Raw genomic sequence first — 144179 nt, 5'->3', positions numbered from 1 at the left:
AGTTATGGGTAAGAAAACTAATGGACAGCAGTAATAAATCAGTAAAAAGCAATATAAACACACATTCTACTATGAGAGCCCTGGGGTCAGCCCCCCCCCCCAAAAAAAAAAACCAAACTTAAACCGCCCCTATACCCGTTGACAATAAATATGGAATCGAATGGAATATATAATAAAAAATGAAATAAATAATCGATAAGCTTTGATATGATCCTTTTGAAATAATAATAAGAAAAAAATATGTATATAAGAGCGTACACCTCGTGAACTTAATTCATGTCTTTCGCAGCTAGAGTTCCGTAGATATACGTTGTTAATTGTAATGTCTAGATAGAAATCCGTATTTTCTATTTTTATAGGCACTACTATCTGATGGAAAGAAAGCTTTATGGTGCTTTATTGCTGTGTGATCAAGTAAAACATACGTTTGATTAACTTCTCGTCACAGTAGAGATTTCCAATAAAATGACTTTATTCGACATAACCGACCTAACTCAACGTATTTCGTCCTATTGCATTGAATCATGACGGAGGGGAACATACACTGCATGCACTTTTTGCTTTTTGAACACGCATTTTTTGCTGATATAGACTTAATGTAAAAATCAATTCCAACTACTTTTTTTAATCTTTAAATATTTTGTTATTAAATTTTGAATGATTTTATTGACAAAAACATTTTAATGGAATACTTAAGCTAACAACTTGTAATCAAATACACCCATCATTTCTTGTCATTTCACTTGACCCATATTTCAGTTCTTCTCAAAATGTGAATTTTAAAAACTACCAAATAAAAATTTAGCATGAAAATATTAAAATAATGAAATTCGAAGCGAGAAGTTTATCTCTTTTTTTGTTTTTATAAGTTTTAACGTTTAAAAAGTAGATTCCAACACACCCGAATGTAAAAGGTGTACGCGATTAACTTTAAAAAAAAAATTTCTATAATTTAATTCAAGATAATTTGACAGAAATTTATATCATTGATACATTTGTCAAATAGTATTTTTTAGTCTTCAACTATAATAATGCATGGGACGAGGTTTTTGTCCATGTATACCTAAATGTGCATTCGCAGATACAGGGGTAGAGGGCGTACTTCCCCCTTTCGATCGCCAAATAATTTTGAAAATCTCACGTTTTCCACGTTATCTATACAAATGTTTAGTATAAAATCGTCTAATTTTTTTCGCGTTGCTCCACTCGGCAGTATAAATTCAATTATCGGGAACTATGCCCTCTTTCAAATATCTTGGATCCGGCTATAATCACAAATTGTATGGCACAAAAATAAATTAAATGATTGTCGTTTGACTTTGATAAATACGTTTTGAAAACAACAATGTTTGAACATTAATTTAGACATCTCGCACGAGATTTAAAAGTTGAAGACTACAAACTGAATTGGATTTTTCCCTGGATTTAGGGCTCACTTAACACGGAAATGTGATACTGGCGTGTAATCTAATGGACACATATTCTCGTTTCTGATGTTTCTTTTAATATAAATATTCATTTATTTAGCTATATATAATTTCACTAACAAATAATCATGTGTCTTTTACTGATAAATTATCATTACATTTTATAGAAACTACATATAAGCTGCTATACAGTTATGAACACTAATGGTCCTACAGACACTCTGTGCTTTTGACATGACACAAGGTCTTGCTTTTCTAGTGTTTATGTACTTTTTTACTTAATTTGTGATATGTACAAAAAAGAAGATGTAGTATGATTGCCAATTCGACAACTCTTCACAAGAGACCAAATGACAGAGAAACTAACAACTATAGGCCACCGTACGACCTTCAACAATGAGCAAAACCCATACCGAATAGTCAGCTATAAGAGGTCACAAAATGACAAATGTAAAACAACTACAACTATAAAACTAACGGCCTAAATAATGTACAAAAAAATGAACGAAAGCACAGCAACAAACGATAACCACTGAATTACAGGCTCCTTACTTGGGACAGTCACATCCATACATAATGTGGCAGGGTTAAACATGTTAACGGGCCCACTTACCTAATACAGTGGTGTAACAGTACGAAATAATTGATTAATATTCTAGACTGGATAATTATTCTGTATTTATTAGTTGTAGTTGTTTTTAAGATAGTGTTCAGTAGCTGTGAATATTCTAAGATCGGTACATGGAGTTTATTTGGAAATACTAGTAATTGCTGTTTTTATGCTTCGTTTTAGTCGGACGAGTCAATCCCTTTCTAACTGTTTTAATTGTGAGTAGACATGATCATTTGATAAACATACTTCTATGATCTCTATTAGCTTTAACTTGGACATTTATAAAAGCTATGTAGAAAAGAGATGCATGCGTAAAATAAGTTCTCGACATAAATTGGCTTAAATATCAGATAAGAATTTAGCCTCAACATAGGCGGATCCAGGGGGGGGGGGCCTGGGGGGCCCGGGCCCCCCTTTCGTGGGAAAAAATTGGTTGATTATATAGGGAATCACTGAAGCATGACTGGAGCGGGCCCCCCCTTAGGTCAGTCAGCGCCCCCCCCCCCCCCCCCCCTTTATGAAAAGTTCTGGATCCGCCACTGCTCAAGCTATGATACTTACAAGCTATAATAAATACGACGAATATTTAGCCTCAAGCTATAATACTTATGATGATGATGATACTGATGTTTGTCTTATATCCAGCGACAAATATTACATATATATTAAGGATGATGAAATGATAATGATAAATGATTATACCTTTTTGTACATGACAAACACTTACAGTCGCATTTTTATATGCTAGGTAAATTAGCGTACCCGATACAAAGACACACTTGTCTTTCTTCGATTAAACCAACACCTGCTCTTACTCGTGAATGCATCATGCATGGTGGTGAAGCCGAAAAATCCAGTCTTAAAATCATTCGATCAGGGGGTCCAACTAAATAATTGAACCCGTAATCGAGGCTAATCTGCTACCAGTCAATCTCATATTTAATAAAACCCTGTTTATATATTTCATGCTTTATGTGCATATATTACTATTGTAGCAACACTGGTTTTGTTGCATAATTTGTTTAGTTTTTCTCCTTGTTTCTTTGTATCAAAAAGCTTAGTTTTTATTGTAAAATGGTGTTTCACAGCTTCCATTATCCTTGTGACTTGCTATTGTATTAATATCCATTAGGCATGCAATTATTATTCTAAATAGTATAAAACATTTTTTTAAAAGTAAAGATTACCCCGTTTTGATCCAGACTTCCTTACCACTAGCATCTAAGATACATACACTAATAAAATATTGTACTTGCACTCATATTGCAAGCACTCTGTCTGTCCGTCCGCCAGTCTGTCCCGGTTCAACAAATATTTTCAATTTTCTCTTCAAAAGCATTAGTATGCTTAGCATGCATTCTTTTTTCGATTTATTCCTTACACTCCGACATGTATATACCTGGATCCGTTTGGAGCGTCAAACTATCAAACAGAGTCCAAATGGCGTGAATTACGACTACAGTGGCTCGTGCTGTCGTCAACAATAAGCAAATACTCATACCGTATCATCAGATACTATAGTATATAAGGCATTGACTTTGAAAAATGTAAACAGTTCAAACGAAAATAAACATTTTTACAAGATTAAAATTAACCCAAAAATGACAGAATGTATACAACGACATCCACTGAATTGAAAGCTCCTGACTTGGGAAAGCCAATATAGAATTTGGCCTGATTAAACGCGTTTACCAGCGCTCAACACTCTGGTGTAACAGCACAATATAAGAAGAAAAAAACCTGTAAAATTCAGTTGGAAACAGCCCAACTAATCGATATTAAATCAAGCCTAAAACAATTACATTTTTATAATGAAAGACAAAGAGTACCGATCTTAAAGTACCCACAGGTACTAAAAGCTAATCCTTACATGTTAAATTACCTGAGAATATTAAACGTATTTAGTAATAAGGAGATATGGTATAATTGCCAATAAGAAATGAAGTGAATGTAACCAATGATAGGCAACCGTACGGCCTTCATCAATGAGAAAAATCCATACCGTATAGTCGACTTTAAAAGGAACCAACTTGAAAAATATGAACAATTCAATTGAGAAAACTACCGGCCTGATTTAAAACAAAATAATTGACGGAAAACAAATATAACAGATATGAACTATCGTCAAGAAGTGAACCACAGGCTCCTGATATGGGACAGGCTCATAAGGAATGAGTGTTCAACCCCCTACCCGTAAGCCTGGGACAGTGGTGCAACAGCACGACATAAGAACAACCTGGAAAAACCTTCCTTCATAGAGCTTGGTTTACATATGGAATTTTTGGTCCTCAATGCTCTTCAATTTTATACTTGTTTGGCTTTCTAACTATTTTGATCTGATCGTCACTGATGAGTCTTATGTAGACGGAACGCGCGTCTGGCGTAATAATTATAAGCCTAATACCTTTGATAACTATATACATATTTAAAGTAATTATTAATATAAAATGTGTTTTCAGCCGTGTATCACCTTTACTAATGATCCTATGCATGGATATGTCGTAGAGTTTAACTTTTATATATAAATATATACCTCTAAGGCGAGACAAAAATTGAAACTCAAATATTTTGCTTAATTCAATCAATGTGTGATAGTTTTAGAATCCACTTCTTATTGGATTAGTTAATGTTGTCTTAATCCAAAAACAACTATGACAATATCAAGCCTTACTAATTAAAAGTACATTTTAAAAAGAAAATTACTGTAAAGACTGAAGTGGCATTATAGTTGTCTTAAAAATGCAACAAGTATATAAATTGGCGTTCTCGTCCACTTTTAATCAGAGATACTTGGGGACAGGACATTTTTTAGCCAATTACTATGTACTATAAATTGATAGTTTACTATCCACAGCGGTCAATGTTTATATGCAGATTAGTCATCAATTGCTAATCAAGTACACCTTCCAAATTACAATCTATATAACGAATTGGTGTACATATTTATTTACATATATCATTATTAATTACAATTTTTTTTTAATGTTGACTTTCATTTGAACGAAAAGTGTATGTCAACTATTTAAATTTAAAGAAGTACAAGAACTGTATTAATATTTTTATAAATATACACTTTAACAGAGACAAATTCTGACTAACACTTTGAATTCGATATTTCTGAAATTGCTAGAAAAATCTCTGTCTAATAACAAATACCCACGGAAATTAAATATTATAAAACATTAAGAGACGAAAGGAAACAGGCACACCAATCTGATAACGAAAAATAAAAGCATGTCAAATATTAAATAATTAAAGGTTCATTTGCAAAGTATATCGAAAAACAAAGTCATGGTCAAAACCATGATAGACGACCAATTGTATGATAGGTAAAGATACGTGTATATACGTGGTTTTATGACAGTGAAGTTTTGGCGGGAATCTCAATAATCACGTGATATATAAAAAATCATGATTTCTTTCGTTTTTCATCATCTTAGAAATACTTGATATTGATAAAATTTATCATAAATGGGTTTAATAGTTTAGATATACTTAGTTGAAACTTAAGTGACGCATTTAACAAAATTAATAGGTTAGCAATAACCGGTCCCGTTACGTGCGTACGTCGAGTTAAGTACGTATGTCATTTTATTGGAAATCTCTAGTAGTACGCATTTGAACATTGTTCTTGTTTTCCATTTCAAGAACGATAAGTATAGATTATTACATGGCATTTTTCATATCAGACACTTTATCGGCAATTGGTCATGATATCAGCCCAAGAACCGAAAGGCTCGAGGGAAGATACCATGAACAAGGGCCGATGAAGGGTTTGATATGAAAAATGACATGTTATGATCTTTTTATCATATGTTTGATATGAAAAATGACATGTTATGATCTTTTTATCATATACTTTAACAGAAGACATACAGACAAGAACTATTTTTAAAACTTTGAAAAATTGCTTTATTGTATTTTTTGTTTTGCATTTTTCATAATATATTTTCCTGTTTCCTAATATTTGTTTTTTTATCCTACTTTGTTATGTTTTTCAGAAAAAACGTACGATTGAGGTGTATTTTCCGGAATTTGCCGAGTGACGTCGAAATGCCATGCGATAACGTTACAGAAAGGCATGCAATAATAACTGGAAGCAGTTGATACAAACCGGAAGCAGTTGATAACGAAAGTCATATCATACGGCTAAGACAGTTCTTCAGATTTAATGAATAGGTATATGTACAAATTACAATTTTATCAAGGGGTACAATTATACCATTATTTTCTATAAGTATATGATAAAACAAATTATAATCAAGGAAAAAAGTATATATATATCGTTTCAAAACAATCACAACCGTAATAAAACTTGTACATTTTTGTTGTGGTTTTTTGGTCAACTATTTGTTTACCTTCGAGTCGAATGAAGACTAAACATTGTTGTTTGCGTTTTTTCACGATACGCCGTGAGAGCTTTTAAAATAACTGAGATTTGTTCCATATGCTAGTATTTGTATTGAGCAAAGTAGATGTATAAAAACAAACAGTAAACATAATCACAATACAATACTGTATGTGGAGTTTCTGTAAGCATAAACATATTAAAACAATCAATCTTTTGAAGTTCAAACTTGAAGTATATCAATTCTGGTTAGAAAAAAAGGAACCTCAAACGACATTTCTTCCTAACAGCAAATGCGTCAATAACTTTCTCAATGTCAATTTCCCAATGTTTACGGATAGACAAATAAAAATGTCTAGACGGAAAAATACATATGTCCATTGTCCATGAAGGTATGACATTTTTAATACTGTAAAAATGACATATGAGAAGCTTCGCCGTCTTCATACAAAACTTCAACTTTTTTTTGCTATATTTTTTGTTTTTGTTATTTTGTTTTGTTTTGTTTTGTTTTGTTTTGTTTTGTTTTGTTTTTTGTTTTTTTTAGGGGGGGCTTTTTTTATAGAGTTTTGAATACCAAGGGAATTCTGTAGGAGATGATTGTTGTATTTTCAATGTATGAAGCATAATACTTAAGCCTGTCAACCAATGAGATGAGTCTTTTTTTACTTAACACAAAACCGACAACTGTGAGCAATTGCTAACTAGTTACGACTAGGAAACCCTACATTACAAAGTAGAATCAGTTGGTAGACAAGAAAGAGGGAGGGAACTGACAGTTAAAAAAATCATGAAGCTTGTTACTAAATATAAGATTTCTGCCAGAAATAGTTCCTGAGAAAATGCCACGAAAACTTCCATGTATGACGAAAATAAAAAGGTCGGGAAACAGTAAGTAGGAAACTGTGGAGTATTTTGTTGTGATGAATAGTTGCCGAGAAAAAACTTGTTACAGACGGACGCACGGACAGAGATACATAGTAACCAATATACCCCGTACTCCTTTAGGCAAAAAACGGGAGGGAAAAAAATTAATAAATGTTATTTACAATTAGTGCATTATGTGGGAACCAAACCAGCCGTTTAACAGGTGGTGTCCTCAGATTGCACGACTAATCTATTAATGTAGAAAATACATTCTGTTTATATTGTTTGATTACTTTCTAATTGCCCGAACCAACTCATGGTTCAGTCTGTGAACGTTAAGCAAACATCCCGTTCCATACTAGATAATAGATGCATCACGTTAATACCCCTCTCACTCTGTCCAATTGACCAATTCCTATATGTTAACTTTGTCCGTCTCTCTTTCTCTGTTTTTTTTTTCATTTAAACGACGTGGATGCACGTGCTGTCGTGCCTCCGGGTAGCTACGCCCCTGCATGCTTTCAGAAACCTGTTGTTCAGTGGTTGTCGTTTGTTGATGTGGTTCTTAAGTGTTTCTCGTTTCACGTTTTTTATACAGAATATACCGTTGGTTTTCCTGTTTGAATTGTTTTACACTTGTCATTTTGGGGCCCTTTATAGCTTGCTGTTCGGTGTGAGCCAAGGTTCCGTTTTGAAGGCCGTACTTTGACCTATAATTGTTTACTTTTTACACATTGTGACTTGGATGGAGAGTTTTCTCATTGACACTCATACCACATCTTCTTATTTCTATTTATTTATTAGTTATAATCGGCTTTGAACTAGGTTCCAGCCTTATATTGTCGGTACTTTGTGTCTATTGTTTTTATGTTAGTTGGTTTGTTTGTGCTTCGTTCCGATCTATTGACCGAGTTAAGCCATTTGCAACTCATTTTTACAGTTTGTTCTTATGTTATGCTGTCACGAATACCACAGTATAAAGTAAGGGGAGGATTGAGCGCTTAAAAGCATGTTTAATCCTCGCCACGTTCTTAATGCTCAAGTCAAGGTCCTGTAATTGAGTGGTTGTCGTTGGTTCACGTCTGTCATATTTGGGTTTTTTTCCCCGTAAATTGTATTGTGTAAACTAGACCGTTAGTTATCTTATTAAATTGTTTCATATTTTATGTCGGGGTCTTTTATAGCTGACTATAAGGAATGTTTTTTTTTCTTATTGTTGAAGGCATGTGTTCCTGTGTGTTCTTTGTTAGATAGCTCCAACATGTTTACATGGTTGTGGATCGATCCAAACAATACGCAAACCTGTGTTGGTTGAATACAGTGGACGTGCATAATGTGAACAGTATTTTCTTGCGCACAGGCATGTTTGATCTATCCAAATAAACGTATGCCAGTGTCCATGTAATTTATAAGATGTGGCATACAATATTATATACAAATGAACGATGTTCGTTCATGAAATGCACGTGTTACGTAATATTTTTAGCATTATAATTTTTTTTTAAACGTAAATGCACTGACATATAATATTTTAAGCCATTCAAATTTTATTTATTCACTCGATAAAAATCTGGACCACACTAAAAAAAAACCTGACTGCTCTCGTAAAAATACATACATATAAAAATAAAATTATTCTGAAAATCTCCCTCTCAGGGCAATAACAAGAATTTTTATGAAGTGTTTGTACATCTAAGGATATATAGATTCCAAATATAGATAGCTCCAACATGTTTACATGGTTGTGGATCGATCCAAACAATACGCAAACCTGTGTTGGTTGAATACAGTGGACGTGCATAATGTGAACAGTATTTTCTTGCGCACAGGCATGTTTGATCTATCCAAATAAACGTATGCCAGTGTCCATGTAATTTATAAGATGTGGCATACAATATTATATACAAATGAACGATGTTCGTTCATGAAATGCACGTGTTACGTAATATTTTTAGCATTATAATTTTTTTTTAAACGTAAATGCACTGACATATAATATTTTAAGCCATTCAAATTTTATTTATTCACTCGATAAAAATCTGGACCACACTAAAAAAAAAACTGACTGCTCTCGTAAAAATACATACATATAAAAATAAAATTATTCTGAAAATCTCCCTCTCAGGGCAATAACAAGAATTTTTATGAAGTGTTTGTACATCTAAGGATAGATAGATTCCAAATATACATTTCTTTTGACCTTGTATTAATTTGGTATGTGTATACTAGTAAATAACTTTATTCTATATTTTGGAATAAAAGTATTGTGAAACTAAATTAAACTTTTATAACAAAAACATGTAGGGTTAATGATATCTTTTTGTCCGAAATACTATTTTACCTTGTATGATCTTGTATATTAAGTTCAAGCAAAAAAGAAAAAACACGATCCCAGCTGGACACTATACCTACTGTGATTGTTTACTTACAAATAAATTTAAAAAAAAATAAGACACTAACTGTATTACAACTATGAGGGTAGGAATGCCCTTTACCGTCAGGCGTCACACGGTCATTTTTGGCTACCGTTAGCGTCAAATTGGTTAAAATTTAACCGTGATTCGTCAAAATATCCTTATCGTGATTTGTCAGAGGTCTCAAATAATTATCGATACCGTTATTTTTGGAAAAAAATTAACGTGATTCGTCAAAATCAGTCGATTTTTTTATCGTCTTAAAGAAACTGTACATTTGATCGTCATGCACCAAAAATTACTGTTAACGTCATTTGGCAGGAATTTTTACCGTTATTCGTCATGAAGGTACCCCCCATTACGACCCTCAACTATGTAATTATTAAAATCTGATTACCTGCATAACTGAAATTCAAAACATAATCAATTTTATCGTCATTAAAAAAAGACATACATTGTATTTGACGGTTGAAGTGTATACATTTCCCGTATTATTCTCTAGAAATTTTCATAGAAATATTTTCAAAACATAATTTGAACTCCTTTGCAACGATTTTCTTATGTTGACGATCGTCCTGAACGTGCATAAAATTTTGCCACTGGACGTAAAGCAGGCAAAAATCGATAATCTTATGTAGGCGAAACGCACGTCTAGGGCACGAACTTATTAAAGAAATGTGGACGCCACAATGTCCATTTTTTTAATACACAACAGATATGTTGTCAATTAAACAAAATCAAGCCGGAGTTCAGTTTGAATCAGAGTGGTTTTTTTTTTTATCATAAATGATTTATCCTTTCCTCCAAGAAGATATTTGTATTTACGTTGGTCTTTCTTTTTTATGAAACTAAGTTGGACTAATTCTCTAATATGTCTTTAAGTTTAGAATGAGTATACTAGTGTCAATGGTAGAGACGTCAACTGTTTGTTTTGTTATTGCAAATAGACCTAGATTGTATGTATTCTAACAGATCTTTGGGATTATTTGGTATCCACAGCTTATTTACACCTCCCCTTGAGTAAATGTAAGTTTATAGCATTAAATCATGAATCATTATTAAAAAATTACATGACAGTTACCCTCCGATTAATGATGATAATTTGATTTCAAAAATAGTGTAAGAAATGATTTCTTATATCTAAATAAAAATATGTAATTACATAAAATATACAGAGGGAAAAAGGATGACTTTTGTCCATATTCTCTATGTGATACAGATTCATGTATTCCGTTACGTGTGTGTGACTGTCATAGTCACTATATGTCAATTTTTTTCAGTGTTGGGTTTTAAACTTCTCACAGAGCGTTCAGCAACCGACCAGCATTATCAGTCAGACCATTATAAAGCTTCTCTTACATGAAATATAGACCGATATACTCTTAAAACCTTAGATATGTATTCATAGCAATAGTAATTAAAAAGTTAAATTTGTGTTTTTTATGTGCACATTCCCGTCGGCCAAATTAATGAAAACAGGGCTCGTCGTATACTTGATGCCTTTTCAGATCAAAATACTTGGGCTCGGTAATTATTGTGTTCCAAGTGTGATTTGTAAGCCTCCTCTCGAGCATTATCAGAATTTGTCGTTCTTTAGCTGAGTAGTAGGTGTTGATATTTAATAAGTTCAACTAAAAGTAATAGAAACTGGTTGATATACAAAAATACCAAGAAATGTAAGAAAATGAAAAATTTGTAATATCTTAGATGATGAATTCTATTTTTCTTTAACTGTAAAATTAATAAAAATAATAGAGAAACCTTTTTAAAAAATTGTATCGAAAAATATGTCAATTTTAATACACTTAACGTAAATGATAAACTCGCGATTATACTAAATCCATCAACACCCAATGATATAAAAGCAGTCGTTGCTGTTATTAAAGAGTCATTAGAACTGAGGAAAGGAGACCAATAACTGTTTTTAACATGTATCTTATTATTGCTGAGTTTTTCTTATGTTTGTTTCGTGTCTGTATTGATATGACCAAAATTGGTTTTTGTTTGTTTTGCAATAAAGAATAAAAGTATATTAATAATATGATCCTTTCGGATTTAGGATTCATTATGATTTTGTGAAAAACTAGTATAAAATGAGGACGGCAGAGACCAACAGCCGTAAGATTGAAATTCGTTAATATAATATGGTGTTTAGCAGCGTTTATGCTAGTATGATAGTACTCTGAACGAAAACTACACAAACATGATGTGGCTGATCTGTCAAACAAAGTGGTTGTTAACAAGTTCAGAACATAATTGTAAATTATTGCTCTGCATACCTACTAAATGTGTAATTTACAATTTTGTCTCTAACTTGTCAACAACCACTTTGTTTGACAGAACAGCCTCATCTTGTTTGTGTAGTTTTCGTTATCAGTTTGACATCTACAAGTGTAATTTGAAAGTGACCTCGGGTTATAGTATCCATCTTTTAATTTGTCGGACATCTTCAATTAACGGAGGGTTGACATGTCAGATAAAATCAAACACCGCAATAGTTGGGGAATATTATGTACATCAGACAGATTCTTTGCATATTAACAATTGGTTATCTGACCAATCAAGCACACCCCCGGGTTACTAAAACACGTGGTCCGAATAGACAATTTTGACCACTGCTGTGTGTTGCCTTTAATTGAATGTTGACAATCATATAAGGATCTACACTAAATATGTAAGTACTTTTAATTTTATTTTTCATACAATGTATTTTGTTTTCCTTAAAAGTCAATTACCTTTATCATAACACGTATCATGATAAGAAAATTCATGTTAGTTGTATAATTATATGGCTGTAAAATGAATAAAAGGCCAGCGTGTCGGGTGGACATTGTGTCTGATGTCATTTTAAAAGACAAGTATGTAACAGGCACACATTGGGGTGGGAGCAACTGAAAACGGAGCGAGACAAGTGAGTGGACAGGTCGAGTAAGTATATTTTTTGCTTGCAGCAAAATTTGCATGCATCACCCGTTTTACTATTTTTAGTTTCAATTTGTCATTTAGTAAGTATCCAAATGTCCAACCAAGCAATGACGAAACAAGAAATAAACAGATAAAGTCAGTTGTACAACAGTGTACACTACAATAGTGTAAACGAGAGATCTATAACAATGTAAACGACAGTAGAACTTATGATTTAGTGGTAATTTCAGCCGTTCTCCGTATTTCATAGTCTTGCTGAGATATATTCTTTTGTTGTGAAATCGCCGTGACGAATACGGAATACTTGCTCTTGCGTATCGTATAAATATGGATGTCATGGATGGATACCCCATATCCTTTGTTTTTCTATTATGAATGATTAGACGATACAGATAGTGAGTTGAACTTGTGAAGTTGTTTGTTTTAATAGTCACTGTGGTTCTTCATAGCCAGGCTGGAATATATTCTATGAGTGAAATCGCAATATAAAGTAATTGCTCTTGTGTATCGTGTCAATTGAGATGCATGACTAGATGATTAAGGTTCATCATAACAAATGAAAAAAAAAATGGCTGTATTTACACCTCAAAAAGTACTCTGTACAGACTAACCTGTGCAGTTGGAAAAGTTTTAAGGCCTGGCATCCACTAGATATATAAAAGTTAAATGCATTTTGTGTTTCAGAAAGATAAAATCTTTTTTTGGATTTTGATGGACATTTTTTTTCTGTTCCTACAGAAGGTGTAAAAATACACTAAGTTGGGTTAAATCTTTGAGATGCACTCTTTCAGGTAACAACTGTATTGTATTGTACTGATTGTCCTTGATTGGCATGGACAATAGAGGACAATAGATATCTACACAACAATAGGTGAGTTAAAGGGTGTAACTGAGTGGACAGTATCAAATATTATTCAGGTGTTTGTTTATTTTTACACCAACAAAAGAAATGAAAAAAATGCCCTTCATAATCCAAAAAAAATTTACACAAAATGCACTTAAATTTTATATATCTAGTGGATGCCAGGCCTTAAAATGTTTCCAACTGCACAGGTTAGTCTGTACTCAGAGTACTTTATGAGGTGTAAATACAGCCATGTTTGTCCATTTGTTATGATGAACCTTAATAACAGTACAACTTTTGTAACAGTTCAGATGCATGATAAGTAAAACGCCATATGATTTAGATAATTGATAATTTGTCACCAAAAGGTTCCGTGGAAACAGAGTATCAAGATACGGATTCAGAGGGGGCATAGGGCCCTGCACCTCTTATGGAGCTATATATATGATAAATATATAGACTTGTTACAAGAATGACTCCAAACGTTTGCTTTCTATAGACCCTCCCTCCTTTTTCAAAGTCCTGGATCCGCACCCGGTATCGCGTGCGATTGCTGATGCCATTGTCAAAGTGTAACAGTGTGATGTTCGACTGCCAAAATCCAATTCCATTTATTAGTAACAAACAGCAAAATAAATTTTGTAAATCAAAATTTTGCTCATGGTGCTATCACGTGGTTATGAAGTTTTCAGTGTTTAAAATATTTGACGGTATTGTCAAAATTTGGCCTTGATATTATTTGTTGATCACGAAGTAATCTCTGTTCAAATTCAGTAAAATTGCAAAAGGATTTGACAATGTCTAAAAACATTGGGATCCTAAATGTTGACATGCACCACGACGACGACGGAATGTATGATCACTATGTCTCGCCTTCGCATCTTTTGTAATACTTGAGACAAAAATGAGTTTTAAACAGGGCAACTGAAAATACAACGTTTATCATCGATTCTAGTTTTGAATTTTCGAACAGGATAATTTAAATTTTTAACAGTGCTGCAGTTACAAACAGTTTAAGTTCATAGCGATAAACGAGATCAAGGACTAGCAAATAAAAAGAGATAATTGAATGAAATGATAGAGGAATGGTATAAAGGGTTTTCATGTCGACTTTAAAAGAAGATTCTATAGAATTCTGATATTTATGTATGTTATACGCACAAAAACAACTCGGCTGGCATTGGCGCATAATAAGTCCTGACTGTAATAGTGACTCTTTTCATGTTCGAATTTGGTTAAGAGGATAGATAGAAACTGTAAACAGAAAAAATTATCAGCAATACAAGATCAACAAAACAGTTTTTTTGTCATGAATTATATTCTAGTCTACAATGTTGGAGAGTGTCCATTGTCGAAGACGCACATAGACCAGGACATATAGGTGAGCGACACGGGCTCTTTTGAGCCTTATGTTCTTTTGGGGTTCGAAATAACTTTTAATCAGTTTGGTTATTGACGTAAACACACTTGATTTTGTTACCTTTATTGTTTAAGTAAATTACATTTTTTCATTGTTCCCGCTTTTACAGTTTAAACACTGCAGACGAAATATCATCCTACTCCGACAGAGTAATGAGTATTTTGACTAAGAGCTGCAAAATCATGATTTTACTCTTAAATGCTTTATACTCGGCATAGATGCAGCAATATATATTCATTGGGATTGGTTTGACCTTGCTGGGGATCGTGCACACACCATCAAACGAACAGAAGCGAGCAGGGGCGTAGCTAGGTATCCAATAAACTGTAGGCACAAATTGCGGCAGGGGGGTCTGGGGCCGCTTAAGTTCCCTAGCAGGTCCAGGGCTCTCCCTGGTAGGGGGTTCAGGGGGGCTTGCCCCCGACGGAAAACGGTTTTCAGCATTTTAAGTTGCAAAATTTTGTGTACAAAAATCTTAAAATTTACTGGTCATTTTATCATGATAATATACATGAAGAAAAGTTCAAAGGATTATACATAATTTTACAATAACATCTGGCTGATGAATTAACGCAGAACAACGTGAAATTGAAAAAAAAATATTTACAATATGCATTGCCCAGCGTACATCAGCGTAGCCCTCTAATTAAACAGTACATCCTGTTTAGTAGATTCATATCTATTCCTTTCTGATTGAGGATAACTGATACATATACGTCAATTGATAGTACATGTTGACGAATCTTCATTATAGAAATAGGCACGTAAACACTGAGATTACTATATAATATACTTTCCTTTGGGCTAGGCATCGACAATTCATCTTTTTTTCTTAAACCTTCACCCTTCCCGGCCACAGAAAACACATACACACACACAGTCGATGGCATCATGCATAACGCATAAGTTCGATTCTGTTCATACTATCTAGCAAAGTTCAAGAAATTCTTATTTTCTGATATCCTGTACTGTAAAATCCCTACCTGCTTAGGAATTGGAATAATTATGGTCATTACACGTAGATCTAAGAGTACCCGAAGTTACTGAAAGCTAGTTAACTGATTGATTGGTTGTTAAACGTCCAGTGGCAAATATATATAGTGCATACATGTTCAGGACAAAAATAAATTTATAATTAATACAACAGGTAGGTCCTTGATAGGGGTCATCCAGGACGAAGGTCTGATATTTGGAAATACTATTGGAAAATGAGGGTTTATTGGATAAGGACAGAAATTTTGCCTTTCAGCAGACCACCTACGGACCCCTCAAAGAGTTGTTGCAAGTGTTCTTAACGTGCAGAGAGAGTGGCATTCTCTCTACACTAAGCATCGGATTTAACGTTACCATTCTGATCAGACGGGCTTGCGTATTTATACATCCCACACAGCCAAACGAACGCCACACTTTGGCAAGGGTTTTATTGTAGGTTGGATGAAGACCAAGTGGAAAGCTAGTTGAAAGCCAACAACAACTAATAAAAAAAATGATGTATCTAAGAATAAAGTGTCAGGGTTTTGAGCATGTTGAGTTTCATTCAAGTATTTGTTGATAGAAGTGAAATGATCTGAACCAAAGTTCTATAGTTTTTAGTTTCTATCTAAGGTGGAATATAATGTACCTACAGTTCTATCCAATACTCCATTCACTAAGGATGATAGACTAGTGTACACATGACATTTGATTATTAAAGAGTTTTGACGACTTCACGTGCATCTACAGATAACGTTGCCATTATTTTTTTTAATACAAAAAAATATTTGTGAAAAAACTATGTGTAGGCACGTGCCCCTGGCTAGCACGCTACCTCGCATTCACAGAGGTGGTTCTTTCCCGAGCAATAATCCTAAAATGAAAGCATTAAATGAGCTGTCTCTACAGAAAAAAAGCGAAAACAATACTAATAGGAATATGTGTAATATGAATATGTCCTGAATTACAATAGTCTTTTGTTGATTGTTAGACCTCTCGATCTCTTTATGTGGGTTTTTGTGTCGTTGGTTTGCTGTTTCATTGACGCATATCTTTAACCTCCCCTTTTCATATCAAATAGCTTCATTGTGATTTTGAAGAGTAGTGAGGCAAACAAATCTACGTGGTCTTATGATAATTTGATGAACAGTTACCCTTTAAACTTCCTACGTAACACGCAAACTGGTAGAAAGTATGCTGGCACCTGCGTGTGTAGTTGTAATGCAAGGCATCGTATTCGGATTTTTAATAAACTTTCGTTTTTTAAAAAATCAATTTTTACTTTAAACCAAGGAGAATATTTATACAGTTTTAATTACTTCTAAGAAATTTCTGGCTGGTTTCTAATAAAAAATTTCCACGAAATTCATTGTACTTAGTTAACCAACATTTGTTGTTTTAGTAAGAAGGAATAAAAGCATAAGGATTGCTTCTTACAAGAAGTTACAGCTTCATTATTTTATGTTGGCAAATTTCATAGTTATTGGTTAAATGCACACAAAAATACTGTCCAAATACTTTTAGAATAAGTTTTACAGCCGCTTAAGATTTAGATATTTCACACAGCACATGTTTGTTGTATTTCAGTAGTATTATTTTCCAAAAGTCCCGGGACCAGCTTATATAGGGACGTTTATCCATTTATTTTTTAACTGATTCTAATGGGTGATGAAAATGTATTTAAGGGTAATAGGTTGCAGATTAAATAACATTCCATGTTTAAGGTTTATTTTTCTGAAGTATTTTTTAAAAACCGTCTACCAATTTGAACTCAACTTGACCTAAATGGAAAATAATGTTATATTGCAAAAACAAATTGTGCGACTCAGGCCCTAGACGTCCCTATTATGTTAACCGAGTTTGACACATGTCAATGAAACGAAGAATAAAAGATAGAATGCATCTCTTTTTTTATCTCTAAATCTTTCTGCATTATAATAAGTATAATTCTCAATAGGTTTTTATTCAAGCTGACCTACAAACATTTGTTTTGGTCCACTGATATTGCATTTCGTAATCCATTCAAAAATTTAAACTGATCATCAGTCTGTGTGGTTATAATCTATGTGGGCCAACCTGCCGTATGTAATAAAAGTGCTAATTAGCTGCCAAATTGTAGCATTTAGAGACACATTTTTCGTAATTTGGATAGCTAAATGTCAAAAGGAGTAATACTGACAAATATTTACTCAAATTAAGATTTATAATAAAACAACGACCGGACATTTATTTTGTATGTGGGAAATTAAACACGTGAAAGGATAGAAGTGAGTATTCTTCATTTTCGTATGTTTTTACTTTGAACGTTCATAGAAGGTAAGGTTTAAAAAAAAAATACTTATCTTAAATATTTATCTCTCTTAATTTGATAATAAAACAAAATAGTCGGAATCGAATAAAAAAAAGCGTCAATTTGTTTTTAAACCTAATTGCAAGTCATAGTTTATTTTTAAATTTATGTTAATATTTTATGAAATATACGAGTATAAAAACAGACATTTTCTCGTCTACTTCCATGTGTAGACCAATCCATGTTCTTGATTCTACTTTTAGACAGCTTCATCTTAAACTAAAACTATAAAAAAAAATAGATAAAACGTACGCTGTTTCCTGGTATACATATATATACGTTTCTATTATTCGGTGACAATATTCTATCCCACCGCCTCGCCAAAAATTTAGAAATATAATAAATTAATGATATGAGGAAATAAATCATAATGATGAAAATTAGAGATTTTTCTTCATGCTTCGTTAGATGGTGTTGAGAAAATGCCAATACCATTGTTAAGTCAAAAGGGAATTAACTGCATGTATGTATAATTGGTTAATGTATATCATTATTTCACACATGCACTGTATATTATATTATATTGTTGTATATACTTATTGTCTCTATAACTATGTCATTAGTTGATGAGAATAAAATTCATTCAGTCAGCATGTATGTATAATTGGGACCGGTTAGTAACAAAATTTCGAATTAGGTGGAATATTAATGACGGTTTTTCTTTCAATTTCAACTTGAATAGGCTGACACCCGTTGAATGTAAGTGTAACATTTTTGTGGTCATTAGAATAACTGATTAAATTTCATTGACATATAGTAGGTTTCAGTTTAAAAATATGAGATTCTAGTCATTTGAATTTAAGGAAAATGCTTAACTCTAAGATTAAAACAAAAATAATTTTAAAATTATTTCAAATTACGACTGTTATCCCAAAATACCATGGAATTTATTATCTTTCCAATCGTAATGAAAACCCACATTTTAAACATATTTCTCTAGTTAAGTCTATTGCTTTATATTTAAGACAAAAACATATCCACAGGCTCTAAAAAAAATCCGGACACGTAGGTTTAACCGGCGATTTCTACTGGCTTTTCTTCAGGAAAATAATAGCCCGAACAGTAAAAAGATTAAGCTTTTAATAAAAACAGAAATCTTTCATCAGATCCGCTTCAAATGTTTTTATTTCAAATAATTTGCCTTAAGAAATACGATTTATTTTCCCACACAATGCTGGTATTGTAATGTTTTCTCGGTAGTTGGGTACCTGGTATCAGGTTCAGAAACTCTCATTAGTATACATGCTCTTGATCTTTACTGTATTTTAACTACTTTAGATGAAGAATGTACTTTAAATTCAGGTAGGTGGAATCTTAATTATATGACGGTAGTAAATATTCATCGTGTGAAGACTTTATTCTTTTGCTTGTCATTTCCCTATTCCTCAAAGTTTCAAGTTGGAAAGTCAACATGAACCTTAAATGAATTGTGTCTCCTGTGGTCGAGTATCAATTTCTTGCCCTCGGCATACCAAAACATCATCATAAATTGATTTAATTGTAATCTTGCTTTATAATGCTGCGTGCCCTTCCGAATAAATTTTGTCAGATACACCCAAGACTAAAATCGGATGTAGATAGTTTGGAGTATGATCTAGTGTTTTTTGTAAGCAAAGCGTAGACCAATGATCTGTATTTTAATCGAGTAATCAGATTGATTTCCTCATCACTTGAAAAGTTGTCCCATTCAATTGGTTTTGAATTCTTTATGCATATCAACTAAGATAATTCTGGAATAGAATTAAGGTCACGGTGATCCAGTTTGTCCATTGAAAATTGATCATGACTTGTATCAAACAATTCATGCAAATTTTAAATTAAGTCATTCATACATGAAATGAATGAAGGTTAATGTGGCTAAATTTTTTTTATGTGAATCTTCAATAATTCAAATACAAGATTATGTTCGTTGCTAAATATCAGGGTTTTTTTTTTATTTTTTTGTTCCCACAATAGTCCTGCTTGCGTAAAATGTAGTCAAAGAATTCCGCTCAAACCAGTGCTAGGGGCCGCCTTAAAACTGCAGTGAGGTGAGAGTTTTGCTCCGTGTAGAAGGCATCACTGTAACTTTTAGATGAAGAACAGAAATATAGCTCTGTTTCTTTGCTTTTTGTGTTTTTTTTTTGCTGTGCATGTACTGATTGGGCTTCTTGGTTGGATAACCAATATCCTTTCTTTTTTATCTTCAAAATCATGATATTTTGTGTATGGTCGTTTGTTGTTATCCCACTCTATTTCAATTACAAAACGGGTCAGGTTGACCTTTTTTTCTATTAGCCTACATAATTAAGACGTATCAATAGATAATGTCATTCATGGAAGACTTTACTAATGAAAAGCTTAGCCACCCAATCGTGAAATTATAGGTGAAACAGGCTTAATTTTTGTTCGGACTATTTGGTACCAAAGATGTGTGCGCATGACAATATACTCCTCTCGACATTCACGTTATTCTTTTAATATGATAGTCTTATCCTAATACGTTTACAAAAAACCAAGTGATTTTGTCGGTTATTTTCTTAAAAAGAAATGATGAAACGCATATAAATGTGAACTGTAAATGATACAGCAACCCAACAACAAAAAAACAAACACTAACACCCAGAAGATGTCCAGAAAAGTTGTACTATTACCACTTTATAAAAAGCCGATTTTCTATAGATACCTTGAATTGGTAATTGCAAGTTTTAAAGGGGGCATTAGCTGTCAAATTCATGTTCACCGATTTGACTCAAATTCTCATATTTGATTTATAACACACTAAAACGTATATCCAAATTATAAAAAGTCTAAAATAAACAATTAACAATGACTGCGCTCGATAGTATTTATCAGGATTTCGTATGTATTTTAGTCTAGACGCCATCTAATTAACCATTGCGGTGACCTCCGAAGACTGCCGACGGTCGACCCGATATAAACATAAATATAGATATAAATAGATAGCGAACTCGTGCAATTGAATTTTTCTAGGTCTGTTTGATTTCATATTATAGGTTAAAAATATATGTTAATCATCGTTTTTATACGACCGCATATTGGTATCACGTCGTCGTCGGCGTCAGCGTCGTCCGAAAACAATTGGTTTCCGGACAATAACTTTTGTTCAAGTGTATGGATGTATTAATTTGTACTGCATTTTACAAAAAGAATTTCTTCAAAATTATGTTTTTTGGAAGTGGGGTAAATTATAAATTTTTTTTTTGGAAAAAGGGGGGGGGGGGGCATTTTTTTTTTCCTCAAAAGAAAATTCTCTTCAAATGTTATGTCAATTTTCCAAAGAAAAATTTTTAATTGGGGGTCACAATTTATTTTGCTAATTCTTTGTTTATAGTCTGAAAACAGATTCACTAAGTATTGCACAACAGCACAGTGTATTCCACAACAGCAAAAAATCTTCAATTGAATATAAATTCAAATCATACATTTGGATTCCGGACAATTACTTTAGTTCTCTTCAAATATTATTTTTTAGAAGGGGGGAAACAATTTATGTTTGGGGGGGGGGGGGGGGGGTCAATTTTTGTTTCTCAAGATTTAAGAAACTGTCAATTTCTTTAACTACATTTATTCTGTGGCAGAAACCTAAATGTGTCAAATATTTAATTACAATCCAAATTCAGACCTGTATCAAGCTTGAATGTTGTGTCCATTTTTGCCCCAACTGTTCAGGGTTGGACCTCTGCGGCCGTATCCAGCTGCGCTCGGCGAATCAGTTTATTATCTGCATAAGAATGAGTTTTTGTGGATCGAATCGGTCAGTCAAATGGTTTACCCTTGTTTCATTTTCAATATTGACATTCTTTTCCTTTTTGATAACTGAACACGCATATTTCGTGCGTAATCCATCTCTAGCTAAGGGGTTAAATTGAAGGTCACATGAGTACGGATTCAATGAGGTCGAATTATTCACTTGCGATGTTTCTTAGCTTATTTTGACAAAATTGAACCAAACTGGCTGCTAAAAGGGAATTATTATTTCACTATTTTACTTTCATTAATGATTGAACAAAAAAAAATCATATTTTATTTTACATCTCGTAGCTAATGCCCCTTTAAGGTGAACATTTATACTGATAGCTATTTTGTATTTTTGATATTTATATGATTGTTTTCCTTTTGTAAATCATAAAAAAACAGACGCATATACATACTAGTATATCTATTTTTAAATACGAAATAAATTAACCTGAAAATTTCTCAAGAAGAAAGTTTTACTTGGTCAATGGACCTTAGCTCCGATAAACAAAATTGTGTTCCACCTTGGGGTAAAATGTAACCGATGAATGAAACTAAAGCGACAAATGGGCGAGTGGACAAAGCGTTTTGAACAATTATCAACTGAAAATACAGTACAGCTGGAAACAATGGATACATGTGATTCCGAACAAATAATAGTAAATAAATAAATATATATTTATATATATATATATATATAAATAAGAAGATGTGGCATGAATGCCAATGAGACAACTATCCATCCAAGTCACAATGTGTAAAAAGTAAACAATTATAGGTCAAAGTACGGCCTTCAAAACGGGACCTTGGCTCACACCGAACAGCAAGCTATAAAGGGCCCCAAAATGACTAGTGTAAAACAATTCAAACAGGAAAACCAACGGTCTAATCTATATAAAAAACGAGAAACGAGAAACACTTATGAACCATACCAACAAACGACAACCACTGAACAACAGGCTCCTGACTTTAGGACAGGTGCATAAAAATGCAGAGGGTTTAAACGTTTTAACAACATTTTCAGCTCACCGGGCCCGATGGGCCCCATGTGAGCTTATGCCATCACTTGGCGTCCGTCGTCGTCCGTCATCGTAAACTATTTCAAGAATCTTCTCCTCTGAAACTACTAGGCCAAATACCATCAAACTTTAACTGAATGTTCCTGAGGGTATGTAGTTTATAAATTGTATCCGAAGTTTTGATCCATCAAAAAACATGGCCGCCATGGCTAAAAATAGAACATAGGGGTCAAATGCAGTTTTTGGCCTATAACTTAAAACCTTAAGCATTTAGAGCAAATCAGACATGAGCTAAACATGTTCAACAGGTCAAGATCTATCAGCCCTGAAATTTTCAGACGAACCGAACAACTCATTGTTGGGTTGCTTCCACTAAATTGGTAATTTTAAGGAAATTTTGTATTTTATCTTGAATATTATTGAAGATAAAGATAAACTGCAAACAGCAAACATGTTCAGCAAAGTAAGATCTACAAAAAAGTTACATGACCAAAATTGTCAGTTGACCCCTTAAGGAGTTATTGCTCTTTAAAGACAAATTTACACAATTTGTTCATCATGTTTGCTAACATTTAAAAATCTCCTCTGAAACTACTGGGCCTAATACTTCTAAACTTTAACTGAATGTTCCTTTGGGTAACTGGTTTATAAATTGTATCCGAAGTTTTGATCCATTAACAAACATGGCCGCCATGGCTAAAAATAGAACATAGGGGTCAAATGCAGTTTTTGGCTTTTATCTCAAAAACTATAGCAGTTAGAGCAAAAGTGACATGGAGTTTAAGTGATGAATAAGTATAAAATTATCAGCTATGAAATTTGATTTTGATTTTTGGTGTTTTAACGCCACTTTCAAGCACCGCTTATGGGCTAATTCGTTGCGGTCAGTTTTTATTGGTGGAGGAAGCCGGAGTGCCCGGAGAAAACCACCAACCTTCGATAGGAAAACTGACAATCCTAGTCAATTAAAATTGGAGTCGAGTGCACCCGCACGAGCGGGGTTCGAACTCACAACCTCAGTGTTGTATTACGATAGATAGAGAGAAAGTGTAAATGGCAAAATATTTCAGCTAAGTAGGATCTACAAATAAGTCAAATGATCAAAATAGTCAATTGACGCCTTAAGGAGTAATTGCCCTTGAAACGCTTATTTTTTTACATTTTTTCGTGCGAGTCTATTACTTTTTCAAAAATCTTCTTCTCTGAAACTGCTGGGCCAAATACTTCCAAATTTTAACTGAATGTTCCTTATAGTATCTAGTTTGTAAATTATATCCGAAGTTTTGATCCATCAACAAATATGGCCGCCATGGCTAAAAATAGAACACATGAGGACAAAAGCAGTTTTAGGCTTATATCTCAAAAACTACAGCAGTTAGAACAAAAGTGAAAGAGAGTTAAAGTGATAAATAGGTCATGATCTATCTGTTACGAAATTTTCAGACAAGTTCGACAACCCATTGTTGAGTTACTGTTGGAAATAGTTTATTTTTATTAAATTTTACTGTTTTTGGTTATTTTCTTTAATATTATAATAGATAGAGAGAAAGTATAAATGGCAATAATGTTCAGCTCAGTAAGATCTACAAATAAGTCAAATGCCTGAAACTGAAATAACAGGTGAGCGATATCAGGCTCTCATGAGCCTCTTGTTTGTGTCTGCTTGCTGTTTTAATGTAATTATACAATAAAAATACCACTGTAACGTAAACCCATGTTCTAAATCAGAGCTTGTTTTTTAATCAAATTTCTCGCAAGTTGAATGGTGACATTTCTTGAATTCTATAAAAAAATCATCTATTTAATATTCTTTAGTAAACATTGAGATGCACAACTGCTATTTTAAAGCAGTTCTATTAAACGTTCATCCTACTTCTTGTTTATGTGATTTATATCAGTATTTAACTTATGTTTTTGTTTCAGATCCAAAAACAAGTCATGCAAACCCAAAAGACGACACGTGGATTTTCGGTTCGAGCGTTTTCAGAAGGTCTAAAGAGAAGGCTGTCTCCAAAGGGAAAGGAACAACAACAACCGAAAGGAATACTTCGGAACAACTCTACTGAATCTATAACATGCGTCCACTGTGATCAAAACAATAACAATAGATCTTACACAGGGACAGATACTCTTCGGAGCAGGATTGGAAATATACCGGGTTGTCAGATGTGTGCAGCAATGAATACAGATAATTTTGCTAAAAAGAGCGTTAGATTTAGCACCGTTGTACGGGAGAGGAACTACATAAGATCGGATGAGGAAAATCCCACAAACAGGAAGTACAGAAAAATTTCGTCGGACTATAATAGTGCAAAAACCACAAAACCTTGCTTTCAAGCAGCAATGTTTGCATGTAGTATATGTCATATAACAATGAAAACTGAGAGTGAATTTATTGCACACCAAAGAAAACATGGAATGAATAACACACAAGTTTTCCAATATCAGATGCCACACCAGTACCAGGATTATAGACCAATATCGCCACACATGTTTGTTCGACAGTAGGCCAATTTCGCCATATATGTTCGACAGTAATGCACTATTTGTGATTTTTGAAAATCTAGTCGTTATAAAAAAATTCATGTTCAAAGTAGAATGTATAAATAGCTGAAAGAAAACAGCAGGGTTTAGTTTGAAATTAATGAAAGTAAACTGTGATTGTCGTCAAAACTATGCAACTATGTCGTGTTATGCACCTTTAGCATCGTGCATAACTTTTAAAAATAAATCATTTTATCAAATTTTTAAAGTGACGTTTATGCAGGTAAAAAAGAAGACAGCATGACTATCGAGACATCTGCGTTCTTCAAAGATTATCTATTTTAAAAGTATCACAAATTTTAATGCATATTTTATATACCAATGTATTAAATATTAAAATAACGAGTTCCTCTTATTGAAAATTTAAATATCTCGCAAATGACAAATTTGACACACTAAAATAACTTTCATTGCATTAACTTTATTTGTGATCACACTAAAGAACTGTAGGTGAATATACGGTTGTAACCGCCTACGGAAATTTATTTGGTTAGTATTGAAGAAACACTTAAATATGAACCTGTTCTTTTGATATGAACATGTATCAATCCATTAGCTGCCATTTGTGTTGAAGAATATCCCGATTCTAAATTACATTGCAGATTATTTTCTTTAAAAACAATGATTTCACTATAAAAACGGAAATAATAGTGCACTTCTGAATTGTATTTTGCTTCATGTCCAGTGGGAAATAGTTGAAGCATATAGAGGACAAGGACAAATTAACAATAGATATATTTCTATACCGTCAGTCAAACCTTGAGATTGGTATACTTACAGTTCGTTTGGGTGATAAAATTCATATTAACTACAACAGATGAAGTTACTTCTGCAGTCGCAACATGATGATTCTTTAAGCTCCTATATTAAATGAAGCCCAGTGTTGTGGTCATATAGTTTATAGGATCGACAAAAATTTCTAGAGCCTGTAAATACAAAACAAAAAACAAGAAACCTGTGATGATTTTCGTTGTTAGGTTTTCGTCTCATTAATGTATATCCACATATATTAAAATATCTTTATATAAAAATAAGGAGATGAGGTAAGATTGCAAATGAGACAACTATCCAATAAAGTTCAAATAAAGTGGATGTAAGCAATTATAGGCAACCGTATATACGGCCTTCAACAATGAGAAAAACCCATACCGTAAAGTCGACTATAAAAGACCCCGACATGAAAAATATGAAACAATTCAATTGAGAAAACTAACGGCCTGATTTATAACAAAACAATTAACGACATACAAATATGACAGACATGAACCAACGACAACCACGAACTACATGCTCCTGACTTTGGGACAGGCACATAAAAAATGTGGCGGGGTTAAACATGTTTGTGAGCGCTCAACCCTCCCCTAACCTGGGACAGTGGTGTAACAGCACAACATAAGAACCAACTATAAAATCAGTTGAAAGAAGGCTTAACTCATCAGATCGATACAAAGCAGAAAAACACCAAACATAAACACAGACCGGACGTGGCAGGGTATGTTTCCATCCCTCATTCCTAACATCAAAAGAGGCACTTCAGTACAGATCTGAGAGTACTCGCAGTTACTGACGGCTAGTTCAAAGCCAATAACAACTAATAAAAAAATCATGTATCAAAGACTAAAATACCAATCACACATCCAACATCCATTATAGTTTATCTTGTGAAGAGATGCGTAATTCCAATAGATGCCAGTCTGAGTCCGAGAGAACATAATATATGTATAAGTTGTAATTGGCTTTGCTCTAGCTTTCAGTAGCTGTGAGTACTCTTATGTCGGTGCTTTGTGTCTATTGTGTTTATTGTTTTTGTGCCTTGTGCTTATCTTTTGAGTTGAGCTAAATGTTCTTCTGTTGTGCTGTTACTAGTACATCACTGTCCCAGGTTAGCCGGAGGGTTGGGCGGCAATCAGATTAAAATATAGATCTCTAATTTCGCTATCCTTATATGTTGTGATAGATCTGAATTTTAATCAGATTGTTTAGCCCAGCCCCATTCTCTATATGCCTTTCCCAACTCAGGAGCCTGTAGCTAGTGGTTGTCGTTTAAATGAGACCGTTGGGTTTCTCGTCAACGAAAAATGTCCCAATCTCTGTTGACTTCTCTAGTTTTTTCAGATGAAATTTTTTCCAATAACTGAACATGATAAGCACATGCACAAACGAGGTCACACATAAAATACGCATACATATGGGTCGATATAAGGACGAATTATTGTTTCGAAGACAATAAGGTATCGACGAAGTTTGGTTTTTTTTTTGGACAAAATTGACCCAAACGGACATCTACTGATGGTAACGAATTAATATTCCCTACTCCGTTCTTGTAAATGTTTGAAAAAAAAATAGTAAAGGGTTCCACGAAACCCAGTGTCTAGTCAATGGTTACTGCTGACAGTTTAAAATTATAACGTTGACTGAAAAAACGAAGTCCATTTATCAGTAAAATATGGAAAATAAAAAAAAAACAATTTTTTTTTTAATTTAGATGCTATTTCTTGAAGCTCCTCTCTTAAGTTTCTTAACATTGCATGAAGGCTTGACATAGTTATTGAAGTATACAAAATTTACTCTCAGACTGTGTAAAATGTAAACACTAGGTCCATCTATCAGTAAAATACTGAAAATGGAAATATATATATATATATATATATATATATAAGTGCCTATAAATAGCAGCACATGACATACAAATCTATGGGAGTGTGGATTAATCAGTACAGAGATTAATTCAATTACACAAATAAAATTATAGATTGCCTAACAATGTAATTTTAACACACTATTTAGTATGTAAATATAAGAATGTTTTAAATATTTACAAAATGATGAAAATAAACGCAATATTTCGCTAGACTAACTAGCTTTATCAAGCGTGCATCTATCCAGGTGAAATCGGATGTAGATGATAAGAAACTTTTGCAGCTCAATGTATATGTTGCACTTGAATTTAGCTGCCTTGAAAAAAATACATAATTTGGATGAAGTTCAAGATTTTTACAAAATTGGTAGTAGAAGTTAGCAACGTCCATTGGCCAATATTACAGGATAAAAAGGACGATGCTGTGTACTAAATTATTCTTTATCTTTCCTGTATCTTTTCTCATCTTTTTCGTTAAGACCATCAGGTTCTAAAGTGTGGAGTTGGTGGATCCAAAAATTTTCTCTTCTCCTTCTCGCCGTGGTGTCCCACTCGGTGTTGACTTCTATGATTTGGAAGGTAACATTATCAAAAGAATGTTTCGTTGAACGAAGATGTCTTGTGAGAGGACAGTTTTTGTTGGTTTTGTACCATGAACGATGGTTATTGAGCCGAATATTAAATTTGTCCATTGTTTCTCCCACATACTGAATGCCACATGTGTCACATGTTAATATATAAATTGAGTTCTCCGTTTTACAGTTGGAATTTGAGTAGATGGTATAATTTTGTTTAGTAACGGAGCTGATGAAAGAACTGCTTGTATTGGCAGCTTTACAACACAAGCAGTTCCTTCGACCACATTGTTTGTAGCAACCGGGAGATGGAGTAGGCTGCTTTGCTAATACAGATGTCATTAATTTGTCACGGATGTTTTTAGGTCTTCTGAAGGCCATGACTGGTGGTGAGGAAAATACTTTTTTAAGATTTGAATCATTTTCTATAATTTTCCAATGCTTCTGAACAATGGAAGACACATTTTTTAAATCAGGATGGTAAGTGAGTACAAGGGGTGTTCTGTTAGCTGCTTTATTCTTATCTTTGTACTCTAGACGTTCTTGGCGACTAGTTTTGTTTGCTCTTTCGAAAGCGCTATCAATGATGTTGTTATTGTATCCTCGAACAACTAGATGTTTACGTAGTTGTCCAAGTCTAGCATTTTGCGTATTTTCAGTAGAGCATATTCTCTTGTTTCGCAATGCCTGGCTGAATGGGATGCCACGGGAGCAGTGTTTAGGATGGCAACTTTTAGGAGAAAGGAATTGATGTTTGTCCGTTTGTTTGGTATGAAGGTCCGTTATAATAGTTCCGTTCTTGATGTAACTCGTAGTGTCGAGGAAGTTTATTTTCTCCATAGATGATTCATATGTAAATTTTATTGAATGGTGGAAAGAGTTACAGTGTCCTAGAAATTCATTAAGATGTTCTTGTGAATCTGTCCATTTGAAATCAATATCGTCAATGAATCGGAACCATGATAAGGGCTGGTATGGAGCACTAGCCAAGAGGCGTTTTTCAAGTTGGCCCATAAATATGTTGGCATATGACGGGGCCATTTTTGTGCCCATACTAGTACCGTCTATCTGGAGATAATGTTTTTCATTAAAAGAGAAGTTGTTGTTCTCTAGCACTAGTTTCAGAAGTGTAACAAGGCACTCAGTTGGAGGATTTTTTTCACTACGAGTGTTCCATACCTCTTCACACGCTGCTATTCCTTCGTCTTGTGGAATGTTGGTATATAAAGAAGACACGTCCATGGATGCAAGTATAGTATTGCTTGGTAGAGGATTGAGGCTTTCCATTTTCTTTAAATAATCAGTCGTATCTTGGATGTAAGAGGGTAGTTCTTTCACATGAGGTCTTAGATGATGGTCTAAAAATTCTGATATCTTTTCAGTTGGATGACTATTTGCTGAAACAATTGGTCGACCTGGATTGCCCGTTTTATGTATTTTAGGCAACATATAGAATCTTCCGGCCTTTGCTTCGTTCTCAAGAGGTCGGAGATAATCAAAGGTGTCATTGTCTATATGCTTTTTGTCGAACATCTCTTGAAGGATGGTGTTGATCCTTCGTATATTATTTAGTGTTGGATCTGTGGTTAATTGTTTATAAAAAATGGAGTTTGAAAGTTGGCGATTTCCCTCTGCTATGTAATCTGTTTTATTCATGACAACCACAGCGCCCCCTTTGTCGGCAGGTTTTATTACGATATCCTCTTGATCTTTTAACGCTTTCAAAGCAATGCTTTCTGACTTGGATAAATTATAATTTCTTGTATTTGTTATACAGGACTTTATATCAGACCTCACGTAGTTAATGAATGACTCCAAGTTATCATTTTTACTCTTAGGTGGTTTCCATGAACTTTTTTTCTTAAATTTTGGGATGGGCGTGACTTCTTCATTGGTGTCAGTATCTGAATCTGTTAATCCAGCTTCTTCAAGGTTTTTCTTGCCCCTATTGTAGAAAAAATCTTTCAAGCGTAAACGTCTAGCGAATTGGTCTAAGTCCTCGTCTAGCTGAAAGTTATTTACATTTGATGGGATAGGACAGAAGTTTAAACCTTTACTTAAAAGAGATTCTTCAGCACGTGTAAGTTCTTTAGATGACAAATTTACAACAATGCTTTCAGTTTTTTGTTTCCGTCTTTTGAATTTTCTTTTTCTAGGGACCTTATGGTTTGTTGTATTGATATCATTCATATCCTGATTTAAATAGACAGTGTGAATTTTATCTCTTTGAAATTTATTCCTTTGTTTTTCTTTATGTTTGGATAGTTCAATTTTTTCAATATCTGCGAGGCGACGTTTAATTATTGGTAAATCGTCACGTGAAATGTTACTATTGTTGATGATATCTGATATTTCATTTACAATTTGTTTGTAATTTGTGGTTGTAAAAGAAAGTAACAGTTGAAGTAGCTGGATTGAACAGTTAAACAGAATTTCATTCCAACGGCTCATGAATCTTTTGGATTTATGTCCCGGTGCCTGGGGACTCACTTTGATGTTTAAACCTTTTGGTACAGTTCTACTTTGAATATATTTTTTTAAGTTTGATAAATGATGTTCAGTTTGTAGTTTCTTTTTAGTTAAATATCTTAATTTCTTGAAATGCAGTGCGCTATCCATGTTGTAAAGATAGCGATAGATTTGAATGGATTACACAAACATTTGTGAAATGCGTGCTACTGAAGATAATAATATAAGTGCCTATAAATAGCAGCACATGACATACAAATCTATGGGAGTGTGGATTAATCAGTACAGAGATTAATTCAATTACACAAATAAAATTATAGATTGCCTAACAATGTAATTTTAACACACTATTTAGTATGTAAATATAAGAATGTTTTAAATATTTACAAAATGATGAAAATAAACTGCATGTCTATTTAAATCAGGATATGAATGATATCAATACAACAAACCATAAGGTCCCTAGAAAAAGAAAATTCAAAAGACGGAAACAAAAAACTGAAAGCATTGTTGTAAATTTGTCATCTAAAGAACTTACACGTGCTGAAGAATCTCTTTTAAGTAAAGGTTTAAACTTCTGTCCTATCCCATCAAATGTAAATAACTTTCAGCTAGACGAGGACTTAGACCAATTCGCTAGACGTTTACGCTTGAAAGATTTTTTCTACAATAGGGGCAAGAAAAACCTTGAAGAAGCTGGATTAACAGATTCAGATACTGACACCAATGAAGAAGTCACGCCCATCCCAAAATTTAAGAAAAAAATGTTCATGGAAACCACCTAAGAGTAAAAATGATAACTTGGAGTCATTCATTAACTACGTGAGGTCTGATATAAAGTCCTGTATAACAAATACAAGAAATTATAATTTATCCAAGTCAGAAAGCATTGCTTTGAAAGCGTTAAAAGATCAAGAGGATATCGTAATAAAACCTGCCGACAAAGGGGGCGCTGTGGTTGTCATGAATAAAACAGATTACATAGCAGAGGGAAATCGCCAACTTTCAAACTCCATTTTTTATAAACAATTAACCACAGATCCAACACTAAATAATATACGAAGGATCAACACCATCCTTCAAGAGATGTTCGACAAAAAACATATAGACAATGACACCTTTGATTATCTCCGACCTCTTGAGAACGAAGCAAAGGCCGGAAGATTCTATATGTTGCCTAAAATACATAAAACGGGCAATCCAGGTCGACCAATTGTTTCAGCAAATAGTCATCCAACTGAAAAGATATCAGAATTTTTAGACCATCATCTAAGACCTCATGTGAAAGAACTACCCTCTTACATCCAAGATACGACTGATTATTTAAAGAAAATGGAAAGCCTCAATCCTCTACCAAGCAATACTATACTTGCATCCATGGACGTGTCTTCTTTATATACCAACATTCCACAAGACGAAGGAATAGCAGCGTGTGAAGAGGTATGGAACACTCGTAGTGAAAAAAATCCTCCAACTGGGTGCCTTGTTACACTTCTGAAACTAGTGCTAGAGAACAACAACTTCTCTTTCAATGAAAAACATTATCTCCAGATAGACGGTACTAGTATGGGCACAAAAATGGCCCCGTCATTTGCCAACATATTTATGGGCCAACTTGAAAAACGCCTCTTGGCTAGTGCTCCATACCAGCCCTTATCATGGTTCCGATTCATTGACGATATTGATTTCAAATGGACAGATTCACAAGAACATCTTAATGAATTTCTAGGACACTGTAACTCTTTCCACCATTCAATAAAATTTACATATGAATCATCTATGGAGAAAATAAACTTCCTCGACACTACGAGTTACATCAAGAACGGAACTATTATAACGGACCTTCATACCAAACAAACGGACAAACATCAATTCCTTTCTCCTAAAAGTTGCCATCCTAAACACTGCTCCCGTGGCATCCCATTCAGCCAGGCATTGCGAATCAAGAGAATATGCTCTACTGAAAATACGCAAAATGCTAGACTTGGACAACTACGTAAACATCTAGTTGTTCGAGGATACAATAACAACATCATTGATAGCGCTTTCGAAAGAGCAAACAAAACTAGTCGCCAAGAACTTCTAGAGTACAAAGATAAGAATAAAGCAGCTAACAGAACACCCCTTGTACTCACTTACCATCCTGATTTAAAAAATGTGTCTTCCATTGTTCAGAAGCATTGGAAAATTATAGAAAATGATTCAAATCTTAAAAAAGTATTTTCCTCACCACCAGTCATGGCCTTCAGAAGACCTAAAAACATCCGTGACAAATTAGTGACATCTGTATTAGCAAAGCAGCCTACTCCATCTCCCGGTTGCTACAAACAATGTGGTCGAAGGAACTGCTTGTGTTGTAAAGCTGCCAATACAAGCAGTTCTTTCATCAGCTCCGTTACTAAACAAAATTATACCATCTACTCAAATTCCAACTGTAAAACGGAGAACTCAATTTATATATTAACATGTGACACATGTGGCATTCAGTATGTGGGAGAAACAATGGACAAATTTAATATTCGGCTCAATAACCATCGTTCATGGTACAAAACCAACAAAAACTGTCCTCTCACAAGACATCTTCGTTCAACGAAACATTCTTTTGATAATGTTACCTTCCAAATCATAGAAGTCAACACCGAGTGGGACACCACGGCGAGAAGGAGAAGAGAAAATTTTTGGATCCACCAACTCCACACTTTAGAACCTGATGGTCTTAACGAAAAAGATGAGAAAAGATACAGGAAAGATAAAGAATAATTTAGTACACAGCATCGTCCTTTTTATCCTGTAATATTGGCCAATGGACGTTGCTAACTTCTACTACCAATTTTGTAAAAATCTTGAACTTCATCCAAATTATGTATTTTTTTCAAGGCAGCTAAATTCAAGTGCAACATATACATTGAGCTGCAAAAGTTTCTTATCACCTACATCCGATTTCACCTGGATAGATGCACGCTTGATAAAGCTAGTTAGTCTAGCGAAATATTGCGTTTATTTTCATCATTTTGTAAATATTTAAAACATTCTTATATTTACATACTAAATAGTGTGTTAAAATTACATTGTTAGGCAATCTATATATATATATATATATATATATATATATATTGCATTTTACATACTAATATTGTCTATTAACCCCTCAAATAGCTTTTGTTAAAGTTTCATTAAATTCTTTGAAAGCTTGACAGAGTTATTAATGTGTAAAAAAAAAACTTTAACCACAGACTGTATGTAAACGTTAACCACAAAAACGTTTTTCATCCATTTACGAGCAAAATACGGCAAAAATGAAAACGAATATATTTTAAATTTTTTTCTCTGGATACTGATTAATCAAAAGGTTAGCTGCAATTCTAATATGACGTTCTTCAAACGCTTTGAGTACACACCCGTGTTAAAACATGAATATATTGACATGTCAGCTGATCGTCAACGTCATGGATTGTTTGTTGGGCTGTTCTTACTCCCACGTCGTTTGCTTTTTATGAATGAATTACCCGAGGTCAGATGGTGTAAGTGATGTCATTGAACGATGACGAAAGATTATAAGCGTTTTACGGGAAAATGCACGGAATTTGAAACTGAAAGTCGTCAAAACATGAAAACATAAACAAACAATGATAAGAATTTGTTGAAAGTCCATTTTCTTGAATAAAAGTAAGATTATCAATCAACTTCGTCCAAATCTGTCTTAGTATGTTATTGTAAATCATTTAAGCATGTCACTTATTCAGTTTTCTTCGTATTTTACGTCAATATTAATAGTGCGTTCAATTACGGGAACAGCAAACAATTCCCTTCACCTAGAGCGCTTCGAAACAAGAGAATTGCGTCCCCTATGGGCTTCCGTAAATTGCTGTATTTGTCCTATTTGAATAGAAATTATTCATGAATCATTCATTCGGGCTTGCATTTATATTGATTTTATCATGGGTTGTCCCTTTATGCTGATATTTTACCACGAGCGATAGCCAATGGGTCTTCAACACAGTGAGAAAATCCCGCTACCGGCGGCGGGCTTCGGCTGGCCCCTTAACAATAATGTTTAATATAAATTTCTTAAAATTCGTAAATATAAGAAACAATTCCTCGGAATTCTGTGTTTATAGTCGTAATACTATAACGGGAACCACACTGGAGTGTATCGCCGTTTATTTAAGAAATCAACTGTTAAAAAACGAGACGATGTTCGTACTTTTTGTACCAGTCTTTCTCGTTATTATAATAACTATTTAGAATTAAGCTTCATATTTGTTTTAAACAACATTACAAGTAAGTTTACATGGTTCTCATCAAGGAAATAACAATATGCATGTAAAAACTTTTGATGGCTTGTGTTTTATTTCCACTTGGGAGATGTCTCCATTGTACACAATTTCATAAATCATTTATATTGATGTGATAAATAGGACTCTAAAAAATGCACCAGAACCAGATGTATTTGTAGAACTAGATGTATTTGTGATGTTATGATGCTGTTAATTTGATATCCATCTTATGATATTTTTAGAACGTGTCATTCACCTCTGTTCATCATGGTATCATTAATGTTTATGTCAAAAGTAATGTCATAAATAGAACGTACAGTTCATAGACACTACGGGGAAAGGCTCACTTGCATTGTAATACATAATAAAATATTAAAACACCGGGCTGAACTTGTACGTTCACTATTCACTTTTCACTATTCAAAATTCATGAATAGTGAACTGTGTTTTTTTGCACTATTCACTATTCAAGTTTATTCAAATTGAATAACTTTGATATCACTTGTATATATAAAAAAGAAGATGTGGTATGATTGTCAATGAGACAACTCTCCACAAGAGACCAAATGACACAGAAATTAACAGATATAGGTCACCGTACGGCCTTACACAATGAGCAAAGCCCATACCGCATAGTGCAGCACTAAAAGGCCCCGAAATCACGAATGTAAAATTAATTCAAACTAGAATACTAACGGCCTAATTAATGTACAAAAAAATTAACGAAAAACAAATATGTAACACAGAAAAAAACGACAACCACTGAATTACAGGCTCCTGACTTGGGACAGGCGCATACATACAGAATGTGGCGGGGTTAAACATGTTAGCGGGATTCCCCTAACCTGGAACAGTGGTGTAACAGTACAACACAAGAACGAACGATAAAAATCAGTTGAAAAAGGCTTAACTCATCAGATGGATACAAATAGAAATACAGATAACAAAAACATAGAGTGAACGCGGCCGGGTATTTGTACATCCCAACAACAACAACAAAAAAAACACTACTGAGAGTACTTGCAGTTATTGACAGTTAGTTTAAAGCCAATAACAACTAATAAGAAAATCATGCATCTAAGAATAAACTGATTATCAAACAGTACACATGAAACATGGATTTAATGTTAAGACGTCATAAACAGTCAGAGAAAAACATGACATTGTGCAATGCCAGGATACAGGAATCGACAGCTTGAAGATCCATACAAGAGGGTAGAAAGATACCAGAGGGACAGTCAAATTATGTATATGTATATAACAATAATATTTAGTTTGCTTTTAATTTACTGATAACAAAATCAATGTTAATACACACAAAAAAAAATTCAAAGATCTATTGACAATGTTGAATTTTTTATCTTTTAGAATAAGTTTATTTAAAGGATCGATAGGTTGGTCTTTTTTTTTGTAATAATTTTTAGAATTCGATTAAAATTCTATCAGCTTAAAACGTTGAGGCCTAGTATTATATAGTATTATGGTTTAAAGAGATAGGCTATTTGTTAGCCCTGCCCCTTTTACCTAGAATTATTTATTTTTGACGTAAAATTGCACTTGATCATTATCAATTGCATCTGAAATCAACTTCGGTCAATGATACATAATACATTTGATGTATATCTAGAAGCTTACGGTACAATTGTCGCACTCAATGTGTTACATATATTTCAAGGGGGTGGGGTCCAACTTTTATTCATCAAGCTTTAAAGTGAGCATTCATTTCTTCAAGCATTCCTATATCGGGATGTCCCTACTAAATGAAATCCGCCGGCTAAACGGTACACGTTGTGCCAGGGGAGGGCAAAAGAACTATTTTGTTTCAAATTGGCAATAATTCTTTTCTAAATCTCATTTTCCAATTAATAATACTCACATATTTACACACTTAAACATAAAAAAACATAGAAAAATATGAAAAGGCTATTAGAATTGATATACACTAGTAATGAAAGTTTCGTATAAAAAACTAGGGGTGTTTTCCTCCAGAAAAATCTAAAAAAAGCACTAGCCTAGCATATATAAAAGATCTATGTTATAGAGCGCCCGAATACCAAAAACGGCCGAACCTAAGAAAAAATACTTCAACAAGCACGTTACGATCGATTTTTGAACCCTTGAATCCCCTAATTACGGGTATATCCTATATATCATAAGAAAGCTAATAGAATGGGGAACAAAACCTATATAGTGAATATAGGGCACAGATCCGGTTTAAGGGGTAATGGAGCACCCGAATACCAAAAACGGCCGGACCTAAGAAAAAATACTTCAACAAGCACGTTACGATCGATTTTTGAACCCTTGAATCCCCTAATTACGGGTATATCCTATATATCATAAGAAAGCTAATAGAATGGGGAACAAAACCTATATAGTGAATATAGGGCACAGATCCGGTTTAAGGGGTAATGGAGCACCCGAATACCAAAAACGGCCGGACCTAAGAAAAAATACTTCAACAAGCACGTTACGATCGATTTTTGAACCCTTGAATCCCCTAATTACGGGTATATCCTATATATCATAAGAAAGCTAATAGAATGGGGAACAAAACCTATATAGTGAATATAGGGCACAGATCCGGTTTAAGGGGTAATGGAGCACCCGAATACCAAAAACGGCCGGACCTAAGAAAAAATACTTCAACAAGCACGTTACGATCGATTTTTGAACCCTTGAATCCCCTAATTACGGGTATATCCTATATATCATAAGAAAGCTAATAGAATGGGGAACAAAACCTATATAGTGAATATAGGGCACAGATCCGGTTTAAGGGGTAATGGAGCACCCGAATACAAAAACGGCCGGACCTAAGAAAAAATATTTCAACAATCACGTTACGATCTATTTTTTAACCCTTGAATCCCCTAATTAAGGGTATATCCTATATATCCCAAGAAAGGTAATAGAATGGGGAACAAAACCTATATAGTGAATAGAGGGCACAGATCCGGTTTAAGGGGTAATAGAGCACCCGAATACCAAAAACGGCCGGACCTAAGAAAAAATACTTCAACAAGCACGTTACGATCGATTTTTGAACCCTTGAATCTCCTAATTACGGGTATATCCTATATATCCTAAGAAAGCTTATAGAATGGGGAACAAAACCTATATAGTGAATATAGGGCACAGATCCGGTTTAAGGGGTAATGGAGCACCCGAATACCAAAAACGGCCGAACCTAAGAAAAAATACTCCAACAAGCACGTTACGATCGGTTCGGCCGTTTTCAGTTTTCGGTCGCTCGTTACCCTTTAAATCGCATCTGTGCCACATATTCACTCTATAGCTTTTGTTCCTCATTTTATTACCTTTCTTGTGATATATAGGATATACCTGTAATTAGGGGATACGGGGGTTCAAAACTCGATCGTAACGTGATCTTTGGTGTATTTTTTCTTAAGTTCGGTTCGTCGTTGTTGGAGATGTTTTTGGTATTCGGGCGTAGTATAACATAGATCTCCTATTAGTGCTATTATTAGATTTTTCTTTAGGGAAACACCCTAGTTTTTTTATATAAAACTTTCATTACTTGTGTATATATCCTCTTCTAGACTTTTCATATTGATAATATTTTTTATATATATATGTGTAAATTTTTGAGAATTTGAAAAGAATTATTGGCACTCAAAGACGTATTTTTTTTCACTCCCCTGACACAAGGTGTACTGTTCAGTCGGTAGATTACGTTAAGTGTGGACATTCTTGATAGTGAAATGAGTCGGAAACGAATGCTCACTTTAATGCTTTATGAATAAAAGTAGACCCCACCCCTAGAAATATACGTAACAAACTGAGTGCGACAATTGTACCGTAAACTTCTATATATATGCATAAGTGGGTTTTAGATGCATGATCAAATGTAATGTTACGTAAAAAATAAATAATTCAGTCTAAATATTAAAAAGGGATAGGCCTAACTTTTTGCTAACAAATATCTTTTCTCTTTATTCCTTAATACTATATAATTCTATAGAGATTTCTACTTACGTTACTTTCGTTTTTGACTGCAAACCTATCTAAATTATCGTTTGCAAAATAATATTTATTTATTAATGATTACTCATAAAAATATTTTATTTTATGATATAGATTGATAATATGAAAATATTGTGTCGTTAGAAATATATATATATAATATAAGTAAAAAATCATGGATATTTTTGCACTCGTTTAGAAGATTAACAATTATCCCGTTAGTTTTCTCTTTTGAATTCCTTTTACATTTATGATTTATGCGGTATGGGATTTTCACATTGCTGAAGGCCGTACGGTGACCTAAAGCTTGTAATGTCTGTGTCATTGGCAATCATACCAATTTTTTCTAATTTTTATATATACAAGTAGATAGGTACAAGACGAGATTTAAAAAAATATATGTATATATACTGAATACATTTAGTGTATGCAGTTACAGTATTTAACTGAGTTTTACTGTGCATATTGCTGTGTATTTGTTTATTCCACATTGGCTAGAGGTATAGGGGAAGGGTTGATATCTCACAAAACATGTTTAACCCCGACGCATTTTTGCGACTGTCCCAAGACAGGAACCTCTAGCATTTGTTAGTATTGTGTTTTTTTTTTGTTTTTTTTTTCATTTGTGTGTTTCAATACATGTATGACATTACATACAATTATGCTTTGAATCTTTGTAATTTTATTCATTTGACCTTGATTTGATATTTTGTCATATATAATATATATTTATTTATCTGAGGTAATATCATGTTAATATGGGGGGGGGGGGGGGGGGAGACATCATTATACTTTGTATTGATTTTCCCGATTTGATAAAAACTTGAAGCTTGTAACTTGTGTCAGAGTTTAGTGTGGCGTCCATTTCGCTGCGTTTGTTTTTCGTTTATTGGTTTGTACATAAATCAGCCCGTTCGTTTTCTCGTTTAAATTGTTTTACATTTGTCATTTCGGAACTTTTTATAGCTTGCTATGCGGTATGGGTTTTGCTCATTGTTGATGGCAGTACTGTGACCTTTAGTTGTTTAATTCTATGTCATTTGGTCTCTAGTGGAGAGTTGTCTCTTAGGCAATCATACCATATCTCCTTATTTTTATATAGTATACATCAATGTAAAACCAGCGGTTTAATGTTTAATGTAACTCATCAAAGAAGACTCACAAAAAAATGCTCAATACTGTAAGGCGTTTTGAAAAAAAACTGTATAATTGTTATTTTCACAGATTTTTCAATTCTAAAGCATGTAATCTCGTCAAAAATCAGTGAAGCAAAACCAAACGTAATCTCGATCTGTAACTCATCATAGTAGACTTACATACTTAAAATCAGCTCAATATGTAAAGGCGTTTAGAAAAAAGTCCATATTACTGTTATTTTCACGAAATTTCAAAGTCTAAAAACCAGCCATGTGGAACCAAAAGTAAACTTGATATGTAACTTATCATAGCAGACTCACATACTAAGAATCAGCTCAATATGTGAAGGCGTTTAGAAAAAAAGTCAGTGTAACTGTTCACAGATTTTTCAAAGTCCAAAATCCAGGAAGTTTGGCAAAAATCAGCGGAGCAGAACCCATTTAATCATATTCCATCAATACGATCCTCTTGTACTGTACAAATCTGATTAAAATATAGATCTCTGATTTCGCTATCCTCATGTGAGCTTACATATATGAGCACGCGAGTTAAGATAGATCTGAATTTTAATCAGATTGGTATTGTAGAGAAAGGTTCAGCAACATTTTTGTAACTATCTCCCTTGTGACTGTTTTATTCATTTCTCAAAAAAAAAAACTGTTAGTAACTTGTAAGGACTGTATTTCGCCCGTACGTCAGTAAGCCGTGTGCTGAATGGTCGCCCGCTTCTCTGCCGGCCGTATAAATACCAATGCAGCCATTTCCTAACGGGCAGGGGTGGATTCAGGCGGGGGCGTGGCGGGCGTGCGCCCGTAAAATTTCAAAGCATTGGTTGACCTCAGCTTAATAAAAAATGTTTCGATAATTTTACCTTAAAAAAAAAATCAACTCGCTCCGCTCGGCGAAAATGTAAGTTTGCACCCCCTAACCTAAAATCCTGGTTCCGCCTCTATTCGAGTTTTCTGCCTTACACACCAGCCCCAACCATTTACAGAATTATTTTGTGTGCATTTATTTGTTTGGATATACATCAAATAATTGTCCCTAGATTTTAACCAAACAACAATCATAATTACCTTGGTCATTCACGTGACAAGTGAACGCGAAAATCAAGGAAAATGAAAAAAACATAGCTTGCTATGCTGTATGGGTTTTGCTCATTGTTGAAGGCCTTACGCTGACCTATAGTTGTTAACTTATACATCATTATGTCTTTGGTGGAGAGTTCTCACATTGGCAATCATACCAAATCTTCTTATCTTTATATAGTCAAATAGTGACATGTAAAATAACACTGAAAAACCGCACCAATATATATACTTTCTTAATATTATCTCACGATTACCACACCTATCACCTTTTTATTAAATTTAAGTCGAACCTGGCGGAACGAGACATAACGATCCTACATTCCGTCGTCGACATCGGCAGCGTCAACATTTAGGTTCATCTGTTGTGAAAGTTTTTCTTTAGATATCAATATCTTTGCCAAACCTCCATTGAATTTTACGAAACTTGGGCAGAAGCTTGTTTATGATCAAGTATCGAGAGCAAAATTTGGAAGATATTTTTTTTTCATTTTTCCTTATTGTTTCTGATAAATGAACATAGTTTTTTGGCACTAAACATTAAGATACAGTCTACGGTTAAAGGGATTTTTCAAAGTTACATCGAGAAGTGTTTTTCTGATAAAAAAAGGAAATCCAGAGCAAAATTTGAAGAACATTTTTTTTCTTCATTTTCCGTATTTTACTGATAAAAGGACTTATAATTTGTTTTAGCGTTTGTGTTGATTTCATTATTCCATATCTTACTGATAAGTCACACCGGTTATCCCGATCCGAAATCTACAGACGGACCAGAACCCAGAGGAGCATTTAATGAAAAGTTTGTAGCGGTGGGTAGGTAAAGCCTGGATCCGATTCCCACGGAGCATAATTCCTCCGTGGGAATCGGATCCAGATTTTACTTACTTAACGTTACAAATGGACTTTATTTTGCAGATACTTGAAGCGTTTTCAAGTTAAAGAAATAGCATATGAATAAAAAAAAGTAGATTTCTTTTATATTTTTTGCGTATTTTACTCATTGATGGACTCAGTTTATGGTCGTCAACGTTACATGCACGTTCACGCTTTCACACATAGATCCGTGGAAAACAACTGAAAATTTTGTATCTAATAGTTCCTTAGAAAAAATGAAAACAACACGTTATTAATACCATGTGTCCGAAGCGCTTCTCTCGATTTACCTTCATCAAAGCCGAATATTTGAAAGCATGCAGAGAGAGAATGTATAAGAACCGAATCAGTTGAAGAGTTACATGACCAAAAAAGTACCTAAAAAAATAGCAAAATTCATCTAAGGTCAACTATGCCAGTTTTGGTGGGGTTCTTGTTGCTCAGTCTATGTTGTGTTTTGTGTACTGTTATTTGTTTGTTTGTCTTTTTCTTTTTTAGCCATGGCGTTGTCAGTTTAATTTCGACTTATGCGTTTGAATGTCCCATTGGTATCATTTACCTCTCTTTTGACTGAGGAAGTTGAAACCATTTCAAAACGTATAAACGGACAATTTTAGTAAGGATTGTTATAAATCAGAAAGTAATGTGTTAAATAATTTGATGTGATCAATTCCTGTCTCACTATTTCCACTTTTCTTTAAACCTTAAAAGTAAGAACTGCACATCGAATATTGTAAACCTCGTGCATGCTGTTGTACTTTTTAGGACCCCTTGTGGAGTATACATGTATGTTGGTAAGAAAGTAACTTGGAAATTTAAGAAAAAAGCTTTTTATTTAGTAATACATGAGAAAAAACATCAAAGATTACTAAAATGAAAGTTCAGTTTTATCGTATGTAAAGAATTTCCCGGTGTCTTCTACACTCATCGAGTCAATAACTTCAAGCATCATTCTTACGGATTCTTCAGTACTAAACAGTTTGGGAACACCTTTGTGATATGGACGAGACAGGTCGGTATCTACAGTCCCCGGATGCAGAGATATACATGTGATTTTATTTTTTCCACGCCCAAGCTCTATGCTAAGATTTTTAGTAGCCATGTTCAAGGCAGCTTTAGACAGCCTGTAACTGTACCAGCCACCAAGACCTGAAATGAAAGCCAAGTAGATTATTAAGGTTCACACGACACGAAACACTCAAGGTTTATACCTAAGTAAAACTTGAGTAGATGATAAACTGCTAAATATTAGACATTTTTTCTGCGAAGTGGTTCAATAATAATGTTCAGATTGCCATTTACAGAATATATTTTCTGAATGAGAGGTCCAATCTTCCTTTGGGTCATATCTTAATTTCAACGGTTTTTTTTCTTCTTCTCTTGCTTGATCAGCTTACAGTCCTAGACAGCGATAATGTTAAAACTGTCGTGTCAAAATGTACATCACTACTTATAATTTTTAAACTGTACAAGTTGAATACTTTTGTAAATGATGATCTCAGTAGGGGTGTATTTCTTTAGTCACGATCATTATGACCAGGTACACTCTTACAGACACAAATAAGTAACAAGCGTGCACACGCTGAAATGTCTCGCCTGCTTTAATAATCATGAGTTATTTTGTGTTGATACTCCTAAAGATAACGTTTTATTACAAGTATCACATAAACTTAACTTTATCAATGATCCCTGAAAATGAGATTAATATATGGGTACAATTACATGTGAAACTTTGAAATGTTGTTTTGTATATCAATTATCATATGATTTGTAATGGAGAACACTAATGTAATATTAGTTATCTTATTAAAGAATCTGAATCTGAATCTGAATCTGAATCTGAATCTGAATCTGAATCTGATTAAGGTCAGATGAACCAAGCCAAAAAGACATGTACACCTGCCACATGTGGAGCAGGATCTGCTTACCCTTCCGGAGCACCTGAGATCACCCCCAGTTTTTGGTGGGGTTCGTGTTGCTTAGTCTTTAGTTTTCTATGTTGTGTCATCTGTACTATTATTTGTCTGTTTGTCTTTTTATTTTTGGCCATGGCGTTGTCAGTTTGTTTTCGATCTATGAGTTTGACTGTCCCTCTGGTATCTTTCGTCCCTCTTTTTTAATCATTAAACTTTAATTTTTATGTCGATTTAGATGTTGAAACTTTATAATTTAACTTTTTTTTTTTAAACATTTACATATTTTCACAGCTACATGTGAGACCACAATTAGAAATGAGTTGATCACATCTGTCGATCAAACTGACTTCTGAGTAACGGGCAAACCACAGAATAAACATGTAATGTAAATTGAAAATTATATTATAGCGGGTTTCTTTACACTATGTTCCCAATGTTGTTATTTTTTTAAGAGAGAGGGATTTATATAAGTTCTACTTGTTTCCGAATCCCTGTATTTATATTGTATAATTGTAATTTGTGCACTTTTGAAAAATAAAATATTGTTTGTTAAAACTAAACAAGAATGAAATAAATATCATCAGAATAAAACATCAAAAAGACATCTTCTTAATTGGAGGCGACTTCAAACTACCAGATATTAACCATAAAAAAAAAACAATATCCTATCTGGACCAACCAAACTTTCCTGGAGATTGAAGCTGACAATAAATTGGAACAAATTGTAGACTTCACACCACGCAAAGACAATAATCTGGATCTAATACTAACCTCTCATCCAGCATTTAAACTACGATGCAAACCATTACCACCAATAGGAAACAGTGACCATGATATCGTCCTACTAGATTTGGCAAACCATTACCACCAATAGGAAACAGTGACCATGATATCGTCCTACTAGATTTGGCAAACCATTACCACCAATAGGAAACAGTGACCATGATATCGTCCTACTAGATTTGGCATGCAAACCATTTAAACCAAAGCCAGTGAGAAGGAAAATATATTTATGGCAGAAAGCAGAAATACACAAGATAAAGGAAGACTTGACCCTATTCAACGCAACTTTCATAAACACCATAGACAGAAATGTTGAATTCATGTGGCAAGCATTCAAAAAAGCTATCCAAAACACTATATACAAGAGAGTACCAACTAAAATGAGCCAACGAAGACACACATAGCTATGGATAAACACCACCATTAGATGGAAAATAAATCAGAAACAAAAAGCCCACAAGAAGGCCAGGAAAACAAAAAAGAAAAGAGACAAGGATAGATAGACTCAAACAAGTGGCACAATGGGAAGTCAGGCAAGCCAATAAAAAATATATGGAAGAAGTAAGCGCCAATTATAAAGACAACTCAAAATAATTTTGGTCATATATAAAGATCAAAGGTCAACAATGGACAGGAGTAGCACCATCAAAGAATAGATTGGGATTTCTACAAAGGAATAATAAGAGCAAAGTTGAGATACTCAATGGACAATTCCAGTCAGTATCGGTATTTACATATTTACAAAGGAATACCTAAATAACTTTCCCAACAAAGGAAAAAGTCCATATTCCACCGTGGAAGATATTAAAATTAGCACCTAAGGAGTACACAAATTACTTAAAACCTCAAACCACACAAAGTTACTGGTCCAGACTCAATTCCATTCTTCATACTAATTGCAGCGGCAGACCAACTTTCTCCTTTTCTTACAGAACTGTACCAAATATCACTTAACACCGGTGAAGTCCCAAAAGATTGGAGAGATGATGTGGTATCCCTATTCAAGAAAGACGAAAGACGAAAGGCATTTAGCTTCCAACTACAGACCTGAGTCACTTACCTCCATCACATGCAAGGTCTTGGAACACATAGTCCATGGCAGCATAATAGACCATTTTGACAAACATAAAATACTAACTAATGCACAACATGGATTCCGCAAAAACGATCACGTGAATCACAACTAATCATAATCATCAACATTGCCAAAAACAAAGTGGAAAAAGGATCCCAAGTCGACATCGTTCATCAGACTTCTTGACTTTGCAAAGGCATTCGACAAAGTACAACACCATCGCCTATGACACAAACTAGAATACTATGGAGTTAATCCTAAAACTTACCAATGGATTCGTAGTTTCCTCGAAAATAGAATGCAGAGCGTAATATTAGAAGGAGCTGTCTCCTCTCAAGTCCCCGTACTCTGTTTCGTACCTCAAGGCACAGTTCTTGGACCTCTATTGTTTCTGACCTACATAAATGACATGCCAGAAACATCAACGTCATCTGAAACTAAACTATTTGCAGACGATAGCCTTCTCTTTAGAACAATCAACAACCAGGTAGAAAGTGACCTTTTGCAAAAAGACCTAACATTATTCGAAGAATGGGAGAATAAATGGCAAATGAGCTTTAACGTCAAAAAATGCATAGAAATAGAATAACACAGAAGAACAAAGAAGTTATAGATACTTAATACAAACTTCATGGACATACACTCGACAATGTTGATGCCAGCAAAAACCTAGGCGTAACCATCAGCAATAACTTATATTGGGATAGACACATTGACGACATTGTAGACAAAAGAAATAACACATTGGGATTTATCCGACGAAACCTAAAAGATTGCACTAAACCAGTAAAAGCGACAGCAGATACAGCCATGGTAAGACCTACAGTGGAATCTGCCTGCACAGTTTGGGATCCATCAAGCCAAACAATATCAAATCGATAGAACAAGTAGCAGCGAGATTTGTCCAACACAACTACACAGACCGAACACCTACAGTGGGAAAACCTGGAAGAACGAAGAAAAACCAACAGACTACAATGTATGTATGTTATTTAAGTTCCAGCATGGGCTAATAGATATCGACAGACAAAAATATCCAAATCCCAAAACGACAGCCGGACCAGAGGTAATGGCCGCTTTCTTCCCAAAGACCATCAGGGGTTGGAATCAACTACCATCTTAAGTCACCAACGGAGACTAACAGTCCACCAGGAGTGGTTTCACCGACCCAGTGCAAATAAATGAAAATTTACTCACCATTATCTGTAATAGACCCAACTTTAGCAGACATGTTAACAAGAACACCTGCATGTTTAATTTTTGAAATTTGTCTCCCAATGTCACCATTTCCCTTTCGTAGAAGGGGAGAAAAATATTTAGCCATTATCAATGGTCCTATTGTATTTGTTGCGAATGTCTGTCTCAGTCCCTGTAGAAAGAAAACCACAGTCCAGAAAATCTAAATGGTGGTTATTTTGTAAGTAGGAGTATATGGTCATATAAGGTAAACTAAGAGATAATCACTATCATACTATTAAATATTAAAGATAGGTCGGAGCAATTGCTTAGAAGCAAACAGCGAGGAGAACACTTTATAAGCTGTGATGCAAAAAGTGCCTTGATGAAGTAATTACCTCTTCGTATATAGAGTGTCTATAGTATAGCTCATTTGTACATCTGTATTTGTATAGTAAAATGATAGGCTCATTTGTACATCTGTATTTGTATAGTAAAATGATAGGCTCATTTGTAAATCTGTATTTGTATAGTAAAATGATAGGCTCATTTGTACATCTGTATTTGTATAGTAAAATTATAGTCTTATTAAAAAAGGGATCGGATGGCTATATTTACTCAAGTTATCTTTTATTTTTTATTTTTTTTTATTTTCATGATTTTACTATATTCATTATTTGAGTGTACTACTGTCTTTGCCATCAGCTGCGGCCCTAATTGCATTGAACAAAATCAAAATATCAACATAAAAACGTTGACTATTGAATAAAAATTGCGAAGGCATATTATAAAGGTCAAAGTAAAATGGTTGTTGCAGACTAAAAGCTTATATATTCCGTTTTTGTTATTGAACTTTTAAAGTTTCCATTTGGAGTTGTTTTGGGATATTGCAGATGAAGTAAGCCTTATTTCTTAGACGTGGCAAAGCAGGTTAGTGATAAGAAACGTTTTATATCTTTACCTCTGCCGTTACATCTCTCAAACTGGTTTCCCCTTTCCCTGAAGGATGAAGCATTCCAGCTGAATTAATCAACAAATCGAGTCTTCCATAACTTTCAGTTGTCTTGTTGCATACGTTTTCTATGTCTGTTGTCTTGGTGACATCCAACTGATGTATGTGTAATCTGTTGGGTACATCACTTTGTAGTTGTAACAATTCGTTGGCTTTGTCTGGAGATCTACATGTAGCGATAACCACTGACTGTGGATCCCTTGATAATAAAGACTTACAAAACTGCAAACCAATTCCTTTACTTGCTCCTTGTATCAGTGATATGGTGGTCATGATTCCTGAAAGACGAATATATAGATTAATGACTAAGGGCCATTTTTAAAGAGACACAGACATTTGGGCATGGATCCACTTTTCATTATTTTCTGTGTCACAGAATGATTTTTCAATAGCATTTCTATATATTTCTGACAGCTTACTTGCCTTGATTTAAAGTATTTTGTCTCATATCAAAAGAGTATATTATAACGGAGGCAGTTAATATAAATTGCCCCTCTACTCTAATGGAAAAAAAGGCGGAGAGGTGAGGCACATACAAGGGTGTTCTAATCAATGTACGCAAGGGTTGAATAAAGACAAACGGAGCAGTTCAGTGTCAAGAGGAAAGTCTGTCTGAACCATTAAACCATGAACTCAGTCCATAAACGTTCAGATTTATACTAGACTTGGCAGGGACAAAAAAAAAATATAGAAAGGAAAAGACGATTTCAATAAAGATGAAAAGAAGTCTATCAACTGATGGGCTAAGGAAATTCATTTTGACCTCATCAATCGTACTGGTATTAAAGAGTTCGTGACACTGTTGATTGATTGCTCTTGTTTAATATCAAGTGGCTCGTAACAAGAGATATTTAATGTAACCGGATTTTAGTACGAGGATAACGACAGTTGCTACTAGTGGTGCAGGACCAGTTTGCCCTTATATATATAACACACGTGTCCACAACCGATTGTGTGGTGGTTCGTGTTTATCGATCAAGTTTATTTTGAAATGCTTTGTGGAATGTTTCCTCGTTTGAAATGTTTTAGATTTTGTCATGTCGGTGTCTTTTATAGCTAACTATACGATATGGATTGTGCTCATTGTTGATAGCAGATCTGGAATAAAAATAAGAAGATGTGATTTATTTGTCGAACAGATGACTAAAATCTAATTAAAATACAGATTCTGTGTCCAAGATCTGCTGACAAGGCTCTGAAAACGCTCCGTTCTACTTTCTGGTTTAAAAGACCTTGTAAGCAAAGCTTGGACAGATGAGATGACTTTAAACTAATGGCAAAACTCAGGCCAACAAATAAAAAGTCAGCCATGATATATAGCAAAGGTCGCTGAAATTGGTGTTAAACACTAACAAACAAAAAAACAAGCGAGAAAATGATGAACTGAATGACATCCTACGATATTCAACAAATAGAGACTTCTGATTTTAAACGAGGTTAAACATGGTTGTGACCGCTTAACCCGCTCCGCTTTCCCCACAAAACCATAAGGACAGAATTATACAAATCGATTCAAGAATAATTCAGCTCAATATTTCAGCACTTTACAACAAAATCGTCGGAAATAACAAAGACGAAGTGTCGACCAAACAGTTTCAATTTGACCAAGAAAGAACATTTATGCACCCGAGCACTAACTTTTGTTTTAAAATATTTCAAAAGAGATATACATATTTACCCCGTTATTAAGACGGACAAAATTATAGGAAAGGTTTAGACTCATTGAAACCCAACTCTGGTTCAAAAATGTAAGCTACAGATAAAATTACAAAAGTTCTTTATTTATAACAAAAATGCCAAATACTGATAATGCTTATTACTGGATTCGAACTCACAACTCCAGTTTTATAAGGCTACTGACCCTATACTTCAATGAGGCAGCAACCAAACAACTAAAAAAACATATAGAGACTATAAGTCAAAATATTGTGGTCTTCAACATTAGATCGGGTCCTATACAATATGTCAAGCTCTTTTATTCAGCAAGAGCCTACAAAAAACACATAATCTTGCCGTTAGTTTTCTCGTTTGAATTGTTTTACATTTGTCATTTCGGGGCCTTTTAAAGCTGACTATGCGGTATGGGTTTTACTCATTGTTGAAGGCCGTACGGTTACCTATAGTTGTTAATTTCTGTGTCATTTGGTCTCTTGTGGAGAGTTGTCTCATTGGCAATCATACCACATCTTCTTATTTTTATACATTAAGATATGACATAAAACAACAAAAATCAATTCACTGCTGAAAAAATCACGAGTTACAATATATCAGTGTAAAGTTGAAAACGTGAGCGGTTATAATCTCAATGTCATGATTTATCATCACAGTATCTATTTTACGTTATTTCATTGGTTGGATCATGGAAGTAAAATGAGATATAATACTGCCATGGATGAATTTAGAAAGAAAACTAAGCTTAAGATGTCGGCACTTACAGTAAACGGACGAGACACCAAAGAAACCAAGTTTGGTCAACAGTTTCAATAACAGTGTTCATCAGGTTCTGGATCCAGGAATTTGCGCAGGTGGGGACAATAGTAGAGGCATCTGGAAGTTAATGACAAATCAGGATTTACATGCTGTTTTCTGATCGTTTTTTTTTTCTTTGCTTTTCTGTCTGTCTCTATCTCTCTCTTGTACTTGCAACCCATGGTTATGGTAGTTTTAGGGGCACACGTGCTCCCCGCCAGTGGCGTAGCTAGACAAATGTCGAAGGTGAAGCGGAAATCGGCAGGGGGCCTGGGGGCCGCTTAAATCTCCCCTGAAGCTCGTGGATTTTAGGGTTTTAGACCCACAAATATGAACTGAAAATATTGTGAATATTAAGGTGTAGTCAAAAGAATTTTTGTTTGATACAAGTCGGATAATTTTGTGAAAAAATATATTTTTTTCCTCAAAGAAACTGTAAAAACCAGGAGATTCCAGAGGGGTAAAAAAGTTATATTTACTGAGACCAGTATAATAAAAACCACAACATAATAAATTGTTTGGAGATTAAATGTAAACAATATATCCAGTTATAGTGAGTACCCAGGTTAGGGCAGGGTTGGCGCCTTCAAATTAGTTTAACCACGCCACATTCTGTATGTGCATGTCCCAAGTCAGGATCATGTCATTCAATGTACTGGTTGTCGTTTGTTGCTGTATATCATATTTGTTTTTCTTTCATTATTTTGTACATAAATCACGGCCGTTAGTTTTTCTCGTTTGAATTGTTTTACTTTGGTATTTCGGGCTTTTCGTAGCTGACTTAGCTGTATGGGTTTTACTCATTGTCGCAGGCCGTACGGTGACCTATAGTTGTTAATTTCTGTGTCATTTGGTCTCTTGTGAACAGTTGTCTCATTGGCATTCATTACCACATCTTATTTTTATACCAACCGATGGTCAGCGGAAAACAACTTACGAGGTCACCTAATGGAAAAAGACGAACAAATGGATATATAATTGATGGCTCGCCCTTGCCTTTGGCTGTATTAAGCAAACATCGTGTAAAAGCTGAGCAATATTTAGGACACATCATTATGCATGATTCTAAGTTTCCTGCCATGTTTTTCAGTGAATAAACTAAAAAATCTGTCTTTTTTTATTTAAAAAATACAAACTCAGTAAGGTAATTGTACGAGGAATATTTCACTTTGTAGATAGCCAGTCAAAACCTTATGCGTTGATATGAATTATTATAGAGTCACGAGTCAATCTCTCTCACCAGTGACTTTAAACAAAAAAGCAAGCCTCCTGTCCTTTTTGGTTGCAAAACAGTCAATAACTTTATCAATGTCAATGGGCGTCTCCTTGTATGTGTGAAGTATACATAGCCCCGAATGTCGTTCTGTTGTCATCGTAGAAGGAAGATATGTTTTAACCCGGTGCATGACACTGAAACTGCGTTCCAGCGGTGACAGTGGTCACTGGCATTGTCAAAAGAATAAGCAAACAAATGTAAATGTTTGGATACAGGTCAACGTTGGTCAAATTCAAGCTTTCTGCAAGAGTACCAGGGATTTCTTTACTCTTTCTCTCTCTCTCCTTTTCATTATTTTTTTTTATTATTATTTTTTATTATTTTTTTTTTTGTTGTCAAAACGATGTTGAAGTCTTGGCTTCCGAGCATCCGACTAGCTACGCCACTGCCCGCCCCGCTAAAATCCACCCCTGATGATACAGAAACCGTGTACAGGCAGTCTTTGATAAATATTTCTAATTAGTTAAAAGCATAGACATATAACTGCTAAAACTTAACGGTTAATTGTTTGTTTCAACAAAACTATAACATGTATAAGTTTGATAATTCGTTTTGTATCCGGATAGAAGAGAGATTTTCAATCTAATTTACCAACGAATTACCGGAAACACAAGATTTAAACATTTATTATCGATAATACAAGATTTCTTAGAATACGGATGTGGATATATGTGACAAATATTATCATATATATAAATCGTACATTGATAAACAAAAAACCGTACAGTAAATCTTTTTGTTACGGGTAATATATTTTTAATTGTTAAAAATAGACTGAAAAAAGTATCCAGTTGCCGAGTCCATGTGTTCCAAGTTTATCATTACAATAACGAGAAATAGATCAGTCTGTTCAGTAATGTTTTATTTAAAAATTCCGGCGGGAAAAAAAGTTGTCTCCCCGTTACAAAATAAACAGCTTATATAATGAAAAACTTAAAAGCTAATTATTGCAGCACAGTATGGAAAATTATACATACCTTTACCTTCAAAGATGCATAGAAGTAGTTACAAAATACTGAATATTCAAACTGATCCCCTGAACACAACAAACATCGGTTAACCAGTATTTTCAGCTAATGTGTATTTTGCTGCAAACTGTGACAAGGGAGATAACTCAAAATATTACTAAGTACTTTATGTAATTTATTATTTCGCAGACGGAATAGGACAGAACAAAATGTGTTGGATTCACTTCCCAAAGACCAAACTGAAAATATTAAATCATTATACCCGGGAATCCTATATATGGACAGTGCCTGTGAGAGAGCTTTCACATGTTTATTATATCTTTGTTCTTAATTGTTAATTATATATTATGGTGTTTGGATGTATAAATACTCATCCACGCCTGCTATTTTTATTTTATAAATGTTGACTTGGATGGAGAGTTGTCTCATTGGCACTCATAACACATCTTCTTATATCTAAGAACATTTGAATCGGCATTTTTTAAGCCGTCATCAGTGGCGGATCCAGAAATTTTCATAAGTGGAGGCCCACTGACTGCTTTAAGACTGAGGGGGGCCTCTCCAGTCATGCTTCAGTTATTCCCTATATAATCAACCAATTTTTTTCCCACAAAAGGGGGGGCGGGCCCCCTGTCCCCCTAAATCCGCCTCTGGTCATTATAACCGGTAGATCATACTGTATGATATCAGTATAATATACGGGTTTATGTGTCTCTTTTAGAAATGAGGACAGAAGCAGCTTATTTTTCATGTTTTTGTTTTATTATACAGTGTAATCTATATTTCTTGATTGCATCTGAGATTACTATAACCAGAGACATTATATTATAGGCCGATATGTCTTTGCTTTATCACATTTGTGTTAGTAATATTGCAATATGTGGTTCACGTTTGCTATTGCATTCCATTGATATATTGTTTTCTATTTGGTATTAAATCAATAGTTAAGATCCATTTTGTTACATCTGGTGATCCATTAATTTGGCAATCGCCAATGGCAGTCAGCAGGGTTTAAGGTAACACGATACCGAATGGCATATATCCCGATTTCTAAAATTTTTGGCACACTTGTACTTTGATTCGAGTTACATCGGAATATGAAATAAAAAATGGGGGTCACCATTCTTGTTTTTTTGTAATTTTGATAAGTAAATGTCAATTATGGCGCCAAATTTACATAGATATAAAGGGAAAATGCCTTTTTTTCGACTCTCTTTTCTAGATTTTTCAATGGATGACTATTTTCTCATACACGGAGAAAGACTAAAAACTAACATAATATCCAGGATTGTATACCAAATCCATACATGTATAAAAAAAACATATGTCACCATCCTTGTTTTTTAGATAAATCGCTTCAAAGATGAACGATACGCTTAGAAATTGACAAAAATATGTTACGTTACGGAATACAAAATAACGTTATTTTTATTCAGAGGGAGTGAAAAAAAAAAAATATGTAACGGGATCTGAATGGTGTTTGTTATTTTATTGTAATTCCCCCTGTCGGAAATTTCCTTATAATTCAATATAACATTCGACTGAGTTAAATTTATTTCGTCCTAACTGTGTGCACTTTTAGCTTTCAAAACTGAATCTTCAAAATAACCCTTCCAAACTAGACAATGCTGATGACACCGATGTATCCATGCATGAATGAAATAAAGTGCTTCAGAAATTTGATTTGGTAAACAGTGATGTTGAAGTACAATTTGAATTGATTGATTGATGGTTGCTTAACGTCCAGTGGCAAATATTTCATGAATTTTCAGGACAATACAATACAATTTGAAAAGTTATGTCTAAAAGATACATTTGATGCAGCCGTCAAAAAAGGTTGCACATTCTGTTAGTTGTGAAAATTATAAAGAAAATCAACATCCTGATAAAATACGTGTTCTATAAATATAAAATTAAAATTGAGAATGGAAATGGGGAATGTGTCAAAGAGACAACAACCCGACCATAGAGCAGACAACAGCCGAAGGCCACCAATGGGTCTTCAATGCAGCGAGAAACTCCCGCACCCGGAGGCGTCCTTCAGCTGGCCCCCTTAACAAATATGTATACTAGTTCAGTGATAATGGACGTCATACTAAACTCCAAATTATACACAAGAAACTAAAATTAAAAATGATACAAGACTAACAAAGGCCAGAGGCTCCTGACTTGGGACAGGCGCAAAAATGCGGCGGGGTTAAACATGTTTTTTGAGATATAGTATACTCTGTATGATGTAAACGTGTGGGTTGTGCGCGTTGTTAGTCGGACAAACGCTGCAAACTGTATGTAAAATTTCACTTGAATAGACAAAGTTCAGCATTCTGTCATTCGTGGAAAATTATTATAAAAAGTGATCCTGAGAATATATGCACCCTCAATATAGGTTAAAAAAAAGACTTGGTGCAATATATTATCAAAATGCCATATTCAGCAACCTGTCATAAAAAAATTAAAAACTGACAAGATGCGCGTATTGTCACCAAGTACATAATTTAAAAGTTAAAGCTTCAAACTGTAATCCTAAAAAAATCTGCCTTATTGGCAATCATACCACATCTCTTTATTTCATAAGCGATTGGGTTTTCTCCTGAAATACAAGAATTTTAAAGACTAACAAATACGTACTAGAAGACTGAAATATGTTGCTGTTATAGTTAAAATCTGACTTTTGCTGTGAACATGTGATTTTATAATTTGATAGATTTGATACTTGCCATACTAAATATACTTATTAATTAATTCAAGGGACCAACGAATCTTTACTAATGTCCGCTCCTCTTGTTTTTGAATTTTTGCCAGATATTCGGAATCCTCTGGTTTTATCCATGTAGTACCATTAAACAATTTTGCCCGCTAACCCCTTCTTTTCTTTTCATAATTTTATAACATCTAGTTTAAAATGCCATCTTTGAACTTATAAAATCCTTGTTATTTTTTCATTGTTTTTTAAAGAAAAAAGGTGCCAATGTTAAATGTATGAAGAATCATTTCCCGCCAAATTTTCAATGGCTTATATCTCGAAAACAAGCACAAGGACCCTTCATTTTTGTTCTGCTTTTTTAGTTTCTTCATTTATAAACTATCAATTTATTACAGTCTTTTAAAAAGCTTGTTATTTTGAAACAGAGTAGCGAACATCCTTAAGAACATCCGTTGTTCGACCCGCTAATCAAATGCGTTTTGTTAAGATATACTTTTTCACTTTTTTTGGTCTTTTGGAAAATGTTGTTAGTGCTGTATCTAGACCCCTCTACCAAGTAATTTGTTTTGCATCAGTTCTGCCAACTTTTAATAATGCAAATGCGTGAGATTTGGCCAAAATCGTAAACATCAAAGGAAAATGCCGCCAAATAAGCATGAAAATGCGCGAATGCGTGAGACTTGGCATCCCTGTTGCATGCACACGTAAAAAAATTGCGGTTTTTAGCCAACACAATCATAGGTTTGAACGTTGTTTTCAATTTATACTTATTTATATATATATATATATATATATATAAATCATTCTGTCACCCGTTTAGATCAAATAAGGACGTATTCCTTGGATCAATTGATAAAAATCTTCAGAATCGAAACGACAAGACCAAATTTGGTCAGATTTTAAATGCGCATGTCTAATTCAAAACTTCCGTTCTGCCAAAATCACTTCCGGGGTTTGCCGGGTTCTGAATCACACCTTTGCTAAAGTTAACTGATATAAACTGAAATTTCAAGCATACCAGACATTCTGAAACATGACAGATACAATTCCTAGTAAGACTATGTATATTTCTTTCTAATTTTCATTTAAATTGTAAGGCAATGAACGAAAATGTTTACTAATCTGATGTTTTCCGGTTTGTTTACATTTTAAAATATTTTATTGCTATAGTATGTCTTGTATAGGAAGGATTGCATATAATACTCATACAATTGTGTTTTTTCTTAATGAAAACAATTTGAAAATCGTCTGGACGCACTAAGTTTCCTGTTTTACACGCGTATTGATTGAAAAGGTGTTCAACTAGTCTAACAGAACAGAAGCCCCTCACCTACCCCAACACACAACATGCAGATCCATACAGTTTTACCAATGTGATGTTTAGAAAGTAAATTTTATTCATGTGATGAGTTTAAAATGGATTTGGTTGAGATTACTTCACATGTAAATTACAATTTCAGCATCTTATGATTACTTAAAATGCTTACATTTTAGAAAAGGGAAATACAGTAAAATGTGATTATGTGGTTTGCTCACAACCTGATTTATGTGTAGCAGATCACCGCCCTGAGGAAGGGGGGACTACTGTAGTTAAAGAACACCTTTTCAAGCAGGTACCAAATGGATATTCAAACTCTTTAGTCGAAAACAAACTGACAATGCCATGGCAAAAACTGAAATACATTAAAAAAAACAAGTGTACAAAACACAAAATAGAAAAATAAAAGCCTGAGCAACACAAACCCCATCAATAACCAGGGGTGATCTCAGGTGTTCTGGAAGGGCAAGCATATCCTGTGCCACAGTTGTCACCCTTCATGCTGCTAGTTGCAGTACAAAGTCGGTGATGAGTCTAATTCAGTAGGTCACATTTGTGGAAAAGAAGACAGGATTGTGGTTACGACAGTTGGAAGATATCAGTCCTTATCTGTGAAACAGTAATTCCATAACAGTCAAGCAACATGTGCGGGTACATAAAAATACTGGGCATCCGTCCAGTAGTGTTAGCACTCTCAAATAATCAATTCTTGTCAGATTTTTATGAAACTTATATCAAAGGTTTATATCAGCAATGTCTTGGATAGTTTTAAAAAGTCAGTTCTGATTAATTATTTTTAAAAGAGTTATGCCCCTTGGAAACATTAATTATATGGAAAATTGCATCGCTAGTGCTCTCATTTGTACAATTCTTGTCAGATTTTTATGAAACTTATTTCATAGATTTATATTAGCAATGTCTTGGACGAGTTCGAATGTCAGTGCCGATCAATTATTTTTAAAAGAGTCATGTCCCTTGGAAACATTAATTACATGGAAAATTGCATTGTTAGTGCTCTCAAGTGTACAATTCTTGTCAGAATTTATGAAACTTAAATCATAGGTTTATATTAGCAATGTATTTGATCAGTGTTGATCAATTATTTTTAAAAGAATTATGCCCTTGGAAATATTAATTATATGGAAAATTGCCTTATGGGCGCTCTAATCAGGCCATAATCTTGCCGGCGAAATGACGATTTAAGTCGCCAAAGAATTTTGAAAATCGCTAAATCTCGCCGGCCGACTGACTTCATAGCGAAGTCAAATCGCTATCAAAATCGGTATAAGGGAGACAACTTGTGATTGACAAGTCTCACAGGTAAAAAAAATGGCGGCTGACAAGGAAAATCGAGATTTTCAAAACGACCCAGGACTAATACTGTAAACGATCAAATTAGATAAATACAACGGCGACTTTGAACATCCTCGGATATAACTTTCAAGACTGTTCAAACGGAATACTGACCGCCTGTTTAAGTTATCGTATTACGATGATTTTCATCTGAGGATGTTGCGTAATCACTCAGCTGATTTGTTTTATTTTTATTACCTACACGAGTCGATCAATTTTACTATTCGGTAGATAAAGGATGGGAACTAACGGTAGATTTATTATATTCATTGAATAAAAATTGAAATATAAAAGGTAGAAAGACAGCTGATGGATAATGTGATTGCAAATGTACGACACTCGACCAGATTGTAATCAGCAGTGGATTTTTTCTCATTACCACTTCGTTGATATGGATGATATTTTTTAAAAAATGATAGAAATTAGCTCTTTATCGGATAATTATTTTGCGATTGAAAGATATTTTTATTTATAGACTTACAATCTTTAACGATAATCTTAATTTACAACTAACATAAATGTGCTGGACATTCAATAATGTTTTACAAAATAATGACAAGTGGTGATATAAATTAAATTCCCAGTCATGTGAAATTCATCAGGTAAACTGAGAGTCATATTTTTCTGGAGTTTTAAAAATAAATTGAGGCAGATGCACATGAATTTAATACATCATAATCTTGATAATATTATATTACTAGGCTACTCCCTCATATCTCAATCAACAAATTTTATTTAGAACACATTATGGTATCAATAAATAAATAACAACTATATATTGTCTAAACCTTTTTATTAAGAACTTTCTATATATACATTGTGTACAATAACATATGAAAAAACTGCAAGTATATCTTTTATTGAATATAAAACAATTTCCTTAGTGATACATGTGATAAGCATGAAAACACGATGCAACCGAAACAATAATGGAATCTCACTTCTCCCTTCTCTCTCATGGAAGGAGAAGTCACTTCTCCCTCTTAAAAATCCTAGATTAGGCCCTGGCTCTAATGTGTACAATTCTTGCCAGATTTTTATGAAATTTATATTACAGGTTTATGTCATCAATGTCTTTGATGAGTTCAAAAATCAGTGTCAATCAATTATTTGTAAAAGAGTTATGCCCCTTGGAAATATTGATTATATGAAAAATTGCATTGTCAGCGCTCTCATGTGTACAATTATTGCCAGTATTTTATGAAACTTATATTAGAGGTTTAAATCAGCAATATATTTGACACTTTTTAGAATAAGTGATGAACAAATATTTTTAACAAGTTATGCCCCTTGGAAATATTAATTATAATGGAAATCACATTGCATTTGCTCTGAAGCCTTCATTTCTCTAAGATATTTATAAAAGTGTTAAAGAACAAAAAAAGTGCTTTTTTTGGTTATTGCCCTTGTACCTTGGAAAGATAAAATATATGCAACGCGGGGGACATTGGAACTCTGTTCTTTTATTGATTCTTGATATACCATAGTACTTTCAAAGAATTATTTTTCAAATGTCAGTCATATTTATAATCTTACTCAAATTGGGTAAGGGGACCTATTTTTTAAAAATGAGACACAAAAAATAGAATTTCTGAAAAACATTTTAGATGGTCAAGGAAGTAAATTACACTAGTTTTGAAAGAGGATTTTTTTGGTTGCATTTTATAAAAGTACTGCTGATATGGTAAAAGGTCTTGCTTTTGGGGAATTTCAAACTTCCATGTGAATTTACAACAAAGGAAAAGTGATTCTTAAAATAATATATAAATGATATTGAAAATTAAAACCGGTTCTGTTTATCCATTTTTTACAAAGATATAAAGTGTACTTAAAGATACTGGATTCCCAATCTCTTAATGCATAGGAAATTATCAATGTTAAACTAAAATCCTAGGGTATGCCACTTTAAATCAATATTGCAATCTCTGAAAAACTGTGAAAGTACTTTTATTTGTGGGTATCAATTTTCGTGGTGTGAGCAAAAGTTGCATGTTCTTGGGTTCTTAAATTCGTGGATTTTAGTTTTCTGAAGAAGAAAAAATCAAGTGAAGAATATGAAATCATCACCAACGATTTTTGTTTGTTAAAAAACATAAGTTCAACAGTTGTTTTATAATGATTTGTGGGAGATTGCAAAATAAGGTGTTCATTTTTACTTACTTGATTGTCTTTTATTACTGACAACATGCATCAAATTTTTAATAAAATAATTGCTGTTTCATCATTTCATCTACATGTATGCTTACAAATAGTCTTGGTTGACAGAAATTGCAAAGTAAACATTTTAATTGTTGCACATGTGTACATGGTGTAATCAGAAGTGATGACACTTGTTAATTAGATATTGAATGGTCAACAGATTAACGATCATCAAAGGTGTTAATTGGGCCATAAAAATGTCACATAAGGAATAAAGTTACATAAAAAAATTCTACAAATGTACTTTGAAATGTACAGTTAAATCTTGTAAATAAAAAGAAAGCCCAATATCATTTTTTTTTTCATACGAAAATTATGAGGAGATAAAATGAACACTTCACCATCGCACATCATCACCAGAAGTCTGACTTTTGTAATTTTATATGAGAATTACAGATTAAATTTTTTAAAGATTAAATTGGTAAAATCTGTCTGAAGGTGTACATGTATCACATGTGTATATATAGTTCATAGTGCATTTGCTGATATTCAATGTATTCTCTAGATTATATGCCTGTATCTATGTAGTCAAACCTACATGGAGATCTTTGCATGTCTTGATTTGTACAACAGTTGTTATATTTCATTGGACACTTAAATTGGTGGATAAAGCCATCCACAAAACCATGAAAATTTGTACTCCATGAATAAAAGTACTTTCACAGTAAGTTTTTTAGAGGAGGGAGGATGTAACATGAGGTGATTTATCTGTTTTGGATATATTGTTCTGGTTATATCCTGTTGGAATAAAACCTTGTTTTACATGTAGCTTCAGTAGAATTTATAGAGCACCTGGATACAGTAGCTGGACAAACTGATAAATTATACTTTAATAGCTTGCATTAATGAACAATTCTGCCAACGACAAACAAAACTTAAAATACTATATATATCTTTGTCTAGTTCACAAGAAAAAAAAAGAAGTCATTTCAATTTTTTTTTCTTTAATAGGATGTGTTTTTGCTTCACTGCCAAGGACAACAAGAGGTGTGCCAATAGTGTTAGGAGGAGATCCTAAAGGCAAAAACTTTCTGTACACAAATAACAACAGTGTTTTTATTAGGGATATTTCAGTAAGTAAAAGAAAACAATTTATTATACCCCTCATTTTTTGAAGTGAGTGTGGTACAATGTATATAGTAATGTCAATGTAATTTAAAAAATCTTCTCCTTTGAAACTGCTGAATCAATTTCAGCCAAACTTGGGCTGAATGAGGTTCAGAGTATCTAGTATAAATTTTGTATTTTATTTTCTTGTACGTCAAGAAACATAGCCACTATGGCTAAAATGAAACATAGGGGTAAAATGCATTTCTTTGATTTTGAAGAAAATATGACAGATACAAAGAACATTTCAATGGAAGTTTTAAGCTATTCGTTAATATATATTGAAAAGTAAAAATAATCATTGATGAAAGATTTAAGCAAAAAATTACAGGTGAGCGATTCAGGCTGTTGAGAGCCTCTTGTTTGGTGTAAAGGTTCAAGTGTAAACAATTCTAATAGCCAATGGCTGGTAAGCTACATGTATATATTAGCCTTTTTTCAACTTTTGTTTTGAGAGTACACACAATGTAGTGCACTGTGTACATCCATTAAATTCTAACCATGTTCATATCATACAAATTATTGATGATAAATTCTAACCATGTTCATATCAAACAAATTATTGATGATAAATTCTAACCATGTTCATATCAAACAAATTATTGATGATAAATTCTAACCATGTTCATATCAAACAAATTATTGATGATAAATTCTAACCATGTTCATATCAAACAAATTATTGATGATAAATGCTCCAATATCAAATTTACATAGGGAAATGTGTTTATTTGCATATTTTTCATTGTAAAAATAAGGAGATGTGGAATGACTGTCAATGAGACAACTATCCACCAGAGTTCAAATGAAGTGGATGTAAGCAATTGTCAATTTACCAAATGGCCAAAATATCATGCATGTTTCTTCACAGTGATTAATTTTTAAAAGTTCAATATATGCAAAATGAAAGCAATCCCGGTGATACCAAGCACTATGATTGAATTCTGTTTCTGTGATAATAAATATATTATAAATTTTAGGACCCAGCAGTAGCTGACATTTATACACAGCATTCACTCAATGCTATTTCAGCTAAATATTCTCCAAGTGGATTCTATATTTGTAGTGGAGGTTAGTAGCAAGTTTTATCAAAAGAAATAAATTAGAGCATGAACATAATGGACAAACAAAACAAATATATATATTTTTTAGACATTAGCAAACATTTTTGTGTAATTGGCTTTACATACTGTTCATAATAAACTTCCAAAAAAATTGAAAAAATCTAAAAAAAGTTGTTGATTTAATGTCTCATTAAGAGCTGACTTGGTCAGATGTATTGATATCAACATCTAACAAAGCAATCTATTCAAACTTGACCAAGGACCTGACACGTCTCATTAAGAGCTGACTTGGTCAGATGTATTGATATCAACATCTAACAAAGCAATCTATTCAAACTTGACCAAGGACCTGACACGTCTCATTAAGAGCTGACTTGGTCAGATGTATTGATATCAACATCTAACAAAGCAATCTATTCAAACTTGACCAAGGACCTGACACGTCTCATTAAGAGCTGACTTGCTCAGATGTATTGATATCAACATCTAACAAAGCAATTTATTCAAACTTGACCAAGGACCTGACACGTCTCATTAAGAGCTGACTTGGTCAGATGTATTGATATCAACATCTAACAAAGCAATCTATTCAAACTTGACTAAGGGACCTGACACGTCTCATTAAGAGCTGACTTGCTCAGATGTATTGATATCAACATCTAACAAAGCAATCTATTCAAACTTGACTAAGGGACCTGACACGTCTCATTAAGAGCTGACTTGCTCAGATGTATTGATATCAACATCTAACAAAGCAATCTATTCAAACTTGACCAAGGGACCTGACACGTCTCATTAAGAGCTGACTTGGTCAGATGTATTGATATCAACATCTAACAAAGCAATCTATTCAAACTTGACCAAGGACCTGACACGTCTCATTAAGAGCTGACTTGCTCAGATGTATTGATATCAACAACTAACAAAGCAATCTATTCAAACTTGACCAAGGGACCTGACACAAGCTTGACGATGTACAAATGCCTTCACCTAAAGTGGTGTTAGGGACTGTCTTGACCTTGCAGAGAGGTGTGAGGCTCAGAGCTATTACTCCATGTTGAAGGCCCCAATCTTAATGTATGATTTATTCACTTGGAAGTGCCATCATTAATCATGAAAATTTGATAAAAAAAAAATAATACCATAAAACAACTGTGAAAAGTTTCAAATTGAAGTTCCTATATTGTACTATACTTGATTCTGTATGTTAAGCTATAAAAATGTACACACATATAAAAAACTTCTAAATATTTACCAGTATCTATTTTTTTCAATGAAAAAGTACAGACGTAGATGAAAATCTGATCATTAATGTCCACAAGTTGTGAGGTTGAACCATGCTCATGGCCAGATGTGATTGACTAGGATATTAATTGACAAGTATTTCTAGTTTTCTTGCCAAAGGGTACTTCACCTTCCTACACCAATAAAAACTTACCACCATGATATCACCAACTAAGATGAAATTGGTGTTTAACACAAACAAACAAACAACCAAATGTTACTACGAATAATAACATGTTTTCTCATATTGCTGTTTATATATTTGGTAGATGCTGCAGGAAAGGTCAGAATTTGGGACACAGTTAACAGGGAGCATATATTAAAGGCAGAATACCAGCCTTTAGGTGGCTGTGTCAAGGACATTGCATGGTCAGGTGACAGTACAAAGATTGCAGTATGTGGCGAAGGACGAGAAAAGTATATATTTTGAAATTTTAGGTTTTGTAAAGTTTTTGGCTATTTCTTTAAATAATTAATTGCTTTCTATAAAACACAAGAAAAAAAAATTACTTCTTATTCTTCACATAAATTAAATAATGAATTTTAACATTATCTTATAAATTAATATAGTATTTTGTCTGTGGAATACTAGAAATTAATTATCAATTTTCAATGTAAAGTTTTCTGCTCAAGTTAGTTTGATAGGAACTACTTATGATAGTCAATGATATTTTCTATAAAGTTGCATATATGCTGTTAACAGGCTGCCCTCTATGTCATGGTCCAGCAACTTTGAATTAGTAAGCAATGTTGCTGTCCATCAGATTGTCTTTTTCTGAATTTTCTGCCAACAAGCAAGACATATATCTCTGTGTGAACAGTTTATTATTTCAACAAAGCCCTCTAGGTTACACAGAAAAATGACACTCTGTTGGGTAAATGGAAACATAATCTTTTATGAACCAAATAACATCTTTATACTTTTTGAATAATTGGAATACAAATACCTCGGTATTACAATGTACCTTAGAATGACACAGAAAATTCATATAACCTTTGTTATTTTATGAATTTTTTTTTTTTTAGAGAATTTGAGGTTATAAAAAAATTAAATCATATTTTATTTTTATGCCCCACCTACGATAGTAGTAGGGACATTATGTTTTCTGGTCTGTGCGTCTGTTCGTCAGTTCGTTCGTCTGTCCGTCTGTCCCACTTCAGGTTAAAGTTTTTGGTCAAGGTAGTTTTTGATGTAGTTGAAGTACAATCAACTTGAAATATACACATGTTCCCTATGATATGATCTTTCTAATTTTAATGCCAAATTAGAGTTTTGACCCCAATTTCACGGTCCACTGAACATAGAAAATGATAGTGCGAGTGGGGCATCCGTATACTATGTACACATTCTTGTTCAATTTTAGGTATGCCCATGTGTTTAATATGGACTCAGGAACTTCAGTTGGAGAACTAAGTGGTGTTGGTAAATGTTGTCTTACAATTGCATTTAAAGAACAGAGGCCATTTAAAATAGCTATTGGTTGTGAAGATAAGAGTGCTGCATTTTATGAAGGCCCACCATTTAAGTTCAAAACATCATTTAAGGTACAGTACATAGATTTTATAAACTTTCCTTAGGATTTGGTATTAAAATCCAATCTAAAAGCAATAACCCAATTTTTCCCTAACTTTTGCCTTATAATTCCCAATCAGATGTCATTTTCCCTGAAAAAGAGGTAATACAATACCAAGCAGGGACTAAACAATCCTCTTGTCCAATTTCTAAGTGTTCTGTATGGTAGATAAAACATCTGACTTTGTCCGAGCATCATTTTCTAGTGGACAAATAAGTAGAAAGGGGAATGAATTGACATTTGACATGGTTAATGATTCTCAATCTACTAAAACAAGGAATACAACCCTAATCTTGCATCATTTGGTTCATTTACTGAGTATACAATATGTTTTGAACATCTAAAATATGAATACTTTCTGTACTGTCTAGATATTCTGAAAAGTACATTAAATAAGGATAGTACAGTCATCTTATCTACTGTTTCTTGAAGCTTATGATTAAACAGATGCAAAGAACAATAAAACTAGATGAGTGATACCATCGGGTATTAGTATAAAATTGTGTCTGACAGTTACATACAGTTTGTCAGAAATCGAAACTAGAAGGTATTTGCAAATAGGATCATAAAGTACATTATATTTATTGTTTTTTTTCAGGACCATACCAATTTTGTAAACTCAGTTAGATATGCACCAGATGGAAGTGTATTTATAACAGGAGGTGCAGATTGTAAGGTAAGTGATGAGTTTTATGATGTGTGCCTGCTGTGTATTTATAACAGGAGGTGCAGATTGTAAGGTAAGTGATGAGTTGTATCATGTGTACCTGCTGTGTTTTTTTAACAGGAGATGCAGATTGTATGGTAAGTGATGAGTTGTATCATGTGTGCCTGCTGTGTATTTATAACAGGAGGTGCAGATTGTAAGGTAAGTGATGAGTTGTAACATGTGTGCCTGCTGTGTATTTATAACATGAGGTGCAGATTGTGTGGTAAGTGATGAGTTTTTACATGTGTGTGCACGCTTTTTCAAATTGATCACACACCTACCTCCGGTATCAGATACTTTGAATTTTTCAACACCTTGTTTTGTTGAATGAACTTATAAATTTTTTTCACACATTTCTTAAGTACTGTGGAACAGAATTACTTCATATTCGGTCAGCAGCTTGACAGTGATGAGCTTTTCAGATATGTCTGACACCTACTTCCTGTTTACTGATACTTTACATTTTTTAATACGCGGATTGAACTTAAAATTTCTTTCACACTTTTTTCCAGAAGTACTGAACATAATGACTTCAGATTCATCAAGCAACTTTGTTCTGATGAGTTGCAATGTGCTTTTCAGAATTGTCAGATACAAACTTCTTGTTTTTCCATACTTTGAATTTAGAGTGGGGTTATGTTTGGCGTACAATCATTATGCCTGGCCGTCACTGGAGGGGGCATTAAGTGTTACCCTTGTCCATATGTACATCCCAAAATTGGTTTTCTTGCTTTAACTTTAGTTTGCCTCAACCAAATGTTATGAAACTTATACACAATGCTTATTACCACAAAAAAATAGATCAAGTTCAAATTTGGGTGGCGTCACTTTTACCGTTCTAGAGCTTTGTCCTTTACAAATGGAAAAATTGCTGAATTTTTCGTTTCCGTTCTATATAGTTTGCCTCAACCAAATGTTATGAAACTTATACACAATTCTTATTACCACAAAACTCAGATCAAGTACGAATTTGGGTGGCGTCACTTTTGTAGGTTGAGTTATAGCCCTTTATAGCGCTATATGCAAGTGGGGGCATCATCTGTGTCCCATGGACACATTCTCCATTTATTTTTTATAAAGTATTCAGTTTATACTGTTAGACAAATTTTGACAACACTGTTTAGATAAAAGCTGGTAGACCACTGGAACAACTGAATGAGAATTATGATTTTTTTTCATGAAAAATCAAACATTCAGCCAAATGAAAATATGATTGGCTGTCTTTAAATGGTAGAATTTAATAGGTGAAGAGCATGCAAACTTTAGAATGAACTGGTTTTTGGCATACCTTTATTTTTTTCAGGCTTTTGTGTATGATGGTAAAACAGGAGAAATGATTGGAGAATTGGGTATGCCTGCACATAAAGGTGGTATTTATGGTGTAAGTAGACTAAAATCCTATGAGACATGGTTCATTCAGGTTTTATTAATTGCATGAAAAGACTTTTATGTCATGATGTAGACTATGAATTTAAAATTTAATGTGTGTGATTATTGCACAGGAAATAAAACCTTTCCGCAGTATCAAGTGGTGTTTATCAGGATATTTAAATTTATGCAAGGTGAACTGTCCCATTGAATAAATATAATCACTATTGTTCTTTGTGGAGTTCATTTAATGGAAGCTTTAAATTTCTCCAATCCTTAGTAAACTTTTACTGATTATTTTGATGAAATTTTGTAATATACCATCCCCCCTCCCCTAAAAAAAGAGAAAAAGGAAATTAAAAAAAATGCAAATCACTAAAATGTTTACAGTATAAATTCATTGGAGAAGTGGATTCACCCATTGCATCTTCTGCATCTTTCTTTTTTCACTTTACAGTTACATTTTAAATATTTACCAATTATTGGATTTTAAAATTTGTAAATATACTGGCTTGGATGAAGAAATATTGTATGTTACTTGATGCAATGCATGAATCTATTTATATAATTCTGTTCTACCAGTTATATGCTGTGTTGAAGACCCATTGGTGGCCTTAGGCTGTTTTCTGCTCTTTTGTTGGGTTGTTGTCTCTTTGACACATTCCCCTTTTCCATTCTCATTCTAATACAGCAGACTTTTATATACCAGTATTAAAAACATAATTGCTGTATGATGTTCAAGATTATAACTAAGCATCTCGTATACTTTCATTTGATATTAAAAAAAACACTGTAATTTTACATTTAATCCCTACCAAATGATAAAAAGAAAAGAGAACCATAGAAAAGAATAGAACTGAAATATTTCATAAAAGAAGTTTATTAAAATGTATACAGGACCATAAACTGGTTTCTGAAAGTATTATTTCATTACTTTGTTACAGATGTGTTTTAGTCCAGACAGTTCTGAAGTTTTAACAGTATCTGCTGATAAAACTGCCAAAATATGGAATGTAGCTAGTAGGGAATTAGTTGTGTAAGTAGATGGTAGTGAAATAGCTTACATATAAGAACCACAAAACTTTTAAGTGATTTATCAAGGGAATAATAAAGACAGGTCCTAAAGACATATATATATCTGTTAACTTGGTGTTCTACATTATTTTCTATTTATAAACTTAATTATTGGTCTTACAATTACCTTATGTCCAGCTATCCAACCTCATAGGCAACTTGGAAATTTAAGTTTCAAAAAAGTTCTAGTGTAATAAACATTTTTCCTTTTTGGTTGCGCTTTGTCCTGCTTTACAAAACACACATCAAGGTCAAATTTGACTCATTTAAGATTGTAGTTCCTGAAACTGTAGTTCATGTTTTATGTAATGTAAGGGAAGTCTGATGTTTAGCTTGTAAAAAGGGTGAATGTTTAGAGCTAATTTCCTATTGCTTATAGAATGAGACTTTGGTTGGCTTGCTTGCTTTTTTTTTGTATAAATGTTTGCTCAAGCATTGTAATTAAGATTAACATCTGCAAACAATATAAATAGGCAGTGTTAAACCTGTATACATTATATATTTAGATTCCTAACCTCCAGGATAACATCCAATCAAATTTAAGTATAATGTATACGGGTTTAACTCTGCCTTTTTATATTGTTTGCAGATGTCAATCTTAATTACAATGCTTGAGCAAATATTTATACAAACAATGCAAGCAAGCCAACAAAAGTCTCATTCTACAAGCATTAGGAAATCAGCTCTAAACTCTTGTTAGAATTTATGTTTAAATTAACATTTGTATCATTGTTTGATTACAGATCATTTGAAGTGGGGAAGACTATAGATGAAATGTTGGTTGGTTGTCTATGGCAAGGAGACAATATAATGGCTGTAGCTCTTTCTGGTTACATATATTACTTCAACAAAAATGATCCATCTACACCACTAAAAGTTACCAAGGTATTATTAGGTTCATTTGATATAAGCTATAATGAAGTGTGTTTGTTTTAAATGGTACTGTATTTTGATACACAAAAGTCCAACTTTTAAGCCTTAGGAATTCAAAGAAATACCTGCCCTGTATGCTGTATTTTTTCAAGACCTTCAATAAGTGTTTGAAATAGAAAAAGGTTCTATTAAGTTTACAAAAGTCTCTGTTGTGGCATATTTGTTTTGTTACCAGTAATGTCAACTCTTTACAGGAAAAGCTTGACATAAATTGTTCTTTTTAATTTTTTCACATGTTTGTGCATCAAATTTAAACACTTTTCGCATTGAAATTATATTCTTAGTATTGGGGCCAAATTAGGGCCCTTACCTACTACTTATTTCAATTTGTTAACACCATATTCAACAAAAACAAAAACAGGATGCACAAATTCTTTCAGGCTTTTGAATAGTTCAGGATTTCAGACAGAACAAATAAACAAATTAACGAAGCTTTTAAAAAGTTTTTTGAGTACTGTGCCCACTTTCTTTAACTATTATTGGTGGTAGGATAAGTAAATTCAATTTAAGTTAATTAAAGAAATATAACTAAAGCTGACAATGGGATGTACTTACAGGGATACTTTTATCAGTTAAGGAAAAAATTGAGATGTGGTATCATATTAATTGAAAATATCAAAATATCAGTTTTATTGAGATATGGTATCTTATTAATTGAAAATATCATAATTTCAGTTTTAACAGGATTAAATTCTTTAATGCTGATAGATTGGTGGTTGTTAAACATCCGTTTTCATATATATCTTTCATCATAACTTTGATTTTGAACATTCTAAATGTTACTTATGTGTATTTGAACAACCTTTAAAGAAGATAGATATTTGGAGAGCTACCTGCCTTGAATTCCCTTCTAAGAAAACCCTCTAAAAGGTCTGTTCTCTTGCTGTTTCAATGACTGCCAAATCAGAACCAAACACTTGACAATTGCATCAGATTTATCTTACTTTCAGGGACACAACAAACCAGTTACAGCTATGGCAGTCAGTGAAGACTGTTCTACTATTTATACAGGGGATCAGTCTGCAAGAGTTGATATCCTTGCATTTTATCTTTGACATCCATCACATGAAATCAAGTTGTTGTACAAAGCCATATTACGAAGACAAAACATCTTTGTACAGCACTGAAGATCCAGGACTTAGAACAACAACGGAAGAGCTTTTTCATTTATATATTGATTATTTCTGAGTATAGTGTATGTGGCTATTTTTAGATCAGGTTTTGTTCTTGGTTTAGGCCAAAGAAGAGCTGTTAAATCTTTGCTATGTTTATTGTATATGTGTAACAGCAGTGTACAATGCATGTAAATAAACAGTGAAATATGTTGGTATGGTAATTTTTGGAATAAACTGCCAACTAGGAACATAACAAAAATTAGACACATGCAGAAATTTCCCAACATATGGTATGACATGGGATCTCAGGTTTATCAATTCCATATCTTTTTTTTTCCCAGGGAATCTTGTTATAGCCCTGAGTAATTAAGTTAGAATATATTCAAGGGACAGAGTGATTCTGTGCAACACTGTATGAATTGAAATCATTGAAAAACTTGACAAAACAAAGGTATTTTCTAATAATAGTAATCAATAGGAGTCCCATTCAAGTTATTAAGGATTACTGATAAAATGGCTTAACAATTTTTTATTATACAAAATATTCCTTAACTTTTGCTTACTTCTATGGAATGCTGCATCTGGTGAAAATGATGTTTTTAATGGTAAAGGTCATAGTAACCAAATACAAGACATGGTTGTTGCTGATGGTAATCTGATCTCAGTTTCCATGGATGACACAATACGATTTACAGATCTTAGTCAAAATCAATTTGGGTAAGTTTTTTTAACAAGATTTAAAATTCAATAATTAATGTTATTGAAACAGAATAATTGTTAATGAAAAAAATCAGTTGGAACCTTTGAAAAGAAATCTAGAAGGTAAATTCTAACCAGTCAAATTTTGAGTCTTTTCTTGATATTTTTTAAAATGTGTTTTTATAGATGTATCTTATTCTTGCCAGTAGGGTCATTTATATAAAACCAATTCATAATATACTTAGGATTACCAATAATTACACTTTTCCGAGAGGTAAATGATGATGTAAAGACTGTGAGTCAGCTCAAGAAAAAATGTGTTTAATCCTTATATTTCTAAATCAAGTATTTGTTGTTTTTTAAGTTAAGACTTTTTTTAGCTCACCTGGCCAATAGGGCCAAGTGAGCTTTTCTCATCACTTGTCTTCCCGCGTCCGTCGTCCGTAAACTTTTACAAAAATCTTTTCCTCTGAAACTACTGGGCCAAATTTACCCAAACTTGGCCACAATCATCATTAGGGTATTTAGTTTAAAAAATGTGTCTGGTGACCCGGCCAACCAACCAAGATGGCCGCAATGGCTTAAAATAGAACATAGGGGTAAAATGTAGATTTTGGCTTATATCTCTGAAACCAAAGCATTTAGAGCAAATCTGACATGAGGCAAAAATGTTTATCAGGTCAAGATCTATCTGCCCTGAAATTTTCAGATGAATCGGACAACCCGTTGTTAGGTTGCTGCCCCTGAATTAGTAATTTTAAGGAAATTTTGCCGTATTTGGTTATTATCTTGAATGTTATTATAGATAGAGATAAACTGTAAACAGCAATAATGTTCAGCAAAGTAAGTTCTACAAATAAGTCAACATGACCAAAATGGTCAGTTGACCCCTTAAGGAGTTATTGCCCTTTTATAGTCAATTTTTAACAATTTTCATAAATTTTGTAAATTTTTAAAAAATAATTTCCACTGAAACTACTGGGCCAAGTTCATTATAGATAGAGATAATTGTAAGCATCAAGAATGTTCAGTAAAGTAAGATCTACAAACACATCACCATCACCAAAACAAAATTTTGTCATGAATCCATCTGTGTCCTTTGTTTAATATGCACATAGACCAAGGTGAGCGACACAGGCTCTTTAGAGCCTCTAGTTATAATTCCATTCATCTTCTTACCTTAAAGCATTCTTTGAATGATTATCATACATTTTAACCTGAAATTGTGGAATTACACACAGAAACCATGTCAATCATGCAACACCTTTGACCTTATAAACAAATTATCTAATAGTGAGTGTTATAATGCAAAAGTTCAGAATCATCTGTCATTATATGAGCTGACAGTTGACAAATTTAATATAGTCATGGATGTGAAATACCAAGATGTTATCTAAAAATCTGATTGCTTTTCAAAAAATGATAATAATTTAATAGGCATTGAACACTTTTTTTATTCCTCATTCCTGACTTAATATATAGAACAAAAGAACAAGAAATAAGAAATGTTTATTTACAGAGATAACAGTATAAAATTAGATTCTATGCCAAGAGCAATAGCAGCTAGTGGTTCAGGGCTGGTAGCAGTAGCGTGTATTAACCATGTGAGTAGTGTCTAGTCTTTTACAACCTTTGTTTCTATTTCTGTGCACTTTATATGCAGGGTCTTCTTGAATATGTGTGTAATGGATGTAATTACAGGTTTGGGTTCACATTTGAGATAAGTGCACTCCAATATTTATTTAATTAATTAACAACTGACAACATTGCAGAAATAGTTGAAACTGCTTTTCTGACTTTAACATGAGAAAAATTTGTCTAGCTTTGAATCTTGATTGAAATTGGTTGAAAAGGAATTAAACTGTCTGTTCCAGGGTCCACACTAAAAAAATTGAAGTCAAAATAATGTGTTTTGATAAGCAATGATGGTGTAGGATATGTGAGGAATTTCTTCATCTCTTTTCTATATTACAACAGTTACCCTGGGATTCCTTGTTTATAATAAATTAACAACTGAAATTGCTGTTTAATGTCATATGCAACTTTTTTCAAAGATACATACATGTTAGGAAACAGAGCATTTCACTTTGTGTCTTTCTTTTCTCACACAATTAAAATTTGTTTCAAAGATTTTTCTCCACCAAATTTAGTCTTCAAATGAGTAAAACATTCAGTTCAAAAAGCATTGTACATAGCCTTAAAAAAATTCCTGTTCATTAGTTTTGTTTGATTTTCTGCATAAATACTGCCTTTTTTTTAAAAAAGAGCATTTTTATTAAGAAATATAACTTATTTCAAATAAGTTTTATATATTAAGCTGAATTTGAAAATAAAATATTTTTATTTATAAATTAAAACTGCTCAACTTTAACCTTCATTTCAGATCATAGTGTTCAAAAATGGAACCAAGATAATATCTCAGGGAGTAAGTTTCGAACCTGTCAGTGTAGATGTTTTGAAGGGAGGTTCAATGATAGCAGTTGGAGCTCAAAAGGTGAGAAATAAAAAAGAAAATAGATCTTGTGGTTGTAACTCTTAAAAGCAGTTTATCTTACAATTTGATAAGAATATCTCAAAGCTTTTGGTTTTGTATATTAATTGTTGCTTTATGCTAGGTAAACTTAACTTCTGTTTTCTATTCGGATTTGTGAACTTTGAAACCCTGTATTGGACTTAGTTAAACTTTCTCAATATCTTAATCATTTAATTCAATTGTATACTTTGTTTTTAATGGGGTCTCCAAAAAAAAAAAGGGTGAAGTAAATGGAGCAGGTGGGAATCTGCCAACAGTTTCTGTGCAATAACTAAGAACCCTTCAACCAATGTTTTTTGAATTTTAATAAGTTATTAATAATGACAAAATAGAGATCAAGTTTGAAATGGACTATTTTCATTTTTACTGTTCAAGACGTGATCCTTGATAAATTGAAAAAAAATCATAGAATGTGGAAGGTCAACAAGCCTGAAAGTGCCTTCCTTTAGAATACTTCAATTTCAATTGTACAAGCTGCCCTTTTAAGTTCAACGATGGTTACCTTCAAACTACAGAAAACCTTGTTTGCTGTCAATCCGACAGCTTATTTCTTATACCTTCATTATTTTAGGGGTTTCTCTAAGCAGTTCAAAGACTGCTTTATGTGGGGACAAGGGGAATCAATTTGTGTGATTTGCTTAAAGTACCTCTGTCAGTAGTTTGAAAATATCATGATGGACATATAAGTTCAAGTTAATAAATAATCCTAATATTAAAGCATGGATATGGTAAAATTGAGAAAGGGTTATATTTTTGTATCTATTTGACAAATCAATTAACAACCCATGTCTATGAGAAAGTATAATTTCTTTTTGATTTCAGGGCAACAAAGTACATTTGTACGATGTTTCAAGTGGTGGACTGTCAGAAGTACATGTTTTAGATAACACAGGTGTTGCATCAGATGTTCAATTTTCTCCTGATGGACAGTATATAGCGACAGGTGGTGCAGATAAATATGTTAGACTGTTTTCAATGGCCAATTATGAGGTAAGTGTTAGAAACGGGAAAAACAGGGAAACAGGTGCGCATACTGTGGATTCATTATTATTCGTGGGATACCAATTTACATAGATTTCATGGATATAGATGAACCACGAACTTCAATGTTTGACAAATTACAACTTACTAAAGGCATATATGCAGAATTGGTAACAACCACAAAATCAAATATCCCAATAAATGCAAGTTTTACTGAATCGACGAAAATTGGTGCCCACAAAAATAAATGAGTTTACAGTATCCTCTAGTCAAAATCTTGCTATTTAGGAATTGAGTAATATTTTTAAAGAATTTCCTGATTATCTGTGCCCATTTTTAGTGAAGGAGAACAAAGGTCAAGAATAAACTTGATGGCAACAAAAGGAAAAGAACATTCTTATGAGGAAAATTTCACAACTGCATAAAGTAACATATATATTCAATAATTAGATATACAGATTTATATATTACTAAGAGTATTACAGTTTAAGTTGAGACCAGTATTTAAATGTTACAATAAACAGACAAAAAAACAAGTAGTCATTGAATGTAAGTGATGTGTATATTCTTGATTGTGTCATCTCTCATTCATCACTTACATGAAATTTTGATTATAGTATTTTTTTATCTAAGATTTGTTATAAAGTTTCAACAATTCTCTCTTAAATTATCTATCAAAAGATGCAATCTGTGATCTGTAATATACTGTGTCTTTAGGTTGCTGTCTCGTTTACATACATGTATGCTCCAAATATCCTGTTAGTATTTATATGAAGTATTGGGAATTCACAAAAAGGTGGGCCATGAATAAAAACTTCATCCAGAAAGATTTTTTTCATAATTAATGATAATGTAACGCTTATCAAGTGCAATGACAAGTGTATATCAACATTCTTGTTATAAAATTACAGGGGCTATGGGCATGAACCACACCTATTATTTTCTGTCAAAATACATATATTTTCAATAAAATGGAAACTTTTCCTGAACCATTATAACACTGAAATCAGTACGCTACTTTAATTTTTAAATGTTTTAAAAACATTATGTTTCAGAATCTAATTAATTTCCCAGCACACACAGCTAAAGTAACTTGTCTTGCGTGGAGTCCGGACTCATCAAAGTTTGCTACTGGTAGCATAGATACTAATATAGTAATTTGGAAACCAAGTGAAGGAATGTCACCAAAAATTATTAAAGGTAGGTTAGGCATATTTGTTGTGGTTTATACTAAAGTTACATCAACAATTGATATCTTTTATATTGAGAATAACACTGGTTTGTCAAACAGTTCTCATTTAACACATTTGAATTTAAAAATAATGAATATCAAAATGTGGAGATGTGGTTCTCATTTGACACATTTGAATTTAAAAATAACGAATATCAAAATGAGAAGTGGTGGGAATGCCAATGAGACAATTATACAATAGAGTTCAAAGGACAAGGAGGTAAGCAACTATAGGTCACCTTACTGTCTTTAACTATGAACAGAACCAATTGGGTATGATTTAAGAAAACAATTAAGGAAAACAAATATGACAGACAGCAACCAATGGCAATCACTGAATAATGAGTACCTTACTTGCAACAGGCACATTAAGAATATGGCAGATTCAAACATGTTTGTGAGCACTTAATCTTCTCCTTAACCTGGAACAGTAGTGTAACAACATCAGAATTAAGTTTGTTCTTGTAACCCAGGTTTTAAAATTTACCTATGCATCACATTTCCCCTGTTGATATTATTATCTTACACTTGTCTTATTTTGATGTTAATGTGCTAGAACTATTATCAGACTAAAAAAAAAAAAATTGGGCAAGGTTTAAAATTCGTTATAATACCTGGGTTTATGTAAGCTTACACCTGTGGGGTGGGTGGGCAGGAATATGCCCCAAAGTTGGTCATCAGGTGCAAAAAGTGTTGATTTTGACGATTTTTTGTCATTTCTTGACCGAGGGCTGCTGATAGATGTATCCAACTGTAGGCTGCATGTAGAGTGGACCCCAGTGAACACATTAACCACAACAGTGCTTAGGTCAGAGTGAAACTGATCTGGGCACAGCAGTCTAATAATTAACACGATCAGTAGTTATATGCCCGCGTGTTTACACTATTTTTGGTAGTTTTAGGCCTTTGAACTGGGTGTGTCAGACACCGAGGGAAGCACACCCCTCCAGAAAAAAACAGTTTTATCCAATTTCAATTTTAGAAGTTTGTATTTGAGCTTAAAATGAACCTTAAACCTGTGAAAAAAACAATACATAACCTTAGGTCAAGATTTTGAGCAAGCCAGCGTATTTGGAGGCCTTGGTAACCAATTCTGGTGCCAAAACAGATGAAAGAGCTTAAACTGGAAAATTTGATTTCTACCACCCCCTATATTAACTCTTACTTTACTGAATTGTTTTCAGAAAATGTCTAATTTTCATTTATTTGCAAAAATATGCAAATGAGCTATACCCTGCTGCTGATGCATATTGATTCCAATAAAGCTAAGACAGGGGATCACGGGGCTGGGTGGTTGGGGTGAGGAGGTTTGTAACCTGCCCCAAAGTTGGTCATCTGGTGCAAAAAACGTTAATTTTGATAATTGTTCGTCCTATTTCTTAACCTGGAAGACATTATGATGCTGATAGATGTATCCAACTGTAGTCTGCATGTATGGTGGATCCCAGTGAACCACAACAGTGCTTAGGTTGGAGTGAAACTGATCTGGGCACAGCAGTCTAAAGAAGGTCATCTGCACAAAAAATCCAGAATTTCCTGATTAATTCCCCGATTTTGGCTTCTACTGGATCTGCAACCTGAAGTATTCATTCCCTAAGGGTATCTCAATATAAACACAATCAGTTGTTATATGCCTACGGGTTTTAGGCCTCTGAACTACGTGTGTCAGAAGCAGAAAAATAAAAACAGTTTTACTTCAATTTTCGAACTTAGTATTTGAGATCAAAATGCACCTTAAACCTGAGAAACAACAATAAATAGCCTTAGGTTGAGGGAACATGCATCAAATTCGAAATTATTGTCATACAGTTGACCTCTAAAAGTATGGAGAGCCAATGGAGCCAAAAAACAGTGTTTTTGGTAGAGGCCTTCATGTTATGGCCCCCAAAGGATAAGGGTTAAAGATATTAAAATTTATACTTATAACTTAACCAGTTGAAGATGTTTTAGTGATCATTGATCAAACAGTACATTAATGAAAGCTTTATATACCAGTTGATTCTCAAAAGATATATATCTATATTTGTATTTTCAGGAGCCCATCAAATGAGTGTAGTGAACAAATTAGCTTGGTTAAATGACAAAGTGCTAGTATCTGCAGGTCAAGATAGCAATGTTAAACAGTGGGATAATGCATAAACCAAAAGACATTTGGAATCATGTGATTTGGTGCAGGAACTACATTTGTATCATGTGATAATCATGTGACCAATAAATCTTATGTTGATACTTAACAGACTTCATGATCAGCTGAGGATTGTTGGTTAAGCCATTCCCTAGATACTTTTAAAATTATATTTATTGTCATTTTTATCAGTATCTTAAACTCAATAATGACAATATTTTGTACCATAAGTTTCCAAATGACACAAATGAACTTTAATAATACAAAGGTTTCACATACAACTTTACACCAAAAGAAAAAGTAAACAGTAGATCCTTAGACTTAATACTGCTGTAGGTTCATATTTAACCATGGCGTACTAATTTTCATGGAATTTTGTGGGAAAAGGCAAACCATGATTTTAATTATCCTTACTCAACATAATGAAACCTTCCTTAAGACTTACAGAATTTGTTCAAGCCACTAAATCAAATCCATACCTGCCAACATTTCAAAATGCCCAAGGGGGTTTAGCATGCAAGATGGCTCTCATTGTCCCACAAAACCTTTAAAGGGGCCTTCAAATTTATTTTAATGATGTTTATTGCTTCTTCATTTCATACTTTTACAATCATATACCCATGGTAAAATTGATTGTTTTGTTTTAAATTGTGGACATAATTGCTCTTTTAAAATTTCCAATTGGGAGCCTCCATGGGGGAAATCCCCCACAAATAGTGGCAGGTATGCAAATCTCCTGTAAAAAATATTTGTTTTCCTTTAATGCACGAAAAAATTGAAATAAATACCAGTGGAAAATATATGAATCCACAGCAGGAAATCAGAAAAACAAATTTTTGACCTCTTTTGACCTCCTTTTGACGATATATATAAACATAAATAATATCGAAATTTTCATTTAAACATAATCTTCAATGTTATGTTTGGCAGTGATTATGTGTGTAAAAAAATAACTAAAATTTCTCATAAGCTTTTGTGGCAGTATTAAGGTGTGTAAAAAATTAGCTAAAGTTGCATTTCTAGCTTTAATTACAGCATAGTTTCACAATCATACACACAATGACTATCAGTTTGAATATTTTCCAAGGTAATTGATTGACCAATAACCAATACAGATGGCTAAGGTGCAATTTATAAATCATGATGAACAATTTACATTTCCTGTTATTCATATAAATCTTACTTTGTACTTGAAGTATGTTTTGATTGTAAAAAACCAATAGATTATATTTTTTATGTTTTCATTGAATGTATGAGTGATCAAAAAGGCCAAAATTTTATGCTATTCACATATGTATTAAGTTAAATATCTAGGAAATCCAAGGAGTCTTCTTTTTCATACCATATATATAACTAATATACTTTTTTGTTTAGGGGCCAGCTGAAGCCCGCCTCCAGGTGCAGTATTTTCTCGCTGTGTTGAAGACCCATTGGTGGCCTTGGGCTGTTTTCTGCTCTTTGGTCGGGTTATTGTCTCTTTGACACATCCCCCGTTTCCATTCTCAATTTCATATCTCAATGGGTCTTTTCAAGAAAAAAATTATTCTATATTTAGAATACATAGAATTCCTTTCAAGGTTATATAAGCCACAATTATTTGTCCTAATACTGCTACTCTGGATAGAATATGAGTAATCAAACAATAAATTACTTTATGAATAAACATACTGTTTAAAAAAAAACAGAATCAGCTAAAATAAAATGCATAGCACAAATGCCTAAAATAAATGTTTTCTGCTATACTTGTTATCTGATATTGTTTACCTTAGTTATTTGTGTAACCATAGTTACGGCAATATTATTTTAGTTGCTTACCAGTATGTTTTAATTGTATTAGCTACGACACTGATATTTGTTTTTGTTTGTTTGATAATTATAGATTATCGTTGGTCATCTCAACGAGATTGATTTTCTCGCTTGAGCCGGTACGGCGAAAGTGAGAAAAGCAATCGAGTTGAGATGACCAATGATAATCTGTTTATCACTATTTTACCTATGAAGACGTTGTTAATTTCCTTGACAACGGCATGTGTTCCCTCAGTTTCTAGCGATAATTTTCATATCACTCGACTCCGTTTTCATATCACTCGACTCCGCTGAGAACGGAAATTATCAGTCAACAAGATCAAAGGAAAAATTCGTAAAAAAGCGATAATAAGTTTTCTTGACATCCAGACATTATAGTGAAAAGAGAGAAAAAAAAAAATTAAACATGAAGTGTACTTAAACATAAGATTAACAAGAACAGTTCTAAGCTAGAAAAGAAAAAAAAATTATTGGTTACAGCAGCAACTATATTTTGCATGACTTGTCAAGGAATTTAATAAATTCTTGTAATTTTGTATTTACTTATTAAGGTCAAAACAGAAGTCCATGTGTCTATACATACAATTTAAAATTACCAAAATGAAAATTAAGGACAGTTGTGTGAGAAATTTTTGAGTCTATAAAAGTTCACAAAATATGGGAGAATTTAGGTATCTTTCTAATAATTAGAGGTAAATTGATAATCATGTATTCTTTAATGTAAATGTCATATCTTTGTTATTATTATTATTTTCTTTATTTGTATAAATGTCTACCATTTGTGATTTTTTTAAAGAACAAACTATGCAAATTATTGTTGGAAGGTTAAGCTTTTTGGTAGATAGATTTGCTGCCATGGTCTGAATGTATGCATGTATTGTCTTTCTTTTATTATAAAAAAACAATAAATATATTTATATAACTTTAAATCATTAATTCAGTTACCAAATATATGACTTTCTTATTTACACAATGAAAGAAAAACCTTTATCTAAGCTACTACAGGATGTTACAATCTTTATGCTGAAATTTTTACAGCAACAAGCCAGACACTATTTGCAAAATTCTGTATATATGCTATTAGCCTGTAGTAGAAATTCTTTTAGGCACGATGTTTTTCAGAGACGGATTTAGGAGGGGGAGCCCTGTTTTTATCAAGCCTGGGCTGATGAGCCTGTGGTCAAGCCTGAAGACTAGCATAAATAAAAAGTTCTTGGTTATTTCACTTTTTAGATCATATCAATGTACAATATATTTTCTTTCAGAAGGAATTGAATTTTCATCAATAACTTGTTATTTTCATCAGAGATTGATTTGATTTGATTTTTGGTGTTTTAACGCCACTTTTAAGCACGGCTTTTGGGCTATTTCGTGGCGGCCAGTTTTTATTGGTGGAGGAAGCCGGAGTGCCCGGAGAAAACCATGACCTTTGATAGGAAAACTGACAATCCTAGTCAATTAAGATTGCAGTCGAGTGCACCCGCACGAGCGGGGTTCGAACTCACAACCTCAGTGTTGACTGGCTAGTGATTACATTTTCATCAGAGAAGAATCCCATATAAAAATATGGAGATGTGTAATGATTGCCAATGAGACAACTATCCATCAAAGACCAAAGGATAAGCCTTCAACAATGAGTAAAAACTATACATTGTAGTAAGTTATCAAAGGCCACCAGAGTGAAACAATTGAAAAGATAATACCAACACCCTGATTTCTACTACAATAAACGATACAACAGTTATGGTAGACAGCAACAAATGGCAACCACTTGACCACAGATTACCTGCATGAGACAAGCACATAAAGAATGCGGCAGGGTTAAACATGTTTGAGAGCGCTAAATCCTTTGCACAACTTGAGACAGTGGTGCATTAACACAACATTGTAAACAGTAAAAATCAGCTGGATAGGGCTGGAATCAACAGATTGGTACTAAGCACACAAAAAAAAATTGACTTGTGAAAAACAGAAATATACATCTTTATAATGATTGATTGTCCTATTTTACTGGCCGCTTTTTTAACCCTAGTTCTCTATCAAGTTCATGTCTTGGGTATTATAATTACATTGAATTATCAACCTAAAAGAGTTTTGAAGCTTAGATTGGTGAACAGACGATAAGGGAATGATTAGATGTAAGCAAGAACATGTTTTAAGCAGAAACTTGAAAGTAAAAAAATTGTAATATAGAAAATATATTTAAAAAAATAAATGAATTAAAAAAAGGGGGTCCATGCCAAAGTGTCTGTGAGATCTATGTGATTAGGCCAAAAGTGAGCTTTCATTGGTTGCTGTCTGTCATAATTGTTTTTGGTTTGTTGTTTTTTACTTACAATATTGAAAAAAAGGTTCAAATATTGGATTATCATCAAATACATAAGAAACACAAAAAAACAAAAACAACAATATGGTGAGATATAAAGGCAAATCATGAAAACAAAATCATATTACTGTGACTTGACTGTTAGTGTTGCTCTCCACCTATTGCAACTTATTCAAAATTCTGCCCAAATTGCAATTTGTTTTATAAAACCAAACTGTTCAACTGGTCAGAAATTTGAACAAACTGCTGTAGAAAACCACAGTCAAGTCGTGAAAGTGCAAGGTGATAAAATATAGCATACTTACAATCCTATAAGGCTTTAAATCCACTTCAATGTTATTATGAAAAATCAGTCTAACAGTTTGTATAGAAATTTTATTGCTATTGTCATGCTAAAGGTGATGGATAGAAATTTTGAATTGCTATAAAAATGTCCAGGCTAAGGTTTCATACAATTTTTCTTTCTAAAAGTCTTCTATATTCATAAGAATCAGACATCATTTGAATTAAAACATTTTATATTCAGTAAAATATGTGTGAAATTACAATACAATGTTAGGAAGTTTCCTTTTTTATAGCAATTCAAAATTTCTATCCATCACCTTTAGCATGACAATAACAATAAAATTTCTATACAAACTGTTAGACTGATTTTTCATAATAACATTGAAGTGGAATTAAAGTCTGATAGGATTGTAAGTATGCTTTATTTTATCACCTTGCACAGTAAGAAAAATTTGACTCCTTTAATATTGAACAGTTCTATCACAGAAGATGTTTTCACTAGTGATTACCTCCCTTTGACCACTGAAAAGTAATATACATGTGTTCAGTTGACACTAGCATAAACATCTTGTTTTAACATTTATTTAGTTTATACATATTATACATTCCAATGAAACTAATTTAACAAATGTCTAAATAATTACTACTTAGTATGTTTTTTTTTTCCAAATTAGATAGCTCAGAAAAGGATGGAACCACAGACATGATATTGTTAAATAATTCTTGATCATGATGACATTAGCATTTTTCTTCAAATATGAGACTTGATTTTAAAAAATTCAAATTCAAACATTTTCTATGTTGTGTGTTTGTTTCCCATGTATATATATAAAAATACTTTCCAACTTTTTTAAAATGAAATAATTTTATTTGGTGATAGTTATGCAGTACAGGCACTTTTCATAGGTAAAAAAAATGACAAGTGTCTGTGGTTTGACTCATTGTTGAAGGTGGTGCTGTGACCTATAGTTGTTTTTATCCTAGATTTTTTGTCTTTGGTGGATAGTTGTCTCATTTGCAATCATATCACATATCTTTGTTTTTACTTTTCTTTTTTTAGTTTAGTATTAATATAATCGTGTTGTGTCATTGTCATACTTAAGGTCAAGGAACAGTAAATGGGCTATGTCAAAGATTTTGCTAAAATTTTGCAAACAACCTTGGCTCGTTGAACTATAACTGAAAATCGAAAAAAAAAATAATGCATTTATCTCTTATTATCTGAAATATTACATGGATTTTTCTGAAAAAGCTATACGTTGTTGATACATAACTTTCCATTTTAATGATATTAAATAATCATATGGTTACCGACTTCGTTTTTTTGTCTAATAATCAATCTGTTACCTAGTTGGTAGCAGACATGGGGTCAATTACTTTTGAAAGTAATTAATTACATTCAATTACAATTACAAAATCTTCAATTAAATTACACATTACATTTGACTTTTTTTGACAATGTAATTAATTACTTTCAAATTACTTGGCAAATGTAATTAATTACTTCAATTACTTTTGAAAGGAAAATTTAGAACATGCATTTATTCTATCATATGTACATAATTATCATACATTGCTTTATAGTAATAACAAATGAGATCTACAGTGACTATTTTCAAATTCAGCCAGTATCAAAGAAGAGTAAAAGTTAAATATCTGGTGTGTTACGGGAATAAAGAAAAAACAAACATAAATCTGAAGTGCACAAAATACTTTGTCTATCAGGAATCGTTAGGACTAGATGTCTGGTTTGATTTAATGCGCAAAATGATAAAAAGCCTTATTCAATATTTGCAAAATATTAAATTTTGTTTAATTACCTATTGAAATTTTATGTTTTAATGTATTTCATTGAAAATGATACAAGAAGAGAGCCGTAAAGATAAAATTTTCAATTACAATTACAAAATCATTTTTTAATTTGATCACAATTTTTTAAAATTATTTTTCCTAAAGAAATGATTTAGAAAGTCTGACTTTTTTATTAAAAATATAATGTAGTTTTAATCACAATTAATTAATTTTAAAAAAAAATCATGTACCTAGGGGTATATTTATCCCTCTCTAATTGGCTTAACACCTGTTTAACATGCAAACATAACTGTTGTAAAAACAGTTATTATATAGTTTATGATAAAACAAATAGCCAGAGGTTATATTTATTGATTGACTTATGACCTTTCAAATTGATTATGTTAAATCAATGTCTAACAATATCCATCTGAATATACATGTAGGTAACAAGCTAATTAAGGTATAAGACAGTGACTTACTAATGGTTTCTTTTAAATACAAATTATGGCATGTTTCTACAATATTTTTTTTCTTTTTAATTTTTTGTTCATTCATTACAAAAAAAAAAAGAATCTTCCATGGTTGTGTAGAAGGTATACTGTGTAGGCTTTGATTTGTCAGCTAACTACATTTGCTAAGGTCATGGCTTTTCATAATTTTTTGAGAAAACACAAGATTCAATCTTTCTGATCCCAAATTTCAAATGTAATTGAGTTGTAATTGAAAAGTAATTGTCAATTACAGACAATTTTGGCTTTGTAATTCATTACTTTCAATTACTTGTAATTAAAAAAATGCTCAATTACACATTACATTCAATTACTTGAGAAATTGTAATTAATTACAGCCAATTACAATTACATATTTCAATTACCCCATGTCTGGTTGGTAGTGAAAAACGTAAAAAAAATAACATTATACGGCCTGCAACACGATGATGTTACGATTATTTCGATGTTTTGTGGTATTTTTTTCTCACAGAGAACACCACTTTGAGTGATGTAAACCGTAAAAAAGAAGTTGGTGACCCTACCATTATTTTACATCATTAAAAAGGAAATTTATGTATCAACAACATATAGTTTTTCAAGAAAAATCGATGTATTAGAAATCAGAGATTTGATGATTTTAAGACAAATTTAAGAAGACTTTTTGCTGATTTTATGTGCTTTCTATACAAATATTAACTTATTTTGAAAATTCAATCAGTAATATTTCAGATGATAAAAGAGATTAATGCATTATTTTTTCCAGTTTCAGTTATAGTTCAATGAGCCAAAGTTGTGTGCAAAATTCAACCAAAATCTCTCACATAGCCCATTTCCTGTAACTTGACCTTAATTAGAGTTTAGTGGGTTTTTAAAATCTGATTCTATGCATCCTCTCTCCTTATATATCGAGATCAAAATAGGAGGTGTTGAATACTAAAAAAACTAGATTAACTCTACCACATGCAACATATAACTTCCTCACTGAGATGGAAAATTACAGGGATTCAAAGACAATTACTGTTATAATTTAAATAGTGGGTATAAATCTTTGTTGATACATGTACTACAAGTGAAATAATCCAATTAAATTTTTTTTTTGAATCGTAAAGGTGAAAGTTACCAAAGGGACATTCAAGCTCATACGTTGAAAAAAACAAATTGACAAGGCCATGGCAAAAAACAAAAAATGACCAAAAGACAGACAACAGTTGACAAAATACAACATAGAAAAATTAAAGACTGAGCGACACAAACCCCACAAAAAACTCTGGGTAATCTCAGGTGCTCTGGAAGGGTAAGCCTATTCAGCTCAACATGAGGCACCCTTTGTGAGGCTCATGTGATTACAAACTGGTGATAAGCCTAATTTCATAGGTCACATTCAAGAGGATGGGATTGTGATTACGTCAATTGGATTCAAACATTTTTGTCGTCATATATTGAAACGGATATTCCATAATGGACGACTAATTTGTGATGGCGTAAGTAAAATTTCAAAGGGATGATTTCTAATTCATCATTGGAACTCTTAGTTCAATAGCTTCATTGTGATCAGCAACCCTCTATCAAGTAAAAAATCATGATTTTAAATGCAAGCTCTTGAATATGGTATAAACTGGGACATTATACTCCATATGCAGGCACTGCTGGAAAGTTGCTACATAGAAATGGAAAGTTCACAATTTGCAAGCTGAAATCATCTCTTGTCAAAGTTTTGTTCTCAACCGACCCTCATTGTCAATTTCCAGATGTAAGTCAATATATGAGGCAGACTTAAATGTATCTATTGTATCTATTATTTCAAATTTGATGAGATGAAGATGTGTTCAACATAGTCATAAAACTTTGAATTATTTAGTGAGAGGACATGTAACATGTATTAGTGTAATGTGAAGCTAAAGGACAATGATCATTTTCTTACTAGACTTGCTACATGTCCCTTCCTAATTTTCTTTTTTTTTTCAATTTTATCCCTTTAACAATTTTACTGCTATAACTAAGAGATTGTTATTATATTGACATCTGCAAAGGCAATCAGTGTACTGGGGCATCCGTTTCATGGCAGATTTCAGTAAACATATAAATTAGTAAGAAATAAATAAAAGAAAGGTATAAATAGTAGCAAGCCTATTTTCTTACCTCTTTTCCTAAATTTGGGATATTGAGTGAAAAGATTTTTTCAGTAGAGCTTATCATCAGGAATGAATGTATTTGAAAAGAACACCTAATAAGAACATAGCAGGTGAAATTTTCAACAATAATATAATTATTATATGAACTCAGTTATGCTAAAGCTGGGACATAATATATAAGTATTATTTCCTATTCCCAGGCTAAAGACAAGCCCTTTGTGTGTGTGTGTGTGTTTTTCTTCCATTTTTTAAATTGTGTGTTTTGTTTCTATTAGGAAACGGAAAAGATTTATCTGTAATAAACAATGTATTTCATGTATTTAAAGGTATTTTATTTTTGAACTTTATCATGTTTCCAGTTCTAATCCGGAAAAATATCCCCACCAACCGTTGTTGACTTCAGCTTTTCTGATGCATTCTGGGAGGCCAACCTGTTAGGTCAGATTTTGCATCTCTGGGAGTGCCTATGACAAAAGACTCAGTGTAATCGACTTCTTTGTTCTATCCTTAGTTAAAACTAAACAAGATCTACCATTACCCGATCCTTGCAATGCTAAAACTGCCCTTACGATACACCCCCTAATTTACATATCGCACAAACATGGCGGACCTTGATCTGTCAAAAATGGGAGGAACAACAAAAACATCTGAATATAACAACAAAACATGGACTTTATAAAGAAAATCGAGTGTCACAGACACTGTATTTATATCATATTTTTAAGCGTGAGTTTAAATAAGATATTTTGGCACTACTCTGTCGCAAGTTGTAAAGATTCTGAAGCATACCCGACAACCGTTGGCATTTCTTAAGGAAAGAGGAATGTTTATTTTAGCGTGATGTTCTTTGAGCAAACCACAAACAACTATGAATTACCTTTGTAAAACGTTTGATTATAATGGGAATTTTCCAAAATTCTTTTGACCATCTCGAAAATAGAACAAAAATGCGCATTGGAATGTCTGAGAACACAGATTCAACATCTAGTTTTCATTTAGTTAATTCAAAAGTAGATATGGGGCCAACTGATTCAGTGTCATTTGTGAATTCAAATCCGAACAAACTAATTCACAAGGAGGTTGAAAAGGGGAAATTCAGTTTATCTCTCCGCAATGACTATGAAAGAGATCTTTTAATAAAACGCTTAGATGAAAGTGCAGACATTTCCAGTGGTGATGATAGTTCTCCTTCCAAAAGTCTATGTCCAATAGATGCTCAAAACATAGATGATTCGCAGGGGTCATTTGACAAAATGGAAATTTATAATGATGATGAAAAAGAAGCATATGATAATACAGACGATTGTGACAGTGATGGGAAAGAAGCAAAGTCCACTTTGAAACCTGTTGATTCAGGATTAATTATTTCACCCATTAGATTAACAGAGGATATGCCTATCAATATCAATGAAGATGAAACAAAATTTTCCTCAGTGACTAGTAATATGCAGCAAAAATTGGTATATATTCCAACAACAAAACAACTTGTAGCAGAAAGCTCAAGTCATGCAAATTATTCTAATACTCAAAATGCACAAAATACAAGTAGACCTGATCATGACCATTTGAATGAACAAGATAGCCATGATTTAAGTTCTTCAACAGAAACAATTTTGAATGAAAATGGTGGTGTTAAATTCAGTATACAAGTGAATGACACATCTAGTCTTGGTGGAGAAAGTGACTCCTTGTTGTATCTCAGTTTAGGCAAGAATAAAGACCAAGATCAATTATCATTGAATAATTCTGAAAATGATACGTGTATGCCTCGTTTAAATACTGGAGATTCCTTACTTCGGACATTCAATGATACTACAAGTCTTTCTAGTCTTAGTACATGTACAGATTTTTCAATATCAGCAGCCTCTATGGATGAAGGTTGTGATGGAACTGGACTTTGCATTGATACTGGGGATGGGGAATTTATGGAGATCAGTTTACATTCCAGAAATTCTTTTGAAAGAAAAAAGAACCCATCTCAGGATAGTGGGTTTGAAGACAGAGGTTCTAAATCTAAAAAGAAAGGATTATCTGTGTCAGATTTTTTAACCAGGTATGATTGTTTTTCTTCAATTTCTATGTATATTTTCTTTCTCTAATTAAGTTGTTAAAAAGAAAGATTTTATAGGAATTAAAGGAGATGCGGGCAATGAGTATAAGTCAATGATACAGCAACCAAATACAAACACTCAAAAATTCTTACGGTCAATATACAGCTTTCAACAATAGACAAATGTCTTAACAACATGCCAAGCTCTAATTCTAAAAACGGGGTGTTTTTTAACCATCTGTATGTAAAATGTACATACATGTATATACATGTACATGTATGTGTATAAGTATGCAGCCATGTTTGGTCTGAAGTAGGACATTAAATTAAAAGCTGTGTAGAGAGAGAGAGACCCCCTTAAGGTCATTACATGTAGGTAGTCGGTTGTAGAGCAAAATTTTTGATCCCTTTCCAACATACATTTGTACACATACATGTACATTCATTTCCGGTCATGCCAGTGGCAGTCAAATTCTCATCTTCATCCTGTTCGACTTACATGTATATATACCTATTGCAAAATAATTGCATTAATTGTTAATTTTTTCTCATCCTGAATAGTGAATATTCATGAAATATTGGCCACTGGACGTTGAGCAAACTATAACAATCTTTCAAGAAACAGTATATGTGTCTTAACTTATGCTACTCGTACATGTACATGCACATTTATCAAAGACAGTTCTCAACCATAAAATAAGTAAATGCAAACTTCCATCATGGTTCTGTACATGTAAATTGTCCATGTTAGCAATATAAATGATGTGCTTGTACATTTTATGTATTATTCTTTTATACAAGAGAAATCTGTTAACATGAATACAGTTGTATGCATTTTACTGTTTAAACCCTTAGAATTAACCCCCCCCCCCCCCCCCCCCCCCCCCCTATAAAAAAGAAATTAAAACCAATTGTCATACATTTCACAGTTTATCCCAATTGTGAGATTTTGTTCTCAGTATGTTCAAACAATTCACAATTGATGATTCAAATGACAAAATGTGCACAGAACAGGTTACATTTAGGCATGGCATTTTTCATTAATACAGTGAGTTTATGCCTATTGTAAAAGTACATGTACATGATGTACATGTATAAATCTTTCACCTGTATGTTGCTGTTGAACTCATAAAGTTAAAGTTCACTGGGAATGGATGGTACATGTACATTGTAGATATAGCTTGGGATGACTGGTCAGTGAAGATTTACTGTATTGTGTGTAAACCCTGTTACATGTACATGCACACTTTATAAGGAAGGAAAACTTGTAGTTGTTTCCTGTTTTAAAAACACTTGTATACATGTTAAGTTGTGTACAATGTCATATTTTAGTAATGTCATGAATGTTCAGCAGAAGGATCCTTTTATTATCTACATGTATTTCTCAAATATTTCTTAGTTAAAATTGTAAGTCATTATGGATTCAATGATACAAAAATTTGAAGGAATGAAGAAGTTAACAGGTTGAGGTAAATATTATTTTAGGATTTTATTTTCATTTCAGAGTTTTGAATTTTTGTTTATCATCATTTATCATGTTCATACAATGTTTGCAAACATTTTCACTAAAAGTGGCACCCCATGTTTGGGATGAAAATAATGGTTATTTGGGATTTGTGAAATTTGAAGGGCATTTGACATTTCTTCATGAACAACATGAAGAATGCTACAAATGTACAAAGTACATGTTGTATGTGTCATGTTTAGATTCAAAACAATGAAATACATTTACAAGCCAGGTACAAATGTAGATTGGCTCCTCCAGAATCCTTTGAAATGTGTCATTCAAAACTCAAAACACAAGACTTTGGACTATTTATATTACATGTACATGTATATTGAGGTCATGTGAAAGATTTTCTGAATTACAAATTTCTGCCATCTAATGAAGTCATTCTCTGCTTCAATCCTCAACCCCCAGATTTGTCAATGCTTCAGAGATATACATTTTATAGAAACTACCAACTAAACAGGACTACAAAATTCCATTGATATCTGCTACTGGTGATTGAAATGTCTACTTTAGTGAAATTTTAATTACTTTTTATGTATTGATGATGTGCATGCATGTGGGCCAATTAACCAAATGTCCAAGACTATCCTCCCATAAAGAAATAGTTTTAACAGGTATTTTACCATATAGGCGCAAAAGGAAAAAAAGTGTTTCTGCTTTTTATCCTCATACATGTAAGGGTTGTAATAAGCCCCACCATTCAGGATTGATGTACTAGTACATGTACACACATAAATATTATAATGTTACTGATTTGTGTTACAATATATACAAGTACAATTTTATTACAAGAAGATAAGAAAATTTATGCTCTATCACACATAATGTGATATTAAGTCTGATATATAATTATTTTTAACATACAGTCTTACATGTACTTGAACTTCATAATTCATTATTTAAGTAATTTTTATATTCTCAGTATAAAACATTATACATGTACATGTAGTACATTTATACATGGATTTGAATTTTGGAATGGACAAAGAAAGGTAACTCTTAAACAAAATTTGTTTATAAGTTTTGGTTTTATTAAGCAGTTAAGCTGCTTTATGCGAGCACCCTAGATTTGTGTTCTACCCAATAAATGCTGAAATATGTGCCATTGTTATTATCTGACTGGCTATTATGTTATTTATAACTAATTGAACACTTTTTTCATACTTTTAATTCTGGAATACAAAAAATATGACCAGAAAAACCTTAAATGATCGTCGAACCACCCAAAAGTTTTGAAGTTGCACATAGGAAGTAGTGCTCAATAGAAATCCTTATGTAGTTTATTATCCCCTGTGCTTTTGGCCAAGATGTCAAAGAACAATTGCATGAATTATTTCATCGCCGAAAATCTCTAATTACAAGTCGTTTACAGTTGCCAAATGGCACAAAGCGCAGGAATATTGTATAACGGCTGTGACTAATATGACACGGAGTTGAAGTCTCAGTTGGCGGTAATTTTAACTTCATCGACAAAACGTAAATCAAGGACGTTTTAAATTTGGTGATTTCTGATAATAATCATTTTGTTCAACCGCTAGCTTTATACCGAAAATCGCCAACATGTTATGTGTAAATCCGAGTAAATCGTATCTGACTGACAAAAACAACATTGAAAAACAATGGATGCCATAAACCGGAAATGAAGACAATTATAATACCGGATCTAATTCCGGGGGCGGATAAGGGTAATTCCGGGTTTGCCGATCAAATACAATAAAAATATAATAATTCCAGGCATGAGACAAAAAACATCTATCATGATGAAATATAAACTCTAGAATTGAAAACCAAAGATATATTGAAAAGAAAGAAAAAGCAGGAAATATTTTATACAGAAACTCAAAATTACTTTTAGTTCACAAATTTTCATGTCAAAAACCAATAAAATGTGACAGTATTTTCCTTATCATTAATAAATATTGATATTACATGTAGATGTTTTTATTGTTTTAACATATTACTACAATTCCATGAGGTAATTTCTTCTCAATTTTGAAGGGCCTATACAAATCTGGAAGTTTCTTACTTTATTTTCACAGAGGAACTAGCTAATATAATATATAGTGCAACTAGATATGATACACTTAAACAGTTTTGAATTTGAACTGTTTAATATAATGGTATAATTAGTAATAAATAATCAATTGTTGAGACAACACACCCACCCACAGTGATACCCTCAACCTCCCTCAGCCTTCCTAATACAAAAAAAAAGATTATTTGAATTCATAAATTAATATACAAGACAATTACATTTATTATTAAACATGTTAAACGACAGTGACACTGACAATGAAACAAGCTAACTTAACACCAAAAGCACATTAAATTATCTTACTGAGTTATGAACTATTTCAAGTAAAAGCAGGACCTGGAATTTAGGTTGTGGACCTTTAATCAGTTTGGAGTGTCAAAGGTCTTGGACTGTCCAGTACCAAATGTTAATTTGAACCCCTGCATTCACAGTAAAGCGATTTTGACGTGTATTGCAATTCCAAGTAGAATTTACTTTTGGACATTAAACGTTTCGAATGCGTATTAAACTAATTCAAATCAGTTAATAATGTGAATCGAATTCGAATTATGTGTGAACGCAGCATTGATATATCTAAGAAATGAAGAATATTAAAAAGATGGACAAAATATTTGTATTAAATTTGTTGCAATTTTTGTCATGCCTTGACAGAGTCAAAAAGTGAGACATATATATATATATAGGCATGCTGTTTTGGCGGAATCAACAATGTATTAGTTTGTGATTTTGTGATAAGGTCTGGTTTCTGGTAGGTCAATGACATTTTGTAAGTAGTTGTGTTAGCATAGGCACATCTCATTACCATAGAGAATATTTGGCCCCACCCCCTTAGTCATGGTCTATTGACTTTGAAACTTTGCATAGTTTACATGTATATGTTTGTGATTAGGTCAGTTTAGGGGGAACCACTAGTGGTAGGTCAATGATATTTGGTGTGCAGTTGTATAAACTTTTTCATTTCTAATTTCCATTGAGATTATTTGGCCCCGCCCCCTCAATCATGCTCTTTTTACTTGGAAACTTATGTTACTTTGAAATTTCATTTATTAGTTTTCGATTAGGTTAGTATTAGGGAAACCAATAGTGGTAGGTCAATGATAATTGGCATGTAGGTGTAGAAGCATTAGTACGTCTCATTTCCATAGAGGATATTTGGTCCTCACCCCTCAGTCATATGCATGATCTATTGACTTTGAAACTTTTACTTAGTTTACATGAATGAGTTTGTGATTATTATGATTATGTCAGTTTAAAATTACCAGTAATCTTAAGTCAAAGCTATTTGGTATGCGAACGTATTGGTATTCAAAAGTTTCATTTCCATGGATATTATATAACCCCACCCCCTCATTATGGTTCATTGACTTAGAAATTGAATTTGTGTTAAGGTTTGTTTAAAGGGAACGACTTATGAAAAGTCAATGGTATTTGGTTTGCAGTTGAACAAGCATTGGCACCTTTCATTTCCATAGAGATTGTTTAGCCTTGTACCTTCAGTCATGGTTCATTGACTTTGAATATCACTTACATGTTAAAGTATTACTATTTTAATTGAACATTTGCATTATCAAAATAACAAATAGGCAAAACATTACGTTGTGTTAATAGCTTATTATAGATTAGACATGTGTAATTATTATAAAAATAAGGAGATGTGGTATGATTGCCAATGAGACAACTATCCACCAAAATTCAAATGAAGTGGATGTAAGCAATTACAGGCAACCGTACAGCCTTCAAAAATATATGTTGCATCATTGCTAGGCCATTATAATAACATCAGCATTTCTTGTAATACTAGTATACAAGGAAATTACACCATTTCAGATAGTTTCAGGTATGATTTGATAATTGTGCATAGTGGCACCAGCTGATCCAACTAAAAGCGCTAATATGGCATATTCAAACTCTAGTACATAGTGGAATTAAACCATACACCACTGTTGGACACCATAATTGAAATTATTATTCTGAAAAGAATATTCCTCCATGCAGCCTGCAACAATTAGCAAAACCTATACTGCATAGTAAGATATAAACGACCACGAAATGACAAATGTAAAACAATAAAACTAAAGCAGCCTGATTTATGTACAAAACAATTATGAAAAATAAATATGATATACAGCAACAATCAACAATCACCAAATTACTGGGTCCTCACTATGGACAGGTACATACAGAAATTCGACGTCATAATCGGATTTTAACCAATGAAGAACTGAGATCAAATGAACCACACGTTGATTAAATTTTTTTATACAATGGGTGCAGAAAGGGATAAATTGACGAAGAATTAGAGAAAAATATTTTCATCCATTCTTCCACTATATTCATCTTAACTTCTGCCAAGTTTACCTTTGATTTTTTTAATTAACTGCCTATAGCGCCTTTGGTGCTTTGATTCAACATGCAAGTGCATGATTTGTCTTGTAATTAAAATAAACATGGAAACATTAATGCTTCATGGACATGCTGATGCATAAGTATTTTGTACATGTTCATTTCTTTCAATTTTTTAAAAGTTAAAAACAAACTTGGAGGAAAGAACCATTTTGAAAGGATGTGTACAGTTGTACATGTATATTTGTTGTCAAAAAAATTGGTTCAATGTCATTTGTAGAAATGAATCGCATAAAAAGAGGAGGAACAAATTGTAGGCATTGTTACTGTCTTTTATATTATTGTGTACCTTGAAATGAAAATAACACTATAAATGTTGTGAGTGTGAGATGCGTTTTTGGATTTACCTCCATCAGGAAAGCTCCAAGTCAAACATTTGAAGGTCAAGGATGCATTAAAACAAAAGAATTGAATAATTGTGATAGGCCTTTTTTTTTAGTCACCTACCGACGAAGTCGAAGGGGGCTTTAGATTTGCACTCCGTCCGTCTGTCTGTCCATCCGTCAGTCCGGCAATTCAGTTCTCCACACTTTTTTACTTCGTGCTTTCCACACTTTTTTACTTCGTGCTTGAAGATATTGATTTGATATTTGGTGTATTGTTTAATCATGACAAGTTACAGATCAAGTTCAAATTTTGTTCCGGTCTGACGATTTTGTGAAGAGTTATGCTCTTTGAACTTAGAAAATTCACTCAAATAATCAATTTTCCTCACTTTTTATTGTCATCTTGTTATATTTAAGAAGTATTTAATTTGCAAGTCCTTGTTGAATTCTGATTTTTCATGGTCCCAAATCTACACATATTTGTAAATTAGAATAAGATCAAATTGTTGGTTAGACTAACATATCTTGTGATATCTCTGAGATGGAATACACATGTACATTGAAAGTCAGTACAACAGTTACACATTTGTTAAATAACTGGCTGAATAGTGAATTAGACAGCCGAAGGCTTTTGAATGTCCACAAGAAGTTTAAGATTTTAATTTGGTTATATATGACCAGTTTAATTTTATATAGGCTAGCTTGTGTAAAATAGATATTTAAAAGCTGACTTAAATTTACAAAAGTTAGTAATATTTGAATACATGCACGTACACAAGGAAACTGCAGAAATAGACTGATGGAAGTATTGTCATGCTCAAGAAAATCTTTAGAAAATAAGGAAATAGGTAAAAACGAAGACAAATAATTGAGTCCAATATTTGTCTGTAATTACATGTTCAACAAATTGATGTTTGGTAAACATGCAATACATTAAGATGGATTATTTGCCATCATAGATATAACAAAAGTTGGGGAAGTAATAATTCTTGTGGTTTTCTTACCAGTCTTACCAAATAAATTGTTTGAAACAAGTTTTAAAATTTAAAGTAAATACTTATTGGACCTTTTATTATTGCAAAAAAGTTCTTTCAGTTTTAGTTACAATTTAAAATTGCTTATAGATTCTGATGGTTTATGCACTTTCAATTTCTAGGATCAAAACTGATTAGATCTAAGGTGTATTTGAAATTTTCTTGCACCTGCTTGATAGATTTACATAGATGTTTCATCATTTTGAGACAAATTTTGGCACAATTAAATACAAAAATAAATACAGTTTCATATAATGTTTTAATATTCACCCTTAAGACACTTTAAATTACAGATAAGTTCTGATTAAAGATGCTTAAAATTATGTAAAAAGCCCTATAAACATCAATGAAGAGACATTGTTTCCCAAATAAAAGTTACACTATAGCACTGTCTCTAGTCCATGTGGAAATGTAAGGGACCACTATTTACAGATAAAGATTGAGTTTGACCCATTTAACTTTTGTTGTTCAAGAATTATGCCCCTTTAACATGTTTAAAATTAGGAAATTAGCTAATTTTTTTAGTAAGCATGAATTAAATCATTTAAGATTGTAGGATTTTTTTTAGGTTTTACTGTATACCTCTTTATGTCTGTTTTCTCTATAACTTTTACTTAACTCAGGTTAATTTGAAGTTTGACTACTTTTTTAATGCATTCACTGCCCAAATATCAAGTTTTATTAAGTCCTAACCATTCCTTTCACAAATGACTGAAGCCACTCCTGCCTGCATTATACAGACATGGGGAATTTGTGCCGGACTTTTACTTGCATTATGAACACATTATGCTTTTATTAATAGCAAATAAATAATTTAATTAAAGGTTGTAAATTTTCATACTTTAGTAAAAGATGCGCATATAAATTTTCATCATGATTATTATTAGTCCCAAACCCCTACCGACGAAGTCGAAGAGGACTTTAGGTTTGCACTCCGTCCATCTGTCCATCCGTCAGTACGGCAAATCAGTTTTCCACACTTTTTTCTTCATGCTTGAAGATATTGATTTGATATTTGTTGTATTGTTTAATCATGACAAGTTACAGATAAAGTTCGAATTTTGTTCTGGTCTGATGATTTTGTGCAGAGTTATGGTCCTTTGACTTAGAAAAATCACTAAAATAATCAGTTTTCCGCACTTTTTTTGGTCATTCTTGAAGATATTGATTTGATAATTGGTATATTGTTTAATCACGACAAGTTACAGATCAAGTTTGAATTTTGTTCCGGTCTGATGATTTTGTGCAGAGTTATGGTCCTTGGACTTAGAAAATTCACTCAAATATAAATAAGTTTTCCGCACTTTTTTTCATCATACTTGAAGATATGAAAGGGGCACTAGCTGTCAAATTTATGTTCACTGATTTGACTCAAATTCTCATATTTGAATTATAACAATGTAAAACATTCATCCAAATCATAAAAAGTCTACAATAAACAATATACTGGACATGGGCTCGATAATATGTAGCTTCGTTTCGTGTGTATTTTAGTCTAGACGCCATCTAATTAACTGTCGCATTGACCTCTGATTGCCATATAAGCAATATAAACATAAATAAAGATATAAATAGATAGCAGACTCGTGCAATTGGATTTTTCTAGGTCAGTTTAATTTCATATTAAAGATTAAAAATATATGTTAATCATCGTTTTTACCTGTATAAGAATGATTTTTGGTGGGTCAATCAAATGATTTACTTTTGTTTCACTTTCAATGTTGACATTCTTTTCCTTTAAATAATTGAACACTCACAATGCATGCGGTATCCATCTCTAGCTAAGGGGTTAAATTGAAGTTCACATTAATACAGATTCAATGAGGTCAAATTATTCACTTGCAAGTGAATAATTCATCGTCAATGTTTCTTAGCTTATTTTGACAAAATTGAACCATACTGGCTGCTAAAAGCGATATATAATTTCACTATGTCACTTTCATTCATGATTGAACAAAAATAAATCATATTTTATATTTTTTATATATCTCGTAGCTAGTGCCCCTTTAATTTGAAAATTAGTATATAGTTTTATCATGACAAGTTACAAATTAAGTTCGAATTTTGTTCCAGTCTGATGATTTTGTGCAGAGTTATGGTCCTTGGACTCAAAAAATTCACTCAAATAATAAGTTTTCCGCACTTTTTTTCGTCATGCTTGAAGATATTGATTCGAAAATTGTTATATAGTTTCATCCTGACAAGTTACAGATAAAATTGTTACAGATAAAATTTGAATTTTGTTTCGGTCTGATGATTTTGTGCAAAGTTATGGTCCTTGGACTTGAAAAAATCACTTAAATAATCAGTTTTCAACACTTTTTTTCGTCATGCTTGAAGATATTGACTTGATATTTGTTGTATAGTTTACACCATGACAAGTTATAGATTAAGTTAGAATATTGTTCCAATGCAATGAATTTTTAACCAGTAGGGGACTATGTATTACCATGCAATACTCACAGAATTCTTGTTTAAAAAAATATGTGTATTTTAAAAAAAAATTTCAAGTAGAAAAAGGGTTCTGAGTAGCAATCTAACCATCTCATATTATCTCATGATGATAGATAAAATATTGATTTTACCAAATTATCATATAGATCAGTATTTCTTTTTCCTTTTCAAATAGAGACACCTTCCCCTTCTCTTTTACTGGGATTGAAGTTCTAGGTTAAGCTCTCAATACTGATCATTCATTTCAAAATAGAAAATTACAGTGCAGTTGGTTACCTCAAGTGTTCAAATTCGCCTTAAGGATGTAGAGCTATTTACTTAGTCATTTCTGTTACATATATATATGATTGTCATAAATAACTAATGACCTTAAACAATGACTATGAGGCTTCTTTTAAAATATATTTTAATCACATTTTATGTTGCAGAATGTTTTGAAAATCCTTTAGTTAAAAAAATGAGTCTTGATGAGAAGTTTAGCTGTATTAAACCTAACTAAATTTTACACCTTTTAAAGATGAAAACAGAAGGTTCATTTTAGCATGATTAAAATGTTGAACAAACTATTTGGATGAAATTGATAAATCTATGAATTCCGTTAGTGTGAATCTTAATAAAACAGGATGCAAATTCACAGTCTTGTTTTCATAATAGGTATCATAAAAGATTGTACCAATTTAAATTAGGAAATTGACAATCATAAAAGGAAATTGAATTTTACTTGTATATATATATATATATATATATATATATATATATATAAGTCTTAATTGAAAACAACGTTCAAACCTATGATTGGGTTGGTATATATGTATTTGATATGGATGATATAGATGCACTAAGTTATAAATAGCCTAATGAATCTTAAACACATGACTAGTAGTGAATAGTTTATAATGATATATTAACAGGGTAAACAGACAGAAAGTAACAAAATTTATAATACAAAATAGTCACAGCTAATTAGTTTACATGTTCAACTGTTGAATATATTAGAAAAAAATCTTGACAAAATATCTTTTTATATATTAGTTTGTGAAGAGGGCAATTTAAGGGGAACCACTAGTGGTAGGTCAGTGATATTTGGTATGCTGTTGTATTTTTATTGAAACATTTCATTTCCATGGAGATTATTTTGCCCAGCCCCCTCAGTCATGGCCCATTGACTCTGAAACTTTTCCTTAGGTTTACATGTTAAAGTTTGTGATTAGGTCAGGGGAACCACTAGTGTTAGGTCAATGGTATTTGGTATGCAGTTGACTAAGCATTGGCAAGTCCTATTTCCATAGAGATTATATGGTCTAGACTCCTCATCATGGTTCATTGACATGAATGTTTTGCATAGTTTACATATTTATTTCAACAATTGCATTATACTATAAAAATTACATAAAAGCTTGACATATCTCTGTGTCAACAGTTTAAAAGGGATTAAGAGATAATGTTTATTCAAAATTCTGATTTTTTCTTCTTCTCATTTTTCCAGCATTTTACTGATAGATGGACTTAGTTTTTAAAGGCAGTTAACATTTGAATTCAGTCTGGGATTCAATTTTAAGACATTAAAAGTTTTGTCAAACTTTGATGAAATGTTATGAAACTTGGAACAGATGTTTCTTCTAGAAAAAGTATATGAAGAAAAAGTTTCAAGATTTTTCATTGTTTCTGTCATTTAATGACAAATGAACTAAGTGTTTGGTAGTCAACATTATACTTTTGTCTGACATATCTGACAACATCAATAGCAAACAAAACACAGGGTTCAAAGAAACCCTTTAAGGATTTTTAAAATGTTATTTTTGTCTACAAGTATTTCTCCGACAGATCCCGATTTCACTTTAGACAAAAATTACTATTTTAAATATGTATTTATGGTATGCAGCAAACTCTAATGAAAGAGAGACAACATTTACAAACTAGAGAAGAGACAAATTTTGAATTACAAAACACTGAAATGTCAAAATTTAAGAATGTCTGCATTTTTAGGCTAGAGAATATTGTATGTACATTGTATACTCTTGGTTAAAATTTGAATGTTATAGATAATAATCAAGATTCATGCCTGAGGCTTTCATACATAGAAAATGCATTTACAGTTAAATAAACCATAAAGTTATTCATGAAAGTCAAACAATTTACATGCATTTAAAAACAGTTAAAATAAGAGAGATAATATGACCATGTAAAAGTTGCAAAAAGGGAGAGAATTAAGGAATGGGTTGGGATGAACAAGAATAACCTTCTCTAAAAAAAATACACAAACAGTATATTGTTTGTGCTGTAGTGCACTCAATTACTTGATCTTCTTAAAAATCACTGTTCCTGGTTTCAAGGGATTAATTGTGATACAGGGTTATTTCTGGTACCCTGGGGTGATAGCTCTCTGATTTATTTATGCCTCGGTCATATGATATTTATGCATATTCAGAAATATTTTAGAGTGATTCACCCATGCACTAGCATGCAATATGGAAAATCACCACCAAATGGATTTTAAACTGAATCACTTTGTGCACACTATGCATACAAATAACATCAGTATACTTCTTTTTGTTTAATGGAGCGAAAATTGTTAACCACAGATATCTTTAAAGATATATATATATATATATATATATATATATATACACGATGTCACTTTGGCCAAAAATCTAGCAACAGGAAGACGCGTTACTGTTTATAACAGAAGTTACTGTTGCAGTGAAACTAAATGCTCAAACTTCAAAATTCATAGCTCACTTTCTTCTGTATTCATAATCAATAATGTTATTTTAGAAAAAAATTTAGAAAATCATATAATAAGATACAATTGGTCATTATTTTCAGAAATCTGTTTTCAAGAAAAGCTAAAGAATCTGAAGATGATGCTGAACAAGGATGGAAATTATTTGGGAGAATCCCACCAAAGCAAGCTCCTGATAAAGATCCTCAGCAGATAACCGAGGAATTCCAAAACAAACTCCGATCAGTAGCTCAACCAAAGAATAGTAAAAAATCTGATATTGAAGTCATGTCTACCACTGCTCTGATTCTAGAGAATAGACCACAGTAAGTCTAATACAGACAGTTACAAAATGTCTATGTACTTAACCAATTATTTGTGAAGTTAAAATTATTGTGGTTAATCATAGAAAATTCTTCAGGAGTTTTAGTACTGAATTTCTAATTCCAGAAAGTGCACATTTCAAATAAATAAAAAATATTAACTTAGTTGAACATTTTCTAAAATTTGTTGTTTGGATTAACCATGAACTAATGAAAATTGTTTCTCCAAAAATAAAAATACTTTCACAATAATTCTTTGTCATAAAGTCAATGACTGTTAAGCCTTGATGTATACAAGTCTTTATGGAAACTGCTACACAGTCTCGTGAATATAGCACTTGATAATGTCTAATTAATGTTGCTAATGTTTATATTTTCAATATTTGATTTTCCTAACCTGAAATTATGTGAACAAATTAACCAGAAACCATACATTTAAATAAATGATAATTACAGTATATATAAGGCAGAAATGAAAATAATTAATGATGATGATGATAATTTGAAAGTTGTTAATGAATAAAAACATGGCATTGTAAATTTGTGTTATTAGAGTCACAGGAATGAAAATAATTGATTTTTTTCTCTTCAGTTGCATTTATTACTATATGTTGTGTGCAATAGAATGCACAGCCCTGACAATTATGGAGAAAGTGGAATGATAAAAGATTTTAAAATCTAAGATAGTATAATTAATATCTTCCATGTCTTAAACATTCCATCTTGGGTATTGATTTTTCCTTAAGAATAATGTTGATGCTCTCTTTGATGATTGTACTTGATTAAAATTCCAGAAAAGCAGAGAACGAAGTAATATAATAGCTAATCAAGCTTTTGTTTGATAGGAATCTACCAACCGAAGAACAAAGTAATATGATTGCTAATTAAGCTTTTAATTGATAGGAATCTACCAACCAAAGATCCAGAGGAGGCAGAGAAACATAGACAACAATATGAAGCAATGGTAGAGGCTGCTAGGAAAAAGGGTAGGGGAGAAAAATACTTGCCAAAGCTACTATAATTGGGCTTGGCCCTTAAATTTCAGCTTCAGATGTCTGTAGTGCTTGATATGTTAAACTCATTGTGGCAAGTTGGGCCCCTAGGTAGAAAATGTTTTGTCTTTTACCCTGAGTGTATATAAGTTTATAAAATATACCTTATCTGTTGCAAGGAATGGTAATTATGGCCATCTAATATGACCAATGTTGATGTTAAATCAGCGCAGTCAGACAGACTTATCAGACAAACAAAAAGTCTTGACCGTATATACTATTTGTAATTACATGAAATCCTTATCTTTTGATCAACCAATTTCAGATGGTAAAAAGAAATAGTTGATATTGGATACAAACTGTATTTTATATTATCTAGATTTAGTCCTCATTTAGATATTAACATAAGAAGATGTGGTATGATTGCCAATGAGACAACTTTCCACAAGAGACCAAATGATACAGAAATTAACAACTATAGGTCACTGTAGGGACTTCAGCAATGAGTAAAATACATACTGCATAGAGCCTTAAGATTTTTGTAATTTCTTTACTTAAATGCAGCTGTATACATTCTTTTCATGTTTACTTTATATCAAAATCCCCTTTTGGGACACACGATAATTTGCAATTAAACATATTTTTGGACAAAAATGTTAAGAGGTTATATGCATTAATGGTTGTTTGAAGTTTTTATTGCTAGAAAACATCTTTTTCCATCATTCTAGGTAATGAATGTGTTCAGGTTGTTGCTTTATAATACAAAAAAATATTCCCTCATGAAAATCCTGAATCAAGGATTGTTTTAGCCTAAATAAATACCCACAACACTTTGAACAAGTGAATTTACATGTATGCATAATGGAATCATTTATTTTAACAGATTATTTTATAGTTTCTATATTTTCTAATTTTATTTTAAATGCCATGCATTATTATGTCACTTTGTATGATTTTTTTCTTGTGTAAGATCAGATTTGGCAAGATGATCATGAGATTCACAGCAGTTATCAAACTTGCCAGACACTGACAAAACAAAGTGGTTTTAATAGGCAATTGATTGATGTTTTGATTACATTGCTCAGCCCTGGGTTACTAAATTTTTATGAAATGAAGGTTGGAGGGTGTTATTTTTTATGCCCCACCTAGAGGCATTATGTATTTCGGTCTGTGCATTTGTCAGTCTGTCCGTTCGTCCGGCATCTGTCCTGCTTCAGGTTAAAGTTTTTGGTCAAGGTAGTTTTTGATGAAGTTGAAGTCCAATCAACTTGAAACTTAGTACACATATTCCCTATGATATGATCTTTTTAATTTTAATGCCAAATTAGAGTTTTGACCCAAATTTCAAGGTCCACTGAACATAGAAAATGATACTTTCCCGTTTCAGGTTAAAGTTTTTGGTCAAGGTAGTTTTTGATGAAGTTGAAGTCCAATCAACTTGAAACTTAGTACACATGTTCCCTTTGGTATGATCTTTCTAATTTTAATGCCAAATTAGAGTTTTGACCCCAATTTCACGGTCCACTGAACATAGAAAATGATAGTGCGAGTGGGGCATCCGTGTACTATGGACACATTCTTGTTTTGTCTGTTCGTTCATCCCATATAAGGGTAAAGATTTTTTAAGGTAGTATGCAGTTGTTTTCAAATCAAATTGAAACAAAGTACATGCGTTCATTATGATGTGAACTTTTAAAATTATATGCCAAACTAGGGGTTTGACCCAAATTTCATGGTTCTCTGAACATGGAAAAATTATAGTATGAGTGGGATGTTATGTTTTATAGACACATACTCTTGATTTTATGTAAATACAGTCAAGGTGGGTTTTTTCATCAACAGTTAAAATGGTAATTTTGATCCAATAGACACTGTGGTTTTGCTTATTGTTGAAGGCCCTAAGGCGGTCTTTAATGAATTTAAACTTTCCACAAAGTAAGTAGATTATAATGAAAAGCAATTGGATATATATCATTACAAAAGTGTAAAAATATATTATACAAGAGATGAAACAGGCTGCTGGAATATCTATCTTTGTTAAAATGTTGTGAATGAAATGTTTAGGATTGTTTTGTTTTTTTTACTTTTTTTATTACAATTTAAATTTATTCTACTTTATGACAACGATGCTTGTTATTAATTTTTAGTACTTTAATTAATCATCATGTAAATTGATATTTTTATTGGTTGTTATTTTAGAATTGAAGGATATGAAGATGAAGAAAAAACAAAAGCAACAACAATTGAAAAATGAGGACAAAGTCGTTTGTGCAGCTAAAAGATGGACAGATGAAATATTACCAAATTGGGAAACTATGTATGTTAAAAGCATTTTGTTGTTAACAACATGTATTCATTATGTCATAATTAAAATCATATATTGTACACTTATATTACATAATAGTGTATGTTCTCTAATAAGGGAATTTGTACTTCAAAAGTTTAATTTAAAACCTACTAAATGTATTCTTTAAAAACAAGGAGTAAGTTATTAAGAATCACCAAAACATTTCTGTTTGATTTTGTAGTTATTTTTTTATAAAGGGCTATTCCATCAAAATAGATGTGGGAGGGCAGGTAGAGAAGATTTTTTTTTGACATTTAATGTTGTATGTCAATTTGATGTATGCAAATTACTCAATGAAAGTATGGAAGTTAAGAGAGATTTTTTGAAATCCTTTCCTACTCTCCCATATTTTCATTAAATAACCCTGCCATCTGTTATTATCTATGTGGGACTTGCATGATAAGATGGCTCTTTTGCTTATCCACATTAATAACAATCATCCAAACTTAATATAATCTGCAACAAATTGTGCAGTATTGCAGATCATATACTTCATTTTGTTGACAACCTTTTTTGAATGTTTTTGAAAGATACAAAATAAACAAGGAAAGTGAAAGTAAAAAGATAGGTTAGTCAGTTTGATTCAGAATTAATTTTCTAAAAATACCACTGCTTTAATTATTGAACACTTATGAAATATTTTTACAATATATTTCCTGCATGAGAATAAGGCGATGTGGTATAATTGCCAATGAGACAAAGTTCAAATAAAGTGGATGTAAACAATTGTTTCTTTTTTGAGTCAGCATAGGTTAAGCTGCATTAGATACATAAGTTATTTACTCAGCCATTATCCTCATGTAATTTGATTGATTTCTAAGGATAGGAGAATTAAGTACATATCAAATGCAAAGATATATTAGTAATTACTTAACTTATAATACTGAATAATAGGATTTCTGAATTAAGGAAACTGGTACGGATGTATTTTGAAAAACATGTACCATAAGATTTTGAACTTTTAAATTGTGAATATTTTAAGAAAACAGAAAAAAACTTTGTAATGGACACTTCATGATGATTTATATATAGATTTTTTAACTTGGAAATATGAAGTCTTTTCTGCTTCATCTTAAGCAATCGACACCTACAAGACTAAATCACATTTTTTTTTAAATGTAAAGAAACTTCTTACAGGATTTATTTTAAAAAAAGGTGAATTATGGCTAAAGTATTGATTAATGTTGCTTTCAATTTCTCATACAAATTTATATATATGAGGAGATGTGGTATAATTTCCAATGAGATAACTAACCACGAAACTCCAAAGGATGAGGATGTAAAACATTTATAATGCACTGAATAGCCTTCAACAATGAGCAAAACCCATACTGAATAGTATTAAGCTATAAAAGGCACTGGCATGTCAAAATGTGAAACAATTCAAACCCAGGGCTTACACAATAGGTGTTTTTGTACATTTTTCTCAGGAAATCACAAAAGAAAACAAGAGAGTTATGGTGGCATGGAATACCAACTAATGTTCGAGGAAGAGTGTGGCAGCTAGCATTTGGAAATGATCTCAATGTTACTAAAGGTAATGTTTAAATACAAATGGTCAGATGCAAAGAGTCATTAAAAAGTAACTTATACTAAATCCATTTATAAGTGCCTATAAATTTCTTTTTTGGGTTCTATGGTTTCTAAAATTTTTGATATCAAATCCATAGAAAATTTATGTTTTGTTGGTCAGTTTTTATGGACTAAACAGAACATCTGTAAAAGTTGAAACCTCTGTTTTACAGAACTAATTATTGATGATTGTTTCTTAATTTAAAGCAGATACCTTTTCTGACCATGATGATCAATGTGTTGTTTGTATTTAGGGATGTTCCAGAATTAAATACATGGTGGGCATGGGAGGGAGGCACTTTTTTAGACCCAAATCATGCATGATATATAATTTTAATTTTTTAAATTGTACAAAATTCTAAGGAAAATGCAACCACCCACAATATATAAAGGAGTCATAATGTTGGCCTAAGAATCTTAAATTTTTTAACTGCGATGATGATGTGAAAATTATATTAAAACATATGTTAAAATGTCCAATTGTTTCCACTATAAAATATTTTTCACCAATTACATCATTAGTGATGTATTTGTGACGTCATGAATGTAGGTGAATTTGTGAATGCCTGATTTTTGGCATAGTTTGGTGAAATTTATGTCAGTTTTCTGAAAATTATCAGTGGCGCCACCCCTTGCCCACAATTATTTTTGCTAAAATATTTTAAATGTGCCATACTCTTTACTTTTTAACCAAAATGTCAATGGGTGAGTGGTAGCTACACATACACAATCATGAAATAAGGTTGAAAAAGATGATGAATTTCTAGGAAAATGGACTAAAATGAAATCTATACCTTTTTTAGGCTAAAATATTTATAACATATGAGGCAGATATACATTTTTTCTTATTATACTTTCAAAAATTATACATTTAGCAATACAAACATAGTGAATTTACTTGAACAATTGAATTAAAAAAAAATGTACATTTACAGGGCCGTTTATTGGGGTTACTGGCTCTACTCCTTTGAGTGCCTGCTATTACCCCCACCCCAAACCACCCCCACCACCCCCACCACCACCACCACCATCAATTTTGGAACAGCCAAAAGCTCTTTATTCAATTATTGATAAGAATTCAATAATGACATCAAATTCAATACTGCTTTCTTGGGTTGCTATTTCATGACATTACATAGAAGGATATAATTTTGTGCAGATCATTAGAAAAAAAAATATCAAAGTTTGCCTATATATAATTAGAAAATAGTTTAGGGAATGAGAACTACTTAGACCACTTAGGCCACCAAGACCCTTAAAAAATGACCACTGTATGACACAAATTGATCAAGGCATGATCTAAAATCCTGTAAAGCTCCAAAACACAAAACATTTCTAAAGGAAATACCAATAAAACAAACACTATAGGTTTGGTCTGTTTTTACTTCAGACATTTTGGAACAGTAGTTTAGGGTATCTTTATGTATTTAGATCAAATAAAGTCTGCATCAGATATTGCTGAAAATAAGTCCAAATAATCAATTCTCTTTGAACTAATGTAAATATCATTTATCCCTAAAAATAATGTCATATCCTTGAAAAGTATTAAATCTCTCAAATTCCAATATTAACTAGTGTAAATATGCTTTATCCCTTAAAACCATATGAAAAACTCCTTTAAATTATTTGATAAAAAATTTCTTATTGTCTTTATAGAGAAGATGCATGTTAAGTTTTTCAGTTTATTAATTTTTAGCTCACCTGGCCCTCAGGGCCAAGTCAGATTTTCTCATCACTTTGGCATCCGTCGTTGGTCGTTGTCATCCGTTAACTTTTACAAAAATCTTCTCCTCTGAAACTACTGGACCAAATTTAACCAAACTTGGCCACAATCATCATTGGGGAATCTTATAAGATAACATGGAGGAAATCGTCTGACAAATCCCTATTGGAGTTATTGCCCTTTAATGACTATTTTTACCATTTTTTTTTGCATTTTGCCTTAAATGATAAAAATAAGAATCAATAAATAGAAACTTTACATAGCAAAAATAATCAGCAAGGCAAGATCTACAAACAAGTCAAATTTTGGTGATATAGTTAGTAGACTGTCATTCTTTTTAGGAGTGATTGTCCCTAAATAAGGATTTTTTTTTAACCTCTTTTGTGTTTTGAGCAAAAAATAAAGAAGACAGAGAGAAACTAAACAGACAAAATGATCAGCATTACAAGATCAACAATAAAAGAGATTTTTGTCATGAATTCTTTTAATGTTTTAATTACACCTATATTTAAAAATTTTATTTAAAAATTACACTAGATTAAACTATATCTGTATGTATTCTGCTTTTTATACGACCGCAAAAAAATTTTTGTGGTCGTAGATAGGTATGACGTTGGCGTCGTCGTCGTCGTCGTCGTCGTCCGGCGTCTTCGTCCGAATACACATTAGTTTTCGCACTCTAACTTTAGTTTAAGTAAATGGATCTCATTGAAATTTTACCATAAGGTTCAATACCACAAAAGGAAGGTGGGGATTGATTTTGGGGGTTATGGTACTAACAGTTAAGGAATTAGGGGCCAAAAGGGGCCAAAAATAAGCATTTTTGTAACTTCCAGACATAACTTGTGTGTAAGTGTATGGATCTCTCTGACATTGTTCCACAAGGTTCCATATCACAAAGGGAATGCTGGGATTGATTTTGGGGGTAATTGTCTCCAAATTTTAGGAATTAGGGGCCAAAAAGGGGCAAAAAACAAGCATTTTTCTAGTTTCATGACAATAACTTGTTTGTAAGTGTATGGATCTTTATGAAATTGTACTACAAGGTTCCATATCACAAAGGGAATACTGGGATTGATTTTTGGGGTAATTTCCTCCAAATATTAGGAATTAGGGGCCAAAAAGGGGCAAAAAACAAGCATTTTTCTAGTTTCATGACAATAACTTGTTTGTAAGTGTATGGATCTTTATGAAATTGTACTACAAGGTTCCATATCACAAAGGGAAGGCTGGGATTGATTTTGGGGGTTTTCCCTCAAAATTTTAGTAATTAGGGGCCATAAAAGGGCAAAAAAAACATGCATTTTTCTAGTTTCAGGACAATAACTTGTGTGTAAGTGTATGGATCTTTATGAAATTGTACTGCAAGGTTCCATATCACAAAGGGAAAGCTGGAATTGAGTTTGGGGGTAATTGCCCTAAACGTTTAGGAATTTGGGGCCAAAAAGGGGCCAAAAAACAAGCATTTTTCTAGTTTCCAGACAATAACTTGTGTTCAAGTGTATGAATCTCTCTGAAATTGTACTGCAAGGTACCATACCACAAAGGGAAAGCTGGGATTGAGTTTGGGGGCGATGAATCATAAGGGGGTTCAAAAAATTGGGGGGGGGGGGGATTTTTTTTTTCCTTTTTTTTCTTTAACATTTTCCATTTTAAATTGGTTATTTCTGATTTATATATAAAAGCAAATAATAATGATATGGTTTGAATAGGCATACATGTGAACCTCCCGATGGGAGTACAATAATCCCGTTTTCAGGGGTCTCCTCCCGACCTCCCGTTGAAAAAATCCCGTGTATGAAATTTTTCATGAATGAAAAATTTCTGCCCAACATAACATCTCAGGCATCTGGTGTAACTGACATTACCTGAAGTTATATTTTACCTGTAAATCAATTAACATGCATAATTATATGGCTTCACTTGTCAGCTTGGGTGTCAAACATACTGGTAAGCAACGATTTTTACCTCAGGCTAACTGCCGTTGTGTAACAAAAACTGTGTATTTATTGGGTTACTTCCCTTGATTTGTCCTGTTTTAAGTTACTTTCCTTTTAATAATGAAAATTTTTAAAAGAATATAAATAAAATATAAATTGAACAAATAATCATAAAAGGATGGTTATTAAATGATTTTAAATGTCTTAGGACAAATAAAAAAATAATAATTTGAAAATTATTTGAGGATTCTATACTTCCTTTTAAGGCTTAAATTGAAATTTATATAATAACTATGACCCTAACTTTACAGATAGAATGAATTTCTGAGTTTGCAAATAAAAACTATTTGCAAGAGAAAAAAATAAAAAATAAAAACTATTTGCAGACAGCTAAACAAATGTTCTGGTTGCAATGATTGTTTTATAGAATATGAAGTAAAAAATTTAAAGAACATACTGGAAAAAAACAATGTTAAATTGAACATGTAGAATATAAAGATGGAGAAACTTTATAAGTACAAGGGTACTATAAACATAATAAATTGGTTGGAAAGTTGAAGAAAACACACTTTAAAAGACCATTTTTACAGCACACGGTTACATTTACAACAAAATTAATGTCGATTAAAAACCTCCTGATCTGAGTCCTAATCTCCTGACCAAAATTTCCCAATCTCCTGATCTGAGTTTCACAGTCCATCACATGTATGAATAGGTAAATTGAAAATTTTTAAGTTCTTAGACCACTTTCATTCTGTGTCAGAAACCTATGCTGTGTCAAATATTTAATTACAATCCAAATTCAGTGCTGTATCAAGCTTGAATGTTGTGTCCATACTTGCCCCAACTGTTCAGGGTTCGACCTCTGCGGTCGTATCAAGCTGCGCCCCAGCGGAGCATTTTATTTACATGTGCTGTTGTCAACTTAAGCTTTTTGTTATTTTCAGAATTATATGAAATTTGTTGCAGTAGAGCTGAGGATAGAATTAGACAGACTATTGAAAGCTCTGAAATCTATGGCAATTCTGAAAGTAAGTTTTAGTAACAGAACATATTTTAAGATAAGCAAGTCCTGGAATATAAAGTAATTTTTTTATAACTGTAAAAATGTGTTTGAATTTGCATTTAAAATTTTGAAAATGGTAGTCTACTACAACACGTACAGAATCACTATATAAAAATAAGAAGATGTGGTATGATTGCCAATGAGACAACTCTCCACAAGAGACCAAATGACATAGAAATTAACAACTATAGGTCACCATACAGCATTCAACAATCAGCAAAACTTATACTGCATAGTCAGCTATAAAAAGCCCTGAAACAATTCAAACGTGAAAACTAACTACCTGATTTATGTATAAATTATGAACGAAAAACAAATATGATATACAGCAACAACACAACCACTGAATTACAGGCTCTTGACTTGGGACAGGCACATACAGAATGTGGCAGGGTAAAAGTAGTATTGATAATATTGTTTGTTTAAAGATTTGCACTAACAAATGCACAGAATGGGCCTTCTGAAGCCCATATCCGGGTGCGGGATTTTCTTGCTGTGTTTAAGACCCATTGGTGGCCGGGTGTTTTCTGCTCTTTGGTCGGGTTGTTGTCTCTGTGACATATTCCCCATTTCCATTCTCAATTTTTACACATTAAATTTTAAATTTACAGGTTCAATGAACTGTCCTCATTTGGGGATTTTTTTTTTTTTCAATATTTCATCATTTCAATTAATTTCACCAACATTTGTACCTATTTCAATGTGACTGTTTTGTGATTGAGTGGTTTTCGAAAATTTGTTTCATTTGATATGTGGTCTATGAAATTGAAGAATCAGCTTTTTGGGACGACAATCACCGATTTATATGTGTGTTAGTTGAAAGAATGAATGAAAGGAATAAGGCCAATATTCAAGATTTTTAAATGACAGTCTTTATTTCAGCATCCTCAGAGCCTCCGTCCAGTAAGGAGTCCAGTGTAGAACTCATCAAATTAGATGTTTCCAGAACATTCCCACAACTTTGTATTTTCCAAAAAGTAAGTTTAATTATAAAAGTATTCATGCTAATATCAGAATAGTACTTTCAAACATGTAATAAAAAGTAAAATATGATAATATCAAAGAAATTAAATGATTGTTGGTATTTGTAGTAATTTAGATAGGTAATATATTATAGCTGATTATATTGTTAATTTCATTTAAGTTTATTGGTCTTTGATTTTTAGCGGTCGTATATTGGTATGACGTTGGCATCGTCGTCGTCGTCATCCGAAGACACATTGGTTTTCGCATAATAACTTTAGTTTAAGTGAATGGATCTCAATGAAATTTTACCATAAGGTTCAATACCACAAAAGGAAGGTTGGGATTGATTGTGGGGGTTATGGTACCAACAGTTAAGGAATTAGGGACCAAAAAGGGGCCAAAAATAAGCAATTATGTAACTTCCAGACAATAACTTGTGTTTTAGTGTATGGATCTCTCTGAAATTATACCACAAGTTTCCATACCACAAAGGGATGGTTACGATTGGCTTTGGGGGGCTATGGCTCAAACCATTTAGGAATTAGGGGCAAAAAAGGGGGAAAAACAAGGGTTTCCTGGTTAATGGACAATTTAAAAGCAGTGTAAGGGAGGTTATCCAAAAACAAAATAGTACAATGTTGGATTACCTCCCTTACACTGCTTTTAAATTATCTATTTAAGACTTTTATGATGTATTTAAATGGGTAATTATGGTTGCAAACTCCATTGGTAATTTGAATTGAGATTATGACCATATCTTGAGGGAAAGATTTTTTTTTTTTTTTTTTAAAAGAGGTGGGGGGGGGGGGGGAGGCAATTATTTCTCATTTCAGATTTCAGAAATTAAATATAATAAATCAATACGCAACAGCATAGTGTATTGCACAAAAGCAAAAAAAAAATGGGTTAATTTTTATTTTTTTGGGGGGGGATGGGGTCAATTCGCACAGGCACAGTGTATTGCACAAAAGCAAAAAATTGAATATAAATTCAAATCATATAACCAATTCTAAGTTCTTTGACTACAGTTATTCTGTTTCAGAAACCTATTATGTGTCAAATATTTAATTACAATCCAAATTCAGACCTGTATCAAGCGCGAATATTGTGTCCATTTTTGCCCCAGCTGCGCCCGGCGAAGCAATGTTTTTTTTTGTCAGATCTAAGAACCTTGTTTTATAGAAATATGAAAAATATATATATATAAACACACACAGAAAAGCAATAGAATTCCAGTTTTCAACAACTTATTAAACAAATAGAAAGAAGACACGAAGGGGCCAATTGAAAATCATGAGTCCAATATAAACAGGCAATACCATGGCAAGAAATATGAAGAAAAAAGAATTATGAAATATTCTTGACTTGAATATGATATAAAAAAAATCTAACTGTCTGTTGTCATTGAGAAACACTGTTGAAGGAGAAAAGATGGAACTGAAATATAATTTACTTGGTACAAACACTTTCAAAGGTAATTATAGACCCTACCATGTTATATGGTATCAAATCATTCTATAACAACCTTGAGGGTCTTGATCTTCACTTTGAGTCGGTGGTTTTGGATACACTTTGGTAAATAGTTATTATTTGACTTTTTCAGGGAGGTCCATATTATGATTTACTTCATAGTTTACTTGGTGCCTATGCATGCTACAGACCAGATGTTGGCTATGTATGTATATAGATAGTATTAGATTCTATGAATTATGTGTATAGTATTTACAAGAGATTGTTATTACAGTATTTATTGGAGACTGTTTACTGTGACTCAAGAGGAATCAGTACAGTTTTAATTGCATTGTCATTTTTCTACTTTGAGAATATTTTTTTATAAAATCACACAAAACGGATGGATAAAAACTAATTCTCACACATTTTTGCTGATTCTAAACTAATAAAGAGAACAATAGATTATATATTTTACTACAATAATTACTTCAGTGAGCAATGACGACTTTATTCATCATGATACTGCACAGACTTCTCCATTTCTTCGACAGATATTTTAATGAACCTTTTGCATATTTGTAAACAGGACTCCAGGTGTTGTAATTTATATCAGCTAACACCATGAGGTTACCATATTATCACTGACCAGTAGACGCTATGAATAATGTGCTTTAAGCACATCAAAACTAGACCTAAAACCCCTACAAAATAAATATTGAACCCAAAAATTTTGTATTTTTTTTATACATTTGAATGATATAGCAATTATCCTGACATTTTGGACTGTGACCAAGAAATATTATCTTGACAACAATTTGGCCTCAATGTACAATATAAATAAGTAAAAATGTCTAACCCTGAGTGTTGTTTTCATTAGCCTTTGGATATCCATGTCCTGAACTGACAATTATAATACCCAACTGCTCCAACAATCTCCAACTCGCACAAGCGTGTGCTATACTCAATGGCCACATGTCGACTGATTTGAAAATCACCTTGTGAAATTTCAATAGGTGCCTAACCATGTGACGCTCGTGAAAGGTCTACTTGACTATATTGACCGATGTTAGTGAAAATAAGCATAACGTGAGGGTACCCAAATTGCACCTATTTTGACAGTTTTTTCACCTACGTTTTTTAACGATCCAGACAAAAGTTACCATTCTGTGTTTATTTTGTAGATGTATCCTTTTTTAATGTAAAGTTACACCAATTTAATTTTGAATCCATAGTGCATAGTGAATCATAGAAAAATGGGTTTGAACCGACCTCTAAACGATCCATGATTCTGTAATGAGGAGTACCCAAATTGCAACCATGCTTTAATTCACATCCTTAAAAATCGAATAACAGTTGTTTTGTTTTATTTCTTCAAATATTTAGAACAATTTGACATTAGTCCATGCTTAGTATTCATTTTTTAAGAAATAGATGCTTGTAACATATTTTATTAGCTCATTTTTAAAAGATAACTTTTTGTGAACGTCCCATGGCTACGTTCAGTAGATTTTACTTTTTCCAGTGTGCTTCATCTGTTGAAATATTTACTGTGAATGTTTTTTGTATATTTGAATATAGTTACCTATGTTAAAAGACGTCTATAATGTCAAATCATAAAAATACAAATTATTTAGTCTCAAAGAAAACTTGTTAGATTTTCGCAGCTATTTTTGTTGAATAGGTGCAATTTGGGTACTGTGACGTTAAACATAAAATAAAGTCTTGTGTGCAAAAAAAAAATGTATAGATAGATAACTGGAGTTCATTATAGAAATGTTTGAAACAATTATGTCCCCAAAGTGCAACACTGTTTCTGTATTAATCCATTTATATTTCATTTTATCCACAGAATATTGGTATCCATGGATCTAGAGTAATATTATTTCCACTTTCAGGTCCAAGGTATGTCTTTCATTGCTGCTGTATTACTCCTCAATATGGATGTAGCCGATGCCTTTGTTTGCTTTGCTAACCTACTGAATCGTCCTTGTCAAGTCGCCTTCTTCAGGGTAGATGAGGAATTGGTAAGTCTGAATTTAGAAACACTATTGATTTGGTAAAATTACCATTTCAATTAGATTTTATCAGTATGACACCAAATTTAGAAAATTTTTAAAATCAAAGATAGCAATTGCTCAGAAATGACAAAGTTTTGATTTAATATAGGGGCTTCAGTAAGTGATCCTTTTAGATAGTTTAACATATCAGATAGGATCACTTCTGTCTATCCCACTATAATATGTTAAAGTGGCCTTGTTCATGTTATATACTACTAAGAAAAAATTCCAATACCAAACTCTATTTCAAAACTGAAAATTTGCAATATCTGTATACTAAATGGATTATAAATTTCTTATTTTTAATGATAAAGTTCATATGAATAAATATCTTACAGCTTGATGTTAAAAAGTTTATAGGATCATACAGAGTTTAGACGGATAATGTTGTGATTTTGTATGTGTTTTCATTTTTATAGAAGAGAAGTTTTAAAGATAAGTTTGTCAGTAATTGTATAAAGGATAGATTTCTTTTAAACTTTGATCTCTGTTTTCTTTTATTTATTCCTATCACATATCAAGATATTATTTGGAATATCTCTGTTGAGATTAATTCAAAATTCTTGGCAAATGTGATTTATTATGTAGGGTTATATCAGACTCTTTGTAATTGTTTGTTTGTATATTTCAGATGAAGGTTTATTTTCATACTTTTGAAGAATTTTTTGACGAGAATATGCCTGGATTATACTCACATTTTAAAAAACACAAAGTCACTCCAGATCTGTATATTACTGAATGGTATGCATTTTGTTTAATATTTTACATAAAAAAATTTAGGGCAAAATATCTTTGATAGAATGCAGTTTTCTGTTTTGCTGCATGATTTCAACAGACATTCCTTTATGGCCCATATGGCCCTCTATACTTTTTTATACATCATGCTTACAAAGTAGCAGGGGTTATATAGTTTTTAACCTGTTTGTCATTTTTGTTTCTGGATGCTTAATCAAATACTGCTATGGGATTACAACTTCCCTTTGATTTTTGGTCACAATTAATGAGAGGAAGATCCCATTTGATTTTGAGGTAACTTTGTCTTTGGTCAAGGTCATAGTTACAAAAATAGACTGCAATTTGTACAGAAATGTTGTTTTCGTATGTAAATCAAATACTACATATGGGATTGCAACCTTATTTGGATGTATGCTCACACATAATGAGAGGAATATCCCTATTGATTTTGAGGTGACTATGTCTAAGGTCAATGTCAAAGTCAGATCTACTAAAAATAGACTGAAATTTGTGCAGAGAAGTGGTTTGAGGATGATAAATCAAATACTACTTATTGGACTGCAATCATATGTAATGTGTGGTTACATATAATAAGAGGAAGATCCTTCTTAATTTTGAAGCCACTTGGTCAATGGTCAAGGACATAGTTACTAAAAACAGATTGTGTAAGAAAATATATTGTCAAAAACCATAACAGAAATGAATCATGCCGTATGTAATCAGAAAAAAAAAACTATGCTATCAGGTCACTATAAGCTACCCAGGGAAAGTAGTGTAACAGCACAACGTAAGAACGAACTATGAAAATCAGTTGCAAATGGCTTTACTTAATAGATCATGTATGAAGCACCAAAAAAACTTCCCAAAACAACAGTCACAAAGCACAGATATAATAGTACTCTCAGTTACTGGAAGCTGTATATCAAAACTAATAAAAGAATCATGTTCTCACCAACTAAAGTATCATCAGTACACATCCAACAGATTTAGTGTAAAGACATTATAAACAGTTTGAGAAGTGAATGATCATGTTCTTATAATATACATTTATACACTGACAATTTACAAATTTTGTCTTACCAAACTTATATAGCACAATGATCAGCATCTTCTTTACTTATAATATTTATTTTCCTTTTGCAGGATATTTGCTTTATTTAGTAAATCACTGCCTTTAGATATTGCCTGCAGAGTTTGGGATGTATTTTGTAGAGATGGTGAGGAGTTTCTGTTCAGAACAGCTTTAGGTATGATTTAAGATTAAATAACAAATGTTATGAAATCAGAGTTATTTTAACAGAATGGTATGCAGTAAACTCTTTTGCTTTGTAATATAATATTACGGGAAGGGTTTATTGGTAGGAATATTTGAGGCATTGTAAATAAAATAGGATTAGAAGAAGTAATTACAAGGAAGACAGATAGTTGAAACATCAAATTGCCTTAATTTGAGCAATTTGCTTATAATAAATTTTATCCATTCGCTGTTCTAAACTTAGTGAAACATACTAAAATCTGCAACAATATGTTGATGTTTTTCATGTAAAAATCACCATAAAGAATTCTTAAACACTCTTATTTGTGTGTTTTTTATGCAATATATATTACTTGCTTTTCCGATCTCATTCAGAAATTTTTCTGCTTGTTTGTCTGTCATGACAGTGTCAAACTTAATTTTGTGAGAACTCATTCTCTCACTATCATCTCAAACAGTGCAAAATTAAAAGATTCATAGAATGATGTAAATATGCTAATGCTTATGTTGCAAATTTAAATGACAGTGTTAAACTTACACAGTTGACTGCTCTGTTAAGTCCCTTTTGATATATTTTTCTATGTTCTATATTGTTGTCCATCTTTTGGTTCCTGGTGACAAAAGGTATTATAGAAACGTGTGCTGTGCACGGAAATCATCACACATTTTATGGGGTTAAGATGATTTTGATGACTTTACCACAGATACATGTAAATGAAAAGCAGTAGTTTATTATACCATGTCAAATAATGTCTATATTTTTAAAGTAAGGGCCTTGTAACTAATCTGTTGTTAATCTATACAATCTTTTGTTTACAGGTATATTAAAGATGCATGAAGATTTGTTATCACACATGGACTTCTGTAACTCAGTGCAATTGTTGACAAAAATACCAGAAGATATATCTGGGGATACTCTTTTTAAACATATAGACACAATACGAATGAATATAGACAAGAAACGGTTCAATCAAGTGTTGGCTTTTAATAAGGAGTCGTGATGATAATTGTGTGTTAGATTTCCAAGTCATTTCTGGAGTCATGATGATAATTGTATGTTAGATTTCCAAGTCATTTCTGGAGTCGTGATGATAACTGTATGTTAGATATCCAAGTCATTTCCTCACATGTGCATTGGATGTCAAAATGTGTATTTTGCGTGATATCAAAATTATTGCTTTATCCCAAATGGAAGTAGTATTATGATGGTGTGATGTGTTAGCATTGGGAATGTATGCATGTAATATTTTAAAAGGGTTGATGGTCAGTAGTTTTTTCTATAGTATACCAGGGATATGACACTTTTTTTTTTAAAGAGGAAACAAGTTAAGAAAGAAATTGACATGGAGAATATTTGAAAGCTAGATATTTTGGTTTTTGAATTTGTGAAAAGAAAATAACTTCTTTAAAGAATTACAATATGCTATTTAAAATCTGGTGCAAAAAATTTGAATTGTTTATCAGTAAAAAGAATGAATGTATTACATGATATTATATTCACATTTTAACCTTCATTTGACATTGAAAGTCTTTCACTGATTTGTTAATTATTTATTATTATGTATAAGTTGTTATCTGTTCACACATTATTTCCTACCACTCTATGTGCAATTCTATTGAGATATTATGTATAAAAAGATAAAAGCCATAATTTATACAATTTGTACATTAAACAAATGTGAAAATAGGTATTTTGCATGTCAATATTGTATATTACCATTTTACCAAATTTTTTTTATCTTTGATCTTTCTATGATGTATACAAATGAAATCAAGTTTTGAAAATGACTGTTGAAATAGAATTTATCACCAACTGATTTAGGTACTTCTTCTCCTGTGTCTTGCTTTCTGGTATTGATATGTTAGGAAAATTAAGTGGCAATTGTGACAATTAGAAATTGGGAATGTAACTGTTTAAGATAGGTATTTGCAGTGAAACTTAGATGAGTATTTCTAATGGATTGTAGTTGTGGCATTGTTATGCTAGATTTTTTTAGCATGATAAAATTTCCTTTGTCCTCTTACAAACAGTAAACATTTTGAGATCAGAAATTTGACTTACAAATGATTAGGGCTATTCCAGAAGAAGATGTCTCCTGGGGGCAAAACACCCATGAAATTAAGGGGTACCAATTGCAGGGGTGCAATATTTGTTTTCCATAGAAAATTTTGAACTTTTACCCCCACCAACATAATAATTAATCAATGGCGTTCTGCCCCTTAGTGACACTTTTTTTCTGGAATAGCCCTTAAGATATTGATAAAAAAAACCAGTTGAGAAATTGTCTGACAAATAAGATAAGAATTTTGATACGTTGCAAAAACTGATGAGAAAGAAGGTATGATAAGGTCACTTTTTTTACCCTTTGAGCTTGGAAACTAAAATGTTATATAAATCTATCAAATAACATCCTTCAGATCATGCAGATATTAACAAGAAAATCTGTCAAACAATAGTTTTTTTTTCATTTTGTCTTGCATATTTGATAAGCCTTTCAAAATTTCTTGCATTTAAGGAAAACTTCCAAAAAAGCATCATTTTGAGATCTTTTCCTTAAAGTTTAGACATGAGTAACAGCCTTGACTTAAAAGATGTTTTGCTACAAGCTGTCTTGTAAAAAGATACTTAAGTGAGTAAAGAAATTTTTTAAGTAAGCCAAATATGTTAAATTTTGACAAAATTATAACTCAGTGACATTAGTATGAATATTTCAACATTAAAGTGACCAGACTATTTTTTTATTCAGTTATAAATAAAATTATTAGTTTTAAAGGAATGTACATTTTTTCTATATTTGCAATTTCAGGGGCAATATAATGACTGATCATACCTCCTCTTATAATGATTCTGATTATAATTGTGCTATTTTGTTAAGTAAACTTTTTATCATGTTGGATTAATTATTGATTATCATCAAAATAGTTGAGCCAGAAATCTGTGCCATATTAGTAGTAAAATGAGTTTGATAATTCTATAAGAGCATAAAGCTCTGGTTTACTAAATGATTGAAGAATAAGAACAGTGAAGCTCTGGCTTCTGTTAATCTTGGTTATAATACGAATGTTTAAAAATCATTGAAAGTCAACTTCTATTTTTCAGTTATTTATTTATGAGTATTGTTCAAAATTTTTATCAAGAATTATGCCAAGCATAATATTGTCTTTCATTAATTATGAGATTATTTGTGAAGAACAATGTATATATATATATGTATAATTTACTAACCAGGTCTAGGTTCGTTTTGAAAATCTCACTGTTAAGATATATAGCTGACCCTGTTAACCAGTCTGCAATGGAGACGCTATAACATTTCTACCAGTTGTGACAATGAAATTTTATGTAATTTGAAACAATGATCTTTAACAGTAAACCTGTTAATATATTATAAAGCTTAGATAAGTTTGAGGCGATATTTTTGTGGTCTTATATATTAAGACAAAGGAATATTCATCTGGTCTGAAAATTTACCGATTTTGTCCTATTCCCTTTTCTTACTGAGTATGAATTTCCATGGTTTGCCAGGCTTATACTCCATGGATTCACCCTGTCTTGTATGTTTGGAGTTTTTGAAATTTACCCAATTATGGTTGGTTGGTTGGTTGTTATATTCCAAATAGAATTAGTTTAGAACATTAGTATGCAAACAATTGTCTCTTCTTATTTAGTCTTCTAGAAATATGAATCAAAACCTTTTTGACAATTAAAAAGGCAAAAGTTGCTCAGGCAAATATTGACCTTATATGAATTTGGCTTTTCATTGTTTTTCCCTTTGGGTCATTAAAGCTTATCACATGTTCAGGTATTTATACATCCTTAGCTTTAAAATTTTGGGATTTGAGCGTTCCTGATGAAGGTAAATCCAGAAAAACACTTTAGACACACCAAATTAAGTGTTATTTTCATTTTCAATTTAAAAGTTAATGATGGCTAATTTTTAAGCTGCAGAAAATTGACATCTGTTTTTTATGATACATGGACAAGTTGACTAAGTTTATAATGCTTGAAGGGAAATAGTTAATAGACTTATTTAATCCTGCCATATATTAGGAATTGTGTCTTTCGTTGTCTTTTGCTGTATTAAGGTTTTTTTATTCTTTTCAAATAATGAAATGCTGTCTTCGGTAGTTTCCTTTGAATTTATTTACACCTTGACTGTAGACTATGGGTGATTAAGAGTTTAACATATGGTAAAGAACTCTAAACATCTTATTTGGATTTTTAGGTTATTGGATAGCTGTGTCATTTAGGCATACTCCAAATCTGTTATTATTTTATTCAAGTAGTAGAGTTAGATTGTTCAAAAAGATAATGCATCATTGTTTTTTATATAAAAAAACCCACTATAACTTACCATGAAAAAATGGCCTTTCAACTTTTTTAGTTATATTGTAATGTTTCTTAATATTTAAATAAAAAATTTATATGATAAAATACTGATTCAAGAACTAGACTTGCGTCAGTTGCCAGACAAAATTTATACTTTTTAGATATCAAAAGCAATTACAAAGTATTTACATTACAACGCATACCTTCACTGTCCAATGGTGGCAAAAAGGGTAGTAACATGATGTTGAAACCCATCTACAGGGAAAATATTGGGGAGAAAAAAGGAATTTCTCTGATAAATTTCAAAAATTGTAGCCATAATGATCTGTATTATTTGTTCTCAACAACTTATCAGAATGAAACTTTTTCAATTAAAATTAACAAATTATTTTTTTTGATTAATATATCAATTTAGATTTTATCATTTCAAACTGGCCTCTTATTCAAGTTTGGCTGCTTGCATCTTTTATCAAACCCTAGTTTTAGCCATGGTTAAACTTGTCAAACAAAGCAAAATCAATATATATGAAGATCAGGATAACAAGTTGAGGGTTACTAGAGGTAGAGTTTGTATTGTTAGTTTCAAGTGAACTCATCCTACTAAACTCCTAATAGATCATAAAACATGTTCTTGATTTTACCAGTTATCATACTTTAAGATTTGAACAAATAGTGCTGACTTGTTTAAGTCATTTAGAATGGGACCATGTGTATTTTATGTAAATAGTCAGATGGGCATTATATTTCATCAACATGTGATATTTACAATGCAATATTGAAGTCTTTCCAATGACATCTGTCAAAACTATTCTATAGGTGTAAAATATTAACATTACAGAAGCAAAACCATAAATTATTAATATATATTGCAATGTTTGTAAATATTTGGTGGATTGAAACAGAAATCAACTTTTTCTGTTATCTGATCAATAGTTCTGTTATCTGATCAATCGTTTGTAAGGATGTTTTACAATTGATGTCTTTATGATCGAAGCAAATGTTCACATTACAATCGTTTGAGTTCGACAATGTTTTTACTACTTTTTGAGGTTTTAAATTAAGAGATTACTGCTTTTTGATTTAAAATTAGTTCTGTTACTACTTTGAAGATCTTTCAAGTCATTTAGATATCATTGTAAAGATTGGTATAGATTGTTCTTTTTGTGATATGTAATCATTTAAACATTTTTTTACTTATACAGAATGCATTTTTTTACATAAATTTATCAAATTAACATAAATAAAAAGCAGGCTTAAAATAAGAAAAATCCCTGAAAATCTGACAAGATAAAAAAAAAAATAACTGGTGGAAAGTCTCTCATATTTCAGTGTCATTTATATTTTAGGATCTAATGGTAACTATTAGTAGTAATAAAACCTAGCTATATATAAAGGTAAAATTTAAAGGGCATTTGAAAAATGGCATCAACACTTCCTTTATCAGAAGTTAAAATGTTTATTTTTATTTCATGTAAAAAATTAATTCTTGTCCTAGATGGGACTTATTATTGTATACAGTTGTTCATCTTTCAAAAAGTAGCTAGCATGAAAGCTAGAGTTTGCTTTGCTCATGAACTTTATGGAATATTTGAATTTATAGAAGAAATCACCTTTGGAATTTTAAAATTATGTTTGTCTTTCAAGATCTAGAGTTATGGGACTTTAACCATTTGATTTAAGCCAATTTTTCACATATTGATCGGACTTACCTCAAACATGCTTGAATCACTTTACCCTGTTATATGGGATTGGTAAAGGAAAGCGCTCTTATGATTTTGAAAATTTTCTGGTTTTGTCTTTCCAGAATCAAAATTAAGTAAATTTTCACGTATTACACACTAACTCAGTATGCTGTGATCAATTTACACGAAACTAAATAGAAGTGTTAAGAGTGGTCAAAGTAAGCTCCCTTTTGATTTGAAAAAAAATTAGTTATGGAACTTCAACCTTCAGATTTAAGGCAACTTTTATAGGCTAGAGGATATCCTGCAAGTTTTTCTGCTAGGCCATTATTGATTGCCATCTACAATATTCCATTTTATCTTTGCAACAACTTTAATATAAAGAATAAGGGTCTATCTTGTCATTCTGGCACAGCTGTTTATTAGTTTATCTTTTCAATTTTGACAGACTATTAAAGTACCCTGGGCAACCATCCACATGTATAATTTCATATATCTATGCATATATACTGTGTGTCCTAGGGTCACTCCAAAGTAATCTTGTTGGGGAAATTTTCTATAATAATAAAAAAAAAAAACATAAGTAAAGATTGTAATGAACCTTTAATTTTTGCCAAGTCATCAATATTTATCCACTTGGATAGCATCATTCTATCTGCAATAATTTTTCACAAACTATTTTTGGTTCTCAACATCTACAACTTCAATGTTAATTAAAAGCTTTTGAGGTTTATAGATATAGAAATAGACATTATCTACTGCTCATGTTTTATATATATGTTGATATTTTTTACTCTGCTTATTTTTGATAAATTTTGTATGTGTTTCCTTAGGCTTGTTGAGAAGCTAAAAAAATCACCATCCTTAGCGAAAATCATTTGACAGCAGAATGGCATTGTCATGATGATATGATTATCAGGAAGAGTCTTTCAAGAAAGATAGAGTTTACCTTCTAACCTTTATTAGCTTGTAATGTACTGTGGATTCATTTATTTTCTTGGGTACCAAATATATGGATTTAGGAAAAAATTGAAGTTTGTGGATATTTGATTTAGTGGTTTAACAAAAGTCTGCATACAAGCCTATAGAAAATGTATACTTCGTTGAACATTTAAATTCCTGGTTCACCTAGGCCTGTACCCATGAAATTAATGAAAATTGGTATCTCACAAATAATAATGATTGCATAGTATGTTCATGGCAAAAGGTTAAAACCTCTTGACTTTTAACTTCAATGTCTTAGAATGGCGCATTGTAAAAAGCTTGTAGACACAATACCAAATAGAATATAAGAGTTACAGCTCTTCTTTATAAAGATTACCATTATCCTATTTGGTTTTAAATTCAGACTCCCAGATCTATACAGTTCATAATATAACTGGATAGGAATCATTCTTTTTTGAAAAAAGGTTTTGTTTGCAAATGTCACTTTTTTGTAATTTGCCTTTAAACACCTTATCATAACATGGCGAAGAAAAAACAGCAATTCTGCATGCACAAACTGAAGTTATTCATCTAGTTGTACAGAAGTCACAAAAGTATTGTTACAAATATAAGATAATAAAATTCTCTGAAATTTGTTTTTACATATGTATGAAATAAGAAATGAATTTTCATGTTCACTCAATTAGATATACAAATCATTAATGTTTTCTTCTTACATTCTTACAAAAGTTTTTTTCTGTCATTTTTTCAATAGTATTTAATTTTGAATGTGTCATTTGTACATACGATTTTTTTGTAAATCTGTAATATTTAAAAAAAATGCAATGCAATATTTATATTTTGCATTATTAAAATTTGTATAGAACCATTCAGTCTTGGCTTCATTATAGTTATTTTCATTTCTCTAATAGAACTTAAGCACCAGGTAAAAGATTCCTTCTGCCAGTGGATAAAACCATGGTTTCCACCAATTTATTTTTTTCACAGAGAAAACCTTTGATGTTACAATGAAGGAACTCTCTAAGGCAGTCATTGAATTGGTCAAAGTTAAACCTTTGGTTTAGTGTCATTAATGTCCTTTTGTATGATTTATCTTATGGAGACATTCTGTCACACAGGTGTTTGTCTTTTTTATTCCCTGTATCCTATGAATGATTCATAATAGCTTGGGATATACTGTGATGTAAAAGAAAGTTTTATTAATGATTTTGGTTCCTAGTATTGATGGCAACATATAACAGGGATTTTCAAATTAGGTCAAACCTCTTGTTGTATAAATTTTACACAATGTTAGTCCTTCAAGAAGAGATATGACAAGTTGTTTCGAACAACTGTTACTGTTCATTTTTGATCCAGCAATGCTGGGACTACTAGTATGTGATCACTACGGATTATAAGATGGTGTAGAATTCTGAATTGAAGACATAGCATGAAACCAAAGACGTGTTAATTGAATTGCAGAAAGTATAAACACTGTTTTAATTATGTACTACCAACTATGACATGATTTATTTATTGAATGATCGGTGTTTAGCGCCACTTTCAGCACTGCTGGCTATTTTGTGGTGGCCAATTTTAATTAGTGGATAAAACCTGAGAGAACCACTACCTTCGGTAGGAAAACTGACAATTCTAGTCAATTAAGATTGGAGTCGATCCCACCTGCCCCGTGCAGGACTAGAACTCACAACCTGAGTGTTGACAGGCTAGTGATACAGTAGTTGAACTACTTAGACCACTCGGCCACCAAGTCCCTTAACTTTGACATGTAATTTGCCCTTGAATAAAGAAAAAAAAAAAAAAGATTTTGAACAGCAACTAAACTTTAAATATACACTTGAATACAGTTCCTTTGTAAATCAAAATTTATAAAATATCACTGTTAAAGTGAAAGTTAATTAAGGAGAAACGGTAACAAAAGGTAACATATCAAATTAAAGCAGTTGAAAAGATTATAACAGCATTTTATTAGTATTTTAATGTTTATGTGTAAGTCATATAAATAATTGAATAAAATTTGGTACAAGTTGTGTATAAATATCAAAGGGGATTCCCAAACTTTTATTTACTTCCACTGTTTCATTTCTTTCCCGAGGCATCTGCCTCATCAACGATGTTGCTAGAAAAAGTATAAAAAATACTGAATAGGTAGTACCTGTCCATACCTGACAAAACAAAATGCTTGACTAAATCAACCAAAGGAAGGAATGGAAAACAACTGATATACTCCTAGATTTGTACAGGCATTTCCCAAAGTAAATGGTGCATTAAAACTGGTTTTAAAGCTAGCTAAAGTATGTTCCATCATATCAACAAAATTGTATAAGCAGCTGGATTAGTCATAATTGGTTTACTTAACAATAATTTGGATCCAGCAGACAAAATTGTGTTTACATACATCTTAGATATACAACACTGAAAACAATCCAAACAAACATACATATAAATCTGACAAAGACGGCTAAAGTTTTTCTTGTTGATTGTACAATATAGTATAACATGATGGCATATACACTTTCATAATTAAGTTCAATTAAAGTAAAATGAAAATACAAGGGTATACAACAGTGATCCAAACTTGGTTTAGTAATGCACCATTGGTTGAAGAGGATCCCTATTGATTTTGAGGTCACTAAAGTCAAGGTCAAAGTAACAGCAGATGTTGATAGACTGAACCTGAAACTTGCAATTGACTTTCTGGATTATTTCGTTTGAACCAAATGTCCAAGTGATGCCAAACTTGGTTTGATCATGTTAAAGAATACGTAATTGGGCAATATTTCAGATTTTCATGAAATTTGGATGCATTTAGAGCTCGTTCAACTGCATCTGACTATTAAAAACAAAATGAATTATGTATAGCTTATCTCAGATGTAGATTCAGGATTTTGAAAAAGAAGGCCCCCAAACTAGGAAATGTGGAGTGGGACAGGTAAAAAGTCTATGCATTAACCATATCATATGTAGCTCCTTAAAGGGGAGGGGGCTCCTAAATCCACCTCTGTATACAATACAATGCAATGCAATACAGTACAGTACAGGACAGGACAGTACAGGACAGGACAGGACAGGACAGGACATATAAATCAGATATTTTGATTTTTTGATTTTTTGGTGTTTTAACTCCACTTTTAAGCACCGCTTTTGGGCTATTTCGTGGCGGCCAGTTTTTATTGGTGGAGGAAGCCGGAGTGCCCGGAGAAAACCACCGACCTTCGATAGGAAAACTGACAATCCTAGTCAATTAAGATTGGAGTCGAGTGCACCCGCACGAGCGGGGTTCGAACTCATAACCTCAGTGTTGACTGGCTAGTGATTACAGTAGTAACTACTTAGACCACTTGGCCACCGAGGCCCCTATAAATCAGATATAATGTATATATAGATTAAGAACACTTATAACAATATAAGGTCCTCTTGCGCTTAAAATCCTGCATGGAGATGTTGCCAAAGTTGGCAAGTATGCAATATAGTTAATTAAAGATTAGTGTATATAAAATGTATGTAAAAAGAGATGAAAAATGCATTTTTTTTTACTTTAAATTACGATATGTATGGAGTGATTGTAAGGTATACATGTTCGTCTAGCAGGGTTGATGTGAGGACTTGGCCTCGTTTTCGTAGTTCAGTTAATGAAAAGTTTTTTAGTGGTTATATAAAAATAAAAATAAGTGGTATGATTGCAAATGAGACAATTCTCCACCAGAGACCAAATGACATAGAAGTTTACAAATATAGGTCACCATACGGCCTTCAACAATCAGCAAAACCCATATCGCAAAGTCGGCTATAAAAGGCCCCGAAATGACAAATGTAAAACAATTCAAACGAGGAACTAACGGCCTGATTCATGTATATAACAATGAACGAAAAACAACACACAAATATATGATATACAGCAACAAACGACAACTACTGAATTACAGCAAGGATTTGTATAATGACACTGTACAAATCCTTGATTTCAGGCTCTATGCATGTCCTTTCTTCATACTGTAAGCATAGGTGATGTACGGAGGCGAGGTAAGCATAGGTGATGTAAGGAGACGAAACCAGTGCTTGACACTAAACAAAATAGTGACTAACCAGGTAGCCATCCTCATTGAACATCATATATCACTATCAAGAACTTCAAATAAAAAACAACTGAGAATTTCATTAGCAAATACCGACATTTGCAAACATTCTTTTTTCCCCACAAACTTTAAACGACTGGAACTCATTGTAATACATAAATGCAAAGTAGTGGAAAGTTTTAAGGAAGTTATTTGAGCTAAATTTTCACTCCATGACTGAGTTGCTCAAAACGTTGGATAAAGTTATCCACTGGATAGCATTTAATTTTCTTACCATTTCAGTACTATTTTCGTTATCTTTAAATGAAATAGAAGACAATTATGCGTAGTTAATGTTCAAAACTTGAATATTATTGAAAATAAGTTGGGGAGTATTGAATAAAAGTGATATACTTGCAGAATAAAAGTAAATTTATTTTATCATATGTAATTTCACTCGAAAAAACAAGGTCTACTTTCGAAAAAGTGGAACTATTCACTCCAAAAACACAATCTCAACCGGACACCATGCCTACTGTGTAGCTAGTGAGTGTTTACTAGCTGTGTAAGCATGTTTATGGAGCAATCTACCAACCAAAATGTAATCAATTTTGAGAGTCACTAAAATATTATCAATTTTAACAAACGAAGAATTTTTACTTAATTTAGGGTTAGTAACCGCAGGATAGAAACTGGGAGACAAGAACACAAACTAAATGGTGTCTCAGGTCAGGAAATCTTTAGCTTAGTGCTGTCCACATGTGAAATGCTATATGTCAACATTGGTCGCATAACTAAACAGAATGTGTTCTAGGATGCAATCTTTAGTTTATGATTCACCAAGATTATAACTCTTATAACATCCATTTCAAAAGTTTCCAAACCTGGGGTCTGTTTCACAAAAAAACTTACGACTAAGATTGGTCGTAAGTCATGAACAATTCAGTATACTTACGATCAATCTTAGTCGTAAGTTTTTTGGTGAAACCGACTCCTGAGAAACATGAATAAACATCTCCTGACTTGGATCATGACAAATAAAGATTTAGATTTTAATCAATCATTGAGTCTTATAAAAAAAATCCAGATGAGACAGAAAAAAAAGAGATATAAGTTACATTAACCAAAAAAAAAAAAGGCAAACAACTCTAGTAAACACTTCATCAAACGACTGAGCAACACGAACCCCACAAAAACAGGGTGTAATATCAGGTGCTCAGAAAGCCGGGGTTAATAGATCCTGCTCCTCCAGTGGCACACGTCAATCATGTTGCTCATGGTAAGCAGAAATTCGGTGATAGAGGGACTTTGAAAGATTAGTTTCAAGCAGAAAAACAGCTAACTGAGATACCCTCTTATCAAATGTTACTTAATTACCTACTTTCTTAATAACGACTAACCCGATAAAAACAAAAAGGACAAACAACACATGGTCTAATAGGTAGCCGTATTTAGTATAATTTATGGTGCCACATGTGGAGCAGGGTCTCCTTACCCTTCCGGAGCACCTGAGATTACCCAAAGTTTTTGGTGGGGTTCGTGTTGCTCAGTCTTTAGTTTTCTATGTTGTGTTTTTGTATTGTTTGTCTGTTTGTCTTTTTCTTTTTTATCCATTGCGTTGTCAGTTTATTTTCCACTTATGAGTTTGAATGTCCCTTTGATATCTTTCGCCTCTCTTTTAGGACAGATGCAAACAGGGGAGGGGATTTCAAGCTTGGAGTACCACCAGGATGACCCCTAACTTAAACAAAGATATAAAAGACGGCTTATAATTTAGAGAGCAAAATATCATGGTATTCGCTACTACTGACCTTGGTCTATTTGTTTTGTACTGTTCCGACGTTGAGGCTTATACATTTGTTATTATGCCTCAAATGAAATGTACATTGGCTGATGATAACCTTACAATTGTTTATCCTCAAAAAAGAATGAGCTGAAAATATTTCATGATTGTTACAATGACATACTTTTAAATATTTTAATGAGTTCCGGTAAACTACATTTGCACTACTAACACTATAACAATGCACATGTAAAGAGCCCCAGCGGAGCGAGGCGAAATTTTTTTTAGACCATTTTATGCAGAAAATTATATTTTTTTTTCACATTTTCCCTGAATGCATGTGTACTACCCCCAGAATCCGACACTAGTTAGATTTTTATTTCAATTCCATAAATAATTGCCTTGAAAATATTGAATATGCTTCCAATGATAATTTTTTTACAAAATTAACAATTCAGATTATTTACAACAAAAAGTTCAGCTTTCTTCCCTTAACAGATGCAAATTTTGTAATAACAGTCCCTCTTTTTCGTGACGAGTAACATATCTAAAAGATTGACCCAATAGTTACCAGATTAAAGAACAGTTTGTCTTTGGCACCTTTATCTGCGAAGACAGTACAACTTCCGAAATAGAGTGCGTCAGTAAACATCGAAAGTCTTAGCCGTGGGTTCTCTTTAAACCAAAATGCATCCAGTTTTCTCTCCCGACCATAGATAACCCTACAATTTAACCAAAACTTTAAATCATGGATTGTGCCATTATATATTCCATATTTTTAAATACAAACAAAAAGAAGACTGGAAATTGAAAGCAAAGCTCAATACATGATACTCACATTCCCCCTAAGTATATATAAGCATGGGGTCACTTATATATATTTGGCATATCTGAGGCTGTGTAGCTTTGAATTTCAATATAACCACTAATTCATATATTTCCAATAGAATTTTATTGTTTTCTTGAAACTACCATCATTCAATTAATAAATATATAATGTAAAAGCATCCCTTTTATATTTGACAGCTCAAAAACGGACCCATTACAGTGGCACTTCTGTTTATGGAACTTTGGAATATAAGAACCAGTGACCCCCTTTTCAAGGAATTTGAGCCTCCCCATGGGGGTTTTTGATTTATGAATACTTAGCCTTTTTAGGGAGCTACCATTTGATTTTTATGGGGGGGGGGGGGGGGGGGTTGGGGGGTTGGGCTAGGATGAAATTTGAAAAAAATAGGCAGAACAGGATTTTTGAGTTAAAAAAAAAAAGGCAGGATGAGACACTTGCAAAAAAAAAAGTCAGGATGACACAATTTAGGTAAAAAAAATTCAGGATAAACTTTAAAAAAAAAAAGCAGGACCGAATTGAGTGAAAAATAAAACGACAGGACAGATATTACAACTAAAAAAAAAATGCAGGACAAAATTTTTCATCCTAGCCCCCCCCCCCCCATAAAAATCAAATGGTAGCTCCCTTAGTAGTGATATTGCCAAAACATGTGAAAATGAAATTAATATTTGTACCTAGATGGAAACGGGTATTTATAAGCCCAGGAATTATCGCACTCTGTCACAAATTGAGTTTTGATCAATTCGTCTTTCATGTCAGATCACAGGAAGCGATATCAGGATATGGTGGTTTATTTGGTGGTAACGTTGTTGCTTCGTCAGATGTTGAAGCCATTGCTCCACTTGCACTTGGCTCAATTTCAGACGAAACTTGTCCGCGGGTCTGTGTATCATCATCCTCTGCCGCTTGCAGTAGCCCATGACGTAGACTTTTTACGAAAAAAGTCGAGAACACTTTTCTGTTTTTCCATCTTGTTTACATAAACTAAATGAAGAACACATGCTGCGGAAATGATTTGGCGTTGTTCTCATATCCTTACACCTGTAACATTCGGAGACCTACGCGTTTACAGGGGCGTTTCCAGGATATTTGAAAGAGGGGGCGTAGAATACAATCTTTTGCCGAGCGGAGCGAGACGAAAATTTTTTTGGACCTTTTTTTGGCTAAAAAACATAAAATAAATGTGAAATGCACTAATGTAACGGTTCCTGACTTGGAGCATGTATATTTTATAGTTAAAGTGTCAGGGTTTGATATTTTTTATGCCGAATTCTCTCCATTAATTGTCTATGGTATATTAAAATGATTGGATGGATCTTAACAGCAGTAGACCAATATCGAGAAATTCCAAATTCTAGGGTATATGGCGTTACTTTACATTTCAATAGTACTAGGCCAGGATTTTATGAACGGGAGGCGTAATTCCGGTTGCCCTGGAATAGGGTTCATGGGGAAGGTCAGAAGCTCCTGGATTTCAACAATTTAGCATCAAATTGTGAAGTATTATAACAGACTCCATGATAGACAAATTGGTGAAAATAGTCTGCCTTCAGATCATTCAAATTATGTATTGATGAACATGTGGATATCAAATCTTTGGAAGAAGTTGTAAATTCAGTTAAAAGGTTATATGAAATGGGCTTGAAAAATGAAAAATAAATCTTTAACGATAGCTTTTTCTGAACTTTTGATATACCCGTTTTGTTAAAATATACCTTTTCACTGTTTTGGTCTTTTGGAAAATGTTGTTTGTGCTGTATTTAGTCCCCTTTACCAAGAAATTTGTTTTGCATGCACACGTATAAAAAATTGCGGTTTTTATCCAACGCAATCATAGGTTTGAACGTTGTTTTCAATTTAGTAGATATAAAAAGATGTGGTATGAGTGCCAATGAGACAACTCTCCATCCAAGTCACAATTTATAAAAGTAAACCATTATAGGTCAAAGTACGGTCTTCAACACGGAGCCTTGGCTCACACCGAACAGCAAGCTATAAAGGGCCCCAAAAATTACTAGTGTAAAACCATTCAAACGGGAAAACCAACGGTCTAATCTATATAAGAAACGAGAAACACTTATGAACCACATCAACAAACGACAACTACTGAACATCAGATTCCTGACTTAGGACAGGTGCAAACAGTTGCAGCGGGTTTAAACGTTTTAATGGTACCAAACATTCACCCTTATCTGAAACAATAGTGTAACATTGTATTTATAATTATGATACCCCGTTCTAGATAGTCAAATCTGACCCCTTCCAATGCAAGGCGAAAAAACCTAATCCCATTTCAGACAATTTAGCTGAAAATGCAACCCCGTTTGGCGGAACATACCCGATATCATATATATAGCGAGTATCCCCCGGGTAGATGTAGAATGGCCATTGGGGAAGTGTCACACAAAACAACCATTTCATGTATAGATTTACTTACCGCTTTGGTTGTTTAAAAAAGGTGTCCAAGTCACCTATCGGATGGGGGAATCAGTATAAAAAGAAATCAGAGTATGTGTTTAATTAATGAATATGATAAATTGCCATATTCAATACAATATAAGCAGATAACGATAGTTTGTTTGGTTTTTATTTTTTTGAAAAGGGGGGGCGTACGCCCATTACGCCCTTACCTGGACCCGCCCCTGGTTTATCTGCTGCGAACATATGCGATTATATGGAATTATATATCATATATTTTTTTCATTTTTTTAATTTTTTTGTCGAAATGATGTGGATGCTTGAGCATCTGAGCATACATGCAAGCTACGCCACTGTCGTACGTCTTTTTTCCCGATTCACGGTTCATCAAGCCGCTATCCATTTATTGGTCAATATATTTGGCGGGTAAATTCTATTGTTCTATTTTTTCTTATGAGGGAAGTCATGCTTTTGAAGTTAACACCTTACACTGAACTGGTTGTTTGAAAATTAACAACTATTTAATATCTTGACTTTGTGGTTGGAAATTTATTATCAGTCAGGTCAGTCTTATTCTTTCTTTACTGACATCACAAAAATGGCCCTGTAACTGTGTAATTTAATGTTTACACATTATGAATGTTTAGCTTGAATGTCGAGAACGAGTTAAAACACATGAAGACTTTATATGTTACGACCACTTTTAAATATATTTAGGGGACAACCATTGTTTTCTGGTGAGGTATTTTTTTCTCGGACGAAAGTTTCATTTTTGCCTCCTGCTGGGCCTTTTGTTCAAAATTGTTTATTAGCCTGTATTTTGTTTCGGAAGAAAATTCATATCCTTCCTGTTTATGGCTAAATTATGTCTTTTATTGTAACCAGTCCAGGATATTCATTTCGAGTCCAAAATCATCCTGCCAATAAAAGTTGACACATTTAAATGAGCGAATATGCAGATCGAGTAGACCGGTATGAATGCTGTAATTTAAGTGTAATTCGATTAGTGTAAAAAATTAAAGAACGCAGAAGTTACCGCCCCGCCACTCTGTTGTTGAATTATTTTTTTTAATCAACTGATCAATACAAATGGCAATTACTAGATCCTAAAGACTGCTGCAATTTTTATAAAAAAAAAATAATTGAAAAGATATATGAGCCATGAATGTGTACCATTTGCAATAAGAAAGTAGGTTGATACTTTTAAAATATCTTCCATTTGAGGAAATTATTTACTGTTTGAGGAATTTTTTCCCATTTGTTGTATTTTCTGAATTTAATCCAATTGAAAACCTTGTAACATAGGTTCATGTAACTTCACCCCAAAATGTAATGTATTGAAATGCAGCAAGGTGAGTAATATATTTCCTCCTTAAACAGATCATTCTAACTTAATTTTCAACAACACTGACTTTTATGATATACATCTCATTCAAGTTCAGTTTTTGGATTCTAAGTTTATGAGAGTTGAAGTCATCTTATATAATGGTGACTTTTATGATATACATCTCATTCAAGTTCAGTTTTTGGATTCTAAGTTTATGAGAGTTGAGGTCATCTTATATAATGGTGTTATTATATGTATCTGGGGAGTACGGAGTGAGGATATATCGATTTCTCCCCAATGGAAGGCTGGCAAATAGAGCTGAGTGACAGTATAACAACTTCCCCCATGGTAGCCCTAGTGAAAAGGATATCTGAGAAACAGTATAGAAACTTATCCAATGGTAGCTCCCATTAATACAGCATTTTTTTTTAAATATAAAATATCAGAAAGTAGGGGCTGTGGTACTTTGGATTTCTCTACCATTAAAAACTGGCCAGAGATATAGCCAAGAGTCCTGAAAGTGGCTTTAAATATTAGTGTTCAATCAATCATTAGAAATTAGTGAAACACATATGGATTGGTGTTTCTGTCTATTACACACATATTCAGGACGAGAACATGGAAGTTAACCTGCATGTACTAGACTCACAATTGACTTTTAGCTTGCAAAGTTCACAAGTCAACAGTCTGAAGGAAGACCTTGGACACGTAACCAGAAACACTCCGACTCCAAACAACTATTTTTTTATCACTGAAATTGCCTTTTTACCTTGTTGAGAATTGATCCTACAACCTCTTGCACACTGCCAGGTTGTGTTTACTGAACAGTGAAGATGTGGTGATGATGACTCATCAGTGTCTTAATTAAATTGGATAACATTCTTAAAAAAAAAAGTTGAATAAAACATAAACTTTATATGATTTTTATAGAAAAACATACTTTAGTTGAAAAAAAACATAAAATTGTCACAGTTTTAAACATTAACTATAAAACCAATATTTTAGAGAAACCCAACAACGTGGCAGAGTAAGCAATGTTTGTACATGTGTTACACAGCTCTTGCAGTTTCTGAGAGATATGGTAAGACTACGGTTATAATTGAACATGGTAAGTAATTTTTTGTGGCATTATTGATACTACAAGTAAATACAAAGTACAGAAGTACTGAACATCGGATGACTGCAAGTTTTTGTGGATGGTCACAAGCACTTGTCTCACAAAAAAAAATTACATCTCTATACCTGAAAGTGAGGTTAATGTACAGATAGATTTTTTTTTCTTAGACAAGTTCATGCGTGGATGATAAATAAATGACAGGGAATTCAACTTCACCGTAATAAATATGATATTGAAGTGATACAAATCAGTATACTCTGGTTTGTTGTTATATATTATATAAATAATTGTATATTATAGTTGCATGTATATATAATTTTCATCCATTTGTATATCATTCTATTCTACTATATTAATAATAGTGCAGTGCAAGTGCATGGTGGACACTTCTGTAATAATTCGATTTTTCTAATTGATTGGATTTGAGTAGGCATTCTGTACAAAACTATAAAATTTTTATCACATGATTTTGATACACCTGTTTATGGGACGTATTATGGTATACTGTTGTCCGTCTGTCCGTTGTCAACGTGTCTGACAATAACTAAAAAACGCTTTAACCAATTGTAATGAAACTTTGGTGAATTGTTTATATCTATTCAAGTAAGCTCTCATTTGATTTTTCGGGCTTATCATATTTGCACTCATGACGCAGCTCATTAATTTAATATGCATCTAATTAGAAACCTTCTCATTGGCCTATAATATTTCAGATTGTTTCTTTTTCAGTTCCTAAGGTACTTTAATTTTTTTTTACAAGTTGACATTTAATTAATGGGAGATAATTCTGACCACAAGATGTTTATTTTTATTTATGTGTGATAAACAGATTGATTCTTCCAGATTAATTTGTAAACTTTTATTTCAATTGATAGTTTTCGTATAGCTATTTCTGTAAATTCAGAAATTATTGTGTACATTTATTATTTCGATTTTTGAAGAATGGACAAAAATGTGGGATTAATGAAAAACCACATACAGATTTATGAATCAGATATCAGAATGCGAGTTCTTATTATAGGGATACTCACCTAGTTGCATTATTCGCATTAAAGGGGCATAAGCTGTCAAATTCATGTTCACCGATTTGACTCAAATTCTTATATTCGACTTATAACATACTAAAATGCATGTCCAAACAAACAGAAATTGAAATTATTGCATTACCCTTAGCCATGCTTACATCAATGAAAGATTTTGTTTGCATTTTTCCAGAACATGAAGTATATGATGTAGGATGTCATTGTTAAAACACAAGTCATTATGAGTAACAGCATGGAGACTCCCTATTAGAGCACGTACTAACATGTCCAAAGTGTATCCTACATCATACAACATCTTGCTTAGAATGTAATGTTCTTATATTCATATTTTCAAAGAAGGACTTTTATTTTAAAAGATTTTTATAATACTCATTTCTTCTCTAAACAACTACCACACAAAAAACTGCACCTTGACTGATACATGGACTAATGACAAAATATATAAATGATATGTAACTAATGACCACAGTTAGAAGGTCCACCAGTGGTAGCATCTCTAAAGGGAGGTTGCAGGATGAAATCACATGTTTGTTAGTTGCATTGAACTATTCAGTTCATTAAAACATCTGACTGACTTTGACTGAAGACATCCAGAGTATAAATGAGTTTGTTTCAAACAGATATTTTAAGTGTTAACAAGATTTTAGTTCAATATTTATTAAAGGTTTCATTTAAAAATTTTCATTATTGAAAAGGCAAGCAGAGTACATTTTTTTTTTTCAGTATAACTTTTTATTGAATCAGTAATCTGTTTGTTTACTTGTAAACATTTGAAAAGTACCACAGCGACTGAAAAAGAACCAATCATTGTCAAAATGTTGGAAAATATTTTAAAAAAATGTGCAACTTGAAAGTTGTGTAAGAAATGTTAATACGGTACCAATAATTTTATTTATTTTGTATAATCAGTCTCTAAAGATACTGAACAGATGACTTCATATTTGGTCTGCAGCTCAACAATGACTAGTTGTAAAGTGTGAGCATGTTTTGATCTGTCATTCCCCTACTTCCTGTACGCCTATACTTTGAATTTTTCAATATATATGGTATGAACTAAATAAAATGTCTCGCCCTCAATCTTTTTTCAAAGACTACACAACTAAAGCATGTATATATATCCAACTACAATTTTAACTATAATCTATATGGTGGATTTTTTTTTTAAATTATCAATAAAAATTGGGTGGTTTCTGTAGAATCGGATTCTGAATAATAATGACTTTTTTTAATTTCCAATTATACCAAGGATGGCAGAAGAACCAACAGAAAGTGAAAAGACTTGAAAAAAATGTAGGCAGTGTAAGTAATATAAAGTAATTTTGCTGTTTGTGGTGTTTCCTTTAATTAGCTTGTTACCTCCAAATGGGATGACAGTCATCGATGTTGAGATGGCCTCCGTCGCTGCCTCTGATGTCTGTAGATTCTGAAGAATAATAACTTTCTTTTATTAATAGATAAGAGAGCGAAAATGTCAACTATACTTTGTGTATACAACAAAGAAACCCTTAAGAGCTATTTTCCTAATGCTTGTAGTTTAAAGATTTAGATGGCTTGCTTGCTTTGCTTGTATAAATGTTTGCTCAAGCATTGTAGTTAAGATTGACATCTGCAATCAATAGATAGGCGGGGCTTCAGCTTGTATACATTATACTCTGCATTATACTTAACATCCAATAACATTTAAGTATGAGTATAATGTATACAAGCTGAAGCCCCACCTTATAATCTATTGATTGCAGATGTCAATCCTAATTACAATGCTTGAGCAAACATTTATACAAAATGCTTTAAATTGTGTATATCTAATGAAAACTTTCAACTATTGTCTATATGGTTGATTTTTTGGTAAATTATGTATAAAAATGTTGTGATTTCTGTAGATTCTGAATAATAATAACTTTCTTTTATTTCAATTATACCAAGGAGAGCAGAAAAACCAGCAGAAAGTGAAAGACTTGAAGAAATTTAGGCAAGTAGATTGTTTAATTGATTGTTTCTTTCTGACTTCCCCATTAAAGAAGAAGAAAAATAGATAAGAGAGCGAAAATGTCAAATATACTTTGTGTATACAACAAAGAAACCCTTAAGAGCTATTTTCCTAATGCTTGTAGTTTAAAGATTTAGTTGGCTTGCTTGCTTTACTTGTATAAATGTTTGCTCAAGCATTGTTAAGATTGACATCTGCAATCAATAGATAGGCGGGGCTTCAGCTTGTATACATTATACTCTGCATTATACTTAACATCCAATAACATTTAAGTATGAGTATAATGTATACAAGCTGAAACCCCACCTATCTATTGATTGCAGATGTCAATCTTAATTATAATGCTTGAGCAAACGTTTATACAAAATGCTTTAAATTGTGTATATCTAATGAAAACTTTCAACTATTGTCTATATGGTTGATTTTTTGGTAAATTATGTATAAAAATGTTGTGGTTTCTGTAGATTCTGAATAATAATAACTTTCTTTTATTTCCAATTATACCATGGAGAGCAGAAAAACCAGCAGAAAGTGAAAGACTTGAAGAAATTTAGGCAAGTAGATTGTTTAAATGATTGTTTCTTTCTGACTTCCCCATTAAAGAAGAAAAATAGATAAGAGAGCGAAAATGTCAAATATACTTTGTATACAACAAAGAAACCCTTAAGAGCTATTTTCCTAATGCTTGTAGTTTAAAGATTTAGTTGGCTTGCTTGCTTTACTTGTATAAATGTTTGCTCAAGCATTGTAATTATGATTGACATCTGCAATCAATAGATAGGCGGGGCTTCAGCTTGTATACATTATACTCTGCATTATACTTAACATCCAATAACATTTAAGTATGAGTATAATGTATACAAGCTGAAGCCAACCTATCTATTGATTGCAGATGTCAATCATAATTACAATGCTTGAGCAAACATTTATACAAAATGCTTTAAATTGTGTATATCTAATGAAAACTTTCAACTATTGTCTATATGGTTGATTTTTTGGTAAATTATGTATAAAAATGTTGTGAGTTCTGTAGATTCTGAATAATAATAACTTTCTTTTATTTCCAATTATACCAAGGAGAGCAGAAAAACCAGCAGAAAGTGAAAGACTTGAAGAAATTTAGGCAAGTAGATTGTTTAATTGATTGTTTCTTTCTGACTTCCCCATTAAAGAAGAAGAAAAATAGATGAGAGCGAAAATGTCAAATACACTTTGTATACAACAAAGAAACCCTTAAGAGCTTTTTTCCTAATGCTTGTAGTTTAAAGATTTAGTTGGCTTGCTTGCTTTACTTGTATAAATGTTTGCTGAAGCATTGTAGTTAAGATTGACATCTGCAATCAATAGATAGGCGGGCGTTCAGCTTGTATACATTATACTCTGCATTATACTTAACATCCAATAACATTTAAGTATGAGTATAATGTATACAAGCTGAAACCCCACCTATCTATTGATTGCAGATGTCAATCTTAATTACAATGCTTGAGCAAACATTTATACAAAATGCTTTAAATTGTGTATATCTAATGAAAACTTTCAACTATTGTCTATATGGTTGATTTTTTGGTAAATTATGTATAAAAATGTTGTGATTTCTGTAGATTCTGAATAATAATAACTTTTTCTTTTATTTCCAATTATACCAAGGAGAGCAGAAAAACCAGCAGAAAGTGAAAGACTTGAAATTTAGGCAAGTAGATTGTTTAATTGATTGTTTCTTTCTGACTTCCCCATTAAAGAAGAAGAAAAATAGATAAGAGAGCGAAAATGTCAAATATACTTTGTGTATACAACAAAGAAACCCTTAAGAGCTATTTTCCTAATGCTTGTAGTTTAAAGATTTAGTTGGCTTGCTTGCTTTACTTGTATAAATGTTTCCTCAAGCATTGTAGTTAAGATTGACATCTGCAATCAATAGATAGGCGGGGCTTCAGCTTGTATACATTATACTCTGCATTATACTTAACATCCAATAACATTTAAGTATGAGTATAATGTATACAAGCTGAAACCCCACCTATCTATTGATTGCAGATGTCAATCTTAATTACAATGCTTGCGCAAACATTTATACAAAATGCTTTAAATTGTGTATATCTAATGAAAACTTTCAACTATTGTCTATATGGTTGATTTTTTGGTAAATTATGTATAAAAATGTTGTGATTTCTGTAGATTCTGAATAATAATAACTTTCTTTTATTTCCAATTATACCAAGGAGAGCAGAAAAACCAGCAGAAAGTGAAAGACTTGAAGAAATTTAGGCAAGTAGATTGTTTAATTGATTGTTTCTTTCTGACTTCCCAATTAAAGAAGAAGAAAAATAGATAAGAGAGCGAAAATGTCAAATATACTTTGTATACAACAAAGAAACCCTTAAGAGCTATTTTCCTAATGCTTGTAGTTTAAAGATTTAGTTGGCTTGCTTGCTTTGCTTGTATAAATGTTTGCTCAAGCATTGTAGTTAAGATTGACATCTGCAATCAATAGATAGGCGGGGCTTCAGCTTGTATACATTATACTCTGCATTATACTTAACATCCAATAACATTTAAGTATGAGTATAATGTATACAAGCTGAAGCCCCACCTATCTATTGATTGCAGATGTCAATCTTAATTACAATGCTTGAGCAAACATTTATACAAAATGCTTTAAATTGTGTATATCTAATGAAAACTTTCAACTATTGTCTATATGGTTGATTTTTTGGTAAATTATGTATAAAAATGTTGTGATTTCTGTTGATTCTGAATAATAATAACTTTCTTTTATTTCCAATTATACCAAGGAGAGCAGAAAAACCATCAGAAAGTGAAAGACTTGAAGAAATTTAGGCAAGTAGATTGTTTAATTGATTGTTTCTTTCTGACTTCCCCATTAAAGAAGAGGAAAAATAGAAAAGAGAGCGAAAATGTCAAATATACTTTGTATACAACAAAGAAACCCTTAAGAGCTATTTTCCTAATGCTTGTAGTTTAAGATTTAGTTGGCTTGCTTGCTTTGCTTGTATAAATGTTTGCTCAAGCATTGTAGTTAAGATTGACATCTGCAATCAATAGATAGGCTGGGCTTCAGCTTGTATACATTATACTCTGCATTATACTTAACATCCATTAACATTTAAGTATGAGTATAATGTATACAAGCTGAAGCCCCACCTATCTATTGATTGCAGATGTCAATCTTAATTACAATGCTTGAGCAAACATTTATACAAAATGCTTTAAATTGTGTATATCTAATGAAAACTTTCAACTATTGTCTATATGGTTGATTTTTTGGTAAATTATGTATAAAAATGTTGTGATTTCTGTAGATTCTGAATAATAATAACTTTCTTTTATTTCCAATTATACCAAGGAGAGCAGAAAAACCAGCAGAAAGTGAAAGACTTGAAGAAATTTAGGCAAGTAGATTGTTTAATTGATTGTTTCTTTCTGACTTCCCCATTAAAGAAGAGGAAAAATAGATAAGAGAGCGAAAATGTCAAATATACTTTGTATACAACAAAGAAACCCTTAAGAGCTATTTTCCTAATGCTTGTAGTTTAAAGATTTAGTTGGCTTGCTTGCTTTGCTTGTATAAATGTTTGCTCAAGCATTGTAGTTAAGATTGACATCTGCAATCAATAGATAGGTGGGGCTTCAGCTTGTATACATTATACTCTGCATTATACTTAACATCCAATAACATTTAAGTATGAGTATAATGTATACAAGCTGAAGCCCCACCTATCTATTGATTGCAGATGTCAATCCTAATTACAATGCTTGAGCAAACATTTATACAAAATGCTTTAAATTGTGTATATCTAATGAAAACTTTCAACTATTGTCTATATGGTTGATTTTTTGGTAAATTATGTATAAAAATGTTGTGATTTCTGTAGATTCTGAATAATAATAACTTTCTTTTATTTCCAATTATACCAAGGAGAGCAGAAAAACCAGCAGAAAGTGAAAGACTTGAAGAAATTTAGGCAAGTAGATTGTTTAATTGATTGTTTCTTTCTGACTTCCCCATTAAAGAAGAAGAAAATTGATAAGAGAGCGAAAATGTCAAATATACTTTGTATACAACAAAGAAACCCTTAAGAGCTATTTTCCTAATGCTTGTAGTTTAAAGATTTAGTTGGCTTGCTTGCTTTGCTTGTATAAATGTTTGCTCAAGCATTGTAGTTAAGATTGACATCTGCAATCAATAGATAGGCGGGGCTTCAGCTTGTATACATTATACTCTGCATTATACTTAACATCCAATAACATTTA

At 32.5% G+C, this 144179-nt stretch overlaps 3 protein-coding genes and 1 long non-coding RNA gene across 6 annotated transcripts; 3 read left to right on the top strand and 1 right to left on the bottom strand.

The window, feature by feature from the left end:
* The first annotated feature begins 17859 nt into the window (after positions 1 to 17859).
* LOC127735700 (uncharacterized) lies at positions 17860 to 25826 on the top strand. Its single transcript, XR_007998569.1, has 2 exons — positions 17860 to 18097; positions 24861 to 25826. It is a non-coding gene; the product is annotated as an uncharacterized LOC127735700 (long non-coding RNA).
* Positions 25827 to 43339: 17513 nt separating this feature from the next.
* On the bottom strand, positions 43340 to 53343 carry LOC127735694 (C-factor-like). 3 transcript variants are annotated; one of them, XM_052245958.1, is made up of 5 exons: positions 53210 to 53337; positions 50923 to 51034; positions 48437 to 48765; positions 47497 to 47668; positions 43340 to 43674 (listed from the first exon to the last, which is right to left on the bottom strand). In XM_052245958.1, the coding sequence occupies exons 3-5, from the start codon at positions 48758 to 48760 to the stop codon at positions 43394 to 43396; spliced, it is 777 nt and encodes a 258-aa protein (XP_052101918.1). In that variant the 5' UTR covers positions 48761 to 48765; positions 50923 to 51034; positions 53210 to 53337; the 3' UTR covers positions 43340 to 43393. The 3 variants fall into 3 exon arrangements, with proteins under 3 accessions (XP_052101918.1, XP_052101919.1, XP_052101920.1); XM_052245959.1 differs by lacking the exon at positions 50923 to 51034 and having other exon boundaries at positions 53210 to 53343; XM_052245960.1 differs by lacking the exon at positions 50923 to 51034 and having other exon boundaries at positions 53216 to 53337.
* A 3502-nt stretch (positions 53344 to 56845) lies between these two features.
* On the top strand, positions 56846 to 81306 carry LOC127735681 (actin-interacting protein 1-like). The gene is made up of 16 exons (XM_052245941.1): positions 56846 to 56956; positions 61726 to 61847; positions 62862 to 62952; positions 64499 to 64646; positions 65594 to 65774; positions 66402 to 66479; positions 67816 to 67893; positions 68825 to 68916; positions 69698 to 69839; positions 70838 to 70919; positions 71566 to 71719; positions 73221 to 73305; positions 74085 to 74195; positions 75057 to 75224; positions 76271 to 76415; positions 78482 to 81306. The coding sequence occupies exons 1-16, from the start codon at positions 56938 to 56940 to the stop codon at positions 78583 to 78585; spliced, it is 1800 nt and encodes a 599-aa protein (XP_052101901.1). The 5' UTR covers positions 56846 to 56937; the 3' UTR covers positions 78586 to 81306.
* A 6494-nt stretch (positions 81307 to 87800) lies between these two features.
* On the top strand, positions 87801 to 126192 carry LOC127735677 (TBC1 domain family member 14-like). The gene is made up of 12 exons (XM_052245933.1): positions 87801 to 89458; positions 102047 to 102268; positions 103169 to 103251; positions 105457 to 105574; positions 107035 to 107141; positions 111787 to 111870; positions 112788 to 112882; positions 114475 to 114546; positions 116219 to 116347; positions 117012 to 117121; positions 118259 to 118362; positions 119190 to 126192. The coding sequence occupies exons 1-12, from the start codon at positions 88305 to 88307 to the stop codon at positions 119369 to 119371; spliced, it is 2460 nt and encodes an 819-aa protein (XP_052101893.1). The 5' UTR covers positions 87801 to 88304; the 3' UTR covers positions 119372 to 126192.
* Positions 126193 to 144179: the final 17987 nt, after the last annotated feature.

This window comes from Mytilus californianus, unplaced genomic scaffold (assembly GCF_021869535.1).
Source record: "Mytilus californianus isolate M0D057914Y unplaced genomic scaffold, xbMytCali1.0.p SCAF_3, whole genome shotgun sequence".
Classification (NCBI taxonomy): Eukaryota; Metazoa; Mollusca; class Bivalvia; order Mytilida; family Mytilidae; genus Mytilus; species Mytilus californianus.
Note: the sequence above shows the minus strand (reverse complement) of the source record. Positions and strands in the feature narration are given on the sequence as shown.

What these genes read in the sequence shown, in the direction of transcription:
- LOC127735694 (XM_052245959.1), bottom strand. Translation starts at nt 48,760, where the DNA reads ATGACCACCATATCACTGATACAAGGAGCAAGTAAAGGAATTGGTTTG. An exon ending in TGAGAGATGTAACGGCAGAG is followed by an intron (nt 47,669 to 48,436) that starts GTAAAGATATAA and finishes TTCTTTCTACAG; the next exon opens with GGACTGAGACAGACATTCGC. An exon ending in TGGGTCTATTACAGATAATG is followed by an intron (nt 43,675 to 47,496) that starts GTGAGTAAATTT and finishes CTTTCATTTCAG; the next exon opens with GTCTTGGTGGCTGGTACAGT.
- LOC127735681 (XM_052245941.1), top strand. An exon ending in AGTTCAAAACATCATTTAAG is followed by an intron (nt 65,775 to 66,401) that starts GTACAGTACATA and finishes GTTTTTTTTCAG; the next exon opens with GACCATACCAATTTTGTAAA. An exon ending in ATAAAGGTGGTATTTATGGT is followed by an intron (nt 67,894 to 68,824) that starts GTAAGTAGACTA and finishes ACTTTGTTACAG; the next exon opens with ATGTGTTTTAGTCCAGACAG.
- LOC127735677 (XM_052245933.1), top strand. Translation starts at nt 88,305, where the DNA reads ATGGGAATTTTCCAAAATTCTTTTGACCATCTCGAAAATAGAACAAAA. An exon ending in TTACCAAATTGGGAAACTAT is followed by an intron (nt 105,575 to 107,034) that starts GTATGTTAAAAG and finishes CATTTTTCTCAG; the next exon opens with GAAATCACAAAAGAAAACAA. An exon ending in GATCTGTATATTACTGAATG is followed by an intron (nt 117,122 to 118,258) that starts GTATGCATTTTG and finishes TTCCTTTTGCAG; the next exon opens with GATATTTGCTTTATTTAGTA.